General features: G+C 35.5%; 1 long non-coding RNA gene across 1 annotated transcript; it reads left to right on the plus strand.

The window, feature by feature from the left end:
• The first annotated feature begins 58794 nt into the window (after window positions 1-58794).
• Window positions 58795-112745, plus strand: LOC103102698 (uncharacterized). The gene is made up of 4 exons (XR_001623530.2): window positions 58795-58908; window positions 59304-59353; window positions 61886-61999; window positions 112609-112745. It is a non-coding gene; the product is annotated as an uncharacterized LOC103102698 (long non-coding RNA).
• The last annotated feature ends 31434 nt before the right edge of the window (window positions 112746-144179 follow it).

Genomic DNA, 144179 nt, shown 5'->3' on the forward strand with positions numbered 1-144179 from the left:
ATACACGAAGAGCCAGACCTCCTCACTCAGATAGAGATGGCAAACAGTACAGAAATACAAAAGCCTCAAACCACCAAGAAAAGCAAGAAGGAGGGGGTGACTTTGGACATATTTTATGGAGCAAAAATACAAAATACAGAGGAGATAGAAGAGGAAACACAAGCAAATGCTCCAAAACCTGCCAAAGGAAATGGAAACTCTCCACAAACCCTTGAAGAATTTCAATCAGAAATGATCAAAAAGATGGAAGACTTCTGGCAGGAAAAGTGGTAAATAATGCAAAAGGAAATCAATAATCTGAAACCTGAAAAAAAAACGCAACTACAGAAACAGTGTGACCAAACTGAAAAGGAAAACCACATTTTAAAGGTCAGAATCAGGCAACTAGAAGACAATGATTTTGCAAAAGAGCAAGAATTAATAAAGCAAAGCCAGAAGACCAAGAAATTAGAAGAGAACATAAAATATCGCACTGACAAGGTGAGAGACCTAGAAAATAGAGGAAGGAGAGACAATTTGAGAATAATTGGCCTGCCAGAAAAGCCAGAAATAAATAATAATCTCGACCTCATAATACAAGATATTATCAAAGAAAACTGCCCAGAGATTCTAGAACAAGGGGGCAATACAGTCATTGAAACAGTCCACAGAACACCCTCTACACTAAATCCCCAAAAGACAACTCCCAGGAATGTAATTGCCAAATTCCAAAGCTATCAAACAAAAGAAAAAAATCTTACAAGAAGCCAGAAAAAGACAATTTAGATATAAAGGAATACCAATCAGGGTCACACAAGACCTTGAAATTTCCACTCTGAATGATCATAAGGCATGGAACATGATTTTCAGAAATGCAACAGAGCTGGGTCATCAACCAAGAATCAGCTATCCATTAAAAATGACTGTATACTTCAAGGGGAAAGTATGGGCACTCAACAAAATAGAAGATTTCCAAGTTTTTGCAAAGAAAAGACCAGAGCTCTGTGGAAAGTTCGATAATGAAAAACAAAGAACATGGAATACCTGAAAAGGTAAATATGAAGGAAAGGGAAAAGGAGAAAAATGTTATCTTTTTCTTTTATTCAAACTCTCTTCTTTGAGGAGTACATTTATATCAATTTATATGTATTAATATGTTGGGAAAATGTAATGTGTAACTCTAAAAAATTATATGCATCATTAGAGTAGTAAGAAGATTAACACATAGGGTACATTTGGGGTGTTAGATTTAAAATAGTTTTGGAGCATTAAATTGTTGTAGATAAGAGAGTGGGAGCCATGAACTGTGATAATTAAAATGTTTGGGAGCAAAGAAATAATATATATATATATATATATGTATATATATATATATATATATATATATATATATATATATATATATATATATAACAATTATGACCTCTGAAATATGTTTTCTACAGTGTTTTGGTTTTATATCAATATAAGATGGTCGCCAGGGAATATATTCCCAATTTATGAATATGCCCAAGCCAACTGGGTTTTATAGAGAAATTTAATTTATAATACACTGATTAATCAATAGAAAAAAGAGAGAAAGTAAGAAAGGAATAAGAATGAAGGGCCTCAAGCCAATAAGGCCTAGACCTCAGTCCTAAGAGATAAATAAGTCAGTTGGTTTTATCACTCACCCAAGATGTCTCTAGGTAAGGCTTCTCATGCCAACCTCAGGCTCCACCTTCAAGAGAGCCTCCTTTCAAGAAATGTTTCCAGAGAATTCTCCTCCTGACTCCTCCTGAGTTCTCCTTCCACAGCCTCCTTCAAGACCTCTCCAGGTGCTCTCCCTCCAGGACCTCTCTCCTCTCAGACCTCCTCCAGAGCATTCATCTCAGTCCTCCTTCAGAGCAACCTCCTGAGTTCTCCTTCAGAGCAACTTCCTCCTTCAGACCTCCTTCAGAGCAAAACCTCCTCAGTCCTCCTTCAGAGCAACCTCCTCAGTACTCCTTCAGAGCAACCTCCCTCAGTCCTCAGACCCTGCTATTTTAAGCCAACAATCTAAGTTCCCTCCCCTCAGTTCTCACATCTACCAATCACTGTCGATGTCTCCCCTGTGCCAATGGTGTCTCTAGCTTAACTCAGGACCTCCCAGAGGTCTGTCTCCTTTGCACATATCTGTTGAAGGTCATATTCTCAAATAATTAAATCTTGATCTTTGCTGCAGCCCTTCCCAAATCCTGTTACTCTGAGTAGGGTGGAGATTGTAGTTTCCAAGACCTGGTTCTGTCATTCCAAGTATCTCTATTGTATCAATTCTAAAATCAATCATGACTCAAAGAACTTTCTGTTCTATGCTTAAGCATAGGTCAAAGCCCTTTCCATTGTTTAGCAAAAGGTTTCTGTCCTAAAGTAGCCTTAAGTAGGGAGGAGAAGGATCCTCCTATGCCAAGGAGTTTCACATTCCAATAGAGTTTTGCTATCAGTAGGAAAATTTTTCATGTATGAAATTTCCCAATGGGGAAATTTCCAACATTCATAAGTCTAAGAAATTCTAAGGTTTACAGGGGCATCACGATGATATGGGGAAAGGGGGGGATAGAAAGAAAAAGGGAGGTGGGAATCATTGATGGTACTAAGCCATACTACAAGAAATAGGGGGATAAACTAAATAGAATAATCTTTCTCACACAACGATACACATGAGAAGGGGAGGGGAAGAAAACTCCTATAAGAAGGAGAGGAAGAAAGTTTTTACTTAAATCTTACTCTCAGTGAAATCAACTCTGAGAGGGAAGAGATTTCAGATACATTGGAATCTTGAATTCTATCTTATCCAACAGGGTAAGGGAGAAGGGAAGACCAAGGGGGATAGGGAGAAGGGAACAAAAAAAGGGAGGGAAGGAGAGGGGGGAGGGGGAGGGAAAAAGGGAGGGGCTAGAGAGGGAAACATATCAAGGGAGGGGACTAGGGGGACTGATTTAAAGTAAATCACTGGCTTAAAAGGTTATAGCTAAAGAAGAAAGGTCAGAATTAGGGGAGGATATCAAAATGCCATGGAGTCCACAAGTAACAATCATAACTTTGAATGTGAATGGGATGAACTCACACATAAAACATAGACAAATAGCAGAATGGATTAGAATCCAAAACCCTACCATATGTTGTCTTCAAGAAACACACATAAAGAGGGTAGACACTCACAAGTTCAGAATTAAAGGATGGAGTAAGACCTTCTGGGCCTCAACTGATAGAAAGAAGGCAGGAGTTGCAATCATGATATCTGACAAAGCCAAAGCAAAAATAGACCTGATTAAAAGGGATAGGGAAGGTAACTATATTTTGTTAAAAGGGACTTTAGATAATGAGGAAATATCACTAATCAACATGTATGCACCAAATAGTATAGCACCCAAATTTCTAATGGAGAAACTAGGAGAATTGAAGGAAGAAATAGACAGTAAAACCATATTAGTTGGAGATTTGAACCAACAACTCTCATATTTAGATAAATCAAATAAAAAAATAAATAAGAAAGAGGTAAAAGAAGTGAATGAAATCTTAGAAAAATTAGAGTTAATAGACATATGGAGAAAAATAAATAGGAACAAAAAGGAATACACCTTCTTCTCAGCATCACATGGCACATTCACAAAGATTGACCATACCCTCGGTCACAGAAACATGGCATATACATGCAGAAAAGCAGAAAAAATAAATGCAGCCTTTTCAGATCACAAGGCAATAAAAATAATGATCAGTAAGGGTACATGGAAAACCAAATAAAAAATTAATTGGAAATTAAATAATATGATACTCCAAAATTGGTTAGTTAGGGAACAAATCATAAAAACAATTAATAATTTCATCAAGGAAAATGACAATGGCAAGACATCCTTTCAAACCTTATGGGATACAGCCAAAGCAGTAATCAGAGGAAAATTCATATTGCTGAGTGTATATATTAACAAATTAGGGAGGGCAGAAATCAATGAATTGGAGATGCAAATACAAAAACTTGAAAGAGAACAAATTAAAAACCCCCAGAAGAAAACCAATCTAGAGATCCTAAAAATTAAGGGAGAAATTAATAAAATCGAAAGTGATAGAACTATTGCACTAATAAACAAGACTAGAAGCTCCTACTTTGAAAAAACAGAAAAAATAGACAAAGTACTAGTCAATCTAATGAAAACAAGGAAAGAAGAAAGGCAAATTAACAGCATCAAGGATGAAAAGGGGGACCTCACCTCCAATGAAGAGGAAATTAAGGCAATCATTAAAAAGTACTTTGCCCAATTATATGGCAATAAACATACTAATCTAGGCGGTATGGATGAATATATAAAAATATAACCTGCCTAGATTAACAGAGGAAGAAATAGAATTCTTAAATAATCCCATATCAGAAAATGAAATCCAACAGGCCATCAATGAACTCCCTAAGAAAAAATCCCCAGGGCCTGATGGATTCACAAGTGAATTCTATCAAACACTGAAAGGACAGTTAATCCCAATACTGTACAAACTATTTGACATAATAAGCAAAGAGGGAGTTCTACCAAATTCCTTTTATGACACAAACATGGTACTGATTCCAAAACCAGGCAGGTCAAAAACAGAGAAAGAAAATTATAGACCAATCTCCCTAATGAATATAGATGCAAAAATCTTAAATAGGATACTAGCAAAAAGACTCCAGCAAGTGATCCGAAATGTCATCCACCATGATCAAGTAGGATTTATACCAGGGATGCAAGGCTGGTTCAATATTAGGAAAACCATCCACATAACTGACCATATCAATAAACAAACCAACAAAAATCACATGATTATTTCAATAGATGCAGAAAATGTCTTTGATAAAATACAACACCCATTCCTATTAAAAACACTAGAAAGCATAGGAATAGAAGGGTCGTTCCTAAAAATAATAAACAGTATATATCTAAAACCATCAGCCAACATCATCTGCAATGGGGATAAACTAGACGCATTCCCAATAAGATCAGGAGTGAAACAAGGATGCCCATTATCACCTCTACTATTTGACATTGTACTAGAAACATTAGCAGTAGCAATTAGAGAAGAAAAAGGAATTGAAGGCATTAAAATAGGCAAGGAGGAGACCAAGTTATCTCTTTTTGCGATGATATGATGGTCTACTTAAATAATCCTAGAGATTCAACCAAAAAGCTAATTGAAATAATCAACAACTTTAGCAAAGTGGCAGGATACAAAATAAACCCTAATAAATCATCAAGGTTCCTACATATTTCCAACACAGCTCAGCAGCAAAAACTAGAAGGAGAAATCCCATTCAAAATCATCTTAGACAAAATAAAATACCTAGGAATCTATCTCCCGAGACAAACACAGGAATTATATGAATAGAACTACAAAACATTCTCCACACAACTAAAACAAGACTTTTGCAACGGGCAAAACATTAACTGCTCATGGGTAGGACAAGCCAATATAATAAAAATGAACATCCTACCCAACCTTATTTATCTATTTAGCGCCATACCCATTGAACTTCCAAAAAATTTCTTCACTGATTTAGAAAAAAAAAACATAACAAAGTTAATTTGGAAGAACAAAGGATCAAGGATATCCAGGGAAATCATGAAAAAAATACAAAGGAAGGGGACCTTGCAGTCCCAGATCTCAAACTATTTTACAAAGCAGCAGTCATCAAAACAATTTTGTACTGGCTAAGAGACAGAAAGGAGGATCAGTGGAATAGACTTGGGGCAAGTGACCTCAGCAAGACAGTATATGATAAACCCAAAGATGCCAGCTCTTGGGACAAAAATCCACTATTTGATAAAAACTGCTGGGAAAATTGGAAGGCAATGTGGTAGAGAATAGATTTGGATCAACACCTCACACCCTACACCAAGATAAATTCAAAATGGCTGAATGACTTGAACATAAAGAAGGAAACTATAAGTAAATTAGGCAAACAGAATAGTATACATGTCAGACCTTTGGGAAGGGAAAGACTTTAAAACCAAGCAAGCTTTAGAAAGAATCACAAAATGTAAAATAAATAATTTGACTACATCAAATTAAAAAGCTTTTGTACAAACAAAACCAATGTAACTAAAATCAGAATGGAAGAAACAAATTTGGTAACAATCTTCATAAAAACCTTCAACAAAGGTTTAATTACTCAAATTTACAAAGAGCTAAATCAATTTTGCAAAACATCAAGCCATTCACCAATTGGTAAATGGGAAGGGACATGAATAGGCAGTTCTCAGCCAAAGAAATCAAAACTATTAATAAGCACATGAAAAAGTGCTCTACATCTCTTATAATCAGAGAGATGCAAATCAAAACAACTCTGAGGTATCACCTCACACCTAGCAGATTGGCTAACATGATAACAAAGGAAAGTAATGAATGCTGGAGGGGATGTGGCAAAGTAGTGACATTAATTCATTGCTGGTGGGGTTGTGAATTGATCTAACCATTCTGGAGGGCAATTTGGAAGTATGTCCAAAGGGCAATAACAGACTGTCTGCCCTTTGATCCAGCCATAGCTCTGCTGGGTTTCTACCCCAAAGAGATAATAAGGAAATGACTTGTACAAGAATATTCATAGCTGCACTCTTTGTGGTGGCCAAAAATGGGAAATTGAGGAGATGCCCATCAATTGGAGAATGGCTGAACAAATTGTGGTATATTGTGGTGATTGAATACTATTGTGCTAAAAGGAATAATAAAGTAGAGGAATTCCATGGAGACTGGAACAACCTGCAGGATGTGATGCAGAGCGAAAGGAGCAGAACCAGGAAAACATTGTACACAGAGACTGATACACTGTGGTACAATCGAATTTAATGGACTTCTCCATTAATGTCAATGCAATGTCCCTGAACAATCTGCAGGGATCTTGGAGAAAAAAAACACTATCCACAAGCAGAGGACAAACTGTGGGAGTAAAAAGACTGAGGAAAAGCAACTGCTTGACTACACGTGTTAAAGGGACATGTTTGAGGAGAGACTCTAAATGAACACTCTAATGCAAATACCAACAACATGGGAATGGGTTCGAATCAAGGACACATATGAAACCCAGTGGAATCATGCGTCAGCTATGGGGGTGGGGGGGGAGGAAAAGAAAATGATTTTTATCTCCAATGAATAATGTCTTGAAATGACCAAATAAAATACTTAAAAAAAAAAGGTAGAGCAAAAACAAAGGGGGGTGGGATCCTATACACCAATTTCCTTAATGAATGTTGATGCAAAATATATTAATTAAAATACTAGCAAGATTACAACAATATAATCACAAAACTCAAATAAGATTAAAAAACATATCACAAAGCTTAGACACTAAGACCAGATGGGATTTAGACCAGGAATGTAAGACTAGTTCAATATCAGGAAAACTTGTTATAATTGACCATATCAATAACAAAGACAAAAAAATGTGATTATATCAATAGATGTGGAAAAATGTTTGACAGAAAATAATGCCCTTTTCCAAAAAAACTAGAAAGCAGAGAAATCAATGGAATCTTTCTTAAAATGATAAGTAGTATCTATCTAAAACCCTCAACAAGCATTATCTATAATGGGAATAAATATGAAGCCTTCTCAAAAAGATCAGTAATGAAACAAGAATACCAGTTATTGCCAATTATATTGAATATTGCACTGAAATTATTATTAGCTATTACAATAATATAAGAAAAAGGAAATTGAAGGAAAAAATAGGAAATAAGGAAACAAAACTATTGCTCTCTGAAGATGATATGATGATAGAAAATTAGAATATCCATTAAAAAACTGGTTGACAAAATTAGTGCTGGTTAAGAAATAGAATCTTGAATAGATTAGGTACAACACAATATGCAATCGTAAATGACCACAGTCATTTAATGTTTGATAAACCCAAAGATCTGAGCTTTTGATATAAAACCTCAGTGTTGGCAATTGCTGGGAAAATTGTAAAGCTGTTTGGCACAAACTAGGTATAGATGAACATTTCTCACCATATACCAAGACAGTGTCAAACTGAATAAATTATTAGACAAAAAGTGTGGTATTATAAGGTTTTTTTTTTTCAGAAACAAAAACAGTATAGCCATGATGAGAAGAAAAGTGAGAAACTGGGAATTTTTTTATACCAAGTTTCTCTGATAAAGATCTCTTTTCTTAAATATATATGGAATTGAACCAAAATTATAAAAATAAGTGTAATTTCCCAGTTGATAAATATTCAAAGGAGAGACTTCTGGGGGTTGAGTCAAGATGACAGAGCAATCCTCAGCAGCTCTGTGCCATCATGAGAATCCTCTCCAACAAAATTCAAATATCACCACAAAATGAATATAGGAGTAAAAGAACCAACTAGGAGACAGAGTGAAACAACTTTAAAGAAAAGAAAAAAAACAAAACAAAAGGTATGCAAAGAACTTCTGGGGCATTGGGGTGAGAGGAGAGGAGAGCCAGCAAGAAGCTGTTTCAAGGAGGGAAGAGCAAGTCAAGAGTGAGCCACACCAACCACCCCACATCTGCTGGCATGAGTTCAGGAACCTATGTCCAAGCCAACATCCAAATCCTTAGTTCCTGCCTGAGCAAATAGAGGTTCAAGCCAACCCATACCCCTTTGAAATTTCAAACCTGTGGAGAAGTCTGGAGCCACAGCACAGGGAATTCTGGTCTGTGCTTGGGAGAAGGACTTAATTCATAATTTGGGGTGCATGATAGTACTAAGTACTGAACTTTTGGCTAAAGCTCAGGGTTGTGAAGATAGGATTAACACCCCCCTTGCCTATTTTTAGCTAATCAAATCAAGAACTCAAAATACCCCCTATTTAACACTAAATAAGAGAGTTCACGAGTCACTTCCTAGAGTAAGCTCACAACTACAAAGGTCACTGCACCCCTCCTTGATCAGTGCTAGACAAATTGAAAGACTTTGTTTGGTTCCCATAAAGTGGGGGACCATCAGGAAGCAGTTTTAAAAAGGCTAGCTTGAGGATTTAGTTATTCACTTATCAATGTGGAAATCTAGAGGAGACTCTCTTTCTGGATCCTATGTTGGCTTACTGGGTGAGTAGCTGTCCATCCTTTCCTGGCTTCTGGAGAGATTGGGTCTCGAGATACTTGCCTTGGCTTTGGAGGAGGCTGCATTGGTGGAACTCTGGCTGAAGACATCACCGGGACCTCTGGTTGAAGATTACTGAGCCCTTCCAGGGCTGACCCTAGCACTGGAGCAGCACTAAGGGTGGTTGGTTAGCTAATTCTTTCCATTCTTACATTTTTCCACTTTCACTCTTTTTACCTTTTTGTAAATAAAACTGGTAAAAGTCATTTTGACTTAAGGTATAATATTTTTAGATTGGCAACCACAATATTACTTTAGAATTCTCATATTTAGCATAAAACCTACATTTTAAAATTTTACAGTGTAGAGGTCCAAGTGAGGACAATCAAGGGTGTGCCTAATTGAATTAAATATACAGTGATACCAAAAACTTGAGAATAAGCCTGAGACTAGAATTTGATCAGTCCCTGACTTGATCAAGATTAGAATGAGATCAAAACCTTGCACCTAAGGCAAGGTGAGGCAAGGGCTTTAGCTATCAGTGTCACAAGGGTCAATTGTATCAACAGGGGGAGGGGGCTCTCAGAGCTCTCAGCACTGAGACCATCACATTATCCCCCCAAGCCTACCTATATTTAGATAGGAAAAATAAGGAATAACAAAAAAAGCACGTAACTTTAGAGAAGTTCTATGGAGACAAAGAGTAAGGTAGAGACACAGAAGGGGGAAGTGAAAGAAAAGGAAACACACACAAAGTCCAAAAGAAAAATATGGACTGGACACAGATTCTGGAAGAACTCAAAAAGGACTTCAAAAACCAATTAAGGAAGGTGTAAGAAAAGAGGGAAAGAGAAATGAAAGGGCTGGAAGAAGAAACTGGCCAATTAAAAAAGGAGAACCAAAAACTAACAGAGGAAAATCAGATCTTAAAAATAAAAATGTAACTATGGAAAAATATTCTAAATTAAAAAAACCTCAAAATGATAAATAATCAAAGGATATAAATAGGCTGTTTTCAGAAGAAATATTAGATATTCATTGTCATATAAAATACTCCAAATCACTACTGATTTGAGAACTGGTAATAAAAAAAGAACTCTGAGATATCATCTCATATCTATCAGAGCAGATAACCTGACAGAAAAGAAACATGGGAAATGTTGAAGGAGATATGGAAAAATTGGGACACTCATGCATTATTGATAGAGTTGTGAATTAATCTAAAAATTTCTGAGAATAATTTGCAACTATCCCAATGAGGTTTATATCCCCAAAAGAATGAAGAAAAGGGAAAAGGTTCTATTTTCACCAAAAAAAAAGATTCATAGCAGCTCCTTTTCTTTTTTCATGTTAAAGAAATGGACATTGAAGAGATGCCCATTCATTCGCTGAAACTGTAGTGGTATATTATTGTGATATAACATTATTGTACTTTTAAAAATGATGAAAAGGATGGTTTCAAAAATGCCTAGGAAAACTTGTAAGAACTCACACAAAATGAAGTGAGCAAAGCCAGGAGAATATTGTACATGGTAATAGCAGTATTTCAAGTTCATTCAACTGTGAAAGACTTAGTTACTTTCATCAAGACAATGAACAAAGGCAGGTCCAAATAACTCATGATGTAAAATGCTATCAACCTCCAGAGAGAGAAATGATGAACTCAAAATGAAGAAGGAAGCATACATTTTTCTACTTTGTTTTTATTGTTTTATTTTGTTTGTCTTTTGTTTTAAAACATGATTAATATGTTGTGTCTTGTGTGAATTCACATGTATAATTGCCATCCACCTCTTTGCCCTATAAAAGATTGGGGAGAAGCAGATGTGAGGGAGAGAATTTGGGACTCAAAACTTTTAGAAATGAATATTAAAATGATTTTTACATGTAATTGGGAAATATGTAAGAAATAAATTATTTTTAAAAAAGAGATATAGGAATTATATTCCTATTGTATAGATGATGAAGCTTAGGCTGAGACAGGTTAAATGACTTTTACAAAATTGCATAATGGAACATAAACCTAGGTCTTTGTTTCCTGCTATTAGAATTCTTTTGACTATATTACAATTGTTAGAAAACAAAAAATCCTTTTAAACCAAAATGGTCACTAGGCAGAACAGGCACAACATGCTAAAAGGCACAGCATGATTTCATAAATTTATGAGAGTAAAGGCTGACAAAGGCACCTCCTTGCTAACTTCTGAATACTCTAGTAATTTTGTTTTTATGTATCAGTTTATATTTTATGTTTGGTGACTATTTTGAACTACCTATATTTTTAGCAGAAAAGCTGAAACAAAGTAGTAAACAAGTACATTACTGTGTCCTCCATGAATCATCATTTCCTAGATCTGTTCAAACTACATTCTAGAATATTGAAAAAAGTAGTTATATGTCATTATTATGCATCTTATCATTTAGCATGTTACTTGGCATATATCAGGTGTTTAAGTAATATTAGTTGATTTATTATTCAGTCACTGAAGGTGATTTTAAAAACTCGAGAATAGAAGAGATGCCAAAGAACTGCAAATATTTGCCACACAACTGGATATGGGCAAATGTTTCCATGTTTTTTTAAAAAAGGTAGGTTTATCAAACCATTAGTGTAGCTAAATATGAATAAGCCTGTTTATGTGCCCTTTTCCATGTCCTTGGACAAATATTCACCTACTGGGTATTACTCGTCTAAGTGGATTCAAGCTAAGACCTCATTTACTGGTGGCTGTTGTGGATCCTGGTACCATTTAAAGTCTTTAATTGTGCATTGAGCTTAACTGTGATAGCTTCATGGGTATTGTGAATCATGAATGCCCTAGGGAAATGATGAAGAACCTTTTAGAGACCTTAGAGACCAAGTGCTCAAACTGTAACCCTCACACTACATGTGATCCTCCCTTACCCTAGATAGGGGAGAGAGGAAGAACTCCCATTTGGCTTCTGGGCAGAGAGGCAGGTCATGTAAGAAATGTCCTCAGGCACTCATAGAGAGGGGAAAGGGAGCAGCTTACTCCAGCAAGCTTCAGCACCCATGCTATAGGTTTGCCAACTCAGCCCTAGGGTCAAAAGACCTGATTGTGTAGTCAGAATGCTTGATAATACCTATTCTAAAATTAGTTCCTAAAATGGCTTCATTTCAGACTGAGATGGTAATAAGCTCTGGACAATTTTGATATTTGAGCTGACACAGTTCTACCTCCCCAGGAGATTGAAAGGAAAGGCCAATGGATTTAAGATATGACTGTGATATAAATCATAAATGTATTTGGGTTGGGGAGGGGTGAAGTGGAATTTCCATTATCAAGGACAGATTATGATTCACCATAAAGAAAAATGATTATAGAAGTCCAGGAAATGGTTGGGTTACCATAAGAGGTAGAGGGTTCCAGTCCTAAGAAGTTGCCAAGCAATAGCTGGAGAGTGATCAAATATTAAAGGAAACAGAATTTGTTCAACACAAATTGGACCTCTAAAGTCTTGATGTACTATAAAATTCTGCCATCATTATTTGGGTCTGTAATATTTGTAGTTACATTATACATTTGAATTTGCAAAACCATTATTGAGGAAACTATTTTCTCCTAGATACTTTGCTTGTAGCAGATACAAAATATTCTTTGGCTATGACCTCATGATCTCAATAGACCATTTCTTCACTATCACAGATCCAGTCATATACCTTTTCTCGAAGACATATTGCCCCCCCCACCTCTCTCTCTCTCTCTCTCTCTCTCTCTCTCTCTCTCTCTCTCTCTCTCTCTCTCTCTCTCTCTCTCTGTTTCTGTCTTTATATCTGTCTGTCCCTATTCTCTAGGGAGAATATTCTCTACCTCTGAATTTATATTTTGCCACACAAATAATTCAGGAGCTAAATAATTTTTTTATTCATGTATAAAAGTTTTATTGAGTGACCTAATTATGAAGGCTATGAGTTGCAGATTTATTTATTCACACATATTCTCTTTTGCTTTAGTGAATCAGGGCACCTGAACTTTCAACCTTGGCCCACCACTCACTTAGTATTGATTAGATGATCATTGCCTGGTTCTATAAGCTTCCAACTATATCCCAATGTATGCTGCTTTTTCTCTTTTTCTTTTCTTAATGTTCATACTACTGTTCTCTGGACCAACTCAAACCTTTCTGCCTAACTTTTCCCTTTCATTAACATGGTTATCATTCACATACCAAGAAGCTTCTGTGTATTTTTGCACATTCTCTAACCCCAGCTTTAGCTATATCATATTGCTTTCCAATAAGCAGGGGGTGAAATTAGCAAATGAAAGCAAATCTATGTGCTTTCCACTCCCCATTCACAGGTGTTTATCTGTCACTGGTATTTTCAAACTATTTTACCCTTAGGTATAGTTAACAGAGCATAGAACATGTCCTTTTATTCAAATACACTTTATATTAAAAAAACTAAACTCATTATTAACAAAAATAAACATAAATCAGTCTTAAACACATACCAAGAATATTTATTGGGCAATTTATTTAAAAAAACACATAGTTATAATATATTATTTTCACTCTAACTATCAGTTTGCCTTTTTCAATCTTGAAAAAGCTTCCTTCATTTCATCCCGAAGCTCAAAATGGAACTAAATCCTTTTAAATGTATATATAATTTCAGAAGTTATGCAGCTCCACCATTATCAAGAACCTTACAACATTTATTTTACTACTTTCTTATTTTTGAGAAAAAAAATCAGGACTTACCTTTGACTTAGGAAAACCTTGAATCTTGCTTTTGGCATTTCTATAGGATATTGAGGGGAAAAAAGCTCACTTGACATCTCTGAGGTTTCTCATCTGAGGTTAATTATAGTATATACCTACAGTATAGTGTAGTTTTAACCATCAAATAATATTAACCAAGATGGAAGAGAAGAGACATAGATCCCACCTGATCTCTACCCAATTATCCTCCAAACAATTATGACATAAAGCCTCAAAATGAAGCTGGGAGCAGTATAACCCAAGGAAAGATGGAATGGAATAATTTTTCAACCTAAAACAACTTTGAAGTTTGGCATGAAAGATCTATAGCACTAGGGTAGAAGTTGGATGCAAAGTAGCACGCCAAGGTAGACAATAGGCTTTGAGGGTGACTGAATAAGCAGCAAAGGCTTTCTGAGTTCTCAGTCACAGATAGTAAAGGGGCAGAAAACTGCTCAGAATAGTTTACAGGGGTCTCTTTGCTAGCTCTTGGTATGACTCTTTTCTCATTGCCCATACACAGATCCAGGCCATAGTCCACAGTTTCAGTCTCAAGTTGAGTAGCAGCACTTGCATATACCAGGGCTTGTGGACTCAGAAAATCAGGGGACTGTGGTCATAGTTCCAATGTAGAAAGAATACTTGTGGTTGCTCACAGTCTAGAACATATATGGGGAACAACACACCCCTTCTTAGACCATAACATGCTGAAATAACTGAAAATTTATAGATGTCCAGAGAGATTTCTAAAGGTATCAAAATAAAGAAAACAAAGAATCTAAAGCATAGAACATGAGAACTCTGAGAAATATTTGAATTTTCCCCAAGCCAAGAAAGAATTTAAGGAGAGTCTCCAAAGGTATTCTTAAATAAAATGAAAAAAGTAGAAAAAAATTGGGAAAGTAAAAAAATTAGTGATGCAGGAAAATCATGAGAAAAAAATCAGAAGCTTAGTAAAAGAGCCACAAAAATACCAAAGAAAATAATATCTTACAAATAGAATCAACCTACTGAAAGAAGAGGCAAAAAATCTACCAAAGAAAATGCTTAAAAAAAGTTTTGACCACATGAGAAAAGATATGAAATTCAGTGAGGAAAAGAATTCATTAAAAAGTCAATTTGATCAAATGGAAAAGGAGGTGCAAAAGCTTACTGAAGAAAATAAAAACTTAAAAATTAAAATTGGGCAAATGGAGGCTAATCATTCCATAAGACATTAAGAAACAATCAAACAAAGTAAAAAGAGTGAAAAAATAGAAATGGGAAATATATCATTGGAAAAACAACTGACCTGGAAAATAAGTCCAAGAGAAAAAATCTAAGAATTATTAGGCTACTTGAAAGCCATGATAAAGAAAACGACTTTGATATTTATCTTTCAAGAAATGATAAAGGAAAACTACTCTGATATTCTAGAACCAGAGGGTAAAATAGAAATTGAAAGAATGCACTGATCAAATCCTGAAAGAGCATCCAAAGATAATTTCTTTTAAAATAGCAGTTTTTAAGAGAAATTCTAGAACTCCTAGGTTAAGTAGCTAATATTTCAAGCAGCCAAATAGAAACAGTTCAAATATCATGGAGCCACAGTCAGTATAACACAATGTTTAGGAACACCTAAATCAAAGAATGAGACAGCCAAAAAGCAATATTCCAGAGGGCAAGGGAGTTGGGACTTCAATCTAGAATCACTTACCCAAAGAAACTGAACATATTACTTCAGAGAAAAAATGAGCATTCAGTGAAATAGAGGACTTTCCATTATTTCTTTTTTTTTCATTGCAAGTGAGTTATTTAGTCAATTTAGAACATTATTCCTTGGTTACAAGAATCATATATTTCCCCTCCCTTCCCACCCCCAACCCCCAACTATCCCATAGCTGACACACAATTCCACTGGGTATTACATAGGTCCTTGATCAAAACCTATGTCCATATTGTTAGTGTTTACATTAGGATGATCATTTAGAGTCTATATCCCCAGTCATATCCCATCTACCCATGTAATGAAGTAGTTGTTTTTCTTCTGTGTTTCTACTCCCACAGTTTTCCTTCTGAATATGGATAGTGTCCTTTCTTGTAGATCCCTCTGGGTTATTAAAGATCACTGCAATGCTACTAAAGGAGAAGTACATTCCATTCAATTGTACCACAGTGAATCAGTCTCTGTGTGCAATGTTCTGCTGGTTCTCCTCCTTTCAATCTGCATCAATTCTTAGAGGTCATTCCATTTCACATGGAATTCCTCCAGTTTATTATTCCTCTGAACATAATAGCATTCCATCAACAACATATACCACAATTTGTTCAACTATTCCCCAACTGAAGGGCATTCCTTCATTTTCCAATTTTTTCCCACCACAAAGACCACAGTTATGAATATTCTTGTACAAGCCTTTTTCCTTATTATCTCATTGGGTTACAAACTCAGCAGTACTACGACTGGATCAAAGGAAAGACACTTTTTAGCATCCTTTGCCACACTTCCAAATTGCCCTCCAGAATGGTTGGATCAATTCACAACTCCACCAGCAATGCATTAATGTCCCAACTTTGCCACATCCACTCTAGCATTCATTACTTTCCATTGCTGTCATTTTAACTAATCTGCTAGGTATGAGGTGATACATTAGAGTTGTTTTGTTTTGCATCTCTCTGATTATAAGAGATTTAGAACACTTTTTCATGTGCTTTAATAATAGTTTTGATTTCTTTAACTGAAAATTGCCTATTCATGCCCCTTGTCCATTTATCAATTGGAGAATGGCTTGATTTTTTGTACAGTTGATTTAGATCTTTATAAAATTGAGCAATTAGAACTTTTTCAGAGGATTTTTGTTATGAAGATTGTTTCCCAATTTGTGGCTTCCCTTCTAATTTTGGTTGCATTGGTTTTGTTTGTACAAATCCTTCTAAATTTAATGTAATCAAAATTATTGATTTTACATTTTGTGATTTTTTTCTAGCTCTTGCTTGGTCTTAAACTTTTTCCTTTCCCAAAGATCTGACATGTATACTCTTCTGTGTTCACCTAATTTACTTACAGTTTGCTTCTTTATATTCAAGTCATACACCCATTCTGAGGTTATCATGGTGTAGGGAGTGAGATGTTGATTTAACCCCAATCTCTCCCATACTTTCTTCCAATTTTCCCAGCAGTTTTTATCAAATAGTGGATTTTGGTCCGAAAAGCTGGCATCTTTGGGCTTATCCTAGACTATCTTGCTGAGGTCACTTACCCCAAGTCTATTCCACTGATCCTTCTTTCTGTCTCTTAGCCAGTACCAAGTTGTTTTGATAACCACTGCTTTATAGTATAGTTTGAGATCCTGGACTGTAAGGACACCTTCCTTTGAATTTTTTTCCCCTAATTTCCCTGGATATCCTTGATCTTTTGTTCTTCCAAATGAACTTTGTTATGTTTTTTTTTTCCTAAATCAGTAAAAAGGTTTTTTGGTAATTCAATGGGTATGGCACTAAATAAGTAAATTAATTTGGGTAGGGTTGTCATTTTTATTATGTTAACTTGTCCTACCCATGAGCAGTTGATGTTTTTCCAATTGGTTAGATCTAGTTTTAATTGTGTGGAGGGTGTTTTTTTTGTTGTGTTCATATAGTTCTTTTGTTTTTCTTGGCAGTTAGATTCTTAAGTATCTTATATTGTCTAGGGCAATTTTAAATGGAATTTCTCTTTCTAATTCTTGCTGCTGAGATGCTTTGGAAATATATAGAAATGATAATGACTTATATTGATGACTTATGTGGGCTTGTTTTGTATCCTGCAACTTTGCTAACATTGTTGATTATTTTGACTAGCTTTTTTAGTTGATTCTCTAGAATTCTTTAAGTAGACCATCATATCATTTGCAAAGACTAATAACTTGGTCTCCTCATGCCTATTTTAATACCTTCAATTTCTTTTTCTTCTCTAATTGCTACTGCTGATGTTTCTAGTACAATGTTTAATAATAGAGGAGATAATGGGCATTCTTGTTTCACTCCTGATTTTATTGGGAAGGTTTCTAGTTTATCCCCATTGTAGATGATATTTGCTCATGGTTTTAGATATATACTGTTTATTATTTTTAGGAAAGGCCCTTCTATTCCTATACTTTCTAGTGTTTCCAATAGGAATGAGTGTTGTATTTTGTCAAAGGCTTTTTCTGCATCTATTGAGAAAATCCTGTGATTTTTGTTGGTTTGCTTGCTAATATGGTCAATTATGTGGGTAGTTTTCCTAATATTGAAATATCATTGCATTCATGGTATAAATCCTACTTGGTCATAATGAATAATCCTCCTGATCACTTACTGGAACTAGTATCCTATTTAAGATTTTTGCATCTATGTGCATTAAGGAGATTAGTTTGTAGTTTTCTTTCTGTGTTTTTGACCTGCCTGGCTTTAGAAACAGTACTATATTTGTATTGTAAAAGGAATTTTGTAGAACTCCTACTTTGCTTATTTTGTCAAATAGTTTGTATAATATTGGGATTAATTGTTCTTTGAATATTTGATAGAATTAGTTTGTGAATCCATTTGGACCTGGGAATTTTTTCTTAGGGAGTTCTTTGATGACTTGTTCAATTTATTTTTCTGATATGGGGTTGTTTAGCTAGGCTATTTCTTCTGTTAGTCTAGGCAATTTACATTTTTGTAAATATTCATCCATATCATCTATGCTGCCTTATTTATTGCCATATAATTGGGCATGATAATTTTTAATAATTGCTTTAATTTCCCCTTCATTAGAAGTGAGGTCTCCCTTTTCATCTTGTATGCTGTCAATTTAGTTTTATTCTTCACTTTCTTTAATTAGTTTGATAAGTACTTTGTCTATTTTATTGTGTTTTCAAAGTACCAGCTTCTAGTTTTATTTATTAAATCCATAGTTATTGGACTTTCAATTTTATTAATTTCTCCTTTGATTTTTAGGATCTCTAGTCTTCATGTGAGGACTTTTATTTTATTCACTTTCTAGTTTTTTTAATATGCATGCCTAATTAATTGAGCTCTGCCCTTTCTAGTTTGTTAATATATAAACTCAAGGATATAAATTTTCCCCTGAATACTTCTTTGGCTGAATCCTATAAATTTTTAAAGGATGTCTCATCATTGTCATTTGCTTCAATGAAGTTATTAATTGTTTTTATGATTTGTTCTTTAAGTAACTGATTTTGAAGAATCATATTGTTTAATTTCCAATTAATTTTTTATTTTCTTATCCTGTACCCTTCCTAATTATTATTTTTATTGCATTGTGATCTGAGAAGTTTGTATTTATTATTTCTTCTCTTTTGAACTTGCTCACAATGTCTTTATGCCCTAGTACATGGTCAATCTTTGTGAATGTACCATGTTCTGCTGAAAAGAAGGTGTATTCCTTTTTGCCCCTATTTATTTTACTCCACATATCTACTAACTCTAATTTTTCATTCACTTCTCTTACCTCTTTCTTATTTACTTTTTGGTTTGATTTGTCTAGTTCTGATAGAGGGATGTTCAGGTCTCCCACTAGTATAGTTTTTCTATCTATTTCATCCTTGAGCTCTACTAGTTTCTCCTTTAGGAATTTGGATGCTATGCCATCTGATGCATACATGTTGAATATTGATATTCCCTCATTTCCTATACTGCCTTTTATCAGGATGTAATTACCTTCTTTACCCCTTTGGCTCGATCTATTTTTACTTTGACTTAGTTAGATTTCATGATTGTAACTCCTGCCTTCTTTTTATCAGTTGATACCCAGTAGATGTGGCTCCATCCTCTTACTTTTCCCCTATACATGTCTACCTTTCTCATGTGTGTTTCTTGTAGACAACATACAGTAGAGTTTTGGTTTCTAATCCATTCTGCTATTTATTTATATTTTATGAGTCAATTCATTCCATTCACATTCAGAGTTATGATTACCAGCTGTGCATTTCTCAGCATTTTTCCACTGCCTAGTCCTTCCTTTTCTTCTTTCACTATTTCCTTCTACACCAATGGTTTGTTTTTAATTGGTCCCCCTAATTCCCACCTTTATTTTGCTTCCCTATCTACCCCCCCTTCTTATTCCCCCCTTATTTTCTTTACAGTCTTTTTAAACTACTCCCCCACTCTCTCCCTCCCTTGTACTGCTTCCCTCCTGACCAGTCCATTTGTTACCTTTCTACTTCCCTATAGGGCGGAAATCAATTCCCTGCCCCAAAGTGTTTGATTGTTCTTCCCTCTTTGAGTCAATTTTAATGCACCTGAGTTGAGTATTTCCCATCTCCAACCTCTTTACCCTTCTAGTGTATTGATGTTCTCCCTCCTCCCACCATGATTTTCTTTGTGACATATCAAATTACCCTCTTTTGTTTCTTTTCCCATTTCTTTTAGTATTAACCTCTTTTTTAGTTCTAGTTGTATATATATACATACATATATATGTATTTATTCATACAATATAGATATACATATTTATGTCTTGGCATTTCATCCTATGCAGTTTGTCACTATTCCTTCTAAGTGTAATTATTCTAGCTGCCTAGGTAATAATAACACTTTTTTAAGAGTTACCAATGAACTCTTTTCTTATAGGGATATATATCATTTTAAATTATTGCATCTCTCAAAATAAAGTATTTTTTTTGTTTTGATTTTTCTCTTTCCTCTCTTTTTTAATTAATTTTTGATGATTCTCTTGAGTTCTGTGCTTGGACATCAAATTTTCTGTTCAGGTCTGGTCTTTTCTTTACAAATGCTTGGAATTCTTCTCTTTTGTTAAATGTCCATACTTTCCCCTATAAGAATATAGTCAGTTTTGCTGGGTAATTGATTCTTGGTTGTAGACCTAGTTCCCTTGCTTTCCAGAATATCATATTCCATGCCTTTTTGTCCTTTAGTGTAGATACAGCCAGATCCTGTGTTATCCTCTCTGTGGTTCCATGGTATCTGAATGACTTCTTCTTAGCAGCTTGTAATATTTTTTTCCCTTGGTCTGATAGTTCTTGAATTTGGCTACAACATTCTTGGGTGTTGTCAGTTGGGGATTAAGTACAGGAGGTGGTCTGTGGATTCTTTCAATATCCACTTTTCCCTCTTGTTCTAGAATATCAGGGAAGTTTTTTTTGTATAATTTCCTGTAGTATGATGTCCAGGCTTTTTCTTTTGTCATGGTCTTCTGGTAGACCAATGATTCTTGATTTGTCTCTCCTGAAACTATTTTTCTAAATCTTCAGTTTTGTGAATGAGGTACTTCATATTTTCCTCAATTTTTTCATTCTTTTGATTTTGCTTTATAGTGTCCTGCTGCCTTGTAAAGTTGCTTACTTCTAGTTGTTGTTTTCTGGATTTATTCCCTGGCTTTTTGGTCATCCTTTTCATTCTGTTCTGATTTTCTTTGGAGGTCTTCTTTCATCTTCTCTGCCTCATCTTTCATTTTTTTGCCTCATCTTTCATCTTCTTTTCCTCATATTTCATCTCCTTTGCCTCATTTTCAAGCTGATTAATTTTGGCTTTCAAAAAAGTGTTTTCTCTTTCCAGATGTCTTATCCTGGTTTTTAAGTTCTTTTCCCTGTTGTCTTCAGCCTTTCTTAATTGTGTTTTGAATTGTATTTTAAGTTCTTCCAAAGTCTGTATCCAATTTGCTGGAGTTTCTGTTGTTTTTTTTTTTTTTGGCTTGGTGTTTCTTTCTCTTTCTCTTCTCCATTTGCTCTTTGTGCATTGCCTGGATATAAAATGTGGATTGTAATTTCTCTTTTTCTTTTTCTGTTGTTTGCTCATATTTACCCCTTCATTACTCCCTGTATTTGCCTGTGCTTTTGCTCCTTTCATTTTGTGTTGGATCTGTGGTTTTGGACTTTTCTGTCAGCATTCACCCTTGGAACTTAGTCAGCAAATCTCTCAGAGCAGTCTGTGCGGGAGGGGTATTGGAGTTTGAGCTTCCCAGCCCTCTGAAGGCTTTGATGATATGCAGCCCACCTGAGTTGCAGAGCTGGATGTGCCCTGAGGCCAAAACTTCAAGAAGGGTGGGCAATATGGAGTGTCTCTGTTGCTGCAACTAGGTTGCCCACTCTGAGCTTCTTCTCCAACTGCTTCCCCACCAGCTGTGTTCAATGCTTTCATCTTGGCACAGCTTTGTCCACAAGATACTCCCTCCAGACCAGCACCCTTGGCCACCCAGAGGTTCCAGCTATCGTAGGAGGCTCAGAGCTGTAGGTGGGGGAGGGGTCCTGGGACTTTCCTTCTTCCTTCCTCTTAAACCTGTGTGTTCTTGAATTCAAGCTTTTGGGGAGCTTAACTTTTAAGTTGAATCCAGCAGGAGGGTTCCTTGGCTCTGTTCTGTTGTTAGGTTTGATTTTCAGTCCCCTAGGAGCATTTAGTTTGTAATCAGTAAGGAAGGGTTTTCAGAGGTCTGAACTTTCACTGCCTCTTTGCCGCCATCTTGACTTTGCCCCTCTTTCAAACATTTCTGATAAAATAATCAAAAGGAGTCAATGCTGAGAGATGAATATAATGGTATGATATCTAAAAAATAAAATTAAAGGATTAGAAAGAGGAATGCTTTGGGAGAAGAGAAAAGGGAGAAATAGAATGATATAAGTTATCTCACATTGAAAAACAGGAAAGATTTTATAGTGGAGTGGAGCACTAGAACTTTTCTCTCATTTGAATTGGCTCAAAGAGGAAGAACATGTATAGTAAATTGGGTATAGAAATCCATCTCACCTACAGGAAAGTGGGAGGGGACAGATATAAGAGAAGCAGTGGGTATGTGATAAAAAGATGGCAAATTGGGGGATATAGTAATTAGAAGCTAAACACTTTTGAGGGTGGACAAAAGTAAAAAGAGAGAGAAAAGGATAAATGGGAGTGGGAATAACATTGAGAGTAAAACATAGCAATCATAATGGTGAAAAAGTTTTTACAAGTCTCTCTAATAAAGGCATGAGAGAACTTGAGATTCAAAATTTTTTTTAAAACATTAGAAACTGTTTTTATATGTGATTGTAAAAAATGAATTGAAGTGGAAAAAAAGAAAAATAGTTGGTTAGAACTTTAAAAAGAATCGAGTTATATCTTGTAGACACACAAAAAAACCCTTTTTATTGTGATAAAATGTGAGTCCTCATTATTATTATACAGAAGGTTGTTTATCATAGAAATCCTGTTATTAGCTGGCCTATAGTTCTGGTGATAAAGTTAGGCATGTGCTTTGTCCCCTTTCAGTGAGACATGTGCTTTCCCACCTGATTAAAGGACACAATGGTGCCTGATGGCTTCTTGGGACTTGTGAATGGAAGTTTGTAATGGATTGGGCCTGTGATCATGGATCATCATAGGATTTCTACAGAGGAATTCTCTTTTGAATAAACTATAAAAATAATACAAAAGTTCCAAGTTATGTGTTGAAAAGAGAGAGGGTAGAATTCTGGTGAGTGAAGAACTGGTTGGGCTATTTGCTTTACCCAGCAAGGCAACCTTTACTTTTTGCTATAAGCTTTATCATGATTGGACAACATAGCATCCTGGTGAGTGACTAAAGCTATAGATCTACTGAAAAGATGACCAGAAATAGAATCATTCTGAATTTGAAGGTACTAAAAAGCCATGGGGGCAGCTAGCTTGTTCAATGTATAGAGTGCTGGAAAGACCTGAATGCAAATCCAGCCCCAGACACTTATTAGCTCTATGGTCTTGGGTAAGTCACTTAACCTCTGTTTGCCTTGATCCACTGGAGAAGGAAATGGCAAACCATTCCTGTATCTTTGCTAAGAAAATCCCATTAACTCATTTTAATAGAAGGTGGGTATTGCAGATGTGAAGGTAATTATAGTCAGGAAGTTATGAGTTAATATTTGGCCTCAGGTACTTACTAGCAATATGATCCTGGACAAGCCACTTGACCTTTATTTGTTTTAATCTAGTTAGAGAAGGAAGTAGCAAACCACTTATATCTTTGCCAAGAAAATTCCATGGATAGTATGGTCCACAGTGTCATGAAGAGTCAGACACAACTGAATGATTGAAAAAGAATTAAAAAAAACAAAAGCAGTGCAAGGCAATCAGAAAACCTGACTTTTTGAGTTGTTCATACTATATAATTCTGTGATAAATGTGAAATATTTGTTTAGCAGTCCAACAAAGTTGTAGTTTTATCATTGAAGCTTATAAGAATTGTTATGGGTTATTAGTTTGTGTTTTCAGTATAATGCACTGATGCTTTAAGATAATAAATACACGTTTATGTAAAACAGTTTGGTTCTTCTCTCCTTCTCCTCCCCTTCAAAAAAAAAAACAAACACTCATCACCTCCCTGGTAACTGGAAATGTACTTAGCACATTAATGCATAAAACAAAGGATCATAGGATTACAGATAGAAGGAACCTAAGAAGCCATTTAGTCCAAGTCCCTCATTTTATAAATATGGAATTCTGATTTAGAAAAATAGAATACCTTGCCTAAAGTCACAAAAGTCAGAAGAAGTAGAGATGGGATTAAAGTTTCTGGTACTCCAAATACAGTATTCTTTTGTTTAATTTTTCCCCCATAGTATCACCTTCCTACAGATTGTTGTAGTAATTGAAACATGCTTACTTTAGAGAAGTCTTCCAGGGACCCAGTACAGCAATTATAAACTTCCTCTTACCCTAAGCTTACAAAACCATTCCATCAAACCACCAAATTGTCTCTAAAGAAGACACTCTAATAACTACTGGCAAGAGGCAATACTTTCCCCAGTCATATTCATCCCATTAAACACTACCTCTACATGCCCATAATGGTATTGGAATGTAGCCAAATGGCACTTGGCTCTACACTCTATCTACCTGGGGTCTTGATACTTGCTGCTTACTACTTTCCTCAAAACATGTAAAGAATTACCTTCCTAAGAATGAAGCCTGTCCAGAATTAGAAGACAGATTAAAACTGTAAAGTATTTGGATGCTACTGATATAAATGGAACTGTAATGATCTTTAAAAAAAAACCAGAAATAATAATTTTCTCTTTTACAAGAAGAGACCATCTCTCTTTTTAACAGGTATTTTCTTTGTTTAAAAATTATTGATGGCTTCTGGTTTTGTAACATTTCTAATTATTCATTTCTAAATATTAGTCTTCCCCCAACCAAGTGAGTCTTTCTTTGAAATAAATTTTAAAAGGATAAAAAATAAGCTTTTTAGCTAATTCAATCAATATAACAACCCCAATTGAAAGCATATATGGCATTACAAATAGGAATAGAGGTATAATTATCAACTCTTCTCCAGGGCCAAACTTCTTGGTCATTACACTTACATAGGGCATTCATTGTATATGTGGTTTTCCTGGTTACACTTCATGTTGCATTAGTTCATCTAAGTCTTTTGCTTTTCTGAATTCTTCATATTTATCATTGAGGGAAGTTAGGTGGTACCGTGGGTAGAGGGCTGGACCTAGAATCAGGAGGACCTGAGTTTAAATCTTCCATCAGACATTTATTAGCTGTGTGACCTTAGCAAATCATTTAACTTTCTCAAATGTAAAATGGAGACAATAGTACCTGCCTCCCAGAGTCTTTGTGCAGATCAAATGAGCTAGTTGTAAAGTACTCCCTGCTTTTCTTCTCTAGGTTTTCAGAATATCACTCTCTCCTGGTTGTCCTCCTACCTATCTGACCACTCTTCTGTCACCTTTGTTGGATCCTCTCCCAGATCACATCCTCTAACCATATATGTTCCTTAAGGTATGATCAAAGGCCTTTTTTTCTTCTCCTATACTAGGTAATCTCATCAGCTACTATGGATTAGATTACCATCTGCAGGCTCAAAACTACTTTTCCTGCCCCAGTTTTTCTGCTGACCTCCAATTTCCAGTCTCTGATTGCCTTTCAGACATTCAAAGCCCTCCATAACCTGATACCCACCCTTCCATTCTTCTTACATCTTACTCCTTGATATATACTATTGACTTCCTTTAAATCCCAACTAAAGTTCCTTCCCCTGGCACTCTTAATTCCAGTGTCTTTTCCTTTGTTAATTGTTTCTAATTCATCCTGTATATTGTTTGTTTTGTATATGTATATATATATATATATATATATATATTGTTTGCATGTTATCTCCCTCTCCCCCATTAGATTGTAGCTCCTTGAAGGTAACAATTGTCCTTTGCCCCCCTCCCCCCTTTTTAGTATCCCTACTGCTTAGCACTGTCCTTTGCATATGGTAGACACTTAATAAATGTTTATTAAATTGAATCGGTTTGACCTTATCTTAACTGGAAAAGTTTCTAGTATTTTCCCATTACAAATGATGATAGTTTTTGCTTTCAAATGTGTAATTTTAATTTTCCTAAAATGTTATTTATGGATCTATGCTTTGTACATTTTTTAGCATCAATATGTTTTGGATGTTGTCAACTTATTTTTCTAACCATAGATATAATTATGTAGTTTCAGCAATTTTGTTTATGATACGATTAATTATGTAAACTGGTTTCCTAACAATGAACAGTCCTTGAATTCCTGGCATAATCACAATTTGCTAATATTTTCTTCAGATTATCTATCTATCTATCTATCTGTCTGTCTGTCTGTCTGTCTGTCTGTCTGTCTGTCTGTCTATCTATCTAACTCTAGATGCATATATATACCTAGTATATTTTTTAAATAGCATCAATAGTCATTAGAGATATTGGTCTAAATAGAGTCACTATTCACTATTTCAGAATAATTTGTGTGTCATAGATATCAATAGTTCCCTAAATATTTGATGAAATTCATCTATAGGTCCTCCTGATCAAGAGTTCCCTCCCCTCCTCCCCTTTGATAGTTCCTTTATGACTTATTGAATCTCTTTGTTTGAAGTCTGAATGTTTAAGATGTTTAGATGCATTTTGTACATTTAAACATTATGTATTTTATAGGGACTCTTTAAAAATTTGGTTTTTGTAGCATGTAATTGAGGATAGTAGGTTCTGATCATTCATTTTAATTTCTTTAATTTTCTGTTTTCATCTTGTTTTTCTAATCGTATATGTTGTAATATAATGGGCTGTAATAATGAGAAGAACCCTGAATTTGGAATCTGGAAGGTCTACTTTTGAGTCCTGTTTCAGACACTTTCTGTATGTATAACCTAGAAAAGTCATTTAACCTCTCTCAGCTTCAGTTTCTTCATCTTTTAAATGAGACTAAGGCTTCTACTTTATAGAGCTATTATGGAGATAAAATGAAATAATCTAGTCAAAATACTTTGCAAATCTTAAAGCATTTGTTATTTTGGTAAATTCCTTTTCCTTTCTTTATCTATATAGCTAACCTTGTGAATTTTGTCTTTTCAAAAGAGCAGGTATTAATTTTCTTGATAATTTCTACAGCATTTAAAATTATATATATAATTGTAAGCATTTCCATTTTAGTATATTTTATATTGTGAATTTAACTGCACACATAATAATTTATTTTTATTAATATATGTTGTCAGAAATATATTTTTTCCTTGGAAGAGTACCATGATTTGTTCTTTAACTCATTCATTATTCTGTATGCCATTATTAAATCTCCATATTTAGTCCTATGTGCTTTTCTTGTCTTACCTATATTATTATTTTTATTATTTTATAGCATTTAAATTAAGTGTTTCATATTTCTACTTTTTCCCATTTGTTTGTAATCTACCTGTGCCCTAGAAACTTACCTCCTTTTATAGGGGGAACAGGTGATGATGATGATATATGCATATGTGTACATATATATATACTTTCAAACATATGTACATATATATACACATAAACTATTTAATGGTTCTATTTAGATGCTACCATATGTCTCTCATAATTTACTTCCCCAGTTATTCATTGAGTTCTTTATTTTCATTTTTCTTTATCTTTCTTTATACTTATCCATCTATGAGAAACATATATTAATGTTTCCTATGATTATTCTGTTGCTATCTATGCCTGGGAAATTCAGGGAAGTTTTCCTTTATGAAATTAAATACCCATGACATTTTGAACACATGCATTCAGTATTGATGTTATACTATTTTCCCTTCCCTTTTTCTTTCCATCTTCTCAGTTTAAGTAAAAGGCTTTTCTATAACTCTTTTCCAAAATGTTTTTATTTTCTTTATCCTTCTTTAGACTTTCATGTATATTTTAAATTTTATTCTTCAATTAATTCTTATTATGAGTTTCTTCTTTATTCAATTTTCATTGATCATGTAGGTAGCTAGCTGGTGCAGTGAATAGTGTATACCTAGAGTAAGGGAAGGCATGAGTTAGGATGACTTCTCTTCTTGAGTTCACATTTGGCCTCAGATTCTTATTAGCTGTGTGACCCTGGGCAAATCACTTACCCCTGTTTACTTCAGTTTCCTCACATATAAAATGAGCCAGAGAAGGAAATGTCAAACCACCCTATTATCTCATTAAAGAAAGCCTTAAATGGGGTCATTAAGAGTCAAATATGACTGAAAATGACTTGAAAACAACAATAACAGCATTTGGTGGAGCTTCTGCAAGATCAAATTTAATTCCTTCCTCTATCCCATTTATATGTGATTTCATTTGTATTCAGTTTTTCTAGTTTTCTATTGTATTGTCTCTTAGAAACCTCAATTAATGAAACAATCATGTTAAATGGAATGTGTCACATGATAAGAGATCCTGTGTCTGGAGTCACATGGACCAGGCTAAACCTCTGCTCTTAAAATGATATCTTCACTTAGGAAAAAACCTCTTACCTTCTGTATTAGAATCAATGCTAAGAATTGTTTCCAAGGCAGAAGAGCTGTAAGGATTAGGCAATTGTGGTTAATTGACTTGCCCAGAGTCATAGAGCTGTAATGTATCTAGGGCTACAGTTGAATCCAGGCAGGACCTCTCATCTCCAAGTCTGCCTCTTTATCCACAGAGTCTCCTAGCTGCCCGAACATCACTTTTAAAACCGGAATTTTTGTCTTTCTTTCTCTTTCCTTCTATCCACCATGGCCCCAACATTGTTCTGGATCCTGGCTGTCTTTACAGACTCATGTATCTCTTTTTCTGGGATGGGATTCATTTCTCAGAGAGTCAAATAATTCATAATAAAAGGGTTATTCTAATGTGTAAAATTCCCTCAGGTGAAACCTATTTTAAGTTTCCTATTTCTTACTACAGATATATACCTTACCCCACCATTGAAATGGTCTATAATGACATACTTTTTTTTTCACTCTTCTACTCCCACTACTCATTGCTTTTATCTTTTTCTCTCAAAGTCATGTTGCTTGTTGAGAGACTAAAGTTCTATAGCCTCCTTTTTGTCTTCTTTAATTCTTTGGGAGCTCTGATTTAATATATTTTCATTCTTAAATATTTCTATTAAATATTTAATTTTTCTTTTGAATCTTTGTGGAGTTTTTTTTTTGGTCATTGTTTCATAACTGCAGGGGAATCAGTATTAGCTTTGTTTTAGTTAGGGATTTAAAAAATAATATACTAGTTTTATAGCATTTTATAACATAAAAGCTCATGTAATTTTAGAATAGAATGAGGAAGGCTTATTAAAAAAACAATTTAGTTATATCATTAGCAGAGAAAACTTTCTGAGAGGAAGCTTTTTAAAAGAATATAGATTATCACCTATCCTGAAAACTGGAGATTTGCTGGGGTCCTCTAGAGATGGTTGTCCAGGCTCATCAAGCCAACGGGTATCAGAGTTAGGTCTGTAATTCATGTCTTCCTGATTCCAAACCTAGCTTTCTATCCACTATGCCATACCTTCTTTCAAGAGATACAAGACCAAAAATGTACTAGTTCCACTGTACTCTGTCCTAGTCAGATGAGGGTCATCTGTTTTAATGCCAGTGAATATATTTTAGGAAGAAAGTTGATAAGTTATAGAGTGCAAAGTATAACAACATGAACTGTGAGGGGAATTTAGTTCATGTCCTATGAGAATTGGTTGAAGGAGAGAAGACAGATAATGACAAAAGAGTCAGCTTTAAATATTTGAAGGGCCAATACATGATTGAGAGATGTTATGATCTACTTGGCTCCAGAAGGCAAAACTAGGTTCTGTGAATAGAAGTTGTAAAGATGCACATTTGGGCAGAGTGTAAAAATGATGTCCTCATTTCCATTAATTAAAACCATATAATTGGGTTACCTTAAGTAGTGGTAGGTCTCCCTCTTACTATATATATTTGAACCCTGTATTTCAGACCTCAGGTACCCTCTCTGGTTGTAGAGGAGAGGGAGATTCATTGTGGCTACACACCTGAGTGTGACAGGAACCAGACATGACTAGAAATATTAAAACCAGATATATTAAAATGTATTTGTGAAACATTTGACAAAACAGTCAGTTAATAAACATTTGTTAATTATCAACTACATGCCAGACATTGTTCTAAACCCTGGTGATACTAATAAAAAATATAGTTTCTGCCCTCAAGGAGTTTATAGTCTAATGGGGGGAGATTAAAAAACAAAAGGAAGCTTATCAAGAGAAGGAGGTGAGCACATTGGAGGAAGTACTTTAGGTAGAAGGAAGATGGAAAAATCAGAAATGTCTTAAAATAGTATAGCCACATGAGAAATATTCTGAGCTGAGCTCCTTTCTTAAATGGTATAGTTAGGGGTTGTAGTTCCAAACCCTTCCCTCTAAACAGAAAAACAGAGGATAGTGATGTGATAGAGTTTCAACAATGATGAGATCTTACAGGATAGTAGGGTTACCTCAAGAATTAGTGTCCTGAGTCAGGTTGGAGAAATCAGAGAAGACCCAGTATAGTGGAACCAGATGAGAAATGAGGAAAAAAAAATAGAACATAAGTAATATGTGTCTTTCTAAGTCAGTATATGGCCCATAAGTATTCTTATGGATTGTTTAGTGGCCAATAACATTTATTTGAAGTTGACACTATGGAAATAGAGAGTTGTTTTTTTAAAATTTTTTTCAAGGATGGGTGTGTCAGTGTTCCTTATTTTTGATAGCTAAAAAGATTTGAGGTTCTCTGGGTCTGTTTATTTTGACAAATTTCTTATGCTTTCTAAACTTTTCTAAGAATTTGTGATCATTGCAATAAGTGCCCTTTTTCCATTTTCCTTTTTTTTTTAAAATTCACAGCTTGGTTAGCAGGTCAGGATTTAGCTGCTGTGATCACAATGCAGTGTCTCCTTTTTGTCTTTATCCTTTATTTTAAATTGGCATTTACTTTGACCTTTGCTCTAACCAGTTGATGATCTGACTATACAGAGACAGCTGATTCTGAAATGTCTGTGTCTGTAACCAGGCGTTTCCTGTCATTTTCATTGTTTATGATACTGCTCAGGGCTTGCAGGGTCCATCACCTTCTGACTCTCTCTTCCTAACAAAAATATTTATAACATAGAGACATCTAGCCTGCAAGACTTGGCTTAAATGATTTTTTTTCTCAAATCATATTTTCCAGTGTGGTTTTCAATATCCATCCCACACCCACTTTCAAACTGAAATCACCAAATATCCAAGTATATTTTGACTTAATTTGGATGAACTTGTCAGAATTTTCAAAGAATTTTCTCTTCTTCTATCCTTCATAAGAAAATGTTGATACATTAATTATAATTATCTTCATGATCTGTTTTCATATATGTGTATGCCCATAGGGGTGTATGGGGTGCTCAGGGGGGAGTAGTATCTCTGGTATGGAGGGCTTGTCCTGCCCTCCTAGGGCAGCTCTCCAACCTTTGACCCCCACCTGACACCCAGCTCTCACTTGTGGCTCTCAGTAGTTGTTAGCATGTGGCAGCAGCCACACCCCAGGCAATGGCTTCGACAGGCTGGCCAAACCTTGTGAGGGTAGCCATCGGGTCGTCGACCCCTGGTGAACCAGGGCTTTGCTCACCCAGCATGTGAAGACTGCTTCGGCTGAACAGGCGGAAGAAACCAATAAGAAGGTTCAACGGCTGAGAGGGCGACGCAGCAAAGCACTGTGGAGTGCTTAGGGCGTGTTGGAGCACAAAGGACAACATGGCCATCCAATGCAGCTGAGGAATTCTCCAGGTGTAACCATTTTTTGTGCCACAATGCGGAGAGAGTGGGACTGTCTCTGTGCAACGACTTTTCCACTTAAATCTCCTTCATGCACAAGTGTTTTTGTGCACACTCATCTACATCACAGATATAAGCACACAAAGACAATTGTCATCTTCGGTTACCGAGAGACTACTACTGTATGCACATATAAATATATGTGTACATATGTGTTTACACAGACACAAACACATATCTCCATCATTGATGTGAATGAACAAAATGACCTATGAAATGATATAACTTGTGTTGGAGCATAAAGTAAAACAAATTCTGCCAATACTTTCATTCTCCTTGCTGAAGAGAACCCTCAAGATATAATTTGTATCTTCTGATTTTACTTGTAGTTATATTCATATTGTCATGAAACTATAACACTCCAAACAGTGTGTCAACTTGGTAATAGCTGAACAATATGGCACCACAGCAGTGAAATTGGTATTTTTAGATGTTATAAGGAACATCATAACCTTAGTACTTTTTGAATTTTTTTAACATTCTATTATCATTGCAATTGAAAAAAGTAGCAAAGTACTGGACTTAGGGCCATATTTTGGCATCATCTATTTCATAGATTGCCATGCCCATTCATTCTCCCCTACCCCATCCCTGTCCTTATGCTGGGAGCTATCAAAGACCACACTATTTGACATGGTCCACATGGAAACCAGGGACTGCAAAGCAGCCCCTAGGAAGGATGGAAACACCCACCGAAACCCCGCTAAGTGACTTTCATTATTAACATCCACTTTTTATTGGAATTGCTTTGATTATTATTCTTACTTAGTCCCAGGAAAAATAGATGAGAACAACATGCTTGCAGGGTTAATACAGATGTTCCACTCTGTCCCCCCAGGATATTACCAGTAGAGCCCACTTACAAAATTAAACCTAAGGATTTTTATATACCCACTTAGATAGGACCTTCTTTCTAGACATAAAAACTTCTGGCAAATCTGTGCTCTGAATTCCCTAACCTATATCTGGGTCATGTTGATTCTACCCACTGATCCTGCCCTTAGCAATAATATTTCATGGACTATCTCCCTAGGCTTCCTGTCTGTTGTTAGATTCCATGGAAACATGTATGCTGTATATATATGATCATGAGGGTATAAAATAAAGCCAGCCTTAGCCAAAGTGGAGCAGTTTATCCTGTGCTGTGGGTTGAATGCAGAAAACTGTGTCCCATCCATCATTCTGCTGCCATCGTCCCACCTCCAAGACCCTTTCCCCTGTGGGAGGCTGGCCCACCAAACAGCATCCTTACACATCATAGTTTTGTAAAAAGTGGCATTTGGATTGTGTGGTCTATAGAGAGTTGACCTTAGAGCAAGGAAGATCTAAGTTCATGTCTGACACATATTGGCTGTGTGTTTCTGGACAAGTTGATTAACTTCTCAGTGATTAACTTCTTAACTCTCTAAAACTATAAATTGAAATGAAGATTCTGACCTATATTGACAGAAAGGTGTTTTTTTTTTCCATCTGGAGATTTCTTTATCAATGAAATCTTAAGGCTAATTCTATTCTTTCTCAATTAAAAAAATTAATGTTGAGTTTCTAGGTAATTATCTAGATTTCTCCTTAAATGACAGTCCCTTTTTGTTGCTAGGCTCATGCTGTAAATCTTTTAGTGTAGTACAGTTTGACAGCACTTGCACTCCTCTGCCTTAGGTCTAGAAGATCTACTATTTCTTTACCACTGTGAAGGATCCAAATAAAATTTCAATAATAGAGCAATCTAATTTTAATGATAACAATGATAATAATGATGATGTATGTATGACAGTGATAGAAACAATATTACTCTTCTCAAAGCCCAGACCACCATCCATGATACGGAGAAGGGGAAAGAATTGCAAAGTAAGGGAATGGCAACCAGAATGATGCATAATGTGGACTTTATGTCCCTAGTTTTCTATATTAGTTGGTAATGTTTTGCAGGCAACACTTTACTTCCTGCCCCAAACTGTGTGATTTGGTGACACTAGCTTCTTTGCTCTACCTTGAACATAATGCTTCTTTCTAGTTCTTTTTACTGGCTGTTTTCCATGCCTGGAATATTCTCTCTTTTCCTCTTTACTTTCTATGTTCTTTCAAGTCTCAACCAAACTCCCACTGTCTACAAGAATAGTGGGAAGTCTTTCTTTATCCCTCTTAATTCTAGAGTCTTACCTTCATTAATATCTCCTACTTATGCTATTTATAGTTTGTTTGTACATAGTTATTTGCATGTTGCCTCCACATGAAGCTGGATGTTCTTTGAAAGGAGGTCTCTTTTATCTTTCTTTGTATTTTCAGTTCTTAGCATGATACCTGACATATAATATATGTACCCATAGTTTACTTCATGCTTCTTGAACAACTGATCTAGGATCCCATGATGTATATTGATGAAGTACTCAAACTGATAGTCCCTCATCTGGATGAAATTATAAATACAGAATATATTTTCACACTCTGTTTCAAACAATAACAAAAAATGGAGCTGAAACATTTGAGCTTGGTCATTTCAATAGATGACATAATATATGAGTTCAAGGCAGTTAAACTGAGGTAGAGTGAGTAGCTATGTATGGCCCAATATGTGGAGAAGAAATCTGTGCTACAAGCAGTACAATTTAAAAGGAACCGAGCAAAGCATTTTCAAGAAAGGATGATGATGATGATAATTTTAAATGCTTGAAGGTTTACAAAGCATTTTATGCACATTGCCTCATTTGATCCTTACAACAACCATGTGAAATAAGTATAGTTCCTTTTTACAGATGAAATTGATGCTGAGATAAAGATTTTACCTTATTCTTAATTGATTGTACTGTATCACACCTTGACTCAAAGAAGCAATTACAAAAGAATGGAAAAGATCACAGACTGAACTAATTCTTATTTTCTTATGCATTTTAAATTTATCCTTGAAAACTATAGTTAGATGAATTAACTTATTTGGAATTAAATTAAATAAAATTCTGTCATATGACAAGATAATTTTATTTTATCAATGTTTTGCCAATTATTGATATTAAGATGTAAGATAGTAAGGAAACTCAGTGTAGTAAAGTGGATTGAAAAGACTGACCTTAGAGTCAGGGTGAACTAGTTTCAAGAACTGCTTTTCAAAGGTGTTATTGTGGGCAAGTTTTAAAATCTTTCTAAACAATAAATATTTATTAAGTGCCTACTATATTCTAAGCACTGTGCTAAGTACTGAGGAAACAAATATATTATAGTCCCTGCCCTCAAGGACTTAACAATCTAGTGGGGGAAAAATAACAAATTAAAAGAAGTTGAAAAGGAATTGGGGGAGAAGGGAATAATGGAGTCCTTCATCCATACTGGGAAATGATCTGAGAAGGCATGAATTTCTGAATTAATTTCATATTGATAAATGAAATGCTAGAGATCATGATGTACATGAAGTCAACTGTGTAGGAAGAGCTTTCTAATGTCTAAACTCTACTCTCTCTAGTCAAGAGGGAAGAAAGGCCTCCAGGGGTAGGAGATACTTGAGAAGATATAAATTTAAAAATTGATTTCATCTTGTAGAATGATGAGTTGATGGAAGTCAAGAAGTCTAGGAGGTCATGCAGGTGGGAAATGGTGAGGTGAATTCATTATTGCCTTCCTTTAACAAAGGATCTAGGAACTTCTTTCAGATATGCCACCCCCCCAACAAAAACACTTTTTTTTTCCTAATCAGGGGAGGAAAGGACCTTATGGGCAAGGAGTTCTGAGGAGCAGTCAGTTTCATAATTTTATTTTGTAGATTGAGGAATTACAGGAGATCATGAAATCCAAAAGACTGGCCAGGTGGGAAATGAATAACATTTTTTATATTTATTAATGACTTTTTTCATTAATAATTTTGTGAGATGTGTAGTAAAAGTATTATTATTATTACAAAATAAAGAAATGAAGTCTCAGAAGAGGGGAAAGTTTAGGGATCACTTTTTATAATAAGGAAGTTGAGTTTCACCAATTTTTTTTCACCAATTTTCACCAATTTCACCAATAAATTTTAAAAAAGGCACTACCAAACTCTTGCTTTTTTATGAAGCAAATATGGCCCTGATACCGTAATAGGTAACTATTTTGAATGGTAAATAATAACTACAGATCAGGCTGTTGATATTCTTTCCTCCCTTCCCCCTTCTTCCTCCCTTCCTCCCTTCTTCCCTCTCTTCACCCTCCTTCTTCTGTTGGTCTTTTAAATCAACTCAGGATGAGTTTTATGATGTCTCAAATAAATACCCTTTCTCTTCTCTAAATTAAGTAAGGGGTTTATTGGGGAAGAAAGGAAAGATCAAAATGGAAGGAGAGAGGATATGGGATCTCCCTAAAACTAGAATGAGTCTTAGGTTGAAGAATGGTGGAATATAGTTCAATTTGGGAAAATGGCTGATAGTTCTGGAAGTTCAGTCTCTATCACAACAGAGCAAATCAGAGAGAGAGCTGGACTTTGTCCTTCTTTCTTCTGTCTTCCAAGCCAAAAGACAACCTTCAGGTTTCAGTCTCCAAAAGCCAAGAGACATCAGACTTCTGTCTTCCACGTCAAAAGGGACCACACACACCTTTCTGTCTCCCAAACCAAGAGTTCAGACTTCAGCTGGTCTGCTCCCCTTCCTCCAACGGCTTCTCCTGGTCACATTCCATACAGAATGCTCTCATTTGAATGACAGGTCATCAGTCCCAGCTATTCCTGTCTTCCTCTCTTCCACAATACCCATGCCTAGTAGTGATAAAGTGGAAAATGAAACTATGTGAATCGGTATCATTGGTTAATAGTTAAGCAAACTATTAAATAAAATTAGCAGTGAGATTATATATATACACATATATATATATATATATATACATATATGTTTAAATTCCTTGTTCCTTCATGATTTGGATTTATAGCAGGAATGAAAAGATAGTTCAAAACTTGGAAAATAATTAGCATAATTAAAAGAATTAATAGCAACCAATTAAAAGCTTTTGAAAAAACATTGTTTATTGTAACCTCTCAGACTTATGAGGTCAATTGGAGAGAAGTACCATGTTATCAAAGATGAATTAGGTAAAAAATCTTCAACTGTCTTTCTTACTGAATATTTGAGAGGATGATGTAAAGGTTGGTAGATGACGTCAGTAAGCATAAAAGAGGGTACTCTAAATGAATTTCATGGGAATCCAGAGGAAGTAATACCATTAAATAATAATGGTAGGGGAATAACCTAGAAGCAACAGCATAAGAGGAAAGTAACATTACTATCCATGGCTATTAATAGCCATGTGAGATACAGAAAGTCAGAGCACTGGATATCAGTGAAGAGGGTTGATTATAAGAGATATAGTATACTCCATATGTCCTTTGCAATGAGAAAGTAAAAGTAACAGTAGCTGACAATCTCATCTCATTTTTTAGTTATCAGCACCTGAATTTCAGGAATCAGGGAACCAACCACTGCTCTCCATCTTTCCTTTCTACCATTTGTACCTAAAAACTTTTCTTTTTACCTGATTATTCTTAAGTTCAGGTCCTCTAGAACTTCCTCAGTGATCAAAGTCTTTGACTGTTAATATAAACATTCAAAATAAGCTTTAGAAATCCTAATACTTAATAAAGTGCTCTATTAATAGCAAATATATTTAATCTTATTTTTAAAAAATGTACCATATGTTCACAAGTTTAGCTGCAAGTCTGCTATTGAGGCAGCCCCTAAATTGACTTAATTTCAGCATCTCTCATATAGTTGAACTGGAGTGATTGTGTTATTCCCACCTTAACCATTCTGTGACTAAGCTGTTTAGGCACTTGACAACATCTATTACTTCCTTCCAAATAGGTACCACTCTGCATATGGAAACATCAGCCACAGTCACCTCAGCTCTTCCCTCACCCTCCCATCAAGTTAGTGAACCGTAGCTTCTTCCCCAGAGGTCTAACCATGCCAAGTATTGATCAGCCTTCATTCTGTTTAACTTAGGAGAGCTATTGAACTCTCCACTTGAGGTAATACTGTATTTGCAGTTCTTGGGAAAGGATGACTAAATGGATGTTACAGAGAGGAAGAGATAAGAAGCAGGACCTGCCTGTGCTCATAAATGCTGAATATGGGCTTGAGTCCTCCCCCACTATCACCTGGAGAGCATTTACCTCAATTGTTTAAGGGATTTCCTCTGCAAGTTCTATTTTGCTACCTCTTCCATCCCTTCCCATAAGGTAGGCAATTTCTAGTAAAAGCATATCTAATCCAAGTGGTCTTGGAAGGAGACTACTGCTGGCAGAAAAGGTTAAACATTTTAAAAATGCAAACCAGATAAATTTTTTAAAACCTCAAAATAGTCTTGGAGCCATAAAGCCGCTATACCAGCCCAACCTCCCACTTAACAAAAGACAGTCCTGTGTTATACAGCCTTCTCATTTGTCAGCAAAGAGATTTCTGTCTCCTCTGCTGCACACTCTGTATAATTTAAGGTGACTCACTGTACAGGAAAGTTCACCTTCCATTAAAATGTTTTCTTTAGTAAGCACTCTCTTGCAAGTGCTGTAGTGTAAACATGAGTGCCTGCGAATATGAACATTTATTAAATAGCACTGATGAATATTTCAATACCTCAGGGAGAGCAATTCACAGCTCAATCATTCAGGCTGTTTTAAGTGCAGCACAGGACAATTCCACTACATCTTCCATTAATATTTAATTGCCCATTTTATTCTGTTTACCTTTTTGGTTAATATATAATTTAAAGCCCTTTGACTAAAAAGGGGGGTGGGGAGAGAACAGCTGTTCGTCTGCTTTTAACAAATCTCTGGTGAGAGCTTTTACCTCATTTAAAATTCATTGCAAAGAGGTTCTTTTTTTTTAAAAAGAACTTTTAGTATCAGTAACACAAAGTCTCAGGTATTAAAAGTAAAACTTGAGAGTGACTGTTCAGTAGTGGTTTGGGTCTGGCTTGGAGTTTGATTTATGTCCATTCCTTGTTACAATCATTGACAGGAAGCAATTGAATGGACCATGATGGTGCCATGTGTCACATTCCCATGGAACAGAACCACAGTAACCTAACCTGACACATTCTAACAACATGTCAGAAAGTTGTTAGGTATCCAGCAGAAAGCAAGTCTTGTCATCCCAGCAACACAGATTTTTACTGACTAGATATAAAATAAACACCTCCCCTTTTGGTGAAGGACAAAGGAGTCAAATGTGTGTCACCTTTTAATAATAGGGAAGCTTAGATGGATTAATCATTGATTTAAGTTTTGTTTGGTTTATCTCTAAAAGAAGCATGAAATCTTTGTGTGAGAAAGGACATCAGTACCTTCAGGTTTGTAAAACATTTTATAATGTAATGTTATTTTATCTTCACAGCAACCCTTGTAGATAGGTGCTATTATTACCTCCATTTTACATATGGGATAGACAGAGGTAAAAGGACTTGCTGAGGGTCACCCAACTAGTAAATGCCTTAGATTACATTGGAACTCAGATCTTCCTGAGTCTAGGTTCAGTACACTATCCTTGTTGCACCTACCATTTCTAACTCATTTCATGCTGAGGGTGGGATTTGAATTAAGACTTGAAGGAAGTCAGGAAAATTGCAATGTAGAGAGGGAGAGGGAGAATATTCTAGGCAAGGGATTCAGTCAATTCAACAGTAAGGATAGAGAAAATAAGAAAATATCTGTTGGAAGAACAAGTAGGTCATTGTGCCTACTAACAATTGTGGAAGGAAAATAATTTTGAATTTGAGGCTACAAAAATGCTTAGTGGGCACTTCCAGGTAAACATGGCTATAGTTTAGACTCAGGAATCTACCTCTCCTCGTCACCTACCAATATAGACTACCTCAAAAGGCAAAAGAAAAACTGAAATTCATGTGAACAAAGGAACTCCACAATAAGGAGCAGCATTGAAGTCACATGGGATTTGGACATTTCCACACAATAAGGGGGTGCAATAGCTTCCACCAAAATGCCAGCTGATTTAACTCCCCCCATCCCACTTATGGAGTCAGTGTGCTAGATTCAGAGCCAGTGTGAGCTAGCATCAGTGAGTGAGGGAGGGGCACCACTAGGTTCTTGACAGCTGACTAAGACCATGAAAGACCTACCCCTGAGAGCAGCTAGACTTGAGACCCTAACAGGTGGAAGAGCACAAACCTTGGGCACAGAGACAGCACAGAAAAGGGCTGCAAACAGTAGAAGCTGCAGAGATTTGAGAGGTGGCCTCAGGCAAAAACCACTCTCAGCTCCATTCACAAAGAGCCTGCCTTCCTCACTCAGACTTCTGACTGGAAAGAGAAGGAAAAAACTAGTATAGTGATGGCAAAAATGCCCAGGAAAAACAACTTCCCAACACCAAGAAGGAAGAGAAGAAGGCTTTGACCCTGGATAATTTTTATGGAGGAAAAATCCAGACTTCAGAGGAAATAGCAGAAGATGACAAATAAATAGATACATGCAAACCTTCCAAAAATGGAAATTGGTTACAAGCTCTTGAAGAATTTAATTCAGAGGTTATGAAAAAAATGGAAGAATATTGACAAGAAGAATGGGAAATAGTTAAAAAAATAACAATTAAAAAAACAGGAACTCCCCATTGGAGAAAGAAGCTGTAAAGGTTAAAATTATGATAGAGACTGAATGTAAAAATTATTTTGGTCACCAAGGATTTTATTTATAAAAGTCCTAAATGAAACACCCAAGTCAGCTGGAAATTTTATGGTGATATAATTGATAGTGGAGGATATTAAGGAGAAGGAATAAAGAAAGGGAATAGGTTTCCTTCCTCCTTCTCCCCTCCCCCTCCCCACCTGGCTAGCACCAGGTGCGAAGATTAGGAGATAAGGTTTTGGAGTATTAAGGAGGAAAGAGTCAGCCTGAACTCCAAAAAGAAAGGGCTAAGCCAAGATGCCCGAACCTGAATCAGCTCCAGGGCAAACTCACTGCCAAACCCAGGCAAAATAACTGCCACCACTCCAATATGTCAGAACGCCTAGCACGCTGCCAGCCAGAGTCACCTCCCCAGGAAAAGAGGAAGAGAGAGGAAGTGATGTGCCTTATATAGACAGCTTTACATCACTTTCCTGCATCTCATCTGTACCAATAATAGCTTAGCTTGACTTAGGACAGCCCAGGGGTCTGTCCGCTTTTTCTGAACATGTCTTGAGGTTGGTGCAGACCTTTCTAATCTTGTTAAACTAAGGAAGATGGAGAAATGCAGGGTTCCCAAGACCTGATTCTGTTAGTCCAAATATCTCTATTGTTATTGATCAGGAAATAGCTATATCAGATCTTCTAAAGTATGGTCTGATTAGGGTGGAATAGTTTTAAAATTCACAAAGCTCAGAAATCAAATGAAATAATAAATAAGAATCCAAAATTAAACAGCTGAAAGTCATGAAAAGCAGGATAGACCAAACCAAAAGGGAAAATCAAAAGATTAAAGCAGAAAACCAAAAGATTATAGCAAAAAACTAGTCTTTAAAGACCAGAATTGGGCAATTTGAATTCAATGATCTCACAAAACAGGAAGAATTAATAAAGTAAAATCAAAAGATTGACAAAATAGAATGAAACATAAAATATCTCACTGCGAAGATGTCTGACCAAAAATATAGGTCTAGAAGAGACAATCTGAGAATCATTGGTCTACCTGAAAACTCAGAAACAAACGGAAACCTTAACATCATACTACAAGAAATTATCCAGAAAACTGCCTTGATGTACTTGAATAAGAGGGCAAAATAGGCATTGAAAGAGTTCATAGAACACCCTCTACACTAACTCCTCAAAAGATAACCTCCAATAATGTAATAGTCAAGTTCAAGAGCTTCCAAGCTAAGGAAAAAATTTACAAGAAGTCAAAAAGAGACAATTCAGATATCAAGGAACACCAAACAGGATCACATAAGATCTGGGAACTTCCACACTAAAGGACCTTAAGGCTTAGAATATGATATTCAGAAAAGCCAGAGAATTGGGTCTTCAACAAAGGATCACCTACCCATGAAAACTGACTCTGTACTTCCAGGGGAATGTATAGGCATTCAATAAAATAGAAGATTTCCAAGTATTTGTAAAGAAAAGACCAGAACTAAGTGGAAAGTTTGATATCCAAACACAAAGATCAAGAGAAACTTGAAAAATTAAATAAGAAAGAGAGAGGAAGGGGGGGGATGATTTTTTTAATTTAATTTTTCTTCTTTAAGAGCTTCAATAAGATTGATTGCTTATATTAATATATGGAAAATGTAATTGGTAACTCAAAAATTATGTTCACTATTATATTAATTAGAAAAATTATTCATAGATAAAGACTGGGGTAATACATTGTCAAAGATGATTTGCAAAAAAAGAAAAGGGGGGGAATAGAAGATGGCACCAAGAGAAACTTGAAGGCATAAGAGAAATAGGATAATCGATATCACACAAAGATTAGCATGGGAGTTAATAAGGAAAAAGGCTTGTACAATAATATTCATAGCCACTCTCTTTTTGGTGGCAAAAAATTGGAAAATGAGAAGATGCCCTCCAGTTGGGGAATGGCTACACATCGTGGTACATGAGTGATGGAATACTAATTGTGCTCAAAGAAACAGTGAACTGGAGGAATTCCATGTGAACTGGAATGACCAGCAGGAATCAGTGCAGAGTGAAAGGAGAAGAACCAGTAGAACATTGTATAGAGACTGATACACTGTGGTACAATCAAATGTAATGGACTTTTTTGGAGTATCTATGTATGATCCAGGACAATTCTGAAGGACTTATGAGAATGAACACTATCCATATTCAAAGGAAGATCTGTGGGAGTAGAAACACAGAAGAAAAACAATTGCTTTATCACATGGGTCAATAGGTATATGGTTGGAGTTATAAACCCTAAATGATCACCCTACTGCAAATATCAATAATATGGAAATAATTCTTGATCAATGACACATGTAAAACCCAGTGGAATTGTGCATTGGCTATGGGACGGGAGGTTGTTTGGGAAGGGGAGAAAAAGAACATGATTTTTGTAATCCTTGAAATATACTCTAAATTAATCAATTAAATTATAAAATAAAATAAAATAAATTAAAAAAAAAGAGAGATAGCACCTAAAAATGCTTAGTGGTGAGTTATATGGATATCTTCTTTTAAAAATTATCATCCATGTTAGACTCAGTACTAAGTATCATTTCCAAGGCTGGAGAGTTATAGGGGCTAGGTAATTGGTGTTATGGTGCTTGCCCAGAGTCACACAGCTCAGAAGTGTTTAATTCCAGATTTGAATCCAAGACTTTCCATCTCTAAGCCTTGCTTTCTACCTGCTGAGTCATCTACCTGCTCCATGAATTTCTTTCTGAAAAAACAAACTGTAAATGTTCACATGAAGATTGCCTCCAAATTAATAATATGAGAAATTTAAACAAAAATATCTTGAAAATTTCATGTCACATATAATTGAAAAAGATAAAAGGAGATGGAAATATTCATTTTTGGAGGGGCTGTGGCAAGCAAACTGTACTTTTCATTCAGCTGTGAAGTGGTACAACCGTTTGAGATTCAAATTTGTCATCATGCAAAAAAGTAACTAATAGGTTGATACTCTTTGACCTGAGATTTTACTGTTTGCTGAGTACTGAACATACTCCAAGGATGTCAAGAACTGAAACAAAGGCCCAGTATATTCTAAAATATTTGTAGCTATGGTAACAAAGATTTGGAAAAATTTGGGCTGACATCAGATGTATATTGCAGCCAGTTCCTACTGGCTCTCAAGAGCTAATTGTTAAATTTTCAGTGGGAGAATTTACACTTAAGAAATTGGCAAACTACAATGAAGGCTTAAATAATTGTTTTGTTAATTGTCTAGATTTAAAAAAGTGATAGAGAAAATATTAATAATGTAGATTAAATATAAAGGGATGATGTATATATGTGTTTTTTTTTAAACTAGAGGGCTAGTTGTTACACATTTGCTGGCATACTACAGCTCATCTTCCCTAAGTGAAAAGGAATTGGAGACCACTTATTTTGAAGACATTGTTAGACCTGGACTCAGTATTATATATTTTTTCTTAAATATTTTTATTTGTCACAAAGAAGGGTTCATTTTGCAAGTAGGTAGAAAATAATTATGCTGTAAACAAAAAGGACATTCATAAAATATAATAAAAATTTTAAACATTAAGGATCTCTTTTTATCAGAGTAAAGAATGCACTATGACCCATTTTATTAACTTCTAGTTAAATTTAAGAGACTTGCCTGAGGCTAGAAGAAGTTAAGCATTTGCCTATAGTCAAATAATTAATATTTGTTGAGAACAGGACATTAACTCACTTTCCTGACTCTTCACATAGCATTCTATCCACTATATTAAACTGCCTCCATGGATGTATTGAAGTTATGATGCCCTATAGACGTCTTAAACTAAATATGTCTCAAATTGAATTCAGTATCATCCCTTCCACATTCTCCCCTCCTCCCAACTTTATTATTATTGTTAAATGAACCTCTCTCTTCCCAATCATACTGGCTTATTACTGAGGTGTCATCATCAACTTCTTACTCTCATTACCCCAGCAATGTTATATATTCCATGTTTTGTTGATTCTACCTTCATAACATTTCATGTATACTCCCTCTTCTCAACTCTGACATTGCTACCATCCTGGTGCGAGCACTTATGACCTTGTACCTATGCTATTGCAATAGCCTTCTGGTGGGTCTGGCTCACTGACTTGTTACTCCTGGCTCCAGGAGTGGAGCCTCTACTCAGCTGTTAAACTTATTTACCTCAGGCACAGGTCTGACTAGGTCATTTTTCTATTTAATTAACTCCAGTGGTTCCTTTGAGGATCAAATAAAAATCTTGTTTGGCTTTTAAAGCCTTTCATAATGTGATCCATTCCTACTTTTCCAGTATTCTTATATTTGACTCCTCTCCATGTAATGTAATCTGTGATCCAGTGACACTGGTCTGTTTGCTTCTTTACGAAAGACTCTATCTCTCATCTCCAGATATTTTCACTGGCCAAATGCTATGCCTAAATATTGTCTCTTTTCACTTCTGCTTCCTGGCTTCCTTCAAGTCTTGGTTAAAAATCCCACCTTCTTCAGGAAGATTTTATTAACTGGCCTTCCCTCTGAGAAGGTCTCCAGTTTATGCTGTTATGTATCTTATTTGTACATAATTGGTTGTAGGTTGACTTCGTAATTAGATTGGAAAGCTCCTTGAACTCAAGTATATTTTTTCACTTTGTATCCCTTAAACTAAGCATGGTTTGTCCCTGGTATGTGATAGGTACCTATTACATGTTTGTTGATTTCAGATTAGATGATGATGATGATGATGATGATGATCTCTTCTGAGACTGAACTTTAAATCAAATGAAGACAGTTGTGGGAAGAGAGAAAAGCTGTGTATTAGATTCACTGCTGGCAAGAAAAAGCAGTTTTTGGCAAAGGTCCTATTTCATCTTAAAGAGTTACATTTGCCCAGGTATAGTCATTTATTAACCAAAGTAAAAAGTGATTGTCATAATACAACAATACATAGATTAAATTCTAGTTTTTGCTTCCTGCCCTTGCCATTATCATTCTCTATATTTATTTAATCATTGATGGAGCAGAACTATTAAGTCATCTTGTCCTACCTCAATGGGGCAGTGCTGAATTGCTCTCTACAGAGTATTTCCAAATGGTTTCTCCAATACAGCTTCAAATAACTCAAACAATGGGTTACCCTAAAAGCTTTAACTGGAATTTTATTCTATAAGCACTTTACTGGAAGATAAATTAATGTATAAAAAATAACTCCAGTTGTATCTGAGTGAAACCCACAGAAGCACAGAGATTCTGACTGGTTATAGGATTCCTTCTTCCACATGCCTCACCACATCCTCTGTCACAGAGGCCTCACCACATGCACTATGGAGTGACCTACCACTGATTTTGGAATTGATCCCATATACAAGCTATTTGATTTACTTGGATTCAGATATTACTGACTCACTAGGGTAGTTAAATGGTACAAATAGATGTAAGCACTGGGCCTGGAGTCAGGAAGATCTGAGGTCAAATATGGACTCAGATACTTACTAGCTGTATAACTGTGGACAAGTTATTTAATTTCTCTTTGCCTTACTTTCTTCACCTGTAAATTGGTTAATAATAACACCTACCCTCCTAGGGTGTCTAATGACTATCAAGTGAAGTCATGTTTGTAAAAATACTATGTCAAATTCCCAGTATATAGTAGGTACTAAAGAAATGCTTAGTTCCTTCCATTCTTTTCTTTCTCAAAAAAAATTGTGCTCTGACTTAATTGGATTATTCTTGGTTCCCTAAACTCTCTCCTCTATGCATTTGTTCATATTGTTCTCTATGTTTGGGATACTTTTCTCCTTCTTCACCTTTTGAAACTCTATTGAAGTTCAATCATATACCACTTCTACTTCCAGACTCCCTCTCTTGATCTATCTGAACATTAATATCCTTACTCTTCAGAATCCGGATAGAACTTTAAAAAAAGTCTGATAAATTTATCAGGTAATATAATAGAACAAATGTGAATATGTATACTGATATAAATGTTTCTATATATGTGCAATGTGGAAACCCCTCAGTTACAAGGGAAATTTTCAATTTCTATATATATTTACATATGTATGTTTATATACATATATTATCTGTGTGTGTATGTATATGTGTATATATCTATCCATCTCTACTCTTTCTCTTTCTCTTTCTCTCTCCCCCTATCTATCTGGAAACTGAGGGGTCAAGCAAATACAGCTAATATATCCAAGGTGCCTTTGGGATTTAGAAAAAAAACTTTTACAACTTTATAAATAAATGTCTAAATATTCACTGACAGTGTTTTTGCCCTTGAAACAAAGAAATCAGATTTGAAAGAACAAAAAAAGTCTTAGTTATTCTCAGTGATGTTTTCATGTTCCTACTATTTAACCTCTTTCAGAGCAGTCTAGTTTATCTTTATAGACTTTTATTTCTGTTCTAGGAAGCTAGCTGACTTTTTGTATATCTTTAATAACTTCTTTTGTTGTTAGTGTTGGTTTATTATGAAAGGAGTCCAAGAAGGTTTAAGTTAGTTGGAATGCAAGGTGGAAAAGATCAATTGTTTTCCTGCTGACATATATGCAGGAAGCTGAACCCCACCCTCTTAACCTCACTTTTCTTTTGCCATGTTCCTCTTATGCTATTTGATTGAAATAATATATCCCTTGTCCATCAGGGAACTGTAACATTGGTGGGGGCTCTTAAGTTATTATTTTGAATATTGTAATATTTATAGGGTAGGATGGGGGATTGAAAAAAACAGGGGATACAGAAGGTTTGTAGCAAGAAATGGAGGAATTGAAGGGTGAGAGGGAATATGGCTGCTGGTGAGGCAAAGAAGAGAGATGCCCCTTGCCGAGAGGTTATATTTTGAACAAAATGGGGTGTCCAAGAAATTAGCTACTTATGATAGCCTGTGGGGATGTCTTCTCTCAGGATTGCTGCCAAAGTTGCCACAGAGCAGGTAAACACGGACCCTCCTGATGGACAAGCCTTTCTCCAGAATTTGGTTGCCCAGTAGGGGTTCGATAAGTAACGTTTGTAATTGGATAACTGAACTGAGGTTCAACTTCCTCTATGCCCCAGAAAAGATAATCCACTTATCTGACTGTGATATTCAAATAAGATAAATTTTAATAACCAGTTCAGATTGGAGAGGTATCAGGGAAAAGGGAAGAGCAATGTCCCTAAATAAGTTGGAGTCTTGCTCAGCTTTGGAGCTGAGGCCAGGCCTCACAGGCTGGTGGAGGGTTTCTCTTATTCCTGTCTATACTATATTTGTGCTAGTTTTGTTAATTTCAAAATCTTAGCAGTAGACAGCAAACAACAAGAAAAGTTCTGACTTTCAGAGCTGGATTGGGCCTATCTCTTCAGGCTGAAGAAAATGGCAGCACCACTATCCAGAGACTCGGAACAAAAGCCCCTCCCACTTCCCATGCCCGCAGGAAGTGCTAGTCACAAGACCCACTGCCACTCCCAGGTTCCCCTAGCCCCACCAACTCTCAGTCTTGACAATTTCTTCTCTCTCTAATACTCCCATTGTTTTCTGTTGCAACATAGTGGCAGAAAGTCCAGAACTTATTCTAGTTTCCTTTCCACAATATTGAACTGGTAGAGCTTTTGGGGGCTCATGTGATCTGAAAGACAATTATTAGAGTTATAAATCCTCAAAGTCAAATAACAATAATAGCAATATCTTTCATCACATAGCATTTTACAGTATAGAGTCCTTCTTAAGGAATCCTGTGGAATAGTGTATTTTTATCTCCATTTCATAGATAAGGAAACTGAAGATTAAAAGCCAAGGTGATTTTTTTCTGGGGTCAGGTGGTTAGTAAATGTAGAACGTAGCTAGCTGGTTCATTTAATTCAGATACCTCAGTATTTCTACCCTGGACTTAACTTTGGATGTATATAAATAAGGTGTCTATGGTCCACAGCATCTGTATTTGAAAACAGCTCATAACTTACACATAAGTGATGATTTTCTGTAGAAAAACCCTTGTTAATGACAAAACAGATTTTCAAAGAGGAGGTCCTGGTTGATTTTTGTTGTCATTTTTTTACTCTGCTCCTTAGCTTCCTCATTTAAACAGCTAGGTACTATAGTGGACCTGGAGTCAAAATTTGGCTTCAAATCATATTAATTAGCTATGTAACCTTTGGCAGGTTTCTTGACTTCTCTCCACTTCATTTTTACTGATAAGTAAAATGGAGATAAGAATAGCACCTACTTTCCAGACATATGATGAGGATCATATGAGAAACAAATAGAAGATGTCATGGAACGGATCTAATTAAAATCTATTCCCTGGGACTTTATCTTCAGTGAAACAAGTGCAATTCATTCAACAGTTAACAAAAATATTTATTTGGCCATAGCAGGAGAAAGATACTGAAAAAGGATATATATTGAAGACAATCAGAGCTAATACAGCTGAACAAAGCACTCCTGCATGAGCTGCCCACTGTGGCTGATAGTCAAGAATTAGAGAGCTCCTAGAAATCACTCTGGCTCTTTTATACTCAGTTGATAGGGAAATGATGGCAGTAAGCTGCATTTTTATTCCCCTAAACCAGTCAAGTTATGAGGATGGTTTCAATGCCTTTTAAGGAAAAAAAAATCCTAGCCTGACTTGTAAGGTTCAAAGCTTAAGATGATAGGATTTGGGGAAAATGCAGAGACTAGGAATCTTAACATAATTCCATATTGTTTAATAATGTTTGGATTGGGGCTGCTAGGTGGCACAGTGAATAGAGTGCTAGGTCTGGACTTGAGAGGACCTAGGTCCAAATCTGCCCTTAAGATGCTTGCTAGCTATGTTACCCTGGGCAAGCCACTTAACTTCAATTGCCTAGCCCTTACCTCTCTTTTGTCTTAAAATTGACACTATGACAGAAAGTAAGGGCTTAAAAATAACAATAAAATTTAAAAAGAATGGTTGAATCAAAGATAGAGATACCAGAGAGGGAAGCTTCTCTTCTGTATTATATTTTCAGCAATAAAAGGGAACTAACTGGTTGCTGGGGCAAATTTATGGGAACCTTACAGGCCTTAGCAAGTCAATCTATAAGAATTTCTACAAAGGGAGAAATAAGTATATTTTAAGGTAAGTTCTAGATTAGGAGAGGGTAAATTTCAAATGGTCAGAGAAAAAGTAGGTACCATACCATGGCTTAAAATCCTATAGCAGAAGTCATCTTACAAGATATAGATGAGATGATCTCAAGATTAAATTCTGATGGTACAAAGAGAAACAAATCTATTAAGAAGGAAAGGGTAGAGTTTTCAGATGAAACAAATGCTGATAGATAAGGAATTCTATCATTTGCCTCAATTTTAGAATTGGATATGGAAGCAAGGACAGATAATGGAGAATAGATGGCTAATGGAAGATGAATATAAAAGTAAGTCAGTCCTTTAAGAATAGTTTTAAAAATACTAAAACTCAGAATGAACTGATAAAGCTAAAGAATACTAAGAATCAAAAGCAAAAGATTTTTTGTTATTTTCTTTTAGATACTTAGGATGAAGACCACAGCAGAAGGAAGAGTAGGTCAACACTCTGTTTCTATATTCCATGATGAAGGAGTGATTTCTGGACTAAATAGAAGAGTCATCTTTTCTGCCTTGGGAGATCAATTTTAAGTCTTTAAGGACAAAGACTCATTTATCTCTTATTTTCTATGCTCAGAAATGAATCATATTGGATTGGAAAGAAATTACTTATAGGGAGTTGATATCTAAGGGAAATAGGGAGTAGAGAAAGTAGAAGTAGAGAAAACCTAACTATCTTTGATGAGTACAAGTAACTTGACCTAGTTGAACAATATTCTACAACCCATTATTGTATATTGAAATGTCTAGTAGATTTTATTATTGAGCTATTTCTATTATCTGAAAGATGATGGAATAAAGGCCTTGGGAAAGAAAGTGCGATCATTTTTACCAAGAAGAGAAAGAAATGGATTCTGAATACTCTGGTCAAATGATATAAGCTATTGTCCTGTCAAAGTTCTAGAATATGTTATTAAAAGAATGACTAGGGAATATCTGGAAAAGGAAACAATAATCGCAACAATCCAGCATTGCTTCATTAATAATATGGCATGCTAGAATAACTTCATCTTCTTTCCTAACAGTTACTAAACTAGAAGATCAAGGATATGCCAGAGATAGTTTATCTAGATCCATGATGGTGAACCTATGACATGTGTGTCAGCACTGATACACGTAGCTATTTTTGATGACATTTGATGAGCATGTGGGCTCAGCGCACCTTGGGGCCAGGGAGCCTTCTTGTACCTGTAGCCCCTGGCCTGGCCGGGGGTGGGGATAGGGGGTTGAGCAGCAGGCAGTATATGCCAGGAGGCTGGGGCTCCCACAGGGGCAGGGAGGAGGAGTGTGCTGGAGTGTGGGCAATAACATAATAATACAATTACATAATCAAAATCAACAAAAGAAACTGATTGACAGATGAAGTGAGTAGCACTTGCTTGAGTTTGACGTGTACAAAATACCAACCTTCAATTGAAGATTTAGCCAATGAAATTCAGCAACAAAAAAGTCACTAAGAGGCAGGTTAGATAAAGAATTTCCCCTCCCCCTCACTTATCTTGGTTCATGGCACCCCACACAAGTTAAATAATATCAGGACCAACAAAAGAAACCAACTGACAGATGAACAAAGAAGTCACTAAGCAAGCAAGTTAAATAATTAGTTTTTGGTTTATTAAATAGTTATATATTACAATTATACACTTTTATTATTTAAACTATAGATATCAAGAAATTATGTCTTCTTTTAGAAGTGACACAACACCCGAGTTATGCTCAGTCTTTTGGCGAATTTTGACACACCAAGCTCAAAAGGTTGCCCATCATTGATCTAGATCAGAACAATGTATCTGACTAAATATTGTTATTTTTGTGGAAAATTAAAAAAAGATGTTTAGGATAAACCATAGTTAAATTAGGTGGATAACAAATAGGGAGAATGTAAAACTTAAATAGTGTCCATTAATAGTTCAATGTCAATTTAGAATTCTCCAATGAAGTGCCCCAGTAATCTGAGCTTGGTTTTAAGGCTATTTAATATTTTTATCAACAAATTAGATGAAGGCATAAATGATATGCTTATCAAAATCACAGATTATACACATATGGGATTTGTTTTTCAGTCATTCTAACTGATCACAGAAGGGATAGCTAACACATTAAATGGCAGAATCAGGATCTTAATATCTTAATGGTCTAGATTAGTGGTATCAAATGTGGCCTGAGGACTTGATGTGGTTCACAGCATTCCCAACTGCTGCTCAAAGGGTTCTTATCTGATTTTAATGTGTTGATATATTAATGAAGATAAAAAGATGAAAATACATAGTTTTCCGAGTCTCTATGCACCCCATAGGAATCCTTACATCCAAGTTATTTGTATATTTATATGTGAGTTCTCTCTCATTTATATGTGAGTTCAAAACTCAATATATGAGTTTAAAGCTGTTAAGGGTAAAATTAGGTTTGTTGACTGAATATGTTATTTTAGTGGTCACCAGGGATTTAAATTCAATCCCAATAAAATACTCCAGTCAAGTTTGGGATTTTTATAGTGGTTTAATTACAATAGTAGGAAGAAATTAAGAAGAGAGAGAGAGAGGAAAGGGTATAAGATCTCTCTGACCTAGTCTAAGCCAAGGGAAGTTCAGGGGCCGCAGCAATGAGGCCTTCTCAGAAGATTAAATCAAGCTCAGTTTCCAGCCACAAGGTCTCCTCTGAGATGAGGGGCTTCCCCGGAGACTAGTGCCTTAGAAGGTCAAATAAAGGAGGAATCAGGCTAACCACTTACCCAGGTCACTCACGGAAGATGCCTCACCTAAACCATGCTACAGAACATCCCCAAGAGCCCAAGGTCACAGAGCGAGCCCACTGTCTCCCAGCGAGTGGCTGGAGAGAGGAAGTGACGCAAAATAAATAGGCTGTTCTTTACATCACTTCCTGTGTCTCACATGTACCAATGGTAGCTTAAGCTTGACTTAGGGCAGCCCAGGAGGTCAGTCAGTTGTTTTTGATTTGTCACTTGCTAGCACATGTCTGTCATAGGCCATCCTCCTCACAGTTAATCCTTAAGTGGGGCTGTATACATTCCTGGTTCCTAGAATTCTAAAGACTAAGCAGGGTGGAGTAAAACTAAAATTCACAAAACATAGGGCTGAATTTTAAAAATAGATGAAATTTAGGAGGGAAAAATATAAAACTTTACTTAAATTTTAAAAATCAGTTTCATAAACATCAACAGACTAGGTGCCAGTTATTCTGAAAAGATAACAACAGCTAATATACTCAAAGTTTGTATAATCAGAATAAGAATAAGACAGAATTTAACTATAATCCAAGAACAGCTTTATATCTCCTATTCCATACTGACTTTCTTCCTGATGATTACCACTAGATTGGAAAACTCCCATTACCCAAATAGATTGGCATTTTCTCTCCAACTTAATGTTTTAGAGAGTTTTCTAAGATATTGAAAAGTTAAGTGAATTATGCACAGTCACACAGTGAGGCAACTAGGTGATACAGAAGATAATATGACACTTGGAGACAGGAAGATGAGTTCAAATCCAGCCTCTGATATTAACTAGCTGTGTGAACTAGGGAAAGTCACTTGATCTCTGTACCTTAGTTTTATCATCTATAAAGGGGGGATAATAATAGTATCTCCTTACCATACTTGTTATGAGGGGAAAATGAGATATTTATAAAATACTATAAATATCTTAAAATATGTAAATGTTGGCTATTATTATTATTATTATCATAACCCCAGGTATTTATGATTCCAAGACTTTGTAGCTCTCTGTTCACTATATCATTCTGCCTCACTGCATTTGCAAATAATAAAGTTTTAAAAATTTATTTGAAATTCCTTTTTATGTAAATTTACCTAATTTAAGTTTGCCTTTAGAAAAGTCATCATTGCAATCCTCAAAAAATATATTATATTTTGTGGGATAATTCTGACAGTAATAATTGATTTATCCTAATACCTGAATATGTGGCTTGATATCTTACTATTTAAAACCATCTTAACAATCTTAACCTGACTCCAACCTTCCTATCATGGAAGATCATAGTTTTTGTAGAATTAACTCTATTTATAAAACAAACCAGAGTCATATATTTATAGCTGGAGGGAACCTCAGATTCTAGTTCCATCCCTTAATTATGCAAATGAAGAAAATAAAGCCTGGGAGAGTGTTACTTTTTTGAAGGTCACCCAAATGATAAGTGACAGACACAAGACTTGAAGCTGGATTTTTTAATTCAAAATTTCGTATTTTTTCCCATTGTACTAGTTTCCTAAGAGTAACCATTTTAAACTAATTATTTTCTCTTTGTCAAAAATGGCATAGTACCCAGAGTGTTTAAGTCAGAATCAAGAAGACCTGGGTTTAATTTAATTTCTACTTCAAAGCCTTCTAACTAGAGCTAGGTTGAGCTACTGACCCTTTCTTAGCCTCAGGCTCAGGAAGTGAGATACAGTGATTCCTCACCTATCATGGGAATTATATTCCAGAGACCTCCACTACAGGTGAAAATCCCTGAAGTAGTGGGAGAGCAAAAACAATGATTCTACAGTCACTGAGCTAATCAGCACACAAGGTACAGAACACAGAGCTGTGGTTGGTCACCTTCCATTCCATTAGCCATTATTAGTGTGCCATACTGCATTTCCATTGTGTACAGTATGGTATTCATCTGCAAAATTCTGTGAAATAGTGAAAACTCCTCAATACAGAATTAGATATATTTTTAAAATAACCTGTGATACAGTGAAGCTGCAATAATTGAACCTCAATATAGCGAGGGACAACTATATAAGCATTATATGATCTTCCAACAGCAGAAGGCATTCAATATCAAAGAACCCAAAAGTCCCTGTCAGAATTTGCTCTTCAATTGTGGAGATTTATGTCTACCAATTCTTGGAATAACTAGAAGAAAGAATTGTTTTTACAAATGTATATGAATGGGAGACTCTTTGTGTTGAAAGTAAACCTGAAATAGGAGAGGAAAGAGCATCAAGAGTAAAAGCTCTATCAATACCAGGTAAAATAAAGTCAACATTTTAGAAGTTTTGTTAGGTTTCTCTTAGTTCAAAGGGCCCAAACCTTGTCTATTAAATATATATGGGGACAGATTCATCACAACCTTATAGTAAAAACAATTGACTTAAAAATCAGTGTCTTCAAATCTCAAATCCTTGCTTTTTTCTTTTATATCACATGTCCATTTATGATATACAATCCCAAGACTTCTTCTTCATGATGGTTTGCTCTTTGATTATATGTTCATCTGAACAAAAGGACTGTCTTAGTTCATGTGAGAGGCTATGAGGAACACAAAGTGAGTCCTGTGCTTAAAGAGCCTAATTAACATAATGACCCTCACCTAGTCAGTCAAGTTTGGGATGTCCATTTTATAGGTAGATGAAATGAGGAACCAGGAAGTAAAATATCTGATTTAAAATTGGCAATGACCAATGTTGAGGCCAAGAACAGACCTTATATCTTTCACACGTTTGCCTCTGAATAGATATGAATGAAGATATAATATATATAATATAATATATAATATATAATAGAATGAAGATCAGAAGCTCTATTTGACCTGATGTTCTTCTTTGGGAAGCTGAATCTTGGCAATATGGAAAACAGGGCAGTAGTACAGAAAAGTATTAGATTTGAAATTAGAAGATCTGGGTTTAGATACTTTCTCACACTCTTATTATCTTACTATTATGTTGGGTCACACATTTCACTTCTCTGAAACTCATTTTCCTCTGTTTAATGAAAAGAAAGAAAGGAAACAACCATTTTTAAGTGCCTACTATGTGGCAGGCATTGTGCTAAGAGTTATAACAATACAACAATAACAGCAATAATAATAAATAATGTTTATATAGCAATTACCCAGCATTGTGCTAAACGTTTTATAATTATTATCTCATTTGTTCCTCACAATAACCCTGGGAAGTAGTTGCTATGATTATCCCTAGTTTTCAGATGAGGAAACTGAGGCAGACTAAGTGACTTATCCAGAGTCACAGAGATAGTAAGCATCTCATACCAAATTTGAACTCAAGACTTCTTATTTCCAGGATCAATGGCTGTTAGAGAGGCTCCTTCCAATTTTAAATTTATGATCCTATATAAGCTGTATAATCTAAATATGCATTTTTACCTCAACAAAGTCTTTGAGTAATCATATTTTGTTGTATTTATATAATGGTTATGCTGAAATGAATGATCAGAACAGTTTGGAACAAACCCTGGAATCATAGAGATGGGTTAGTGGGTACTTTATTTAAAACACTGTATCTGGAAATGATCTTTCTTTATTTTGTATTTGGCAGAAAAAAGGGGATGGATGAGAGGGCTTCCCTTAATCTGAATATCATGGATTAATCAGAAAGACTGCAAATTCTGTTGTTCTAACCCATTATATGGGTAACTAGGGTGAAGGGTACCATGAACATCATCCTTTTTCTCTGAAATGAAAGGATAAGCTTGGTACAATCATTTCTGAGACTGAAGAATCTCTTAAAACACAGGATGGCAAATTTTACCTATTGTAGTCACTATCTAAACACTGGCATTTTATAAAATAGCACAGGCTACTAAATAAAAATCTTTAAATGTTTATTGTTTCAGTGCCATTTCCCTTGGTCTTTTTTGATGCTTCTCATCTAGATTTTTCAGTTGAAAGATGCCCAATCCCTATCAGCAATTCTGCTGTTATCTATCTCCTTCTAATTCTTGTGCTTTCAGTGGTAGAAATCTGATCCCCAAATGGGAAAAATCTCTAGGCTTTTTATATTTGTAAAGACAGCAGTGAGGAATTCTTTAGTGTCTCTAGTATTTCCTTTTCCATTGTCTCCAATTCCCCCTTTCATTATTATAAATGCACATATTTTCCCTTGTTGTTTGTCTTCTAAATACCTATTATGCTTGTAACACATTTTTAAAAATTCTTTGTTCTGATGATCTTTTTTAAAACATCATATCATTTTGATCCTTAAATTTTCTTTCCCCCCCTTTTTTAAGCCCTTACCTTTGTCTTAAAATCAACCCTGTGTTTTGATTCAAAGATAGAAGTGTTATATGGGCTAGGCAATGAGGGTTAAGTAACTTGGCCAGGGTCACACAGCTAGGAAGTATCTGAGGCTAGATTTGAATTCAGAATTTCCTGTCTTTAGGCCTGGCTCTCAAACTACTGAGCCACCCAGCTATCCATAATCCTTTAATTTTTAATTATTTGTTCATATCCTTACTTTCCAATAATCCAAGTTCCTTTCTTCTTCTGAAGGGCTACATTTCTTTCCCTTCTGTGCCCTTCCACTCCCTGTGTCAGCATAGCTCTGGGATTGTAATATATCATCATTTCTACTTTATCTTAAACTCAGGAGCTATACTCCTTCATGACAGCTGGTAGCCTTTTTTCTAAATGGTGAACAAATATTGTGAATCTTAAAATTTCTCAGACTCTACCTTGGAACATTTGGTTAAGGCTATTCCCCATTTTAAACAATGAAAGTACTTATTCAGGAATGTATTGGGAACTCTAACATTACTCCACCCATACTTAGGCATACCTTAGGGGAAGATAAAGTTGTAAAACTCCTTACTGAACAATGAAAAGTACTTAACCCATAGGTATAGTAAGGCAAAATCCCTTAAGCTAGGTCTATTTTTAGATCTAATACAAAAGGGTGCTAAGTACCTATGAAGGTCAAATTAATCACTAAAAGGGCAAGCTTAGCAAAGAGATGTGAAATACTCAGAAGTTTTAGTCTACCCAGAGAAGGTGATAACAAGATGTGAATTAAGAAGGTGATAACAAGATGTGAATTAAGAATGGTCAGTCCTTTGGAAAAGGTCTACTGTGATTGGTAGATGTGAAAATTTAGGGGAGGTGATATAGTAGAAAATTCTCTTTAAAAGGAAGTCAGAGGCCTCTGGACTTAGTCAGCTTTGGAAGATGAATTGGAGGGTCTCTCCAAACACCAGAGTTTTGCTTGGAACGACCTTATGGTGAGTGATTAAGGACTGACTAGTCTCTCTTAACGCTCAGGCCTAGGCCAATGGCCTAGGTCCTTTCCTATTATTTCCTCTTACTCTGTCTCTCTCCCTGTCTTTAATTCCTTCATTCATATTAATTAAAATCTCCATAAAACCCAGCTGACTTGGGTATTTCATATTGGGGAATTTTTCCCATGGCGACCACATATTTTTGATATAAAATCAAGACACTAAAATTTATCTTTATAGTTTGGGCAATTCACCATCTTGAAACTCATATTTTTGCAGTCACAGTTTATGGCAACCACTCTTTTGTCTGTAACAATATACAGAAGATATTAGTAATCATATATTGAGATAGCTAGGTGGTTCAGTAGATAGAGCATTGGGCCTGGATTCAGGAAGACTTGTATTCAAATTTAGACTCAGAGAATTCCTAGCTGTGTGACCCTTAGCAAGTTACTTCAACCTCCTTTTGCCTCTGTTTCCTCATCTGTAAAATGAGGATAATAACACCTACTTTCCAGGCCATTGTGAAGATTAAATGAGATAATAATTGTAAATCTAGCAAATATTTAGCATTATTTAAAATCATTGCTGTTATTATTGTTATTAGTTTGTTATATCCCACTTAGGTTTTTTCCCCACAAATGAGTATGTTGGCAACTTACCATTCCCCTGAAAAAAAGCACCACTGCAACTGGAGGTGGTTTTCAGTTTATTTCCCTTAAATTGTTTTCTTAAAATTATTAAATTTTGATTTATTTTTGCTTTACTGTGTTCTTCTTGAGAATGAAATTCATTTTCAGCATATAATGAATATATGTAGGAGATGCTTATAAAAGCCAGCAAGTTAACACAGAGTCAGCCATACTATCTCAATGTTACTTGTTATTCTGCTATTAGTAAGTTTTGAAACTACCTTAATTCATTTTGGCCATTAAGGAACTGTTAGTAAGTTCAAGAAATCAGTTTCTATAATAACATTATTCCATACCACCATATATTCATATACCTGAAGTCAAATCAATGCAACAAACATTTATTAAGCACTTACAACTCACTGTGATAAATGCTAGAAATAAAAATGCAAGCAGAGATGCTTCAAAAAACTTACATTCTAATAGGAAATGGCAATATGAAAAAGGAAGCTGAAAGTTGGGGCAAGGAGGGAGAAGTTTACCCATACCATTGTGGAATACATATAAAGACTTGGAATGGAACTTGGAGTTGAAAGAAGAAATAGATGACCTGGGTGCCTTCTTTAAAATGAAAGTCTGAAAGAAACATACTAATCAGAGAACAGAATAACTTTCTGACCATGAGTTTTCAATATCCTTAAATATTAAACTCCAACTCCCTGTAGAAAAAGAAAAAGGAAGAGGGAATCAACAAAAAATATGGGAAGAGACTCAATTGGGATATGTTCACAGAAGACACAATGTGTATCAAAAGAAATATACCTGATTGGAATGCATGACTGGAACTAAGGTAAAACAATTATTTTGCATTCTAAGAATTCCCTATCCTGCTTTTGATGATGTAATAAACTATGGCTGAAAGACCTTAGTGTTTTGGTATAACATGCCAAACCTAAAATAGTCTGTGGGTCCTATTTTCCACTCCCATGACACATATGGCACTGGCCCAAGAACAAGATGTTGTATCAATTAAAAGAATAAATACTTCAGGCTGATTTCTTTAGATTCTACTCTTCCAAGGGACAAATAGTTTCTTTTAACTCTAGACCCCTCCTCATCAGGGTAGTGTTGGGTTATGTTTTAAACCACAACCTGATAAATGCTTCCATATGAAGTACTTACCCAACTAATCAATCTTGTAATTGGGTGTATAATTACACTTTTCATTTTTCTTTCTTTTTTAAGTGATAAAGAATCAAACTCAAGGTGACAAATCTGGACTGGAAGATGACTTTGTAAGTGTGAGAGGTTTAGTTTCTGAGATCATTGAATGAAACTGTCTAGGAGCAAGTTAATTTTCTTCATTTGAGCAGCAGAAGTCTAATCATTTTACAGAAGATATATTAGAGTTAGACAGGGCAAAGGAGAGGTGAAATATAAAATATCTATTCAGAAATATCACAAATTGCTTTGTGTTCTGAAAAGGTTTATGTTTCAAGCTCCCATCCCCACCAGAACAATTGTAATAATAGTTAGAAATAGGGTAAAATGAGTGAATCCTAGTTTTTTACCATTTACTTTTAATATTAGATGATATAATACATAACATAAAATTCTATATGTATGAATTATTATAAGTATATAATAAAATACAATGAATATGCTTGTTCAAGAGAAACAAATTCTTATACATGTCCCAAAATCCATATCATTCTTTTTTATACTTCCCTTCCTCCATCCCCCCTTCCTTTTTTTTTCCTCCCCAAGAAGGCAGGTAATATGATTAGATAGGTTGTACATATGTTATAATAATAAAAAAAAACCATGCTGAATCCTAATTTAAGTATGCTTTTGTCAAATGTTTGCTTATAAGTGCTCCAGTTAGCATTCCTTTTGTATGTACAAAATAAATACCTGCCACATACCTGATTCATATTGGAAATTAAGCACTTTTTAAAACACTCCTTGTTTGGGATAACTCTAGATATGAGCTTAAACTCAGTTTTACACAATTTTTTCATGGTGTTTTAGGATAGGAATTTAACAATGAAGAGTGTCAGAAAAGTTTATTGCAGTATGAGTTTCTTGGTCTGAAATACATGCCTAGGCCATGCAGTGATATTTAATAGTATTTATATGCATATATATTCACACTTGAATATATAACTGCATATACATTATTATTTATCTTTTGTTTCAAAGAGGACCAATGACATTTGGAATGATGTTGTGATTTGCACATGCATGAAATGTATTTAAGTGAGGCAGATTTGCACAAAGTAATCAGCATCACTCTATCTTCTGGAATCATCAAAGTCCAGGGACAAAACAAGTCAGAATGACTGCTAAGGGCCTTTGATGCAGTGGATGACTTTGGTGTCTCCAATGTATGACTAAATTCTGGTCCACAGCTCTACATCAGCTACCTTCATGGCTATTGGAACAAACTATTCTCATTTGCCCATTCCACCAGGAGAACTCTTCACATTTTGGGGTTAGACAACTCCCTAAATCATTGATGAGTTTTGAAGCCTGTCAATTACACTCAATCTGGTTTAGCATTTGATGGTTTTATTGGGGTGTGGCCACTGTGCATGCCACAGATTTATGGTGTCACAGGTGACAATAGGGTGATGGTGTTAATGAGGACTTTGAGAAATACAGGATGGATCAGCTGAAAACCAAAAGGCTTGGAACTTTGGCAACTGCCAATCAACGGAGATGGAGTCACAGTTCCATGGAATCTTAAAGGAAGCAGTTGGGCAGCTTGAGCTGTTTTGAAACTCACTTCTCTTCTGACTGTTGGGAAGAAGGTAGAAGCTGGACTCCCTCTCTTGGTCAATGATTATTTATCTGACTGAGTACTGAGAGGACTTTTGGAACTTGAGCTAAGCTCCAAAGAAGAAAGATGAAGAAACTCTGCCAGCCATTTGCTATCAACATCTCCACTTAGAGAAAAATAATTTTATTTCCTGAGTTGAACACATTGAGAAATCTCTAATCAACAGGGAAATATAGGAATTTAGGGAAACCTATTTTCTTCTCTTCACCTCCTATCTCCCTACCTCCTTTACCTTAAAGAATAAAACCTCTTAGTTAAAGAATTTGAGGGTGAGAATTAGTTATTAAAAGAAACCTTCAACCTTATCATTCTGAGAAGACTATTCAAGTTGAGAAGAGAACAGGAAGTGGTGTGGGGGGGAGGAGGGCAAGATCCAGTCTTTCCTCCAGCTTGCTTCCTGATGTCTCTGTCCTAGTACCATAATTCTCCTAAGAGGGGTATCGATTACAATGGGTAGACACTAAAGGTGGATACACAGTCCTGAAAAGATCCCAGCAAGCCCTCTCATCTCGGGTATTAGTCCTCTGGGAAAACCCCATATATCCTAGTAGATATGTGTCCATACATGTATTCCTATATATACAAAAATATGTGTATTTATTCAAACTCTATTTCTCATGTATTAACTATTGACTCTGGGTAGATAATAACAGTCTCCTAGGCAGTTCCATTTCATTGTTGAAATAGAGATAATATTTGTATAAGGTATTCCTCAGGTTGGTTGGGTACATAAAATGAATTGGTATATCTATATCTTTATCTATATCTATGTAAGACACTATGTAAGATACTGAAACACCGTAGCTATTAGCTATTATAATTATTTAAGATGATAGTCAACTATATTTGCTGTATAAGTATTACTGAAAAAGCTGAAGTAAGTGTGAATGAAATGAATTTCTGTCAAACATGGATAATAAAATGAATTTAGTTTTTCCCTTTAAATGGAGAAGCCATTCTATGTCCTTTCTTCTCCTTTTTCTAGGATCCACAAAAGTGGAAACACTGAGCTAAGATATTAAGTAACCCAAACATCCTGGAGGACAGTAATGGCATAATACCTGAAGAGCAGTTCAAAGTCTTTCATCCAGTCTACAAGGTAAGAATCACCAAAAACAGCAAGAGACAATTATATTTCAAGTAAAGGAAAGAATTGCTCCTGTGATATGGAAACTATGGCAAGTGGGTTGACAGAACTAAGGGTGTTTAGCCTGGTAAAAAAATACTTGAGTGGGCTGAATAATTATTTAAATGAGTTATTTTGAAGTGAAGTACTGTGGAACAGAGTTCAGATTTATTCTACTTGTCTCCAGAGGGCAGAATTAAAAGTAGTAGGTGGCGATTATAGAGAAGCAAATTTAAATCTGATATAATGCAAACTTCCTATTAAAGCTTCCAAAAATTGAATGATTATGGGTTCTTCCTCTTTGGAAGTCATCAGGTAAAGGCTAGGTGGCTATATGGTAGGTATGTTAGATAAAGAATTCTTATTTAGGTAAGGATTAGACCTCTGAGGTCCCATCTAACTCTAAGATTCTATGAATTGTATCCTTGAAGCCTTGCAACTTGGCACTTGCTTAAAAATGCTCCTCATTCCAGCCTACATTGCACAGCATGCCCCCCTGCTAGGTGCCTGTACCATCTTCCTTCTGTTTCTGTGATAGCATCTCCAATATAGTATTTAAAGATGATTTAGGGTTTATACCCAATTATTTTTTAAAATAAGAAGTGGAACTTAAACTTTACTCAAAAAAGGGAATTAAAATTTATCTTTCAGTGCAATGTAAACTGTAATCTACTGGTAGAAGTAGAACTTGTTTTTAAAAGAAAAATATCTTTATTTTTCTGTTCCTTCTATCTGTCAATTTTGATCTATGCATGGTTTTGAATAGGATCATGAGGGAAATCATTGTAATATGCCAAGAAATACTACACTTTTGGCATAAAAGATGTAGATGAATCCAGGAAACGTTGGAAATCTTAGGAAAAAATATGATTCTTGAATAGTTTTAACCCCAAGTGGCAAGATGCCTCTCCACATTCAGCTTCCTAAATTTGGCTTTTTGCCTTTTTATTAATGAACACTCTTCTATTTAACAATAAGAAAAAAATAATTCCAGAATTACATCGTTAAGACTTTTACTTTCTCACATTCACAGAAAATGAATGCATGTTTATGGCTAGTGCTATAGGAATCCAGCTTTAGTTTTTTTGGTTATGGGATAAAAGATTAATGATTATTATCTTCATGAAAAACTGGCATAGGTAAAATCAAATTTAGCAGTCCTCAAGATGGTGGAATAGAGGGAGGAATTCAGCTGAATTCCCTCAATATTTCCCTACAAACCATTAAAAATATATTAACCAGAATTCTAGAGTGGCAAAGCAAATACAAAATTGGGGTAAGATACTTTTCTAGCTCAAGACAATCTAAGAGTTTGGTTGGGGAGATCTGTGATAGTAAAGTGGGGGCCATCCCAGAGTACAATATATAAAGCAGAAAAACCAGCAGCAGATCTCGAGAGAGAAGCTGCAGCAATAGCAGCTTCAAGAGCTCTTAGCTCAAGTAGTAAGGTGTTTAGATGACTGGTCAGAAAAACATTACAGGAGAACCTTATTGGCACTATATACAGTACACCCATTGAATTGCTTTTACATAACTCTGTGTTTTGGGGAGAAGACAAGAACTAGTGCTTATAGTTTCAGGAACTGGGGGTCTAGTTACAGATGCAGGGCAGAGGAAAAATGCTTGTATCACTAATAAGGAAGCAGGGGCCATAATCTCAACCCCAAGACAAAGAAGTGCTAGCACTTTTGGTTACAATGCAATTCTAGATCCAAGAGGAGTTCTATCACATATGCTTAAGTGACTAGACCCTGAAGAGACCCTGGTAAAAGTTTCAAGGAAGAAAGGGACATTATAGCTTGTAGAGCTTGTGGATCAAGAGGGAAAGATCTATTCCTGGAAAAACACACAAGAACAGACACTACATTTTATCTTAGATCAAATCACCTTGGAAGCTCCAACAACTTACTTATGATCAAGAATAACTCTGAAACAGCAGCACAAAGAACTTTAAGTTTGAAGCAGTTGTCCCCACTCCCATCCCAGGAGTAGAATCCAACTTTAACATAACATAAAGTTAAAGTCAAGAAATAGGCTGCAAAAATGAACAAACAACCACAACAAAAGAATCTAACCACAAAAAAAAATCTACTAAGGTGACAGGGAAGAATAAGACATAAACTCTGAAGAAAACAATGATGTCAAAACATTTACAAACAAAACCTCAGAGAAAAATTATAATTTGCCACAAATTCAACAAGACTTCCTTGAAGTGATTAAAAAGATTTTTAAAAATCAAATAAGAGCAGTATAGGAAAAAGTGTGGAAAGAAATCAGAAGGAAACTAGGTAATTTTGAAAAGATAGTCAACAGTTTAGTAAGTGACAATTAAAAAAAAACTGAAGAAAACAACACCTTGCAACAGAGAATTGAACAAATGGCAAAAAAGGCACAAAAACTCACTGAAGAAATGAACTTTTTAAAAACCAGAATTGGCCAATTAGAGGAAAAATATCAATGCTCATTGAAGAAAATAATGCCTTAAAAATTAAAATTGGTAAAATGGAAGCTGATGATTTCATGAGATATCAAGAAAAAATAAAACAAACTAAAAAGAATAAAGTGTCAAATATCTCATTGGAAAATATCTGACATAGAAAATATATTAAAAAGAGAGAATTCAAAAAAATTTTAAATTACCTGAAAGCCATGGTAAAAAAAATCATGGACATTATTTCAAGGATTTATAGAAGAAATATGCCTTGATTTCCTAGAATCATACAGTAAAATAGAAATTGAATGAATTCATGGATCATCTCCGGAACAAAATCTCAGAATGAAAACTCCCCAAATATTATAGCAAAATTCCAGAGTTCTTAGATTAGGAAGAGATTTTTATAATCATATAGAAAGAAACAATTAACATGCCATGGAGCCACAATCAGAAATATGTAAGATTCAATAGTTTAATATTAAAGGAAAGATAATTTGGAATATGATATTGAAGAAAGTAAAGAAGTCAGAATTGCAACCAAAAATAATCTACCTAGAAAAACTAAGGATCATCCTTAAGAGAGGAAATGGATATTTAATGAAATGGAGGAATTTAAAGTATTTCTGATGAAAAGATCAAAGGTAAGTAGGAAATTTGATCTTCAAATAGAAGAATCAAGAAAAATACAATAAGGTTAACATGAATGAGAAATCTTAAGAGACTTATTATGGTTGAACTGTTTACATCCCTATATGGGAAACTGATATTGTAACTCCTAAGAACTTTATTATTAAGGCACTTAGGAGATTATGTAGACAGAAAGCTTCAATGTCAATTGATTTTGGGGTGGATGATCTCAAAAAATGAAAGGGTCAGAAGAATACACTAAGATAAGGAGAAAGGGAGAAAAAGAAATAGTGAAATTTTCCCATATAAAAGGGGCATGAAAGTAAGAGCTTTTATAATGGAGGGAGAAATGGGAGGAGTGGGGTAAAGAGCAACACTTGAACCTTGCTAATATCATAATTTGTTCAAAGAGATCATAACATACACACTCAGTTATAGAAATCTATTTTACCCAACAGGTAAATAGGAGGGGGAAAGAGGTAAGTAAAAAAGATATAAGTGGGAAAGTACCTTTTGTTAAAAAGAAACCATAGACAATTAACCAGTCCTAAATATATATGCACCAAATGGTACAGTCTCCAAATTCTTAAAGAAGAGTTAAATGAATTATAGGAAGAAATCAACAATAAAATATGCTAGTAGGAGACCTCAACTTTCGCTCTTAGAGCTAGATAAAATTGAACATATAATGAATAAGAAACAAGTCAAGGAAATGAATAGAATCTCAGGAAAAATAGAATGGGAATAGAAAGGAGTATACTTTTTTCTCAGCTGCACATTGTACCTTCAGAAAAATTGACCATGTATTGGGCCATAAAAATTTAATAGCCAAATGCAGAGAATCAGAAATGTTAAACATAACAGTTTCAGAACTTACTGCAATAAAATTACATTCAATGAGTGTGAATAAAAATGTTGATTAAATATCAATTGGAACAAAATAAATTAATCCTTAAGAATGAGTGGATCCAAGAGTAAATCATAGAAAGAGATTTACAACAATGAAACAGCATATTAAAATATTTGGAATACAGCCAAAGCAGTACTTTGAGAAAGATTATCTAAATTGTTAAATTAGTAAAACAGAGGAAGAACAGATCAGTGGGATATTAATAAAATTGGAAAATAAAAAATAAATAACTGATAAATGAAACTAGCAGTTGGTTTTATGAAAAAATAGATGAAACATTGAAAGGAAACTATTACCTCTATCAAAAATGAAAAAAGTGAATAAACCATCAAGTAAGACAAAATTAAAGTAATTTTAGGAGTTATTTTACCCAATTATATTCCCAAAATATAACAATCAAAGTGAAATGAATGAACATTTATAAAAAAAAAAATTGACCAAGTCAGTAGAAGAGGAAATACATACTGAAATTACTCATTCTTAGAAAAAGGAGTTGAAAAGGCATAAAGGATCTCCCTAAGAAAAAGTCTCTAGAATGAGATGGACCATCACAAATGAATTTTGCCAAGTAATTAATTGTAATACTTTCTTAACTTTTGGGAAAAATATTCAAAGAGTCCTACCAAATTAATTTTCTGACACAAATATAATTCTTATATGTAGATCAAGGAATGTGAAAAATAGAGAAAAAAAGTATAGACCAATTTCCCTAATGGATATTTATGTAAAAATTTTAAATAAAAAACTATCAAAGAGGTTATAACTGTATATCATAAAGCTCATATAATATGACAACTTAAAATTTATACCATGAATGCAGAACTGGTTTATACTATTAGCACAATGGACTATATTAATAACAAAACTACAACAGAAAGTAATGAATGCTGGAGGGGATGTGGCAAAGTTGGGCCATTAATGTACTGCTAGTGGAGTTGTGAATAGATACAACCTTTCTAGAGGGCAATTTGGAACTGTGCACAAAGGGTGCTAAAAGACTGTCTGCCCTTAGACCCAGCCATAGCACTGCTGGGTTTGTACCCCAAAGAGATAATAATGAAAATGACTTGTACAAGAATATTTGTAGCTGTGTTCTTTGTGGTGGCAAAAATTGGAAAATGAGGGAATGCCCTTCAGTTGCAGAATGGCTGAACAAATTGTGGCATATATTGGTGATGGGATACTATTGTGCTCAAAGGAATAATAAACAGGAGGAATTCAATATGAACTGGAATAATCTCCAGGAATTGATGGAGAGTGATATGAGTAGAACCAGGAGAACATTATATAATAATGTTCTGAATTGACTAAATAAATTAATGAAAAAAACCTGACTAAATGTTTATATTATGGTACTGAATGAGGGGAATCGAACCATGAGAACACTGTACATAGTAACAATAATTTTTATATTATGATCAACTGTGAGTGATGGACATTCTGATCAAGGCAAGGATCCAAGACAATTCCAACAGGATAAACATGCTATTTCCTTGAGAAATTATGAACTTTAAATGAATATTGAAATAATTTTTCCATTTTATTTTTCTTGCTTTTTTTGGCAAAATGACTAATATAGAAATACATTTTTATGATTTCATATAAATTTATATCACATTTCTTGAATTATTGATGGATAGGAGAAATTTTGAAGGAAAGAAGAGAATTTAGAAATAAAAATAAATGTTAAAATAAGATATATTCATTTTTTTAAAAGAAAAAATCAATTTGAATTTTTTTTTGGTGAAAATCAGATTGGGTCTTAATTTATGTTTGCCTGTAACCATCCTTTACAATTTGAAGCAAATATTTTTACCACAGAGTACCTTTCTTTCTCTTACTGTGGAATTAAGATACTGTTCCATTCTCCTCATCTTTACATCCTGTTTAATATCTCAAAGCTATAAAAGAACAAGTTTTCTTTGTAGAGAGGATAGGTGGTAGCATAAAAAGAACCTAGAGGGAATTGCTGTAGGAGACAGAATATCCTTGTAGAGAAAAGATATTTTCAAATTGAGGTGATGTAAATGTTGTAAAATGATGTAAATTGATGCTAGATGGCATTTTTAAAGGAAATAAAAGAGCAACTGAATTTACTAACAACAAAAGGCATTGATTTAAGTATCAATCTTACCATTTGCTTGCTATATGACCTTTGAAAAGTCATTTAATTTCTCTAAGTATTGGTTTTCTTACTCAAATGTTATTTTACTTGCTCTGTCTACCTTATTTGATACTATACATTGGTACGGTTTTCAAATATAAGGACAATTATTCTTCCTGTAATAAAGCACTTTCATCTACATTAGTTATTTAGGAACAGTAGAAAATTGCTTTAATGTCTCTATATTCTAAGATATCATATCATATACTGAAAAAATAAATAGCAACTTGCAAATTATTAGCCTCATAGGCTAAATGAATTCTTAAGGTTTTTTTTTGAGATCTAAGTTTGGTGAAAGTTACAAATTGGAACACTGTAGTTTTATTTCTATAATAAAATACTGCTGTTCTCTTAGACTGGTAGAAAGGGTAGCCCTAGGTGTAATGTTTGTATTTAGTAATTCCAGGGAGGGGGCACAAAAGGCAATATAGGCATAATCAAAACCATGTGGGACCAGACATATTGCCATGGACAGCATATAGAACTTCCGTGGATGGATAGAAATTGACTTAAGGGTATACATATTCTCTATAGACTACACAACTTTTACAATTTTCATCTCTGCTTCTATCCTAAAAAAACTAAATACTAGCATGGAATCAAAACCAACAGGAGAAGTAACCCTCAGCTGGTGATTTATTGATCAAAGGTTTCTTCCATCTGTGTTAATTGCAATATGATTGCTATGTGTCTGGCTGTCATGAGGGTTGCTCAGAGCCATGGAATCAGGATTTTCCCATTAACTGCAGTAGCTTGTGAGTTTTTTTCTTGCTTAGGTATTAGTATGAGCTCTGTATATCTCCTTTGAGGTCTCTGCTATTGGGCAAGCTCCAAGAGAGATTTTCTGGGTGTACAAATGTATGTAGTGGGGAAGACAAATGTTGGTGGTAGTGTGTTGATCTGTGATCATGTGTGAGTAAAGCAGAGGGTTTAGAAAACAAGATTGTGTCAGTCAAAATGCTAATGAAATCACAGAAGGCATAGAAAGTCATTAAAAAGTCATAATTATGTATTTCATAACAAATTTCTGCCTCTAAGACTTTTCCTATTTTGAGTTCCATATACAGAAAAAGGAATATCCCTATAGAGTAGCTGGTCTATGTGGGGACATTTTAATTACTATTTATAATGAAAGAAGTAGAATATTTAGGCAACTTATGTCATGGAGTGAATAGAGTGTTGGCCCTAGAACCAGGAAGACTCATCTTCCTGAGTTCAAATTTGGCGTCAGACATTTACTAGCTATGGGATAATAGGCAAAGCATTTAACTCTTTTCGCCTCAATATGCTCATTTGTAAAATGAGAGGAAAAAGACATGGCAAACCATTCCAGTATCTTTGCCAAGAAAACCCTAACTAGGGTTGCAAGTTGTTTAAACCAACTGAAAAATTACTGAATACTTACCAAAAAAGTGTTTTTCCTCAAATTCCTTCTAAATAATCTCAACAAAAATGAATCAAAGAATTTTTTATTCCTGGTGAAAAATGTTAAAATTTGGAGAAAGGAAATGAGGAAACTTCTAGAGAGAAAGAAATTTGGCCATTTACAGTTTGCAGCTACCTCAGCTGAAGACCTGTTAGGAATGTTATAGCTTCAGGCTCTTTGATCTTACCCCTTTCTCTCATAATCTTCTTAAAACCTTTCCTCAAGATTCCTCTTTTAGCCTGAATTGTTTAGATGTTGTTGCTTGGTGTTGAGTTTTCTAAAACTGTGGAATTTGGATTCAGTGGTGTAAAGGATAATTTAGTGTTGTGACCTAAACTATGTTAATTATTTGGTCACCATGGATATTCCAAATATAAAAGAAATATAACCAAGTTAGCTGGAAATTTATAGTGATTTAATTTATATAGTGGAAAGAAATTAAGAAGAAGGAAGAAGGAAAAGGGTGTAGGATTTCTCCCACCTGGCTAGTGCTAGGAGGAAGATCAGAGGCTCTAGGAAGATAAGCTTTTGAAGAGTAAGGAGGAAAGAATCAGCTTGAACTCCAAAGGGTTCAACCAAGATGCCTGAACCTGAATCAACTCAAGGGCAAACTCACCACCAAACCCAGACAATAGCTGCCACCACGCCAAAATGTTGGAACACTTAGCATGCTGCCAGCAAGAGTCGCCTCTCCAGGGAAAGAGAGAGAGAGAGAGAGAGAGCAAGTGATGTGCCTAATATAGACAGTTTTACATCACTTTCCTGCATATCATCTGTACCAATGATAGCTTAGCTTGACTTAGAACAGCCCAGGGATCTGTCTGCTTTTTTCTGCACATCTGTTGAAGGACATTTCCTCAGATAATTAAATCTTTGAGTATGTGCAGGCATTCCTGACCTTGTTAAACTAAGTAGCGTGGAGAAATGTATAGTTCCCAAGACTTGATTCTGTTAAACCAAGTATCGCCATTGTTACTAATCAGGAAATAGCTAAATCAGATTTTCTAAAGTACGGCCTGAGTAGGGTGGAGTAGTTTCAAAATTCACAGTGGATACAATGCATTGCATCGCTCCCTGACCAATGTTCAAAATTAAGCCTGTTTCTTAGAAAGTCCTTTATTCAGGTATAGAATAAAAGTTCTCAATATGTCACGAATATACCCTCATGCAATTGTAATTCCCTCATATTTTCTCTGAGAAGGAACTTATTGCACTAAAAAATAGAAATTTTCCCTATGTTATTTAAAGAAAGAAGAAATAGTGCTCAATCTCTTTTTATTTGGTGGCTGGGAAGGAGGAGAGTAGGTCTGATTCAAATTCTCTGATTTCAATAGTGAAATCACTCCGAGAAACTACTTTCTCAGTTGTAGATCTAGTACTTTTCTGCATCTAATATTTTGAATAGTTGCTAGGGGCAAAGATGTCAAGTACCTTGACTAAGAGGTGATTTGAACCTAGGTCTTCCTGTCTCCAGGACCATCACTCTATTCATATGGTATGGTGCTTTTATCCATTTTAAATATAAGTAATGACATGTAACCTCATTATATTTAAAATGTTAGTTGAATCTCTTTTTTCTTTATGTTTATAGAAATTCTCCATGAAATCTCTACTATGATGGCAATTAATGACCTTATTTCTATATTCATTATTAGCTACTATAGAAAAAAATATAAATCAGTCACAGTGAAAAACAAAAAAAAAGTCATCTCTAATGACTTCACACTTATTGTCTTCTCCCTCTCCACTCCTCACTTAACCTAACAAGTGTAGACATTTTCTTGGCATCATTTTCGGTACCATTCCACAATATTTGAACTGTACATTATTGGGGGGATAGTTTGATATGTTCAATTACCCTGTCAAATAATTTTAGCAGCATTTTTTATTTCCTTTGGGTTTATATCAAATTTCCCCCAACTGTCTCTGCAGAATAGAGCTAGGGTGATTTCCCCAGTGAGTCCCTTTGCTAATATATATATATATATATATATATATATATATATATATATATATATATATATATATATATATATATATATATATTCTACTTGTGCTACTATTTCAAAATGGAAAGTTATCTCTCTCTCTCTCTCTGTATTTCTGTCTGTCTGTCTGTGTCTCTCTCATAAATAATAATCCAAATAAATTTCTATTCCCTAACCAGATTGTCTTTCTTGTATAGTTTTCTGTAAATGCTGTGACAAGGAAATCACTTTAAAAGACTGATATATATTAATTTTAAGGTCACCAAGGAATTCAGCTATGTAATTCCTAAATGAAAACTCAAGTCAGCAGTCAACCTTTTATGGAGCTTTTAATTACAAACAGGAGGAAGAAAAGTATTAGAGAGAGAGAGAGAGAGAGAGAGAGAGAGAGAGAGAGAGAGAGAGAGAGAGAAGGGAATAGGGCTTAAATACCCCCACTGTTTAGGCTGGGCCAAAAGGCCCAAGCCCTTAGATAGCTGAGGCAAAGAAAAGAGATCAGTCCCTATCATTCACGTGACCAAAATGGAGAAACAGTCTCAGGGGCCTCCACCTCCAGCCTCCTTCAGAGCAAGCTTCTCAGAGCACCACCTCTCAGAGCAAAACCTCTCGAACCATCCCTCAGTCCTCAGACCCCGCTATCTTTAAGGAAACCATCTCAGTTCCCTCCCCTCAGTTCTCACATCTACCAATCACTGTCCATGTCTTCCCTGTGCCAATGGTGGCTCCTCTAGCTTAACCCAGGACCACCCAGAGGTCTGCCCCTTTGCACATGCCTGTTGAAGGTCATATTCTCAAATAATTAAATTTTGAACTATGCTGCAACCCTTCCTAAATCCTGTTAGGACTGAGTAGGGTGGAGATTGTAAGTTCCAAGACCTGGTTCTGTCATTCCAAGTATCTCTATTGTATCAATTCTAAAATCAATCATGACTCAAAGAACTTCCTGTTCTATGCTTAAGTATAGGTCAAAGCCCTTTCCATTGTTCAAGGTTTCTGTCCTAAAGTAATCTTAAGTAGGGAGGAGAAAGACCCTCCCATGCCAAGGGGGGTTCACATTCCAATAGACTATCAGTAGGAAATTTTTCAAGTATGAAATTTTCCAATGGTGAAATTTCCAACATTTATAAGTCTAAGAAATTTTAAGGTTTACAATGCAGTATGGGAGATTAGATCCCACCCTAAACTACTTCTTACACCAAAATTCTGCTAGGTAGCCACAGATGTCTAAATCTAAGGTTATTCTTGAATATTGATTGTTATTGTTAATGATGCTTAAAGAGATGAATGCCTACTAGCTAACTGACTGTCAGGTAAATTAAACCTTCTGAAAACTGAAGGAAAACTAACTCTGAGACAAAAGGAAATTTCAAGTGAAGAGTATTACTAGATTACCATATAAAGACCTTATAATCAATAATTATGAGAGTTCAAGCCCAAACTCTATGTTGTAGCTTAGCAGCTTTTCCTTGCTTGAGAAGAGTAAAAAAAAGTTTTCATATCTTCTAATGAAATAAAATATAGCAAAAAGAAGCTCACTGAATTGAAAAATCATTGTAGTGAGAAAAGAATATATGGAATTGTACAGGAAAATTGTCATTGCCTTACTGTTGTTAAGGAAAACAAATATTAAAAGTGGAGGAAGTGGGAAACAGTGGGCAATGTCAAATTGTTAATCAATCAATCTACCACACAAAGTAAAATATAAAGTATAAAGTATTACTTGCTCTGATACTATCACTAGGCATGAAAACATCTCAACCAATAAATTAAAGATTTCAGACTATTGGAAAAAGGCCTTGCTTTCCATTTAGTCAACTGGAATGATATTGCACAGGAAGGGAGTTCCTGTTGAGAAAATACTTACCCTGTGATTCATTTTAGAAAATAGTGACCAAATTTAGAACCTAGGTTTAGAGAACTAGAATTTTAGGGTGAAAGTCTTCTAGCTAAGTCTTGGTGAAAAAATGAATCAATTGTTGAGGGGAGAAGAGAGCAATTTAGCATCAGTTTTTGCCTCCTACTTCTTTTCTTTCTAAGGTCTATAAAGGATCCAGTGACTTTGGAGTTTATCATTAGCATTCTAGAAGAGTAGCAACCAGTAATAGTGGGGACAATTTCTATATGAAGGTTGACACAATAAGAAAAAAGCAGATTTAGGGATCTAAAAAAGCCTTAAAGAAAAAAAGTTATTTTATCCTAGAGAAACATCTTGAGAACTAGAGGAGGAAAACTTCTAGGAGCTATAAATTTTACCTTTTCTCTGTGTTCTCTTAGCTTGAACTCACTTTTCTCTGGATTTTTTTGAGGGAGAAGAGACTTTTGGGAAGTTGTTTGTTTCAGACATACCACCATACTAAATATCTTTTTCTGAAATTAGATTTGGCTGACTAATTGATATCAACTGATTTTCATGACAGAAGTACAGTAGTGGGGGCTCCTGAGTAATGGCATGATAAAGAGTCACTAAAGCCTCTCAGACTATAGACCTATAGACTGCCTGAGAAGATATTTTGCCTTTTACCTTCTGGAAATAAGATCAATAGTGAAAGTGGAGATTGGAAGACTGGATTAGAGCCTGAGCTATATGTTCATTAAATTTTTTCTTCCTGTTAACCTGTATTCTTGAAAGTATCCCTTCCTGAGAAGAGTGGGAGCTGGGAAAGGAATAAAAGTATAAGTCATCAAGAAATGTTTGGAGAAGTGGCTATAACAAGTACCTGAACCTTTTAGTAACCCTAAATCACAACTTCAGAGTCAGAAGTAGACTCAATGGTAATTTATTTTATCTTTTAGCTGAAACAGGATTCCTTTTATGATAGTTCCAATGAGTAACCATTTAACTTTTATAAAGACCTTTCATCATCAACAGTGAAAAGTAAGATGAACAAATGTTCCATAAAATCATGAAATTGTGTTCCTTATTACTTTTTGGATTCTCAATAAACTCAGTCAATCTATTAGTTGTCTTGCCCAGTAAAATTTATAAGAATATTTAGATGTAACTTCACATGTCTTATGCTATGTGTTTAAAGAAAATCAAGATTGGTAAGACTCAATTCTTCCAATAGTATGTTGACTCTGTGATTGTTGGACAAGGATCGCATATTTAGAGTAACAATAATTAAGTTACTTTTTTGTAGATGATTTAACGTTTTCAAAATTCCTGGCACCTTTATTCTCTCTTTCTGTCACTGTGAATTTAGAAGCCTAAGATACTTACAGAAGATTGGATGCCATTCTTGGTTTCAAGGATTAATATTGCCCAAGAATTAATTACTGAGTATTTAACTAAGAACAGGGAGTCATTCTGTACTTAGCTGGGCTGGTTCTTATATAGCAGATATAATGTTATCATAAATGTACCTGAAACTTTCTTGTATTGTATGATCAGCCAGAACTGACTCATTCTATTGTCATAGCCTTAAAGAACCCAGAATTACTTCCATGGCACATTGAATCATTACAGTATGGCTTTCATACAGATTATTATTATTAGTAGCATGATTTGTGACTTTTAATCGCTCATCTGTGAGTTCAAACAGAATAAATTCGATTTCTACCATCTGACTTAAAGGTAATTTTCTCTTTGGTGTCATTGTCTCTACTTTCCAGAGCCAAAGTTTTTAGCTCTTAATTAACTCTAAGAATTCTTAATTGTGTGTGTGTGTGTGTGTGTGCTCACGCGCACCCACATTTGTTTGATGATGTACATCTTTGGCCATCTGGCAATGTATGTACTTTTCAGAATGTTGTTTTTTTAGTACATAAAGTAAAATACATAGCATTTATAATATTACAAAGAAAAACAATTTCTTTGAAATAGACATTTTATATGTAAACACACATATGTGCACACACATGAAAATTATATAATTATATGTTATGATAATTGTATACAAACATCTCTATTTACCTATCTATAAATATTATAGATATACACATATATATATATATATATGTACATATATATATATACATATATAACAAACAAGTTAATTGACTCCAGACTAAGAACCTCTATCGCAGCATTGCTTTTAGTATGCAGGACCTTTTAGGACTTATGTTTGGTTAGCATAGCCTTAAAAAAACTCAGAATTGCTTCCATTTCACAGTGAAAAATTGGAGTAAACTCTAGGAAAATCTTCAAATATAGTTTAAGTATGACTTGTGTCTAGGATTCCCCCAAATGTGCATAATAGGCTCCCTAGCTCCCACATGAACACTCAAGGTACCAATAAGGGTACCTTGTTAGAGAATATCCTTTATTTCACCCCATAGAAAATGTAGAAGACAAAATGTGCTCACAGGAGCCGATAAATAGTTATAGGGAACACATAGGGCACTCAAAGGATTTGATACTGCCCATAAGCAAATACTCATAACAGAGAAAGCACTTATAGTAATTCCTTTCAGAAGAAACTGAAATTGGAATTGTTATCAACACAACTCTTTGACATTCCAGTGAATCTCTCTCTCCCAATGAGTCCCATTCAAGCCCTCCCAGACTCATAGTGACAGATGATGGTTTAGCTTACCTTGGAAACCAATAGATTTGGGCACTGGTCAGACATCCATGGGTCAAAATAATTCACTCTAATAATTTTGTGCCTCCGTTCCATGGTTTTGCTCTTTTGCTTCAGAATTTTTTTCAAGAAAAAATATTACTCAGGAAATCATCTTCTTTCTTAACTTCAGTTCTTCAGAAATTTAATATAATTATACTTCAATATAATTGTTTTCCTTTGTGATCCTGCATATTTTATTTTTGCCTTTAAGCATATTATTCTGAAAAAGGGTCTATTAGCCACTAGTTCATGAACTAACTGGGTTCATGGCTTTAAAATGTTCAAGAACCCTTCCTCTAGAAAATCTCTTCCATGAACACTTGAATATGGACATTTGCACAAATGGAATCAAACTATAAGGAATTTCAAAAACTGAAATGTCCAGGATCTCTCCTTTTTCTGTAGAACATGCTCGGTTTTGGAATCATAGTGCTGAGGAAATTGAACTCCACCTCTCCCATTCTTTAAATAGGATGCTACAGTTCAGGAATGTTGTCTCTGAATTCTTTCTTCTCAGGTCACAGTGGCAAGCATATGTCTGCTAGTAGTGCTAGTGATTCTGCCCCAAGTTACCATCAGCTATTACTGAGAGTGGAGTAGGGATGAGAGAATCAGCCCTTACTTTTCTTTTAACATTCCAGAAGAAAAGTCCAAGGAAAAGGGTCGTTGTAAAATTGTTTTATATGTTGGACAGATGGGAGACTCCTCTAACAAGAGTTTATTTTCCTGAATTCCTTCCAACCTAACATCTTTAGTAGTGTCCCAAACAAAAAATCTTACTGGGCATACTTATATTTGATAAATGTATCCTTTTCCTATGTAACTATCTTTGCCACAATCCAACAACCTCTGACATATACTCCTGACAACATAAGGGGAGGCTCAGATCTTATCAAAGAGTCAATTTTCATTTGCTTTGTGATATAATGCCATTATTACAAGCCCTCAAGTAAATTCTATCCTAGACCTCAAGCAGCTTGACGGCTAATTTAAAGGCTAAGTATTTGCCCAGGGTTATTTGTAACATTGGTGATTACAGCATAGATACTCAGGGAAAGTTTCTTAGGTAATCAGATTCTGCAGTACAATACCACCCTGCCTTAAAGAGGTATTGCCTGAATAATTTTTTGTCCTTTCTTTAAACAACATTTATTGTATCTTCAAGTATTGCAATAAATTGCACCATATTTCTATAAATACTGACTTAGAAACCATAGAACAGTAATCTTACCCATTGTGGTGACTATTTTGTATAGGTTAATCTTCTTAATGCTTAAACTACATATTGATGAATTCTCTCCACTTCCTACTCAATTTTTTTTTCTCAAAAGAGTTGTATTGGTATTGATTTAAATATTTGAAAGGTCTTATTAAATTATTCCTTACTTTTTAATTGAATTTAATCAGTCAGTGATCTAGCTCAATATAGACAGGTTCTGAAATGACTTCTCTATCTTCTAAACCATTCTTTCTAATTAATAGTTTTCTTCTCTTCCTTCCCATCCTATCTTTTCCTGTTTCTTCCCCTCTTCTCCTAATCTCCTTTTCCCCCCTGAATCCCCTTGTTCCACTATCCCTTTCCTTCCTATATGCTATTTTTCTTCCCTGCTTCTTCCTCTTGTTTTCATGTCTTCCTTCCTGCCTTTTCACCTCTCCTTCTGCCTTTGCTTTCCCTTTCACCCTTCTTTCTGTGGTTTCTACATCTAAGCCTTTGACTCTTTTTAGTAGAATATATAATACATGTTTCCCAGTTTGCTAGGCATTCTGCTAAATTCTGGGAATACAATACAAGTTAATAAGAGTCTCTTCTAAAAGAGAAGACATTTGAATGTAGGGAGACAACATATATTCCATATTCTAAGAGTAACTGGAAGTTGGGAGCAGTAAAGGGGAGCAGAACTGTGAGGAAGGGTAAAGTAACCTGGGAGCAGTACACTAATACAGTACTTGGTAAGAAGTGAAAATAGGAATCAGAAAAGAGAATTCAGGTGTGAGTGTGAGGAATAATAATAAGGATCCTTCCTAAATAGTAATGCTAGGGAGTTTGTTAACAATCCAGAAAACAAGGACTCAGGCCAGAATTTTCTCTATAATAGCAAAAGAAAAAGTGAAGAGAGAAGCAATCATAACTGAGGTGAATCATAGCTAAAATTGTTCTTAAAATGTTGTCCCAAGGAGATAGTCACCAATCAGGAAATTTCTCTAAACAGACAACATAGCAGTCAAATATTTTGGGGAGGGAGTCAAGGCATGTGTAAGTGAATCGAATGAAATATATGATTAAAGAAATTATTAATCATAGTCACAAAAATGGCAAATTTTTTGCTTCTTTTACTTCGAATTCCTGAACTATTTACCAAACATACTTTGTATTGTTCTTTCCGATGCTGATGTTTGTACTGAAACCAGTGTACATTGAGGTTTGTATTTCTTTAGTTTGGATTATATTGTTAAAATCTTTGAGTTTCTCTTCTTTTTTGTGCTTTGCAAGGGACAATTGATGTAAAAGCTAAAATTTTCTTTATGGTGGTCTGATTGCATATACTTATTTTAATTACTTTAAGGCAAGATGACTAAGTGTCCCAGTATGATATTTCTTTTTTGGGATATTTCTTTCTCCTACCATCTGTAAAAATACAATTTCTTGTGAGTAGGAATTGTTTCATTTTTTGATTTGGTATAGCTAGAACCTATCACAGTCTGGAACAAAGTAGATCCTCAACAAATGTTTGTTTATTGATTGATTGGCTGATAGTATTCACCTTCCGAAGGAAAACCTGTTAGTAACGCTTTTATTTAGCTGGAAATTCATAATGCCTTCTGGTTTCTTTTTTAAATTATTTATTTTTAAAACAGAGATACATCTTTATTCTTCTTTTAGTTCCAGATTTTCTCCTTCTCACTCTTTGTTCCTTCTACCCAATTAGAAAATAAAAGAAACAAAACCTATTACAAATATGGATTCATGCAAAACAAATTTCCATATTAGGCATGTTCCAAAAAAAGCAAGATTAAGAAAGATTGAAATATATACTCTTCAGTTTGTAGCCTGAGGTGGATAGTATGTTTAATCATAAGTCCTTTGGAATCCTGGAAGGGTAGTGTGGATAAGTTGATGAAAACCTTCACCAATGTTGTGGTAAAATCAGAGGAAAGAAAGGAGATTATTTGAGAGATGTTGCAAAATGACTCAAGTAATTTGCATATTATTGAATTAGTAAAGTACTGACATTTAGTGACATTTTGGTCTCATTTTCTTCCCATTCATCCTCTTCTTGATCCCTAAGCATTTTAAGGAACCCTAAATATGGAGTTTCATCAAAACTCAGAGCAACAAACTTTGTTACTTTGTGCTTGGCTGATACCAGTATTTTAGATTTTATTATTGGTGGACTGGGGCAAAGTGTGGCACTGGCTTTTAACAGGGAATGTTATATTCCAGTAGAATTTCTATTATACTATATCACCTGTAAGATCTGACTGTCAGGGATCCAACTAGAGGCTAATGAGATGGAGAGTTGAATAATTAATGCAAGCATAATTTTATTAGAGGAGAGGAGGGGGCAAAGTTGGAAAGAGAGGCAGGTGGCAGAAGAAGTGTCATCGGATGGGGGGGGGAAGGGAGAGCAAGGGAGAAGCCCAAAGCTTGCGGTTGGCTAGGGATCTCCACCTGGGTAAAGAAGGGGTCAATCTTTTCTAGAGTGGTAGTCTGGGATGAGGTAATTGGATTGCTTCTATTGGTCAAAGTGGGGTATTTGTTCAGCAGATTTGATGACTCTAAAAGTCCCTTAAGTGGTTTGGGAAACTTGGGCTCTGGGGGTGGGAAGTTCTCAAGCCTGATGGTCAGTGATGTGGGAGATGATTTGTCTACGCCTGACAGCAAAGTCCTGATGTTTTACCAGGTTTTTCTGGGGCTTTATCTCACAGGTTGGACAGGTGCTGGAGTGGAGTTGGGGGCTATTGGTCTCTGTAGGGAAGGGGGAGGCTTTGGTCCCAGGATCTATCATCAACCTTATTTATTAGGTTATGTAGGTCAGGGATGTCAAATATTTTCTTATTTTTCTTTAGTTTGGAGAAATCAATCAGGTTAAGAGTTAGGAAAGAAGAGTCATACTCAAGACTGGCCAGTAACTTGTAAATGAATAAAAATATTCACCTAACCTTTGAGTATATTTTCCCAATCAGGAAAATGAGGATAACATTTCATTGCAACTAAGTGATTAAAAGATAATTAAAGAATACACGAACACTTCCACAAAACATGTCCACAAAGCATTCAATGTCACTTTAATGTATTTGTACACTTTTATTTGAAGCTAGATTCCTATATTTTCACATTGGTCTTGCAGTGAAAACAATTCCTGCAACCACATGAGAAGAAAAGAAAGAAAACTAAACCCTTAATATGTCCCTGAAAATGCTACTGCATTGGCCTTCATTTAACCCCACACTATATGAATATATTTATTTTTTAATTTTTAAAAATTTTATTTAATTAGTCAATTAAGAACATTATTCCTTGGTTATGTATTAGTGGGGGAATTGAGAATAACCAAAGTTGCCAGATACTTGGGGGAATAAATATAAAATAACACCATTTCTTCTTTCCCTTCCCCAAGCAGTGCTGTTAACAATAGAGTCAGGTCTGATTGGAGCTGAAAGGATAAGTAAAATTCCTCTCAGCCCCTTCTTCTTTAGATGATGTTCTTTGAAATTCCCCTCCTAATACATTGAATCTAATTGAGACTCTAGTAAAAATCAAGTTGTCCATTTATTTGGGTTAAAAAGGGTTGAAATGTAATGAGGACAGAGGGAAAGAAGAAATACCTAGCTATTTCCCTATACAGATGATCTTAGGGAGTCTTTAGAATAAGTTCTGGGTTTCCCCTAAGGGAAATAGTCTTTATCCTAAAGGTATCACCAATGGAAAAAAAAAAAGATTTTATGTTGCTCAGGCAAAAGGATTAAGAGACGTGTATAATCTTCCCAGCAAAGGGTTAGATCCCTCTCCCTTCAGACCATGGAGAAAAGAACCTTTAGCTTCTCAACTGATGCCCTTTTAGCTTGGCTAGAAAGTTCCATATCATCTCCAGATGGCAGCTGGATTCCATCTAATCTTCTCCTGAGAGAGCCTTTCAAATTTGGTCTTTCTGGTCATTCCCTCTTATAAAGTTACAAGAATGATATTCATCCCCTCCCCTCCCCCATCCCTTCCCATAGCCAACATGCAATTCTACTGGGTTTTTCATGTGTCCTTGATCAGAACCTATTTCCATATTGTTGATTTTTGCACTAGGATTATCATTTAGAGTCTATATCCCCAATAATATCCCCCTCTAATGATGTAATCAAACCCTTGTTTTTCTTCTGTGTTTCTACTCCCACAGTTGTTCCTCTGAATGTGGATAGTGTTCTTTCTTACAAATCCCTCCCAGTTGTTCAGGATCACTGCATTGCCACTAATGTAGTCCATTACATTCAATTGTACCACAGTGTATCAGTCTCTATATATAATGTCCTCCTGCTTCTGCTCCTCTCACTCTGCATTAATTCCTGGAGGTCATTTCAGTTCACATGGAATTCCTCCACTTTATCATTCCTTTGAGCACAATAGTATTCCATCACCAATATATACCAAAATTTGTTCAGCCATTCTGCAATTGAAGGGCATCCCCTCATTTTCCAAATTTTTGCCACCACAAAGAACACAGCTATGAATATTCTTGTATAAACCTTTTTCCTTATTATCTAATTGGGGTATAAACCCAGCAGTGCTATAACTGGATCATAGTTCCAAATTACCCTCCAGAATGGTTGGATCAATTAACAACTTCATCAGCAGGGCATTATTGTCCCAACTTTGCCACATCCCCTCCAGCATTCATTACTTTCCTTTCCTGTCATGTTAGCCAATCTGCTAGGTGTGAGGTGGCACCTCACAGTTGTTTTGATTTGCATCTCTCTGATTATAAGAGATTTATAACACTTTTTTCATGTGCTTATTAATAGTTTTGATTTCTTTATCTGAAAATTGTCTATTCATGCCCGTTGCCCATTTATGAATTGAAGAATGAATTGATTTTTTGAACAACTGATTTAACTCTATATAAATCTGAGTAATTCGTCCTTTGTCAGAGATTTTTGTTATGAAGATTCTTTCCCAATTTGTTGCTTCTCTTCTAATTTTGGTTGCATTGGTTTTCTTTGTAGAAAACCTTTTTAATTTGATGTAATCAAAATTATTTATTTTACATTTTGTGCTTTTTTTTTAACTCTTGCTTGGTCTGAAAATCTTTCCTTTTGCAAAGATCTGATATGTATAGCATTCTGTGCTCACTTAATTTATTTATAGTTTCCTTCTTTATATTCAATTAATTCACCCATTCTGAGTTTATCTTGGTGTAGGGTGTGAGATGTTGATCCAACCTCAATCTCTCCCTTACTGTCTTCCAATTTTCCTAGCAGTTTATATAAAATAGTGGATTTTTTCCCAAAATCTGGGATCTTTGGGCTTATCATAGACCCTCTTGCTGAGATTACTTACCCGAACTCTATTCCACTGATCCTCCTTTCTGTCTCTTAGCCAGTACCATATTGTTTTGATGACCACTACATTAAAGTATAGTCTGAGATCTGGGACTGCAAGTTCTCCTTCCTTCACATTTTTTTAAATGTTTTCCATGGATATCCTTGATCTTTTGTTCTTCCAAATGAACTTTGTTATGTTGTTTTTATAATTCAGTAAAAAAGTTTTTTTTGGTAGTTCAATGGGTATGGTACTAAATAAGTAAGTTAACTTGGGTAGGATTGTCATTTTTTTTTAAATTTCAGCTCATCCCACCCATGGGCAATCAATATTTTTCCAATTGTGTAGATCTCATTTTAATTGTGTGGAGAGTATTTTGTAGTTGTGTTCATATAATTCTTGAGTTTGTCTTGGCAGATAGATTCCTAAGTATTTTATATTGTCTAGGGTGATTTTAAATGGAATTTCTCTTTTTAATTATTGCTGCTGAGATGTGTTGGAAATACATAGAAATGCTGATGATGTATGTGGGTTTATTTTGTAACCTGTAACTTTGCTAAAGTTGTTGATTCTTTCGACTAGCTTTTTAGTTAATCTCTAGGATTCTTTAAGTAGACTATCATATCATCTGCAAAGGGTGATAGCTTGGTCTCCTCATTACCTATTTTAATACCTTCAATTCCTTTTTCTTCTCTAATTGCTACTGTTAGTACTTATAGTACAATGTTAAATAATAGAGATGATAATGGACATCCTTGTTTCACTCCTGATCTTATTGGGAAGGCTTCTAGTTTATCCCCATTGCAGAAGATGTCTACTGATGATTTTAGATATTTACTGTTTATTATTTTTAGGAAAGACTCTTCTATTCCTATACTTTCTAGTTTTTCAATAGGGATGAGTGTTACATTTTGTCAAAGGCTTTTTTCTGCATTTATTGTGATAATCATGTGTTTTTTGTTGGTTTACTTGTTGATATGGTCAATTATGTGGATGGTTTTCCTAATATTGAAACATCCTTGCATTCCAGGTATAAATCCCACCTGATCATAGTGAATAACCCTCATGATCACTTGCTGGAGTCTTTTTGCATCTATGTTCGTTTAAGGAGATTATTCTATAATTTTCTTTCTCTGTTTTTGTCCTGCTTGGCTTTGGAATCAGTACCATATTTGTGTCATACAAAATATTTGGTCTAATTCCCTCTTTGCTTATTTTGTCAAATAGTTTGTATGGTATTGGGATTAGCTGTTCTTTGAATGTTTGATAGAATTCCCTTGTGAAACTGTCAGGCCCTGGGGATTTTTTCTTAGGGAATTCTTTGATGGCTTGTTCAATTTCTTTTTTTGATATGGGATTATTTAAGAATTCTATTTCTTCTTCTGTTAATCTAGGCAATTTATATTTTTGTGAATATTCATCCATATCACCTAGATTACCGTATTTATTACCATATAATTGGGCATAATAGTTTTTAATGATTGCCTTAATTTTCTCTTCATTAGAGATGAGGTCTCCCTTTTCATATTTAATACTGTTAATTTGGTTTTCTTCTTTCCTTTTAAATTAGTTTGACCAGTACTTTGCCTATTTTATTTCTTTTTTTTTCAAAGTACCAGCTTCTATTCTTATTTATTAAATCAATAGTTCTTTGACTTTCAATTTTATTAATTTGTCCTCTGATTTTTAGGATTGTTAATTTAGTTTTCATCTGAGAATTTTTCATTTTTTCACTTACTAGTTTTTTTTTTTCATTTACATGCCCAATGCATTGACCTCTACTTTCCCTAATTTGTTAATATATGAACTCAAGGATATAAATTTCCCCCTAAGTTCTGCTTTGACTGCATCCCATAGATTGTGAAAGGATGTCTGATTATTGTCATTTTCTTCAATGAAATTATTAATAATTTCTATGATTTGTTCTTTAACCAATTTTGGAGAATGATATTATTTAATTTAAAATTAACTTTTGGTTTACCTCTCCATTTATCCTTACTAATTATTATTTTATTGCATTATGATCTGAAATGTTTGCATTTATTATTTCTGTGCTTTTGCACTGGTTTGCAATGTTTTATGCTGTAGTACAAGGTTAATTTTTGTGATTATAACATGTGGTGCTGAAAAGAAGGGGTATTCCTTTTTTGTCCCTATTTATTTTTCTCCACATATCTACTAAATCTAATTTTTCTAAGATTTCATTCACTTCTTTTACCTCTTTCTTATTTATTTTTTGGTTTGATTTGTCTAGTTCAGATAGAGGAAGGTTCAGGTCTCCCACTAGAATTCTTTTGCCAACTATTTAATCCTTAAGCTCTACTATTTTCTCCTTTATAAATGTGGATGCTATGTCATTTGGTGCATACATGTTGATTACTGTTATTTCCTTACTGTCTATACTTCCTTATTTATCAAGATGTAATTATCTTCCCTCTATCTTTTGACTAGTTCTATTTTCACTTTGGCTTTGTCAGATATCATGATTGCAACTCCTGAGTATTTTTTCTTAGTTGATGCCCAATAAATTTGGCTCCATCCACTTAGTTTACCCTATGTGTGTCCAACTACCTCATGTGTGTTTCTTGTAGACAACATATGGTAGGGTTTGGGTTTCTAATCCACTCTGCTATTTGTTTGCATTTTATGGGTGATTTCATTCCATTCACATTTAGAGTTATGATAACCAGCTGTGTATTTCCCAGCATATTGATTTCCACTCCTAGATCTGCCCTTTATTCTTTCACTATTTCCTTCTACTCCAGTGTTTTGTTTTTAATCAGTCCCCTTTAATTTGCACCTTTATTTTACTTCCCTTTTTACCCTCCCCTCCATTCTTATTCTCCTCTTATTTTCTTTATGGTATTTTTAGACTACCCCTCCTCTCTTGTATTGCTTCACTCCCCACCAGACCATTTCTTACCCTTCTACTTCTGTATAGGGTGCAAATCTATTCTCTGCCCCAATGGATTGGATTGTTCTTCCCTCTGTGAGTCAATTTCAGTGCATGTAAAATTGAATATTACCCATCTAAAACCTCTTTACCCTTCCTTTTTCCCCTTTCTTAATTATGTTTTGATGATTCTCTTGAGTTCTGTGTTGGGGCATCAAATTTTCTGTTAAAGTCTGGCCTTTTCTTTTTTTGTAAACATTATTTTATTTGGTCATTTCCAAATATTATTCATTGGAAACAAAGATCATTTTCTTTTCCTCACCTCCCCCCCCCCCCACTTCTCCCATAGCCGACACATGATTCCACTGGGTATCACATGTGTTCTTGATTCGAACCCATTTCTGTGTTGTTGGTATTTGCATTAGAGGGTTCATTTAGAGTCTCTCCTCAGTCATATCCTCTCCACCCCTGTAGTCAAGCAGTTGCTTTTCCTCGGTGTTTTTACTCACACAGTTTATCCTCTGCTTGTGGATAGTGTTTTTTAGATCCCTGCAGATTGTTCAGGGACATTGCATTGATTCTAATGGAAAAGCCCATTACCTTTGATTGTACCACAGTGTATCAGTCTCTGTGTATAATGATTTCCTGGTTCTACTACTTTCACTCTGCATCACTTCCTGGAAGTTGTTCCAGACTCCATGGAATTCCTCTACTTTATTATTCCTTTTAGCACAATAGTATTCCATCACCAACATATACCACAATTTGTTCAGCCATTCCCCAATTGAAGGGCATCCCCTCATTTTCCAATTTTTGGCCATCACAAAGAATGCAGCTATGAATATTCTTGTACAAGTCTTTTTCCTTATTATCTCTTTGGGGTACAAACCCAGCAGTGCTATGGCTGGATCAAAGGGAAGACAGTCTTTTATCGACCTTTGGGCATAGTTCCAAATTGCCCTCCAGAATGTTTGGGTCAATTCACAACTCCACCAGCAATGAATTAGTGTCCCTACTTTGCCGCATCCCCCTCCCCACCTCCCCAGCATTCAGTACGTTCCATAGCTGTCATGTTAGCCAATTTTCTAGGTGTGAGGTGATACCTCAGAGTTGCTTTGATTTGCATCTCTCTGATTGTAAGAGATGTAGAGCACTTTTTTCATTTGCTTATTAATAGTTTTGATTTCTTTGGCTGAGAATTGCCTGTTTATGTCCCTTGCCCAATTATCAATTGGTTTTGGAATCAGTACCATGTTTGTGTCATAAAAGGAGTTTGGTGGAACTCCCTCTTTGCTTATTATGTCAAATAGTTTGTATAGTATTGGAGTTAGCTGTTCTTTGAATGTTTGATAGAATTCACTGGTGAATCCGTCAGGCCCTGGGGATTTTTTCTTAGGAAGTTCATTGATGGCCTGTTGGATTTCTTTTCTGATATGGGATTATTTAAGAAATCTATTTCTTCTTCTGTTAGTCTAGGCAATTTATATTTTTGTAAATATTCATCCATATCACCTAGGTTGATATATGTATTGCCATATAGTTGGGCAAAGAAGTTTTTAATGATTGCCTTAATTTCCTCTTCATTGGAGGTGAGGTCCCCTTTTCATCCTTGATGCTGTTAATTTGCCTTTCTTCTTTCCTTTTTTAAATTAGGTTGACCAGTACTTTGTCTATTTTGTCTGTTTGTTCAAAGTACCAGCTTCTAGTCTTGTTTATTAGTGCAATAGTTCTATCACTTTCGATTTTATTCAATCCTCCCTTAATTTTTAGGATTTCTAGTTTGGTTTTCTTCTGGGGGTTTTTGATTTGTTCGCTTTCAAGTTTTTGTATTTGCATCTCCAATTCATTGATCTTTGCCCTCCCTAGTTTGTTAATATATGTGCTCAGCGATATGAATTTTCCTCTAAGTACTGCTTTGGCTGCATCCCATAAGGTTTCATAGGATGTCTAATCATTGTCATTTTCCTCAACGAAATTATTAATTGTTTCTATGATTTATTCTCTAAATAACCAATTTTGGAGTATCATATTATTTATTTTCCAATTAATTTTTCATTTGGCTCTCCATGTACCCTTACTGATCAATATTTTTATTGCTTTATGATCTGAAAAGGTTGCATTTATTATTTCTGCTTTTCTGCATTTGAGTGCCTTGTTTCTGTGACCTAGTGTATGATCTATTTTTGTGAATGTGCCATGTGGTGCTGAGAAGAAGGTGTATTCCTTATTGTCCCTATTTATTTTTCTCCATATGTCTATTAACTCTAATTTTTCTAAGATTTCCTTCATCTCTTTTAACTCTTTCTTATTTATTTTTTTGGTTTGATTTATGTAAATTAGATCGTGGTTGGTTCAAGTCTCCCACTAATATGGTTTTACTGTCTATTTCCTCCTTCAATTCTCCTAGTCTCTCCATTAGAAATGTGGATGCTATACCATTTGGTGCGTACATGTTGATTAGTGATATTTCCTCATTGTCTATACTCCCTTTTAACAGAATATATTTACCTTCCCTATCCCTTTTGATCAGGTCTATTTGTGCTTTGGCTTTGTCAGATATCATGATTGCAATTCCTACCTTCTTTCTGTCAGTTGATGCCCAAAAGGTCTTACTCTATCTTTTAATTCTAACCTTGTGAGTATCAACCCACCTCATATATGTTTCTTGAAGACAACATATGGTAGGATTTGGGTTCTAATCCAATCTTCTATCTGTCTACTTTTTATGGGTGAGTTCATCCCATTTACGTTTAAAATTATGATTGTCACTTGTGGATTCCCTGGCATTTTGATATCTTCCCCTTGTTCTGACCTTTCTTCTTTAGCTATATCCTTTTGTACCAGTGAGGACTTTAGGTCAGTCCCCCTAGTCCCCTCCCTTGAGATGCTTCACTTTCTATCCCCTCCCTTTTTATGCTCCCTTTCCCTCATCTTCTCCTTCCCTCCCTTTTTATACTCCCTCCCCCCTCCTTAATTTCTCTTTCTTTCTTACCCTGTTGGATAAAATTGAATTCAGGACCCCACTAGATCTAGATGTTCTTCCCTCTCAGAGTTGATTTCACTGAGAGTAAGGTTTAAGTAATACCACTTCATGCTCTCTTCCTCTCCTTCTCATATGAGAGATCTTCCCCTTCCCTTCCCATGTGTATCTTTGTATGGGAAATATTATTCTATTTAGCCCCCCCCCCATTTCTTGAAGTAAATCTTAGTATTGTTGATGCTTCCCCCCCTCCCTTTTCCTTTCTTTGCCCCCCCTTTCCCCAAATCTTCTTGGTGCCCCAATCTTTCCCTATTCATGATTCTTCTAACTACTCTTATGGTGCTACAATTTTTGAGAATTACACAATACATTTCCCCCACATATTAATATATATAATTTGATGTACATGCAGTCCTTATATAAGAGTTTGACTTAAAGAAAAAGATAAGATTTATCTACTTTTCCCTTTCTTTCATATTTACCTTTTTATGTTTCTCTTGCCTTCTGTGATTGGATACCAAATTTTCCACTAAGTTCTGGTCTTAGCAAATGCATGGAAATCTTCTATTTTGTTGAATGCCCATACTTTCCCTTGGAAGTATATGGTCAGTTTTGCTGGGATTCTTGGTTGGAGACCCAGCTCTCTTGCCTTTCTCAATATTGTGTTCCATGCTTTGCAATCTCTTAGTGTGTTAGCCACTAAGTCATGTGTGATCCTTATGGGAGCCCCCATATATCTGAAGCCTCTCTTCTTGGATTCTTGTAGGATTTTCTCCTTTTCTTGGAAGCTCTTGAATATGGTGATTACATTCCTGGGGATTGTCTTTTGGGGATTTAGTATAGAGGGTGTTCTATGAACCCTTTTTATTTCTATTTTGCCCACTTGCTCCAGATCATGTGGGAAATTTTCTTCTATAATCTCCTGTAGTATAGCATCGAGGTTTTTGTTTATCTCTGGTTTTTCAGGCAGACCAATAATTCTCACGTTGTCTCTTCCTCAGTTTTCCTGGTCTGTGAACTTTTCAGTGAGATGTTTTATGTTTTCTTCTAATTCATTAATTTTTTGGCTTTGCTTTATTAATTCTTGCTGGTTTTTTGTTTTTTTTTTTTTTTTGCAAGCTCACTATCTTCCAGTTGCTTAATTCTGGTCATTAGGGACTGGTTTTGCTTTTCAGCTTTGTCTGCCCTTCTATTAGATACTTCCAGCTCTTTCTCCAATTGCGAAGTCTTGTCTATCAGACTATTGATCTCTTTCTCCCATTTTTCTTTCCAGAAGGTTTCCATCTTTTGGGTAAACTCCAAGTTGAGTTCTTCCAGAGCTTGTGGATAATTTCCATTTTGGGAGGCATGTTTTGATTTTGTTTGGGTTTCATCCTCTTTCTCTTCTTTTACTTTGGTACTCCTGCCATAAAAGTTTTCAATAGTCACCTTTTTCCCTTTCTTCCTGGAGGTTTGATTTTGGGCCATGTGAGCCATCCTGTTGGTGGTTTTATTCCTCTTTCCTTTTTGGTCTGGGGTCTAGGTGATATGGGCGGGTTTTCTGTGAATTTAGGTTGTTTCAGACTAGTTCTTCCCATCCTCCGAGGTTTCTTAGAGTGAAGGCCACTGTGCTCAGCGCAACCACCCCTGTGCTCAGCTTGATCACCCCCGTGATCAGTGCAACAGACCCTGTGGCTAGTGCCGCCGCCTCTGTGCTCAGTGCAGGATTCTCCTGTGAAACCCCCTGAGAGGTCGTTTCCTTGCAGTCTTTAGGTCCCAAGGACCTTGGTGTGCCCCCCCAGACAGAGACGCTCTTCACTCACTTGCTGTCCCAGTGAGTGCTCTGATACCATACTCTGGTTTTGGGGGGGGGGGAGTGCAGCTCAGTTCACGTTTTTGTGCAAGGTTTTCCTACTTCTTATAGTGTGGAAATGTTCAAACCCCATGTACCTTTGTTTCTGTGGGGTACTGGAGAGTCTCTCCATTTCCCCCACATATTAATATATATAATTTGATGTACATGCAGTCCTTATATAAGAGTTTGACTTAAAGAAAAAGATAAGATTTATCTACTTTTCCCTTTCTTTCATATTTACCTTTTTATGTTTCTCTTGCCTTCTGTGATTGGATACCAAATTTTCCACTAAGTTCTGGTCTTAGCAAATGCATGGAAATCTTCTATTTTGTTGAATGCCCATACTTTCCCTTGGAAGTATATGGTCAGTTTTGCTGGGATTCTTGGTTGGAGACCCAGCTCTCTTGCCTTTCTCAATATTGTGTTCCATGCTTTGCAATCTCTTAGTGTGTTAGCCACTAAGTCATGTGTGATCCTTATGGGAACCCCCATATATCTGAAGCCTCTCTTCTTGGATTCTTGTAGGATTTTCTCCTTTTCTTGGAAGCTCTTGAATATGGTGATTACATTCCTGGGGATTGTCTTTTGGGGATTTAGTATAGAGGGTGTTCTATGAACCCTTTTTATTTCTATTTTGCCCACTTGCTCCAGATCATGTGGGAAATTTTCTTCTATAATCTCCTGTAGTATAGCATCGAGGTTTTTGTTTATCTCTGGTTTTTCAGGCAGACCAATAATTCTCACGTTGTCTCTTCCTCAGTTTTCCTGGTCTGTGAACTTTTCAGTGAGATGTTTTATGTTTTCTTCTAATTCATTAATTTTTTGGCTTTGCTTTATTAATTCTTGCTGGTTTTTTGTTTTTTTTTTTTTTGCAAGCTCACTATCTTCCAGTTGCTTAATTCTGGTCATTAGGGACTGGTTTTGCTTTTCAGCTTTGTCTGCCCTTCTATTAGATACTTCCAGCTCTTTCTCCAATTGCGAAGTCTTGTCTATCAGACTATTGATCTCTTTCTCCCATTTTTCTTTCCAGAAGGTTTCCATCTTTTGGGTAAACTCCAAGTTGAGTTCTTCCAGAGCTTGTGGATAATTTCCATTTTGGGAGGCATGTTTTGATTTTGTTTGGGTTTCATCCTCTTTCTCTTCTTTTACTTTGGTACTCCTGCCATAAAAGTTTTCAATAGTCACCTTTTTCCCTTTCTTCCTGGAGGTTTGATTTTGGGCCATGTGAGCCATCCTGTTGGTGGTTTTATTCCTCTTTCCTTTTTGGTCTGGGGTCTAGGTGATATGGGCGGGTTTTCTGTGAATTTAGGTTGTTTCAGACTAGTTCTTCCCATCCTCCGAGGTTTCTTAGAGTGAAGGCCACTGTGCTCAGCGCAACCACCCCTGTGCTCAGCTTGATCACCCCCGTGATCAGTGCAACAGACCCTGTGGTTAGTGCCGCCGCCTCTGTGCTCAGTGTAGGATTCTCCTGTGAAACCCCCTGAGAGGTCGTTTCCTTGCAGTCTTTAGGTCCCAAGGACCTTGGTGTGCCCCCCCAGACAGAGACGCTCTTCACTCACTTGCTGTCCCAGTGAGTGCTCTGATACCATACTCTGGTTTTGGGGGGGGGGAGTGCAGCTCAGTTCACGTTTTTGTGCAAGGTTTTCCTACTTCTTATAGTGTGGAAATGTTCAAACCCCATGTACCTTTGTTTTTGTGGGGTACTGGAGAGTCTCTCCATTCTTCCAAAGGTGATTTTTATGCTCTTTTGAGGTAGTCTATTTTGTTCAGTGCTAGGGAGAGGAAGCGATTCACTTCTAGATTGCAGCCATGTTAAAGTCTGGTCTTTTCTTAACAAATAACTTTGAAATTCTTTTATTTTATTAAATGATCATAGTTAATTTTTCTGGGTAGTTGATTCTTTGTTGTAGACCTAGTTTCCTTGCTTTCTGGAATAGCATATTCCATGCCTTTCAATCCCTCAGTTTAGATGCAGCCAGATCCTGTATTATCCTCCCTGTCATTTCTTGGTATCCGAATGACTTCTTCTTAGCATCTTTTAATATTTTTTCTTGGTCTGGTAGTTCTTGAATTAGTCTATAACACTCCTGGGTGTTGTCAGTTGGGGATTAACTACAGGAGGTGATCTTTCGATTCTTTCAATCTCCACTTTTCCCTCTTTCTCTACAATGTTGGGGAAATTTTCTTGGATAATTTCATGTAGCATGATGTTCAGCCTTTTTCTATTGTCATGATATTCCAGTAGACCAATAATTTTTAAGTTGTCTCTCTTGGACCTGTTTTCTAAAACTTCTGTTTTGTGAATGAGGTGGTCATATTTTCCTCAATTTTTTTCATTCTTTTAATTTTGTTTTATTGTTTCCTGTTGCCTTGTGAAGTTGTTTGCTTCTAGTTGTTGTATTCTAGTTTTTAAAGATGAATTTCATCCCTGGCTTTTTGGTCATCCTCCTTATGATATGATTTTCTTTGGAAGTCATCTTTCATCTCCTTTGCCTCATTTTCAAGCTGGTTAATTTTGGCTTTCACGATACTATTTTCTCCTTTTTGTTAAAGTGCCTGTTTCCAGATGACTTACCTTGCTTTTTAAGTTCTTTTCCCAGTTGCCTTCAACCTCTCTTAATTGTTTTTTGAATTGTATTTTGAGTTCTTCAGAAGCCTGTATCCAAATAGTTAGAGTTTTTGTGTTTTTGCTTGGTGTTTCTTGATCCTCCTCTGTTTTATTTGCTCTTTGTTCATTGCCTGGATAGAAGCTACCAATTTATAATTTCTTTTTTCTTTTTCTGTTTGCTCATATTTTGACTTTCTCTCTCCCCCCGCCCATACTTTTCCGTGTTCTTGCTTCTCTCATTATGTGCTGTATTTCTGGGTTTGGGCTATTCTGTCCTGAAGGGGCTTCTTCTATGCTCTGCTGATTGTTCAGTTTGAACCCTGATGCCAGATATTCCCCAGCTGTCAGCAGAAGATGAAAAGAAGCTGGGATTCCCACCTTGTTATTAAGGTGTTCTGTAGTAGTAGTAGCCTTCACCCTTGGAGTTTAGTCAGAAGGCTCTCAGTGGAGTCAGTGTGAGTAGGGTGTTGGATCCTGACCTTCCCTGACCTCTGAAGGCTTCTTATATGCCCTATTGATAAAATTAATCCAGGGTAGATTTGATCTTGCAGTGCTGTTTGTGCCTAGAGGCTAATCTTGGGAAGGGGAGGGCAATATGGAATGTCTTAGGTTGAACTTCCTTCTCTGAGCTTCTCCTCCAGCTGCTTCTAAGCTGCCTGTGTTCAAATCCCTGAGCCAGGTACAACTATACCCACAAGGTACTCCCCCGAGACTAGCACCATTGCTGGCCCAGACCTTCTAGCCATTACTGTAGACTCAGTACCCTAAGTGGGAGAGGGGCCCTGGTACCTTCTTTCTTCCTTGCCCTTAAACCCAACTGTTCTGGAATTCAGGTGTTTTGGGGGCATACCATTTAAGTTGAGTTCATGAGGATGGTTCCTTAGCTCTGTCTTGTTGTTAGATTTGGTTTTCTGTCCCCTAGAAGCAATTTGTTTTTAATTGATAGGGAAGGGTTTTCAGAGGTTTGAACTTTCACTGCCTCTAAGCCACCATCTTGACTCTGTTATTCCCCCCTTACCCCAAGACAGTCCTATATTAATATATTTAAATAGTTCAAATGATATCCTACAAATGTTACATCCTAATCTTTACACCTGGGTTAGGATGGGTAGTACCTTTCATTATGTCCTTAGGCTGTCTGTCCTGGATCTCTTTTTTAAGACATTTGTTTTTACAGTGAGATATTTCTGATTTCCGTCTATTTTAAAAATTATTTTAGGGGGAAACTGGGTAGCTCAGTGGATTGAGAGCCAGACCTAGAAATGGGAGATCCTAGGTTCAAATTTGGCCTCAGACACTTCACAGCTGTGTAACCCTGGACAAGTCACTTAACCCCTGTTGCTTAGCCCTTACCACTCTTCTGCCTTGGAACCAATACACAGTATTGATCCAAGATAGAAGGTAAGGGTTATTTTTAAATCTTTTTAAATTTGTTTCATTTTTCTTGCTATCTTGTAGAGTCCTTAATTTCTATTTGTCTAATTCTAATTTTTATGGAGCTAATTGATTCTAATTTATTCCTTGAAAATTTGTACTATTTTAGAGAGGTATTTTCCTGTTTGGAGTTTTGTATTTCCTTTTTTGGGATCTGTATCCTTCAGTGTATTTTGCTCTAAGCACTGATATTTTTCTTTAATTTCTTTTTAAAATTTTGTTCTAAGACTTTTGTTATTTGTGTTTAATCAATTTTTGAATCTTTTCCTGGAGTTCATTTTGGGCCTGAAATCCTTTCCCATTTGTTCAGTTGAGCACTCATACATTTTTGTTTTGGAATTTTTGTCCTCTTCTGAGTTTGTTTTTTTTTTTCTTTCCTTTTGCTGAAATATCTTTCCAGAGTCAGGTTTTTTTCCTTTACATTTTACTCATTTGGGAGGGGTAGTTTATAACCTTTACTCTATGTTGAGGCCTAGCTCCACTTCTGGGGTGGAAGAAATTCTGTCCCTGGGGTTCTCCTGGGTTCCAGTCTTCAGTTGCTAAGTCCCACTGGTGTTGTGAGTTCCAGGGCTGTTCCTTATACTGAAGGTTCCTTGTAGTGTACTTGCTCTGGTCATTCCTCAAGTTCCTCAGCATGTTCCTCATGTTCCTCAACACTGGGCAAATCCTCAAACTCTTCATTATGTGATTATACTGGGCTATTCTTCATGCTGAGGTTTAGACTCTTCTCACCTCTTGCCCTAGTGAGATAAGTACTTCATGTTGGTCCTCTACATTTTCTCTGACTGAAATTGCTTCTCTCTGTTTTATGTTGATTCTGTCATTTCAAAATTTGTTTTGAGATGTCTTTTTACTGTTGTGATTGTTTATAGGTGAGTTTTAGTAAGCTCAGAATGTTCCTTACTCCATCATCTTGGCTTTCAGAAGCAGAAGTCCTCTTCATTTCTTTCTCATCCTAGAGGATAGGCAGTGAGCCTTCCAACACATAGTCCACAACTCTGCTTGAGTCTTTATGAGATTAGGGATAAACATACGTACACATACAAACATATCCCTTTTTCATTTGTTCTATCTAATTTCATCATGTTTCTGGTAGCTAGCAACTAAGCCATGCAAATTGCCTTGAAGCTTAAGTAAGTTTCCAGAAAGCACCAGAAGAAGGTGGAAGTAGGAAGATATAACTTTACTACCTTTAAAATTAACATCATGTTAAAGCCCCCTTTTCCCTTAAAAGTTACCAGAACTACTTTGAATTTTTTTAAAAAAAGATGCTATCTAAAACTGATTTATTATGACTTCTTCTGTTGATGGCTAGACATTTTCCTGGTTTTACAATTACAAATATTCTTGGTAGCAAAAGAAATATTGATCATAGTTGGTAGACCACATATAATCCTTTAGAGTTGATAGTAGTCTATGAGACTGATTTATATCCTGTTTAATCCCTACACTTCTCAGCTCAGTGTCCCTTTTTGCTCTAATTTTCCATTGATTTCAATTCACCTAAGAATGATTACAAGCACAATATTTTGGGTGGGACTTGCAAATTGCAGTGGTTTAGGAATAGTAGAGTGAGGTATTATAGGAAGACATTTAACTTTGTTTTGACCTGTGGGCATGGCAACCTTTGAAGTGATTCATTCATACAGGCCAGAGTGGGTTGTCTATTACTTATAAAACCATTAAAGTCAACTGCTCTGATTTTCAGACTTTCTTTAAAAAAAGTAATCTCTCTTTCAAAACACAGAAGTGGAACATTAAAACCCTTACTCATAGATTAAGAAAGGACACTATTTCATGATAGTGGAGGTAAAAATCCCTCCTCCCCAAATGTGTCTGTATTTCATATACAAACATACATCTACAAATACATTCACTAATACACATACAACTTTTTGTTTGCATATACAATCCTGCCTTCCTGGTAGACTAGAAGCTCTTTGGAAAAAGTGAGCATTTTGTTTTGTTTTATCTTTGTATTTTTGACACCTACCATGAGGCTTTGCACAGTACTTAGGACTTAATGACTAATTTTGGATTAGATTGGATCTGTCTTCTGAGATTTGCAAAATTTACATGGTGCTGTCCAAGGTGCCAGTTCTCAGGATTTTTCTGGCTTTCCTCCAATGTTATGGAGTAGTGGTCAAAGAATTTCTTTGCAAGGGAAAGAAGTATCCCTTCCATGAGTCTTAGTGAATATATTTATGAAAGGCAATGCCCCAAAGGTGTAATCTTCACCTAATATAGAAACATTTTGTGGAAGTTTTAACCAACTTTTATTCTGAGGCTCTTTGGAGACATTGATTGTTTTCATTCTGATTCAGACACTTAATTGATATATTATTTCTTTAAAGAGAAGGCCATATAGCTTTTGGGTATTTATAAGGGTTAACATCTTAGCCATCTTTTATTTCAAAAAAGAAAAATGAATTTTTGGTATATTTGGTTTATTCTGAATTCTTTCCATATGTGCTTAGAGTTTTCAAAATTTTACTCTTCCAGTTGGTATGCACAAGGATTATTGATAGAAAATTGTAATTAAATGTTCTATTTCATTTTAAAATGCTCTCCACAAGGCTTCATAGTACTGAAGTTGGAGCATATGTTATAGACCCCAGCTTCTAGGAGCTGGGCCAGCATAAATTGAAGGAGGCATGGAAAAGGTGACTCTCAGTTTTCAAGCTAAAATTCCCTCCTAAAAGAACTCACTTTTCATCAGCCAAGAAGAGAAAATTGAATTTATTTCCAAAGCAGATGCTCCTGGACCTCCTGTTTGTTATAATAAGGATTGGAAACTTGAAAGAAGAATATAAGGACTCAAATTAAGAGGGGAAAGAGTAAAAAATCAGCTGTCTGTGAATTCTTCAGAGGAAAGTTTAGGACTTGAATGTGAACTAAGGAAAGTGAATATTTCTAAAGGAAATAAATTAATTCCACAAAAGGCAAGGCCATTTAAAGTGAAAAAATGTCCCCCGCAATTATCTAAATATTGTTTTTCATGAGGTAATCTAAGTGAGGAAGTTACCTTTAGACAAAACAGTATATTTTTAAAAGAGCATATGCATTTATAATAAAATCCACTAATTGGGATTCAACTAAATCAGAATTCATGGTACTTTGACAGAAGATTACTTATTAATTATATGATAGTGATAATGGTAATAATAACCCACATTTTGGAGTCTTTTAAGATTCAAAAAGTTTTATGTATGTCATCACATTTGAGCCTCACAACCCTTCTATGAAGTAAGTGCTATTATTATCCACATTTTATAGATGAAGAAATGAAGAAGAGAGGTTAAGTGATTTGTATATGGTTATATACCTAGTAAATGTCCAAACTCTGATTTAAACCAAATCCTTCATGATTTCAAGCATAGCACCCCATCTCCTACACAATACTTCCTCTGCTGAAGATTACTTTTAGAAAAAGATTGATGTTTACTCAAACCCCTTATTTTAGAAATGAGTTGCTGACAGCTATAAAAGTTAATTGACTAGATCATTTTAGCCTCTGGACTAAGGCATCCAAATTGTCCCTTTGAGAACATTTCAAACAAAATATGGCATTTTTTGGATAGTAGCTGCATATTAACTTATATAATCTCACTTTTTCTATCTCTTTCTACTACTTTCTCCCTATACATACATGTGTATATGTATGTGCAAATATACATATATACACACATATATATTTTCTGTATTCTCTTTAAAATACACACACACACACACACACACACACACACACACACACACACACACATATATATATATATATATGCCTTTATATATGACTGTGTATCACTGGCATAATAGATACCTTAGTAGAGTTTGGTTGATGATCACGTCAGAGAGTTTACATTTATTCTGAATGAAAGTGGTTGTCATACAAATTGATTATTGGGGAAAGGAAACTAGACTAATAGTTGGTGGGGTAAGGGGCAACTGGGAGTGGCAGTTGAGTCTTGTGACTAGCACTTCCTTCCTGCCAGGGGTGGGACTTCCTTCCTGGTGTTGGAGGAGAGAGGAGCTTGTTCAGACCAGTCTGTTGTGGTGTGTCACCTCTTCTTGGTTCAGCCTGAAGATTTAGGCCCAATTATTTCTTAATGTTAGACATGTTCTTGTTTGCTTTCTATCTATTGCTAAGATTCTGAATTAGACAAAGCAGGACTGATATATAGTAGACAGGAGTGGGAGAATCCCTACGCCAGCCTCTGGGCCTGGCCAAAACTCTGAAGTTGAGGAAAAACTCCAATCCCAACTGTTTATTAAACTTTATATTATTTGAATTCGCAGTTAGATAAGTGGAATATCTTTCTGGACACAGAGGGAGCTGACCTTCAGTTCAGTCATTCCAGGACAAACAGTCCTTATCGGACCCTTGCTGCTTCCTCTCAGCAGGGGGCATCACCCTCCTTTGTTTCACCAAGTGATATTCCCTCTCTCCCCTTAAACTCCTCCACACACCCCATACAAACCTCAAGTTATCCCCTGATTTCCAATCCTCTATTCCTTTCCCAAATAAATATTAGTTTTTGGCAGAGCCAGCTAGGTTTTCCAACCTATTTTGTCAAGAATTTGAGAATTTGGGCCTGCATGCATTTCAAAAGCCTGTGTGACTGTGAAAAGTAACCATTTTGAGAGCAGTGTTGAGTGCAACTAATCGGCCTAGTGAAACCACACCCAAAAGAAACCACTCCTCTTGAAGGGAGGAGGCGACTCAAAGGGCCAGACTTAAAAACATTTTTTCTGTTGCAAAAAGCTTTTCAAGATACAAGAAGGCAAAGAAACTATTACTTACCATGGGTTATCTAGCTTGGATTGCATATTTCTTTTATATGTTTTACAACTTATTTTTTGTCACGATTCCGGATTATATTTATTTTCTGCTTAGCATCCATGAAACTTTGCAATGGCTGAATATAAGTATGTATCACTTGATTTCATTCATTCCCACATATGCTGGAGCATTATTCGTAGTAACCAAATTAAACTATGCCCTAAAAAAAGGTGTGCATCTAATTTATGGAAAAGAAGCAAAAGATAATGTAATGGCTGTGACGACTTTAGCCATAAAGGAGATGATGCAACTAAAGGAAATGATGAAGCAACTGAGTGAAGAGAAACAATGTGGCAATGGTATTAACACACAACAAGACATATCTAAAAATAACAATGTAGTTCAGCAAGAAAATACAGATGGGGCTGAAGGTGGAATACCAATATTGCCACTAAGAGATCAAACAAGCCTACAACCAGATAGCAGCATAATTCATATTAAAACACATAAACCATTTACAACAGCTGACCTTGAAGGTCTGAAAAAAAGAACACCTTCCTGGTTTTCAGAACCAAAAAGATGTTTAAAAGAATTTAAAAGAGCAATTAGACTTTATGATATAGATTTCCAGGACACTGAAATTCTTCTCTCAGTATTATTATCAAAAAGGGGAAAACAACAATCCATTGATGAAACAAGAATCAATCCAAATTTAACATCATGGCCAGAGGAAGGAACAGATTTAGAGTTATGTAATAATGAAAATCCACGTTACCTAAGAAAGGCCAGAGAAGACTTATTAGAGGCAATGAAAAGTTTTTCAAAAAGACCAGATACTTGGGAAAATTTTGAGAAATTGAGACAAGAAAGTGTAGAATATTCATCAAAGTTCCTTGATAGAGTTATTGAAGTAGCAGAGGATGTGCTTGGATTTGAAAATTTAACTGAACAAAATCTCCAACACATAAGGAGACAATTTGTGAAAGGCAGTAACACACCTATAAGATCATATTTTAAACTTCATTGCCCAGATTGGGAAACACTAAGTCTGGAAGATTTAAGAAAAACTGCAACTTACATATTTTCAGGTCATAAAGAAATGCTAGAGGAAAAGGATAAAATAATAAAAGAGCTTAAAACCAACCTCAAGGAGGCAAATAGCTCAAGTAAATATAAAGAAATTGAAGAAATAAAAAATCTAGCCACTCTGCAATCATACAAACCCACTAGAAATTACACACAAAGCAATCAAAGGAGAAATTTACCCAGATGTTTCCTCTGTGGAAAAATGGGTCACATGGTTCGAGACTGTTATTTAAAGGCACAATTATTCCAAGCTAATAACAAACCAAGGTCTTGGAAAAACAATGTAAAGTATAGCAGCAATAATACACAAACAAATACAAAATGTTGTGATTGCAATTGCAAGAATTCATTGCAAGCATCAAATTTAGAAACCATGGAGAGATACATCCAACAAGGAGTAAAACCATGTTATTCACAAGTAGTCTCATATACTGCCAAACAAAGTCAGTTATGAAGCCAGGTGCATGGGGTAATATCAAAAAGGAAAAATGGGAAAGGAAATAGGAAAAATGAAAAGGAAGGAGACTGCATGCAAATAGAACTTGAGGTTCCAAAAGCACAAAATAAAACTAAAGAACAGATAGAAGAAGAAATCCGATTAGATAATGATGTAACAGAGATTAAAGAGAAAATTTTTGGAACAGTGGAACAAGCTACAAAGAAAGTGGAAGAAACAACTGGCAATAGTCTGTAATAAACTGCAAATGAATTAAGTGAAGCACATGAGCTAACAACAGAAGGGTCCAATGGGGAGGAAAATGCAATAACAGAGAACATTCAAATTAGCAGACCTCCTGGAGACAATGACATGGAAAGCAGGGATGATATTACAAAAGAAAATACCTATGACATAATAGAAAAGTCAACCTTAAATCCTTATGCAGAAGAATTCCAACCAATAGGAATTGCACAAGAAAAAGCAAACACAAACATTATTATGCCATCCTTAAGTCTCCATGATAATGCAATTCCATTGCAAACTGATGAAGGATTGCAAAATAAATGTTCAAAGCAACAAGAAAAGTCTGAATCTGAAGAACAAAACTGGGATTTGAACAAAATAAAAACAGAGGAGCCTATGTTCCAAGTGTGCCAACAAAATGAGAACACAGAACCAAGGGTCATGATAAAAGTGGGTAATGAGATCTACCCAGCTCTTAGTGATACAGGAGCAACTAAATCTGTTTTAAAAAACATCTCCCGAAGACAGCCAAATCACAAGTTATGTACAAGTTAAAGAGCTTGCAAAAGACTTGAGGAATATAAAAATCAACAAGCAAGAGTCAATGCAAGACACAAATCACACAGAGTCACTATATTCAATAATGTTTGATTCAGAAAATGAAGATGACCAAGAACCTTATGAATATATCAAACCTTATGATCAAGATCACAAAGCATTACAAGAGGGGGGGACAGATGATTTCATTAACAACTCAAATCATGAACAAACAATCCAATCAGAAGAGTTGGTTCAGGAAAAAATTACACAATCTCATTAGAAGAAATGCTGGCAGCGTTGGGAGTCAAGAATTACCAAGAACTATGTGAAAAGTATGAGGAAGTGGATAAAGACACTAAATTTTCAGTACAACAAAATCATATACCTGTTCCAAAACAAAGAGAAGAAGAAGCAAACAACGTAATGATCCTATCACATCTTCCTTTCTCTGACGTAGAACTTCTCACAAACTAGATTGTCAATTAACAAAATATATACAAGCTTTACAAACAAGAATAGCAGAGTTGCATGAAATGGGCTTGATACAACCAACAGTACCCCTGGATTACAATTTGCACAACATCAAACCAGGAGACATAGTATACTTAAAAAATTTCAATAGAAAATTGGCTACAGACATAAAATGGACTGGTCCACATGAAGTATTACTTACTACCCCAACAGCTATAAAAGTTGCAGGGAAAGACTCATGGTTTCACTGTTCCCATGTGAAACCAGAAAAAATTCTACACCACTGTAACAGACATAGAAGATAATTAGACAAGATCGTGCTGAGAAATGAAAACAAAAACTGATTAACATAAAAAGTACACCACAAAGAAATAATAGAGACACATAACGTTCAAGACAACTTTCCAGGCCAGAGGAAAAGCAACCCATAGGAAAAGCAACCCAGAGGAAAAGCATCCCAGAGGAAAAGCATCCCAGAGGAAAAGATTTTAAACAAGTCCAGAGCAAAAGCATCAAGAAAAGATGCTAGAGACAAGAAACAAAGAGGAAAAGCTGAAATGGACAGCTAAGGCTTTGAACTTTGTAAATTTGTTTAATAGCTACTAGAGAAATGAAACCAAAAAAAAAGCTGAAATGGACAGCTAAGACTTTTAACTATGTAAATTTGTTCATATAAGAAGAGGAAAGATAAAAAACAAGACTTATGTGTAAGACTGAGTGTGTTGAAATAATAAAACAAAAGTGATTTCACATATTAGGAAATAGCATGCATCACTACATAACATGGAAGAAAGAAGACATCCATCAGTCAACACGAGAATTGGAAATCTGAAGAAACTTGATAAGTATTAAATCAATACAACACTATTAGACACAAAACACCAAAATCACTGACATATTGAGAGACCTTGTTTATATAAACAAGTGTCTGAAATTGTATTTATGCAAAATATAAATATGTATATAGTTAGTCCCATAAGGTCTTAGGCAAATAGAAAGATCAATAGATATTTCTAGTTGACTGACATCATGATGTGGAACAATGTGTATTGTTGTGTTATATGTAAATAATTTCTGTAAATAATGCATTAATTTTAGTTAACATAAAGTAAGTAGTATTAGCACTAAGATTCAAATTTCTTGTAATAGGTTTGTTCAACATTTATTGTACTGAATTTTTTGTAAAACCCCAAAACTACCCTTGCCCAAACTTTCCTGCTAAGAATCCTTAGAATAGATTTAGTTAATTGTTAACTATAATATAAATAAGTGATCTTGGGAAGGTCACAACAAAAAAAGGGGACAATTGTGGAAAGGAAACTAGACTAATAGTTGGTGGGGGAAGGGGCAACTGGGAGTGGCAGTTGAGTCTTGTGACTAGCACTTCCTTCCTGCCAGGGGTGGGACTTCCTTCCTGGTGTTGGAGGAGAGAGGAGCTTGTTCAGACCAGTCTGTTGTGGTGTGTCACCTCTTCTTGGTTCAGCCTGAAGATTTAGGCCCAATTATTTCTTAATGTTAGACATGTTCTTGTTTGCTTTCTATCTACTGCTAAGATTCTGAATTAGACAAAGCAGGACTGATATATAGTAGACAGGAGTGGGAGAATCCCTACGCCAGCCTCTGGGCCTGGCCGAAACTCTGAAGTTGAGGAAAAACTCCAATCCCAACTGGTTATTAAACTTTATATTATTTGAATTCGCAGTCAGATAAGTGGAATATCTTTCTGGACACAGAGGGAGCTGACCTTCAGTTCAGTCATTCTAGGACAAACAGTCCTAGAATTGCTCCTTCCTCTCAGCAGGGGGCATCTCCCTCCTTTGTTTCACCAAGTGATATTCCCTCTTTCCCCTCAACTTCTCCATACTTCTCCTACCTTCCATTATCCCCCATTTCTTTAATCCCCTCATTTTCTCTCCCAATAAATATTACATTATGTAAATAATGTTTTCTAGGGATTATCTAAACTTATTGACAAAATAAGGTATTTTCAAGTACATTGAAATATCTTATAAAATCCTAAATATGTGCCAAGAAATTGATAATAATTGAATATAATTTTTATCTATTCATTAAAGAAAGTTTTTTTAAAAAGAACCTTTAAAAAGCAATAGTTTTTTAACCTAATTCAGTTTCTGATTATACTTGGAAATAACTAAAATGTAGTGATTTTAAAATATGTTGCAATTCCAATATTTCTCCCATATTATCTTCCATGGCCTCATGTCAAATTGTTACATTTTATTGTGCTATATTCATAACAAATTAATGCGTAATGGGTGCGTATCCATGTGAAGATATAAAAGAAATATATGGATAGGTATAGAATAGTGCATTAGAAAGAAGAGTAGATTTGGAGTTAAATGGCTTGGGTTTGAATTCTGGCTTTATTGTCTACTTCTGACCTTTGCTAAATAGCATCACTTCTCTAGATTTCAGTTTCCTCATTTGTAAAATAAAATAATGTAAAATAAAAAGGATGTTGAACCAGGCATTCATAGGCTTGTTGAAATGAGATTATAAACTCCTTAAAGGCAAGGATAGTTTCATGACTTGACTTTGACTTTGTATGCATAGCACCTCATACAGTGATTGATACATGAAAAGGATTTAAATATTTGCTGGAATACATTGGACAAAATGATCCAAGAATTCTGTCAGAGCTGTTAAATATTTTAGATGTTCTGAGTAAAGGTTCCAGGGCTAAAGTAGCTAAGGAAATAATGGTGGAAACAATAAAACTTGGGCAGTATCCAAGAGGAATATTGGGATTTAGACCTGGAGTATACTGTCATTTTCTAAGGTATAAGAGCAGCATGAATTAAAGCATAGAGGTCGGAGGGAATGTGATTTCTCTATAGGAAAATAAAGAGAAGAATTTGATTGGAATGGGATGCCTGTGAAAAAGTATTAGGACTATATTATGGAGAGTTGTGTGTGTTCTCAGGAAATTAGATGTGAGTTATTGAATGTTTAAGCAAAAATACATGGAATTACATTATTTGCCATCCAAAATGAATGAATAGAAATGATACCTACTTGCCAAGACAAGAAGCCAACAAGTAAGATGTTTTAGTATTTTTATGTGTTTAACATTGTACAAAATGTCACGGGAAGTTTATAAAAGAAGTAGGCTTGTCTTTTCCTCATTACTCAGGTTGCTTAAATTATGGAAAATATGATGGAGCAGTCTTGGGTTTGAATTCTTGCTCTTCCACTTTGCTATGTGTGGGACTTTTGGTCAATCACTATTCTTTGGTTTCCTTATCTTAAGAGTGACAGTGCTGGAATAATAAATGCCAGCTTGTTAAATTAAGGTATATTCAATTATTTTCTGAATCTCACATTTATACAGCATAGTAGCAATGAGAACATATTGAGAACAATAAAAAAGCCACACAAATATTATGGCATAGTTGAATGTATAGGGTATTGTTCATCATCAGACTACCTGAGTTTTACCACCTATATATAGTATAGTTCATGTGCTCATAGAATCATGGTTCGAGAGTTAGAAGGGACTTCATAAAAGACCCATTATAAATTCCTCATTCTATAGATGTGGTAAAAAAGACCTAGAGAAGGGAAGTGAGAGTCTAGGTCACATAGGTAGTAAGGTGGTAATAAATAATAGCAGATATAATAGTTCTCACCCTACCTATGTCACAGGGCTATTATAAGCATTCACTGAGTTAATATATGCATGTAGAAATTATAAAAATGTGGCATTATTGTTTTTACAGGCAAAAATAAAATACAGATTACAAATAAATGACAGTTAAAGAAAGTAGCTGAAAGTTATCTCTCCTTCTTTACATATAGCACTTTGTTGAAGCCTATCCTTTGCACGTTATGACTATACCACACTCCTACTCAGAAACTTCAGTGACTCCATATTACCTCTAGAATTAAATGTAAACACTTCTACTTTGCTTGTAAAGATGTTTACAACCTAGTTCCTTCTTATATATATTTTAATTCTTTTTACATGTTCTTCCTCTCCAAGTGTTCCTCCATATTAGCTTATTTGCTATTGCTCACAAGTCTTGATTTATCACAGCTTCACTGATGAAAATATATTTTCACTCATTTAACTGTAAACTCCTTGAATGTAGGATGTTTATCATATTTCCTTGTCTCTTCAGTGTCTCTGTCAGTACCTTGCACATAGTAGGCATTTGAAAAATGCTGTTTTTCTTTAATAGAATGAAATGGAATTACATAAACAAAAGCTAGGAGAATACTGATAGAAGAGTTATCAGAGTTAATTCATGATGATTTCTTGGAGAAGGTCAATTTTCAACGGAGTCTAACAAATGTAATACATGTAGCTTAGTGAAAAGGTAGCTATAAGACATTCTAGATGGGGGAAGAGGTGACAGAAATAAAGAAATGGAAATGCGAGGTCCAATGTGATCTATCAAGTCTAACAAGTGTGTGTGGGTGGATGGCAGCAGGCAATGTCACTTGCCTGGAGTAGACTATAGTTGATGACAAATTCAATTCTAGTGGAAAGGGCTGTTTAATCATACTGCTTAGTTTCAGAAATGGTTGAAGACATTTCTGCAGACTGGTTTAAAATGCTTCTAGTTAGAATTTCACACTGTGCCACTTCATTCATGTTTTATTTTTTACAATAAAAAAAAACCTTCTCACAGAGTTGTGGGACAGTAGAAGGCCTTTCTCCCTCTGCTTTTGAGTAAAGGGTAAATATGAACTACTAAATAGAGTAAGATTTTTCTGCAATATGAAAAAGGCTTCCTAAATATTAGAAAAAAACATAAAAAGGAAATTAACTGCCTTAGAGTTTGGGAGATTCCAATCATGTGAAATCATGAAGCAGAAACTGGATGCTACTTGGTGGAGAATGCTATAGATGAAATTTATTCTTTTAGTAGAAGAAATTTCTATGATCTACTCCCTTGCATTTTAATCCCATGTGATTATATGACTGTTTAGCCTTTCATCTTGTATAGGTCTATATTTCTATGATATTATAAGTTGGGTTAGATAACTTCAGAATAGTCTCTCTCGTCCCACAATTCCACTAAATGTAACCTACAATTATGGAGAAAGAACAAGGATTTATAACTGTATTCTGAAACCAACTTTTGTTTTAAAGTGAGAAATGACTTGGTTCTAAAATGAGCCCCTGTTACATATTGTAGCAGGATAGAAGTTGATGAATATATTTATAATTTATATTGTTTTAAATGATTATTTTTAATTCATGGAAGTCTACTTTTTCTCGTTCTCACCCCATCATACCTACTATTGACAAGAAAGAAAAAATCCTTTTTAATAAACATACATAGACAAAATAAACCAAAACAAAACACTGCATTGGACATATCTAAGACATATGTCTCATTTTTTTACTTTGAGTCTATCAACTTCTGTTAGGGTAATATGTTTCATCATGAATCCTCTGCAGTTGTGATTGGTCATTTTATTAATAAGAATTCTTATATCTTTCAATGTTATTTGTCTTTATCCTATTGTTGTTATGTATAAATTATTATCCTAGTCTTGTTCATTTTATTTTCTGCTTCAGTTCATGCTAGTCCTCCTGGTTTTCTCTGAAACCATTTCTTCCTCATTTCCTATAACATGTTGGTATCATATTATATCATATCATAATTTGTTCCAGGATTCCCCTGTTGATGGGAATCCCTTTTCTTTCCAAATTTTACCACAAAAGAAATACTATGGATATTTTTGTGCCTGTATGTTCTTTTCTTCTTTTATTTATCTCCTTAGGGTCTAGAGCCATGATGGTAAACCTATGGCATGTATACAAAAAAGGGCACACAGAACCCTCTCTGTGGGTATGCCTGTAGTCACCTGACAGACTTCATTACTAGAAAGTCAGAGGGACTCAGGGAGGAGCAGTTTCCCTCCCCCATTCCATGCACCTGAGGACATTCATTACCTCATCCACCCCTCTGCTCAGCAACCCAGTGGCAGAGCTTCCCCCTCTTCTGTCTGGGATAAGGTGCTGGAGGTGTGTATGGCTCACAAGCTGTGTGAAGGTGTGACTCAGACAGCTGTGTTGAATCTGAGGTGAAGGGGATTCCCATGGTAGGGTTGGAGAGGAACTAGGTTTGAGGGGAACATAGCTTACAGTGTGACACTTAGCTGAAGGGGAGCAGAGGTAGAGGGTAATGGAGTGCTGGAACCACTCTCCTCCCCTTCTCCATGTGTGCCTCTCATTGCCCGCCCTCTCTGCCTAGCAACCCAATGGGAGTGCTTATTCCCTCCCCTGACTGGGGTAAGGATAGGGTTAGGGGGACTGAAGGGGAAGGGAAAGAGGGATACAGTACAGTCTGGGGATGGGGAAGGGCCCCACCACTCTGTTTCTAAAAGGTTTGCCATCACTGGGCTAGAGCTAGTAGCAGTAACACTGGGACAAATTGTCTTCCCATAGAACCTCCAGAATTTTTCATTTTCTTTTCTTTTTGCAATGAAATCTTTTTATCCCCTGTAGAAAATTGCTGTAAATATTTTCCCCAGTTATTTGCATCTCTTCTATATTTAGCTGCATTGGTTTTGTTTATGCCACAAAGTTTTAATTTTATGTAATCAAACTTTTTCCACTTTATCTTCTGTGATTATTTTTATCCCTTGTCTAGTTATCACCTCATCTCATATCTATAAATATGAAAAGTAATTTTATTCTTTATCCCTCTATTTTATTATGTCACCTTTAATAACTGTGATATATGATTTGAAACTTATCTTGGTATGTAATTGAGATCTTGGTCTACACTTAGTTCTCAGACTTTTAATAGTTTTCATAGCAATTTTTATCAAATAGAAAATTCTTATCCTGGTCCCTGAGATCTATGAGTTTATGAAACTCTAGGCTACCATGCTCATTTACTTCTTATATTGTGTGATCTCAAAGACCAGTCATTTTGTTTCTTAATCAATATCAAACTATTTCAATGATTACTATGTTGTAGTATAGTTTGGAGTCATATACTCTTCCCATTTTTTTCACTATTTAAATTAAGATTTTTGAATTTTTATTCCTGTAAATTATTTTTTAAAATTTAGCTCTCTAAAGTAAACCTTTGGTAATTTGGTAGGGATTAGAATTAATAAATTATCTAGGTAGTTTTGTCATTCTTATTATACAGTTCAGCCTACTTGAACGTTTAGTAGTTCTGCAATATTTTAGCTCCTTGACTTTTTCAAATAAAATATAAAATATTTCTCCTTGTATACATCTTCATAATTTGACTTCAACCTGCCTTGCAGCTTCATTTCCTATTTCCTTTATGTAAATGCTGTGTTTCAGTTAAACTGGACTACCTGGATTCTCTGACTTTGTCTTGCATTTTTATGCCTCTGTATATTTGCCTAGGGCCCTGGCGATTTTCCCTATCTCTGTCTATCTCTCTGCCAATCAGGATTCTTCTCTTCCTTCCAGATCAATTACTAACTTTTCACAAAATCTTATCCATTATCTTTCACTAAAAGTAATTTTTTCTGTCATCAAACTATTTTCTTTCTCCGTTTAATTAGTGTGCACTTGTCATATTTTAATATAGAAGGTATTTTTCTAGAAAGGAGGTAGGTCCCATAGTGGATAAAGTGCTAGATTTTAAGGCAGGAAGATCTAAGTTCAAATCCTGTCTCAGGGTCTTTAAATGGAAACTCACTTAATTTCTTTCAGTCTCAATTTTCTCATTGATAGAATGAGGGAAACAGTAGAACCTACTTCCTGGGGTGGCTATTAACAGCAAAGAAAAGTAGGGATAAAGAGTTGCAAGTGAGATATGAATTGTAGTATAGTAGTTAGACAAAATTAATATATATATATATATATTAATGCATTTGATCTTCACAATAATCTTGTTTATTATAGTCAAGCAGTTCAGGGGTTGAGGGGACATGTCTGAGGAGAGACTCTTAATGAACACTCTAATGCAAATACCAACAACATGGAAATGGGTTCGAATCAAGAACACATGTGATACCCAGTGGAATGGAGCATCTGCTATGGGAGAGGTGGGGCGGGGGAGGAAGAGAAAATGGTCTTTGTCATTGTCAGTGAATAATGTTTGGAAATGCTCAAATAAAAAAAATAAATTAAAAAAAGTAAAAATAAATATATATATATATATATACATATATATATGTATATATATAACCTTTTGCAAAACTTTAAGGATTTTGATTTGATCATCCTAGTGCAAACGTCAACCATATGGAAATGGGTTTTGATCAAGGACACATGTAAAACCCAGTGGAATTTTGTGTTGTCTACGGGAAGGAGTGGGGAGAGGGGAGGGTAAGAATATGATTCTTTTAACCAAGGAAAATTTTTCTAAATTGACTAGTTAAATAACATTTCAAAATAAAACAAAACAAAACCAAAAAACCCCCAAAACTTCAAGCATTTTTATAAATGTATAAGATCCTTATTCTTATTCTATTTTATAATTATTCATGAATGTGTTACCCCTACAATAGATTTTAAATATTGGAAGGAAAGGGACTCAATTTTTTTCATATTTCTACTTTCTTTGTCTAACACAGACAGTTGGTAAGCACTCAACAAATATTGAAATTAATCAGTGCCATAAAGGATTAAGAAGCTTGCTAGATTAAGAATCCAAAGGAAAAAGAGATCAAATCTCTGAGGAAATTTTGGAAAACCCTATTTAAAAAGTTTCCATTTAAGATAGGATAAGATATAGGATGAACATATTTCAGTGGAAACAGACTTAGATAACAGAATGAACAAAGATTATGTAAACATAATTTGGAGTTGGAAGGATCTCAGTCCAAATCTCTCATTATATAGATAAGAAAAATTAGGCCAAAAAAAGTGAAATAATCTGACTAAAGGCCTAAAGGTGTCACAGTGCATGGTGGAGCTGAGATTTGAAATATGTTCTCACTATCATCAGGAATGTTAACATATAGCTCAGTGTGACCACTGATACTTCATCCATCTTTTAGCCACAATTGACATGGGGAAAACATATGATGGCTAATATTCTGGATTCCATATAATTTATATCAAAGTCATTAATTAATTGAATGTCATATGCATATGACTGAGGGAAAGGAAATAAAAATTAATACCAATGAATGAAATGAATCAACTATCTTATTTTTATTTTATTTTAGCTTATATTTATTTCATATACCCTCATTAATGGTAAGAATGGAAAATGTTGAAGATTTACTTAATATCTCCTATTCTAAGAATCAAGGAGAAAGAAAGAAGACTTTTGAGAGCTCCCTTAGGTATCTTTGGGCAAGTTACTTTTTACTGGATGATGTCTAAGTCCTTGCCAATTCTAAATTAAAAATCCTAGAAAATTCTGTTAATATTTTAATCTGGTCTATTGGTGAAGGATATCTTGCCATGAATCATATTTTATACACATATTGTTGTCTGGCTGTTTTTTTAACTAATAATTTTAATTCTTAGTTGAGTCCTATTCTACTGCTTCATCATGCCATAACGTAGTAGTGCCAAACTCAGATAAAAATGGCTTTCAATGGGCTTCATGTTGGCTTAGAAAGCCACAAATTAATATTATATATAGTATTATCTTTTTATTTATTTATTTATTTTTTGTTTTGTTTTGTTTTATTTATTTTGTTAGGCATTTTCCTATATCTTTTATCTGATCCCGGTCACATTCTTGAGTTTTCCAGAGATCTCAGGCTACAACTCTGACATGTATCGATGCCACAGAGGTCACTGTAGATTTTTCTTTTTTTTTTCTTTCTATTTTGAAAAATTGTATTTAATTAGTCAATTTAGAACATTATTCCTTGGTTACACGAATCACATTATTTCCCTCCCTCCCCTTCCCCCACCCTTCCTTTAGCCTATGCCCAATTCCCACTGGGTATTACATGTGTCCTTGATCGGAATCTATTTCCATGCTGTTGATGTTTGCACTAGGATGTTCATATCCCCAATCATATCCTTCTTGACCCATGTAATTGAGTAGTTGTTTTTTTCTGTGTTTCTACTCCCACAGTTTTTCCTCTGAATGTGGATAGTGTTCTTTCTTGTAGATCCCTCTGAGTTGTTCAGGATCACTGCATTGCCACTAATGGAGAAATTCATTACATTCAATTGCACCACAGTGTATCAGTATCTGTATATAATGTTCTCCTGGTTCTGCTCCTCTCACTCTGCATCAATTCCTGGAGGTCATTCCAATTCACATGGAATTCGTCCAGTTCATTATTCCTCTGGGCCAATATAGATTTTTCAAAGGCTATGCCAAGAGAGTACTAGCTATAATTAACCCTTCCAGATTATCTTTGATAGATTTGGGCACCTCAGTGGCATAGTAGATAAAGTACTAGAGTTAAGACTAGGAAGACATGAATTGAAATCCTGACTCAAGACACTTAGCTTTGATGACCGTGAATAAGTATTAACTTTTCTCAGTTTGTTTCCTCATGTATGAAAATGAAGAAAATTATAGTACCTATCTCATTGGATTCTCATGAGGAGAAAATGAAATAAAATAAATGTAAAACTTCTGAAACCTTGAAGTGCTATATAGATGCTAGTGATGATGATGATGATAATGATGACAATCTAGAAAGGTTTTCAGAATAGTCTATGACCAATTGTGGATCTTTTATACCAGGATCTGCCTAATTGATTGAAAAAGGTTCATCACCAGAAGCATATCCATTTGGGTGAAGGGGACATATTCCCAACTACTTATGATGACTATGTTTACAGGAGTGAAGGAGTTGCAGCCCATGTGAGTAGAAAGGTTCTCAATAGTGATAAAGTTTTGAATCACTGAATGCATATATCTTAAACATGCCTGTCAAACAAACAAACCCCATTGCAGGTCCATGATTCTCCCAAATGCAGCCCAAACTAGATTAAAATGCAATTGGGAAATACTTAACAAAATAAATAAAAATACTATAGAACATAAATAATATTAGATTTTAAAATTAGAATAATATGTGGCAATACTTATGGACTAGTGGCCTCGATTTCTACTGGTTTGACATCACTGTTTTAACATATTGGAGGTCTAAGCAATCACTTAGCTTATTCATATCCTAGGATTGTTATAAGAAAAAATGGAATATTCCCTTCCTCTCCTGCTCCCACCAGTGAATCTCTTAAATACTATAAAGACTATTTGCAGAAAATATTAACTGAAATAAAAACATTAGCAAATATTTTATTGTTTCCTAGAGATCAAAATAATCAGTTGTTGCAAAACAATAATAGATACATCTGTTCTCTCTTTATTTTTCAGCATTAAAACAATCTTTTCCCCACAGATAGGCATAGCTGATGTGACACAGTTTCTTCCTGTGGAATTTAGTGGCTCTGATGTTGCAATGCATTTTTAAAATTCTGAATAGAAATCTAAGTGGACTTCACACACACACACACACAAACACACACACATAGACAATTTATGGGACATATGCAGTAACCACTTCAATCAAAGCTATAGAAGAATGATGCTCTTATTGTGGCCATCTGTCTGATCACATCAACAGCTTTTATGATTTTATAGACCAGTTTCTGAGCTCTGCAAGAAAGATTATTAGTTAACATAATAATTTTCTTAATCCACTAATTTATTTTTGTATATAAATGCAGATAAAAATAATCTTGGGCAGAGTAATGAAAAATGTGGTGGTGGGTAGGACTGGGGGAAAATGCTTTCAGGGGAGAATCAGGAAGAACCACATGTTTTGCTCTGCTTGACTGGCTACCAAAGGGAGGCGAAGTCAATCTTCCCTTCCTACTGTAAGCATGAATTTGCAGTTTGCCACCTTGTCAGGAAGGAAAAGTTCCAGCCAGTGCTAATTTGGGTAACATCTAAAAGACCTGCCTGACAAGGTAGGTTCAAATTATGAAGCGATCCCCTTGCATACAGAGACCTTGTTAGTTAGATTAGTGGTAGATTGGCTCCCTGTGACAGCTTGTTTGCTAAAGGTGAGCTATCTGCATTTCCAATGCAGGCAGGTTATATCATCATTTAAAGGAAAAATAAAGATGTCATTTTTCTTGTTTGTCACAGAGTTCATGTAATATTCCCTCTCGATTTTCTTCATTGTTGACTTCTGAAGGAAATAGCAGCAAGTGTGTACCTTTGAGTAAGACAGCTAATTTTGTTATGGATGAACACAGTATTGTGACAAAACAGTGGCCCAGCTGTCATAACAGCTGTCACACATTAATCATGACAGTGACAAATGGCATAATTACTTGATCTGGAATTCCTAGCATGCACACTCAGTATGCACCGCTGCAAAGTAAGCATATCAAATACAGTTTAATTAAAAAGACATCAATACAGGTTAGTTAGACAAGAGCTAGGAGACATTGATCCAAAATGAAAATAAAATTATTTATAGGCTGATGTGTTCAGGATACCCAAAGACCAATTACTTAACCAATAAGATAATTTGAATATATTTCCCTAACCAGTCTTTCTCTGGGTGTCGATCATATGGTAAGTAACATTATAGTTCTCCTCTACAATTCCCAGTGCTTTCTCCAGGAAATATTTATTGTCTCTTTTTCTTTTGCCAATATGGGTCTCTTTCCTTCATCTTTTTTTGTTTTGTTTTTGATTATTCAATGAATTCTGGGGAACAAAATGACCAATAAGTATTTGCTATTAAATAAGTTGTACTTCAGATATTATTATAAGATTATTCATTAGGGAGATTATTCTATATTAAGCATAATAATTTTTGCATCTTTAATATATTCTTTATACCAGATAGCACTGACTGAATTTGGACCTAGAAATGATTCCTCAAAAGATAATTGTTCTTCTCTGTCTTGTACAATATTTGGGGTTATATACCTACATCCATGGAAATATTCACTTCACATATGTATATGTAAATAGCCTTCACAAACACAAAATATGTATATTTTTGCCCATCCCCACCCCCTTTTAAGCTCAACAATTCATTGAATTCACTGATTGAATTCCTAGGAGCTGGTTCGTGAATTGCTCTGAAGCTGGCTCGATGAAATATTAATGAATCAATTTCCATAGACATGGACTCATTATCTTGCTGGATGCCATTGGAAAACAGTCCTGCCTGCGGTGTCCTTCCACCTGCCTGAGACATGATTTGATTTTCTCTCTCTCTTTTTAATTAAATAAAAAAACCTCTGCTATCAGGGAATTTTTGATAACTTTGAAACAGCCATTTCCCTTCCTCTTGATGCTCCTTAAATGGCAATAAGCCATTTAAAATAAATTTGGCTCTATTTAAATGGTGTGCCATGAAGGGTCTCCTGTGAACAGAAAAAAGAGGTGGTCAGTGGAGCACTGTGTGGTCCTGACAAAATTAGTTATCTTTCAGAAAAGAACCCTTAGTATTTTTTTCAAAATGCAATCAATCTACTTTGGGGTTAAGAATTTAGTTATTTTCCAAGTAATCTCTTTTACAACATAGTATTAAATGCTAACTTATTTAACATAGTGTAGTGACAGAAAGGAGATAAAGTAACTCAGGCTGTGTCTACAAGATGTCACAACAACAGGTTGAAGAAAGATTGTCAGACACATGGTCATTCTATAGTCACTATAATAAGCAACTAGCTTAACTGATTTCTCCTCTCAATAGAATTCACCAATTGCTTTGTTCTCAAATTCAAATAGATTCCTCTGATTACATCAGCCCAGCCTTGGAGTGGAATAAAGAGCACTTAGCATTGAGATTTGAAATCCAACATTTGTACATTAACTTTCTGCACTACCGTGATAGTGTAGGGTGTATTGGTGAATTACTTTTTGGAAGCTCTCTACATTAATCAGGAAGCAAAAACATGTGTCAGTACACATACAAAAGAGGCAAAGAACTGGCAGGCCATATCTAGCTAGCTGAGGGACAAGGATTCTTTCTATAGATACAACCAATGTCCTCTTCCATTTAAAATAATAGTTAATGTTACAGTTAAGTGGTCCAGGAGAGGCACTGGTAATTGTGGCTCTTGCATTCTGGTGGAGTCAAAATGATAAAAGTACAGATATTAGTCAAGGAAGCCTTTCATTTACTTGGTAACACTTCAGATTTATTGAAATACAACCCTATTTTCCTCATGTTCATTGTCTCCTTTCCCACAACACAGAAAATGTGGGTTCAATGAGACTTTGAATACCATGAAGTGAATAAACTAGAAAACAAAGTCACACTGTGGCTTAACTTTTCTTGTAAAAACTTGGTGACATCATTGTAGTTTCAATCCATTTTCATGTAGGCTTTCACACTCTATTTGGAATATTATCTAAATCAAAGAAGAGATCTGAACTAAACTGACCTTTTTGGGGTTTTCTGGAACAAAAAAGATAATGGAATGGAAAATGCCTCAGGGCTAGTCTTCATTGCTTAGGACCACTCAATCTTAAGTCTAGACTCTACCAGTGAAGGTCTTTGAGGCTGTAGGAATGTCAAGGAGTTTGGTGAAGATTCATCTGATATAATTTGTCTTGTTTGGTCTCAAGGATATTATCACATGACAGCAAGAATAAAGGACCTCCTGTTAGGTATTTTCCATCAATAATTCAGCTCAATGAGTTGGTTTTGCTTCATCTTATTCACATAATTCACCTGAGTTCTGCTTGTGGCTTAGGTATTTGCATTGAATGAATAAGTGAGCTGATTTTAAAGGCAACTTCTATTCCAAAGAAGATTAATTTTAATTCTGTTGCCAATCTGCTGGCATAAATGCATTATATTTGGAGAGATTTCAGTTGACTTATATACAATGAACAGTATTGAACCCAGTTCTGTTGCATAGGATATCTTTTAGCAAACAGAAGGAGTTTGGGCATAGCATAAAGAGTTTAAATATTTTATGGCCAAGCTAAAAAAATAATTTAAACACTTTCCAAACAAATTCAGTTAATTCTCTTTATCAAGCATGAGAAAATGAGGAAATTATCATTTTGTTCTTCTTTCAGCTTGTGATTCCATAGTTCTTCTCTACTCATCAGTTACCTTTGAGAAGGACTTTCTCTCCCTAACAATGAATATCAGCAGGCTTTTGGTGTAAGAATGAGCAGCAACCAATTGGATTTATCTCCTTGACTAAGAGGTTTATTATTTATCTCCCCTGTTGCAGTGCCCATGTGGCAGCCCTGATATTGAACAGCTGGACAGATTGCACCCTGGAGCCACATCTGCAGCTATATACATCAACACCACTTTCATTGCTTTGGTGCTGAAGAAGTTTATCTTCTGTCAGTGAGATTTACTACCTTTTTCATGAATTGTTAAGAGTTTTTTCCTCCTCAACATACACTTTTCCCTCTCTCTTACCTTATTTGGTTCTCCAATCATGTTAGTATTATCTGATACTTAATGTAAACAACTTGTTATTTAACCTATTTATTTAACCCTTCTTATGGTTAATTAGGATTTGAAGGAGGTCTCATAAAGAAACATTAAATGCTAAAATGAGTGACATAAGTTAAAAAAGGGAAAGATTCAATAGTTAAATAGACCATAAGAGGATAAATCAGAGATATAGAATCAAAGAGACCATTAGAGTCTTTTCCCTTTTTCAGATGAGGAAAATGATGTTGAGGCAATTTGAGGAATTTCCTTAATGTCACACAGATAATAAATATAAAAATGAGGATTTGAAAATCTATCCTGCACGAATGATAGTTCAATGGTTAAATTCATTTCATGACAAAGTACTGGACCTCTTGAAGGTACTATTATCATTTAATCACCCATTAGTACATATCCTGAATTTTATTCTTATTTTCAACTTAAACTATGCCCAGAAATTAATAGAAGGAAGAAGCTGTCCTCTGGAAGTTTGTGAAAATTAGTTTAATACAATTTACTGCCACAGTAGTGTAGGTTTTCATTCATTCATTCATTCAATAAACATTTAAGAGTCTAGTATGTGTCAGGAACTGGCTAAGTAAGAGTTCAAGCCCTCAAGGAACTTATTAATGGAGGGAGACAAAAAAAAAGTATCATAAGAGGAGGGCACCAGGGGAATATGAGAAGGTTCAGAGTATCAAAGCTGAGTCAGTCTTCATGATGATAACATTTTAGGAGTAGAACTTACTGGGGCAGTGTAGTGGGGCAGAAATATTCTTTGTGGAGCTTTCAGCACCAATATTTTTCTCAATGATGCTTTGGTTGTATAACATGATTTTAGAACAGTTATAATTTGTAGGTGATCCAAAAAGAAGTAGGAAGTAACATGATGGGTAACATCAAGCTTTCCACATATTACCAACAATTAAGCTATTAATAAGTCATTCCTTCTAATGAAGAAAATACCACTGAGGATATTTTCAATGAGAAAGGGAGGCAGATTAGTCATATAGAAAGATCGGGAGATAATAAATGTACAACCTGAGTACAGCACTGTTATCTATGCAAAATTAGAAGAACTGGGAAAGACCTTTGGCATCTCAGAGCTGTATTTTAGAGATCACAGACTGACTGAAGTATTTTCAACATGCTTTGGATATAAAAATTTCCAAATGGTTTCCTAACTCCAATAACTAATTTAATAACGGCTCAGTTATGTGATAGAAGATTCTGGTGGCAGCCCAAGTTATTTGAATCTTCATATATATGTATGAACTTGTATGAATCTAAGAAGTGAAAAACATCTTATAGAGGATTTGAAAGGGGTATTTTAGGTTACCTTACTTGCAGGACTTCTCCATATCAATGATTTTTCAGCTGTTTCTGGAAATCCCTTAGTAGGTTAGAGGAATTATTATTATTATTATTTTAATTTTCATTGATTTTTGCATCATTTTCATTTATGAATATCACACCTTTCTGACCCCTACTCAGTGAACTATATTTTTGCTAGAAAGGCTAAAATGATTCAGAAAGAAAGTTTGGCAATAATAATTGCCACAATAATGGAGTTTAAAGTATGCAGTGTTCCATACCTCATAATCTATTAAGAGAAGGAAAGTCAGGAGTTACATTTTCTTGTCTCTTCACTGTCTTCTTGTTTATTATGATTGAATAGCATTCACTTTCATTTTGTTTTTTTTTTCTTCCATTTACATTATTAGAACCATTGTGATTATTCTTTTCGTGGTTTACTTCACTGTGTACTAGTTCATATGTCTTTGACCGCTTCTCTAATTCTTCATTTATGAACTATACAATTTGTTTAGCTATTAACTGCTCCCAGATTTTTGCTACTACAAAAAATACTACTATGATCATTTTGGCATATAGGCTACCTTTTCTTCTTCCTTTAACCTCTTTGCAAGTATGTAATTAAAATGGGACCTTAGATCAAAGAGTATATACATTATTTTCACCTTTTAAAAACATAATTCCAAATTGCCTTCCAGAATAATTAGGCCAATTCATAACCAGGATAAAATAATTTTAAAATGATATAAATATTGAGAATTGTAGAACTTAGAACAACTGATTTTATTGTTGGCTCTGACAGCCAGAGATGATATGAATAGGGTTAGCCAATTTTCCAAATTTCCTGAATCCTTCCCCAGAATCTTACTCTGCCACCTTTAAGATATACTAAAGTAGCAAGATGGAAAGCAGAACTTAGAGTTTGAATATGTACTTGTGTATCATACCAGCAAGAAGAAATGCAGTGTGTGTGTGTTTGGTCTATATATTTAGTTTCTGTAAATGAAGGGATGATAGATACAAAGAACAAGGGTCAAAGGACATTGTAATAGAGATTCAAATGAAGAATTGGAATGTTTAAGACTCCTCCTTTACAAGGATGTTATCTTAGTACCTTAAGATCATATAATTAATAGGAAATCATCTGCGTCTATAAATACTATGAATTTGTATTGAACTTTAAACTTTTTAAAATTTTTTTTAAATTTTAAACATTTTATTTGGTCATATCCAAACATTATTCACTGGAAACAAAGATCATTTACTTTTCCTCCCCGCCCCCCCTCCCACCACCTTTTCCCTCTCCCATAGCCGACGCACGATTCCACTGGTTATCACATGTGTTCTTGACTCGAACCCATTTCCCTGTTGTTGGTATTTGCATTAGAGTGTTCATTTCGAGTCTTTCCTCAGTCATATCCCCTCAACAACTGTAGTCAAGCAGTTGCTTTTCATCGGTTTACTTTACTCCCACAGTTTATCCTCTGCTTGTGTATAGTATTTTTTAGATCCCTGCAGATTGTTCAGGGAAATTGCATTGATACTAATGGAGAAGTCCATCACCTTTGATTGTACCACAATGTATCAGTCTCTGTGTACAATGTTTTCCTGGTTCTGCTCCTTTCGCTCTGCATCACTTCCTGGAGGTAGTTCCAGTCTCCATGGAATTCCTCTACTTTATTATTCCTTTTAGCACAATAGTATTCCATCACCAACATATACCACAATTTGTTCAGCCATTCCCCAATTGAAGGGCATCCCCTCATTTTCCAATTTTTGGCCACCACAAAGAGTGCAGCTATGAATATTCTTGTACAAGTCTTTTTCCTTATTATCTCTTTGGGGTATAAACCCAGCAGTGCTATAGCTGGATCAAAGGGCAGACAGTCTTTTATCACCCTTTGGGCATAGTTCCAAATTGCCCTCCAGAATGGCTGAATCAATTCACAACTCCACCAGCAATGAATTAGTGTCCCCACTTTGCCACATCTCCTCCAGCATTCATTACTTTCCATAGCTGTCATGTTAGCCAATCTGCTAGGTGTGAGATGATACCTCAGAGTTGTTTTGATTTGCATCTCTCTGATTATAAGAGATGTAGAGCACTTTTCCATTTGCTTATTAATAGTTTTGATTTCTTTGGCTGAGAACTGCCTTTTCATGTCCCTTGCCCAATTATCAATTGGAGAATGGCTTGATTTTTTGTACAATTGATTTAGCTCTTTGTAAATTTGAGTAATTAAACCTTTGTCAGAGGTTTTTATGAAGATTGCTTCCCAATTTGTTGCTTTCCTTCTGATTTTGGTTACATTGGTTTTGTTTGTACAAAACCTTTTTAATTTGATGTATTCCAAATTATTTATTTTGCATTTTGTAACTCTTTTGAATTCTTACTTGGTTTTGAAGTCTTTCCCTTCCCAAAGGTCTGACATGTATGCTATTCTGTGTTTGCCTAATTTTCTTATAGTTTCCTTCTTTATGTTCAAGTCATTCACCCATTTTGAATTTATCTTGGTGTAGGGTGTGAGGTGTTGATCTAAACCTAATCTTTCCCACACTGTCCTCCAATTTTCCCAGCAGTTTTTATGAAATAGTGGATTTTTGTCCCCAAAGCTGGGATTTTTTGGTTTGTCATATACTATCTTGCTGAGGTCGCTTGCCCCCCAGTCTATTCCACTGATCCTCCTTTCTGTCTCTTAGCCAGTATCAGATTGTTTTGGTGACCACTGCTGTATAATATAGTCTGAGATCTGGGACTGCAAGGCCCCCTTCCTTTGTATTTTTTCATTATTTCCCTGGATATCCTTGATCATTTTTCTTCCAAAAGAGCTTTGTTATGTTTTTTTCTAAATCAGTAAAAAAAAAAATTTGGAAGTTCCATGGGTATGGCACTAAATAGATAGAGGAGCCTGGGTAGGATGGTCATTTTTATCATATTGGCTCGTCCTACCCATGAGCAGTTAATGTTCTTCAATTGTTCAAGTCTAGTTTTAGTTGTGTGGAAAGTGTTTTGTAGTTGTGTTCATATAGTTCCTGTGTTTGTCTTCTATTGGATGCCTCGAGCTCCTTTTCCAATTGAGCAGTCTTATCTGTCAGACTGCTGATCTCTTTCTTCCATTTTTCTTTCCAGGTTTCCATCTTTTGGGTAAGCTCCACTTTGAGATCTTCCAGAGCTTGTTGATAGTTTCCATTTTCGGAGGCATGTTCTGATTTTTTTTTTTGATTTCATCCTCATTCTCTTCTTTTCCTTGGGTACTCCCACCATAAAAGTTTTCAATAGTCACCTTTTTCCCTTTCTTCCTGGAGGCTTGATTTTGGGCCATGTGAGCCATCCCTTTGGTGATTTTATTCCCCTTTCCTTTTTGGTCTGGGGTCTGGGTGATATGGGCGGGTTTTCTGTGAATTTAGGTTGCCTCAGACTAGTTCTTCCCAGCCTCCGAGGTTTCTTAGAGCGCTGGGCCCCTCATCACAGCCAAACTGCCCAGGTGTTTAGCTCCACCCAGATGCTCAGCTCAACCGCCTGGAGTACAGCTCCCTGGGCCCCCTATGCTCAGCGCAGGATTCTCCCGTGAATCGCCCTGAGACGTTTTTTCCTGGCAGTCCTCAGATCCCAAGGACCCTGGAGTGCCCCCCAAGACAGAAACGTTCCCCACTCACTCGCTGTCCCAGTGAGTGCTATGGTAGCTCACTCTGGTTTTGTGGGGGAGGTGTGTGTGTGTGGGGGGGGAAGGGCGGCTCAGTTCACTTTTCTGTGCAAGCTTTTCCTCCGTCTTATTATAGTGTGGAAATGTTCAAACCCCAAGTACCTTCACCTCTGTGGGGTACTGGGGAGTACTGGGGAGTCCTTCTGTTCCTCCAAAGGTGATTTTTATGCTCCTTTGATGTAGTCTATTTCATTTGGTGCCTGGGAGAGGAAGCGTGTGGCGTCTAGATTGCAGCCACGATTACCCAGAAGTCCTGAACTTTAAACTTTTAAAGGCACTTTCATACACATAATTTCATTTGTTTATCACTGAAACCTTAAATAAGATTATGAAAAGATCATATCAAGACCTGAAAATATATTAGATATGAGGAGTGAGGGAGAGTGAAGAATTAAGTATGAAACCTTAGTTGTGAGATAAGTCTGGGAAGATGGTGGTACCCTACACAGAAAGATTGTGAGTAGGTATTTTGTAAAGGTAATATCCTATGTACACTGTATTAGAAAAAGATAATAAGAAAAGAGAGTTTATGGAAAGTAATAATGAGTTCAGTTTTCGATATATTGAGTTTAGGACCTCCAATTTGAGTTGTCCAATGGGCATTTGGAGATGTGAGGCTAGAATTTTGGAGGGAGGTTAGAGATGGATAGTAGATCTGAAAATATTAGCATAGAGATAATAATTGAATTCAGGGAAACTGATGAGATAACAATATGGAGCAGCATATATGGAGAAGAGAAACGAAAGCATTGCAGAACAGTTACTATTAGCTCTGTAACCTAGACAAAGATCCAGCAAAAGAGAATTAGGAAGAGAATCAAGATTGAGTAGCAACATGGGAACCTAGAGAGCAGAGAGTATCAAGTATAATAGAGTGATCAACAAAAATTGCAAAGAGATCAAAAAGGGAGTCATATGGAGGATCTCTCCCACTTTACATTTTCAAGTTACGGTTTCACAAATTGTAAAAGGTATACCTGGTATTGAACAAATATCCTAGGAGCTGCGTGATATAGTACAGCATTGGTGAAGGTTTCCAAGTTTGAGTGCCAAGAGGGCAAATTCAAGCTGTCTGTGCTCTCTCCCTACCCCATCCCATTACCCAAGAGAGAAGAGGGAGCAAGTGCTTGCTTTGGGCCCAGAGGGGTAAGGCATGAAAAAAATGTTCTCAGGTGTTGGGAAGATGGAAAATGGAACAATTCCCTGAGTGCTGGCTAGGCACATGTGCCAATACTGTACCAATGCTGGTATAGTGGATAGAATGCTAGGTATGGAGCCAAGAAGGCCTGAGTTCAAATATGATCTCAGACACTTTCTATTTATGTGACTCTGGTCTTTGTATCTCTTCTTCTGTGACATGGAAGATGCTGGCACAGGACTTTCCAGCATGGTGTGTCCACATCAAAGAAAATACTGTGCTTCATGATCAAAGCAGAATTTCAGTAGCTCAAAAGTAATGTGAGATGTGAAAATTTAAACATCTCCATCCTGGATGTTCAAGCAGGCTATTTGTACCCAAACTGTGGTAGAAACTTTCAAGTTTCTATTGGTCTGATCAGCCATAATAAGACATACTGTGCATTGAACCCAATATAATGATGCCATTTTGGTCCTTTTTGGGTATGAAGGAAAATAACTGTATGACTCTAGGTAAGTCACTTAACTGCTACCTGACTCAGTTTCCTCAACTGTAAAATAGGGTTAATAATATTACCTTTGTCATAGAGTTGTGCAATACAAATAGAATAACATTTGTTAAGCACCTTGAAAATCTTAGTGATATATAAATATTATACTAACGATAATGATTTTTATAATTTTTAATCCTAACTCCAGGTCCAACACTTTATCAAATCAAACTTCATCTTAAAAAATGCCTAGGGAGACATGTTGGCACAATAGAGAAAATATTGGGGTATAATCTGGAAGACATAGGTTAAATTCTCACTGTTGACACTTACTTAAAGTGTTACCCTTATCTAGTCACTATGGTGATTCTTGGGCAACTCCTTAGCATTTAGCTTCCAAGTTATAACAGGACTGTGAGCTGGATTAACAAGTTCCATACTGACAAAGTCAGAAAAATCTTCCCATTTTTAAGTACTTATAAGCATGATGGCCACTCTTCAAAATAAAAAAATAGAAACAAAATATAGAATATTTGACATGATACCAATATGGTGGGACTTCCCATGTTGGTCTAATTATTTTTCCCTCTCAAAGTAAGCAAACTATTACCTCTTTGTATTCAGCAGTTTCTAAATGCCAATCAGCAGTCTGAACCTAGAGCATAATGATTCCCTTGGATCATATAGTTTAGTTCAAAAGAATGATTGAGAATCCATAATAAATGACCTGAGGTTTTATTTTTTCATAAACACAGAACACAAACATCAATGAAAACACAATTTTGATCACATAAGCTAGATTCAACATTGATTCACTAAAATGGTATTAAACAACAACATTTGACAACAGAAGGGGAATAAATAGCACATATTACTATACTAAAAACTTAATTATAATACATTTTTAAAGATAGCTTATATGTTTTGTTAACAGTTTCATACACATTCATCTTTCAACTCATGAGTTGAAATGAAACCTTGTCAAACACTTGGGAAGGGAAATGAAAATGTGTTTCAGTTCAAGTACAAGATAGTTAAGTCTAGACTTATGCATGAGTGTGGGGGAGGAAGTAGCCTTGTGATATTTTTTTCTTCATCTACATAAATAAAGTACAGGGAATATTACTAATGAAGTGGATGTGGGGTCACCTAGTCACCTTAGGAAAAGGTTACTACTTTATTTTAAGTAGTCCATCAATCATTATGAATTAATGTGGTATTCCGGGTGAAAGCACTAATCATAATAAATTCATTTTGTATTCATGAGGGTGTCAAATGTACACCCATAGGAGTCCTGTGTCATTTGTCAGTGTGGAAAGAAAAATTTAAATATGACCTATTCACAATCTCATAGCTACAGATTACACTCAGATGCATGCTGTGGTCCTGATGGACATATAATGCACATGGGGGAAAAGCTTGAAACCTTCAGTAAGGTTATTGGGAGTGGAATGAAATCACTGTCAGGAATAATGACCTGTGGCTGCCAGCTGACATTTCAGTGTCCTCTAAGGGATGCCACAAGGTCAAGGGTGGATATTGTAGGGTCAGACTATAAGCAAGTATTATGGGCTTCATCTAAACCATATTAACCATCTCATTCCCAGAGTTCCCAGGTCCATCTATCTTTTATACAAGTAATGCTTATCCATGCTACTCTATTTCCCTGAACCCCTGGTTAGGTCTATAATTGACTATGTCTTCTGGATGACTCCTAGACATTTACAACTCATCAGAGAAATTGGAGATCACTTCTTTGATGCCACAATCTATTAGAAATATACAGACTCTAGACAAGAGTTATTATAAAATGAAAACCCCCCCAACATGGATTGAAAGTCAGAAGACTTGAGTTATGAACATAGCTTTCCCTTGGCCAACTATATCATCTTTGGCACATCTTGGACCTCAGCTTCTTCATCTCTAAAATGAGAGGGTTAAACTATAAATCATTAAAGTTGATTGTAGCAATATGGTTCTTTCATTAGATTGATATTAATCTTGTTTCTAGCCAGAATGCAATAGATGGCAAAGTGCTCCCTTTAAGTTTGTTAATATATTCCTTATTTCCAGTGTTTCTGTACTTGGGTAAGAATTCCAGGAATTCTGTAATCCTGTTAGTTCCCAGGCTATCCTCAATCCTCTCCAGAGCAAAGTTATAAATCTCTAATGGGCTTATTAGACAATACCATCCCACAAACTAATATGAGAGCAGTTAGATGACACAGTGGATAGAGTATGGGGTTTAAATTCAGGATCAGCTATTCATTAACCATGGGATGCTGGGTAAATCACTTATATTTGTTTCAGTTTCTTCAACTGTAAAATGGGAGTAAATAATAACATCTACCTTCCACAGAAATTTTGAAGCTTAAATCAGATGTTTGTAAAGTACTTGGAACATTGTAGGCACTTAATTCTTCTTTCCTTTCTCCCTCGTCTACTTTCTTCCCTCTCTCCTAGTGCCTAGTACAACAAAAGCACACACACAGTATAGACATTTAACAAATCATTCTTGAATATATGAAAAGTAACAAATAATGATATCAGAGCCTACTGTTGGCTTCTGAGACTCACAATTATTCATGATTGACATAGAGCTTCCAATTCACAATGTCTTGGATGTTAACTTTGTATTAGAAGTAGATGAAACAATTTGTTAAAGAGTTATAGAAACATAGAATTGTAATGAACAATAGAAGTCACCTTACTCAGTTTCATTCTGCTAATCTCAAGAAATTCTCAGTTAAGAACTAAAGAGAATATGTGTATTTATTCCTCTGGTATAGGTAAAAGGGCTAAGAGGACTGATCAGCTGACTACTCTGGAAACCTGATAATGATGTATTTTTTATATTCTTTAGTGATGTCTTTAGATTTCAGATCACTTTCATTTCCAAACAGATTTTTCTTTCTTTCTCTCCCCAGAAAGCAATCTTTTATAACAAGAATAAAAAACAATATGGGTGTGCGTAGAGCAACTGAGCAAAATTAAATAAGATATTAAGGGTGACAATATTCTTACTCAATGCCACACCCATCATCCCACACTTCTACTAAGATGACATGTTTTCCAATGTTATCTTTGAAGCCAAGCTTGTTCATTATAATTATATGGAATTATTTTTTATTGTTCTTTTGATTTACAGTGTGTATTATTTTATTGGTGCTGTTTACTTTACTTTGTATCAGTTCATGACACTCTTCCCATGCTTCACTAAGTTCTTTATATGCATTATTATAATGGCATAGTAAATTCCATTATATTCTTGAACCATACTTTGTTTCACAGTTTCCTAACTGATGGACATATACTTTGTTTCCTGCTTGTTGATTCTACCAAAAAGTACTGTTATAAATATTTTTCATCATATGTGGGATTTTTATTCCTATATCTGAACTCCTTGGGATAAATTCTTAACAATGAGAGTGTTTTATGCTGCAATGAAGGCTCAAAGTATTGAGCGGGCAGTTATAAATGGGGAAACAATTTTCAGAACTCACCCATAGAAATAAATGCTCTGCTTTTTACCTCTTCTAGAATTTTCTTCTTGTTTTTTTCTATCAGTCCAAGTTCTGTGGATCAAGTTGATTCCTCTTATACAAATTCATCATTCATAGTCAATACTACACAATTTTTCTCATACTTCTTGTATTGTTAACTTTATTTCTACAAGTAGCTTCTGATCTCTGCAAAGACTGAGTTATAGCTAGCTAAGAATTTGATATTAGATCTACTAAATAAGCAACAATTGAACTATATATACATATATATATATATATATATATTGACAAGAAAGTCTGAACCAGGGTAAAATGAAATATTAGATTATTCACCATTTCTTTAGCACTTCTCCATCTTTCCACTCTATATAGATGCTTCCATTTTTCGTATTTTTTCTTAGGTCCCTTTGACAACCCCACCCCTACATCTCACATCATCCTTGCTTTTGTAAGTCCTACTCTTTTCTTCAAGACTCAGTTCAAATGGTACTTTCATGAAGTATTCCTTGATTTCTCTTCTTTCCTGAGTTGAAATGCTCTCTTCTTCCTATGAACTCACCCAGGATTTATGCCTCCTGTATTCTCCTTTTTATTACATTTTATTTGAAATCCGTAAGGGCTAGGGACTATGTCTTAAATGTATTTATATCTTCTCCAGTACATAAAATGGTGATTCATAAAGATCAGCTGCTTAATAAATTAATGAATTATAGGCCTTGTCCTCAGTCAGCATTGACCTAAGAAAAATCTTGAATGGTAGGTTGGTTATTGGAAGTGTACATTTCTTTTTTGTGTGAAATTACTATTGAATTTGAATCCATTCATTCATATATATTTCTTTCTTTTGTTGAGATCCTATTAACTTTATCATTGTTCAAATGAGACATTAGAAGTTTGTTAGTGTTGCTTAGCTGATCATCTTTTCTCCCTCCATCCCAAATTCTGGTTCAATTTTACTACTTTCAGTTTTCTCCCTTAACCCTTGCACTTTTGAGCTTTCTTGTCTTTTTTACTTTTTATTTCATTTTCTTGTATTTTTTCCCCGATTACAAAAAGAAACAATTTCTAACATTCACTTTTAGACATTTTTTTAAACCCCTACCTTCCTTCCTGGAATCAATACTGTTTATTAGTTCCAAGGCAGAAGAGTGGTAAGGGCTAGGCTAGGCGAGGCATTGGGGGTTAAGTGACTTGCCCAAGGTCACACAGCTGGGAAGCGTCTGAGGTCAGATTTGAACCTAGGACCTTCCATCTCTAGGCCTGGCTCTCAATCAACTGATCTACCTAGCCACCCCCTTGACATTTCTTTCCCTCCTTTAATACCTTCCCCTCTCCCTGAGGCAATAAGAAATATGATGTTATACATGTCCTATCATGTTGTAAAAGAAGATATATATCACATATTCAAGAAAAAACTCATTAAGGAGATAAAGTGAAAAGTAGAATGCTTATCACTGTGTTCTATGGCAACTGACAGCCTTTTTCATGATGAGTCTCTTGTAGTTATCTTGGATCCTTGCATTGTTGTAACATAGTTAAATCATTCAAAGTTGGTCATCATACAATATTAATTTGTGCAATTTTCTTCTAGTTCTGCTCACTTCACTTTATATCAGTTCATATAAATCTTTCTAGGTTTTTCTGAAATTATTTTGTTGGTTATTTCTTATGGCATAATAGCATCCTATTGCAAGCATGTACCTCTACTTATTCAGATATTCCCCAATTAATAGACATCTCCTTAATTTCCAATGCTTTGCCAACACAAAAAGATCTGCTATAATATTATACAATTAGGTCATTTCTCCCTTTCTTTGATCTTTTTAGAATATAGACTTAGTAGTGGTATTGCTTTGTCAAAAGCTATACATAGTTTTATGGGTGTGGTTCTAAATTGCTCTTTTAGAATGAGTGTATTAGTTCACAGCTTCACCAACATTTCCCATCTTCTCCACTCCTTCCTCAGGTTTGTTATGACTTCCCATCTTTTTAAAGTAAGGGGTGGCAGCTTAGAGAAAGCTAAAGTTCGAAGCTCCAGAAACCCTTCCTTACCGATCTCAAACTGAATGCTCCTAGGGCACCAAAATTCAAAACAAACAACAGAATAGACCCCAGGAACACTCCTCCTGGACCTGGATAAAAAGGTACAGCCCCCCAAAAGTCAGAACCCAAGATCACTCGGATCTAAGGGGTAGGCAGAAGGAAGGTCCCAGGACCCATCCCCCCCAACCCAGAGAGCTGAATCCGAGGCAGCAGCAGGAACCTCAGGGCAGGCAAAAGGGCCTCCAGGGCCAGATATTCTGAAGGCCGCACCCTGAAAACAACCTGACCCAGTCGCGGGGGCACCCAGACAGCATGGAAACAGAGAGAGACTGGGGGGAGCCTGTAGCCCCCTGACGAGATCCTTCCATCTGAGTCTCACCGAAGGCCCCTGCCTCAGGGCATACTCAGTCTGAGGTTAATCCTATCACCAGCCCTTGGAGCTCTGGGGAGCCATGGCCCCTCCCCCTCAGAGTGCAGGCTCCTCTGGCAACCAAAGGCATTAAAATACATCTGAGAGTGTCAAGCCAGGCACAGAGCATAGAAGTAAGGCAACAGAGAAGCATCGGGAGGGAACTGAGGAGGGTAGTAACACCAAAACCCTGAAACACCATCAATTCCAGGCTTCCTGGGGAAGACAGACAATTTGCCTGGGGCTAAAGCCACTGAACACCAGACATATAACAGAAAAGCCAGCCCCCCTCACTCAGATAGAGATGGCAAACAGCACAGAAGCAAAAAAGCCTCAAAACCACAGGAAAAACAAGAAGGGGGCAACTTTGGACACATTTTATGGAGCAAAAATACAAAATATAGAGGAGATAGAAGAGGAAACACAAGCAAATTCTCTAAAACCTTCCAAAGGAAATGGAAACTCTCCACAAACTTTTGAAGAATTTGAATCAAAAATGATCAAAAATATGGAAGCCTTCTGGCAGGAAAAGTGGGAATTAATGCAAAAGAATTTCACGCAACTACAAAACCGGTTTGACCAAACTGAAAAGGAAAACCAGGTTTTAAAGGTCAGAATTAGGCAACTGGAAGACAACAATCAGGTAAAAGAGCAAGAATCAATAAAGCAAAGTCAAAAGATCAAGAAATTAGAAGAGAACATAAAATATCTCACTGACAAGGTGACAGACTTGGTCTTCCACTAGAATAGTTTTTAATATCTATTTCATCTTGAGCTCCACTAGTTTCTCTTTTAGAAATTTGGATGTTATGCCATTTGGTGCATACATGTTGAGTACTGATATTTCCTCATTGTCTATATTGCTTTTTATCAGGATGTAATTACCTTCCCTATCTCTTTTGACTAGATCTATTTTTACTTTGACTTTTTAGATATCATGATTGAGACTCTTGCCTTCTTTTTCTCAGTGGATGCCCATCCTCTTACCTTTACCCTATGTGTGTCTATCTTCTTCATGTGTGTTTCTTGTAGACAATATATGGTAGAATTTTGGTTTCTAATCCACTCTGCTATTTGCTTATATTTTATGGGTGAGTTCATTCCATTCATATTCAGCGTTATGATTACTAGCTGTGTATTTCCCAACATTTGGTTTCTACTCCTGGCCCTGCCCTTTCTTCTTTTACTATTTCCTTCTATACCAGTATTCTGTTTTTAATCAGTCCCCCCAATTCCCACTCTCATTTTACTTCCCTTTCTACCCACCCTCCCTTCTTATTCTCCTCTTCTTTTCTTTATGGTCTTTTTAAACTACCCTCACCCTCTCCCTCCCTTGTATTGCTTCCCTCCTAACCAGCCTGTTCTCTTCTCTTCTACTTCTCTATAGGACACGAATCATTTCTCTGCCCCTAATGGTTTTGATTATTTTTCCTCTTTGAGCCAATGTCAATGCATGTAAGAATTAAATATTTCCTATCTCCAACCTCTTACCCTTCCAATGTATTAGTGTTCTTCCACACTCCTGCCACACTCTTCTTTATGACATATAAATTTACCCTATTTTGTTTCTTTCCCCATTTCTCTTAGTATTATTCTCTTTTGTATCACTAGTTTCAATTTGAAACTAGTGAAACTAGTAAATATAAATAATATAAATATATATGATATGTTGACTTTCCTCCTATATAGTCTGTCTCTCTTCCCTCTAAGCATAATTCTTTTAGCTACCCAGGTGATAGTAACAATTTTTAAGAGTTACCAATATCCTCTTTTCTTGTAGGGATACATATCATTTTAACTTATTGGGTCCCTTAAAACATGTTTCCCACCCCACTCCATTCTTAATTACCTTTTGTTGATTCTCTTGAGATCTCTGTTTGGCCATCAAATTTTCTGTTCAGGTCTAGTCTTTTCTTTACAAATGCTTTGAAGTCATCTATTTTATTAAATAACCATACTTTCCCTACAATAATAGTCAGTTTTCTGGGTAGTTGATTCTTGGTTGTAGACCTTGTTACCTTGCTTTCTGGAATAACATATTCCATGCCTTTTTGTCCTTCAGTGTAGATGCAGCCAGATCCTGTGTTATCCTCATTGGATTTTCATTGTATATGAATGACCTTCTTAGCAGCTTGTAATAATTTTTACTTGGTCTTGTAATTCTTGAATTTGGCTATAACATTCCTGGGTGTTTTCAGATAGGGATTAAGTACAGGACGTGATCTATGGATTCTTTCAATCTCTACTTTTCCCTCTTGCTCTAGAATGTCAGGCAATTTTCTTTGATAATTTCCTGTAGAATGATGTCCAGACATTTTCTTTTCTCATGGTCTTCTGGTAGACCAATGATTCCTAAGTTGTCTCTCCTGGACCTGTTTTCTAAATCTTCCATTTTGTGGTTGAGGTGTTTCATATTTTCCTCAATTTTTTCATTCTTTTTATTTTGTTTTATATATTTTCCTGCTACCTTTTGAAGTTGTTTGCTTCTAATTATTGTATTCTAGTTTTTAAAGAATGAATTTCATCTTTGGATTTTTGGTCACCCCTCTCCTTCTGATCTTATTTTCTTTGGAGGTCATCTTTCATCTCCTTTGCCTCATTTTCAAGCTGATTACTTTTGGCTTTCAAAATACTGTTTTCTATTTCCAGATGATCTATTTTGCTTTTTAAGTTCTTTTCACAGTTGTCTTCAGTCTCTCTTAATTGTTTTTCGAATTGTATTTTGAATTCTTCCAAAGCCTGTGTCCAATTTGCTGGAGTTTCTGTGTTTTTGCTTGGTGTTCCTTGATATTTCTCTATTTCATTTGCTTTTTGTTCATTGTCTGGATAGAAGCTGTCACTTGTAATTTTTTTCTGTTGTTTACTCATATTTCTCCCCTCTTTCCCACCCTGTAGTTGCCTGTAGTCTTGATCCTCTCATTTTGTGCTGCATCTGTGAGTTTGGGCTATTCTGTTCTTAAGGAAACTCTTTTCTGTTCTGCTGTTTGATCAGGTAGCCTGATCTTCCAAGGCTGATAGCAGAAGCTGAAAAGGAGTTGGGCTTCCCGCCCTGTTGTCAAGGTTGTTGCCAGTAGTTTGTTGCAGCCTTTGACCTTGGAGCTCAGTCAGCAAGTCTCTCAGATCAATCTGTGGGGGAGGTGTGTTGGATCTTGAGCTTCCCTCCTCTCTGAAAGCTTGTTATCTGCCATTATTGATGAGACTGAGCCAGGGTAGAGGAGTTGATCTACAAAGCTCTCTGTGCCCTGAGTCCAAAACCTCCAGAAGTGGTAGGCAAGATGGAGCATTTCAGCTGTGACTGGGCTGCCTGCTCTGTGCTTCTCCTCCACTTGGCTCTATGCCATCTGTGTTCTAAGCCCTGAGCCTGGAACAGCTTTGTCAACAAGATTCTCCCTCTGGACTAGCTTCCTTGCCCGTCCAGAGATTCCAGCTACCTCTGGAGGCTAATTGCTTTAGGTGGGGGAGGCATCCTGGGACCTTCCTTTTTCCTTTCCCTTAAACCCAAGTGTTCTAGAGTTCAGGATTTTTTTATGGGGGGGGCATGCCTTTTAAGTTGGGTCCAGGTGGAAGACTCCCTAGCTCTGTCCTATTGTTATATTTGGTTTTCAGTCCCCTAGAAGCACCGTGTTTTTGTTAGGTGAGGAAGGGTTTTTGGAGTTCTGAATTTTTGCTGTTTCTAAGCTGCCATCTTGACTCCTCCTCTTATCCATAATAATTTATTGAAATATGATGTCTAGGCTCCTTAATCATGGCTTTCTGGTAGTCTAATTATTCATAAATTATTATCTATCGATATATTTTCCAGGTTAATTGTTTTTCAGATGAATTAGTTATATTATCTTCTATTGTTTCATTCTCTTGTCTTAGTTTCTTTTATTTTTAAAAACCCCTATCTTCTGTCTTAGAATCAATAATATGTACTGGTTTTAAAACAGAAGAGAGGTAAGGGCTAGTAAATTGAGGGTAAGTGACTTGCCCAGGATCACACAACTAGGAAGTATCTGAGGCTGGATTTGAATCCAAGAAGTCCCATTTTAGGCATGGCTCTTTATCCACTAGGCCACCTAGGTATGCAGTGTTGGATTATTTCTTGATGTCTCATGGATTCATTCTCATCCACTTGCCCAATTCTATTTTTTAGACAATTCTGTTCTTCAGTTAATTTTTGTGCCTCTTTTTTCCATTTTGCCAATTCTCTTTTTTGAGATATTATTTTTTTCAGGTTTTTTGTGACTCTTTTACCAAACTAAATAATTCTTTTTCATAATTTTCTTGCAAAATTTTCTCATTTCTTTCTGAATTCTTTCCTCTACTATTCTTCACTGTAATTCTTCCAGGAATTTTTTTTTTGGACTTGAGTCCAATTAGCCCATTTTTGAGACCTGTTATGGCTATTTTCACATTGTTGCCTTTTTTCTGAATATATGACTTCATCTTTCTTGCCACACTAGTGGCTTTTTATGCTCAAATTAATTTTTTGTTGTTTTTTTTGCATATTTCTCAGCCTATTTCTTGACTATGAGTTTATGTTAAAGTTTTACCCTTGCCAAGTTTCAGACTTTTTTGTGCTACTATTTTTAGGACTAGTTCTATGGTTCTGCAAGTTTGTTGTACTTTCAAAGTAGTATGATTGTAAGTAAGGTATGATCACTGCTATACTGGGCTGTACTCTTACCTTTATGTTGGAAAAGCCTCTGGACCCTTTTAGCTGCACACTGGGACTACTCTTTGCTTCAATCAGTTAACAGGCCCCTGCTCCCTTGTTACTGACTCCAAATACTCCTCTCCATCCCACAAATACAATGTAGAATTGTGCATGACTAATAGAGTTCCCAGTCAGTGCTATTTGCACTCAGTGCCAGCAAGAAGTCCCCTGTAATCTCTTTCTGATCAGTTGTCTGACTCTGTTACCATCTCTGAGCTCAGAGCTATTGATACTGCTATTGCTTCTTTAGCCTCTGTTGTTGCTTCTGCATATGCGGGCTCCCGTAATACCTCTACCCCAGGGTCATAAACTTTTCTTGCTGACCTATTGTTTTCTTAGGCCAAAAAACTATCTCACTTTCTCTTTTTTGTTGGTTCTAATACTTCAAATTCGATTAGAGGAATCATTTTAACATTTTTTAGAGGACAATATGTGAGGTTTCAGGTGGGTAGCTTCACCTACTGTGACATCTAGATCCTCAGGAAGATTAATATGATAACTGAGTGGAGAATGGACCATAGTAGAGCAAAAGTTGAGGAAGTGTACAGATAATTTTAGAGTTGTGACTTAAAATCTAAATTTAATTGGTCAGCAGGGAAAATCCCAAATAATAAAATACCGAAGTCAGCTGGAAAATTTATGGTTATTCAATTGATATATTGGAAAGAGAATAAGAAGGAAGAAGGAAAGGGAGTAGGATTTCTCCCACCTGGCTAGTGCCAGAAGGAAGACCAGAGGCTCTAGAAAGTAAGGAGGAAGGAATCAGCCTGAACTCCAAAAGGGCTCAGCCAAAATGCCTGGACCTGAATCAGCACAAGAGAAAACTCACCCACAAACCCAGACAAATAGCTGCCAGCACACCAAGATGTCATAATGCTTAGCACACTGCCAGCCAGAGTCACCTCACTGGGGAAAAGGGAGAGAGAGGAAGTGACATGCCATATATAGATGGTTTTAACACCACTTTCCTGCATCTTATCTGTACCAATTATAGCTTAGCTTGACTTAGGACAGCCCAGGGGTTTGTCCACTGTTTCTGATTTGTCATTTGCTAGCACATGCCTGTGTAATGTGGGTGTGCACATTCCTGGGTGCTAGACCAAGCAAGATGGAGAGAATCTAAAAATCACAGAAGAGAGGCCAGCCAATATATTCTTACAATTGTCCAGACATGAGGCTATAAGGGTCTTGTACTAGGGTGGTGATATTATTAGAAAAGTGAAGTAGGAGTATTCAAAAGATGTCCCAAATATAAAATCAACAAGACTTGGCAACAGATTGGAAAATGGAGCATGAGAAAGTAAGGAGTTGAGGATGACATCTAGGATATGAAAACAAGAATATGAGAGAAAGTTGATGCCCTCCATAGTAACAGTAAAGATAAGAAGAGAACTAGTTCAGTTTTTAACATTTTGAATTTATTGTGTCCATGGGACATATAGTTTTAGATGCTAAACAGATAATTGGATATATGAGACTAGAGATTAAAGAAGGATGATAGGGCTAGATAAGTAGATCTGAGCATCATCAGAAGTGAGATGATAATTGAATTCATTGGAGTCCATGAGATCAATAAGTTAAATGCTATATAGGGAGGGCTAGGACAGAACCTTAAGGTATACCTAACATTAATGGCCATGAACTAGATGAATGGCTGAGAAAAGATACTAAGAATCAGTAATATAACAGGTAGGAAGGAAACTAGGAGATATTGTAATCCAAAAGAAGTAAAAATAAAATGTTTTCAAATGTGAAAGAGAGGTAAGTAAGGATGTAGTCTGAGAAAAGACTGTGAGGTTTGGCAATAAGAGATAAATTTGTACCTTTGGAGAGAGCAGTTTCATGTGAATGATGATATAGAAGCCAATCTGTAGAAAATAATGAAGAGAGAGAAAGAAAAGGAAGTGAAATACCAATCATAGCTCTGCTCAAGGAGTTTAGCCACAAAAGGAAGGAGAGATATAGGGTACAAGCCATTAGGTCAGTACCAACAGCAGTAAAGGAAGTAAGATGGAATGATAGATTAGATTAAGATTGTAAAGGGCTTAAAATGCCAACCAAACAAGTCAATATTAGAATGAATGATGATAGGGAACTACTTGAGTGAGAATTTGCAAGGAAGAAAATTTAGACAATATAAGGAAAAAATACAAAATGCAAACTTCTTATAATTAGTTTGGTCTATCAGTGGAATAGCTTGTCTTGGGCATAATGAGTTTCTCCTCATTCATCTTCAAGCAGAGGTTGGTGACCATTTATCAAAACTATTCTTATTTATTTTAGGCTACATGGTCTCAGAGATACTTTCTAATTCTATGAGTTACTGCTTCATAAAATGATTGTTAGGATAGAATTAAATAATATAAGGAAACAAATTTAATGGCATAGATTAAAAGCCACATTACATTGAGATATCTCATAAAAATCAGTTATTATCATAAGAGAACACTGTTCAATTCTCTCATTTTAGAGATATCAGATATGAAAGAGACTTGCCCAAGGTCAAACAGTGAGTTCATGGCAGGGCTGTGACAATAAATCAGATTCCTTTTTCTTCCTACATTGTGTTTAAATTGGAAAGGAAAAAAAATATTATCATGGAATAATGTTTTGTTGAAGAGAAAAATTTATGGTTGTTTTTCATCCAACAGCAGTTAAAAGTACAGTTAGGAGATACAGTGTTTAGATAAGTTCCCTGCCATCATGTACTTTATAATACTTTTATTATGCCCATTTTATAGAAAAAGATTTTGAGACAGAGAAAGGTTAAATGACTTGCCTACATTTATACCCCTAATAAGTTTTTGGAGCAAGCTATAAACTCAAGTGTTCCTGACTCTAAGTCTAGCACTCCATATCCTACACTATCTACTGGCTTCTAGGGAAATAATATTCAAATATAGATAAAAATTAATTCCCAATATTGTATGCATCTTTAGCAAGATGAAAAAATACCAAAAAAATTGGTAAGATTCAAAGAAAAAGGCCATTTTTTCATTGAGGTATTGGAGAAAAGTTCATGAAAGACTAGCATTTGAATGTGTTGGAATCAATAAGCATCAGAGAATGTGTTGGAATTCAATAAGAACAGAAGGAAAGGGATAACATTCGAAGTATAGCTAGCAGCAGGAAATAAAAATCATCCTTCCTACTTTTCTCACTTTCTTCCTTTGTTATTTTTATTCCCTCTACTTGAAATATCTCCTAGCACCATCTTTACACCTTTACACAACCTCTTGAAGGTTGTGTATGAAATACATATATTACAGACAGAAGGACTCTTTCCTCTCTTGGACCTTGTGTATATCACCTATATATTCATCATTTAATGTTTACTATTATATCTAGTATCTTTTTGTTATTCCTTCTTAGTATACAAAGTGCAAAAGAATATGAAACATGTCTTAGTTAACTCTGTGAGTCTCACTACTCCTAGTATAGGACCATGAATGTAGTAAGTGCTTACTTTTAAAAATTATTGAATATTATTGACTTAAATCATAAAATTTGGGACCTTTTTCAGATGGAAAATATTACAAAATAAGATTTTTTGGGGAAAATTAATATCATCCAAAGAACAACATCTATCTTTTATTATGAGTAATTAATCACATTAGCAACACAGTTATTAATATTGTGAAGCACCATGGTTAGACTTGGCCTTGGAGTCAGGAACATAATCCACTTCTGACATACACTGGCTGTGTGACCCTGGACTAGTCACTTAAAATCTCAATGCTCTGGGTACCTCTTAAGATTTTACATTAAAAAGCAGTTGGCCAGTCTACATTGGTAGAGAGTTTCTTGCACTGAAGAAATCACAGGTCAAAATAAAATGGAATGCCATTCAACTATTATGAGATATGGCCTCCTTCATTTTACACAGTGCTCTACACAAAGGTCCTTAGCAAAAAATGTGTTGAACTGAATTAATATAACTCAAGGTGACTATAGACTGCTGATTCTACATAGAAATATTCCACATATCTTAATGTTTTCTTCAAAACTCAGATGTCTATTTTAATAATCCTATAAAGCATTTTGGAGTGGCTTTATTCTGTAGTTTTCTTAATTAAGTATATATTCAAATTTATCTGAATTTGTAATGATATGAAATTGAAAATATGCATTAAGATCACAGATTCAAATTATGGCAAAAAGTAAAACTAGGTTGCATTATCAACACAAACTTTCTACTGATTTTGCCAATTATGTGCAATGAATATTTAATACATTTGGAAATATTATTTCTAAAGAATTGATCATTGCATTGATCTACTCATTCAAAACTGTACACCAAGTGAAGAGAATCAAATAAAAATTAACTCTTTAGTTTTATAAATTTCACTTGTACAGGCAACATAACTGGAAGTGTAACAAAACAGCAACTATGGGCAATAGTCTTATAAAACTGTATCAGCCTCTCTTACATTTGAGTTACCTGTAGCCAGCACATAAAAGCAGAGGGCAAGAGTTCACTGCTGATATTGTTATAAGGGACCTATATTTGTGACTGTCAGCCCCCCCCCAACCCCCCCATCCTCTAACACTGAGGGAAGATAGAAGTCTTAGAAGGTTCTCTAAAGAATGAAGCTATTGCTGACCTTGTGATGTTCATTGATTCTCAGAACTTTTGGTGTTTTCAGTCTCAGACCTCAGGCAGTATGGCAGCACTATCTGACACAAAGGGCTCCCTCAGGGAATAGCCAAAGGAGCATAAGCAAAGATATTGGGGAAAAGTCAAACCCCACAGCAGTGCTACTTTGCAGTAAAAAGGTTTGATCTGTATCTTCCCTTCTTCTGCATCATAAAGTTGATCACAAAGAGTGGTCTTAACATCAATAGAGAATCCCTGCTTTTCCTTGCTTTCTGTATTGCTATCATTAGCCTCAGCATCAAAGGTTGATATACTCTTCAAGCCTATTGTCCTCTAATGCCTTCTCCGTACTCTCTGCCACTCTCCTCCCTACTGCCCTACATTTCTTAATGAGCTCCCAGTATCTCCTCATTCTGCCAGAAAGTAAGAATTTGTCAAGTGCCTCCTGTTTTCTAGGCACTGTGCTAAGACCTAGGGATACAAAGAAAAACAAAATACAGTTCTTGGTCTCAAGGAACTCAGCAAATAACTAGACAAATAAGATGTTTACAGGATAATGATCATAACCAACAGACCACTTGATAGGAATCCAGGCCCAGAGATGAGAGGTCCTGGTCCAAATATGGCTTCAGACATTTCCTAGCTATGTGACCCCAGGCAAGTCACTTAACCACAAATACCTAGCCTTTACCATTTTCTGCCTTAGAACTAATAATCAGAATTGATTCTAAAACAGAAGGCTTAAAAAAGAAAATACCAAGAATTGGGAAATAGAATGCTGTGTGTAAATAAGGTGTTGTTGTTCATTCTTTGCTTATGAAGAGTAGCAATGACTTCACAGGGTCATGTTTTCTTTTTTTTACTTTAGAATATTTTCCCATAGTTACATGATTCATGATTCTCCTTGCCTTCCCTCCACAATCCTAGAGCTGACAAGCAATTCCACTGGGTTATACATGTATCATTGTTCAAAACTTATTTCTGTTATTCATATTTGCAGTAGAATGAACTTTTATCATCAAAATCCCAATCATAGACTACATTATCAATTGTGTTTTACTTTTGTTTCTGTTCCCACAGTTCTTCCTATGAATGTGGATAGCATTCTTTCTCATAAGACCCTCAGAATTGTCCTGAGTCATTGCATTGCTGCTATTAGAGAAGTCCATTACATTCAATTGTGCCACAGTATGTTAGTCTTTGTGTACAATGTTCTCCTGGTTCTGCTCCTTTTGCTCTGCATCAATTCCTGGAGATCGTTCCAGTTTACATGGAATTCCTCCACTTCATTATTCCTTTCAAAATAATAATATTTCATCACCAATATATACCACAATTTGGTCAGTCATTCCCCCATTGAAAGGCATCCCCTCATTTTCCAATTTTTTGCCACCACAAAGAGCTTGGCTATCAATAGTTTTGTACAGATATTTTTCCTTATTATCTCTTTGATGTAGAAACCCAGCAGTGTTATGGCTGGGCCAAAGGGTAGGCATTGTTTGAAAGCCCTTTGCACATAGTTCCAAATTGTTTACCAGAATGGTTGGACCAATTCACAACTCCATCAGCAAAGTATTAATGCCCCAAATTTGCTACATTCCCTCCAACATTTATCACTTTCCTTTGCTGCCATATAAGCCAGTCTTCTAGGTGTAAGGTGGTACCTCAGAGTAGTTTTAATTTATATTTCTCTAATCTGGAGGGACTGAGAACATTTTACATGTGCTAATTGATAGTTTAGATTTTATCATATGAAAACTGCCTATCAGCAGGATCAGCAGAGGATCAGCAAATGATAAATCAGTAATCGTAGTGAATTGGATAGAGACTTTGGAAGAACTCAAAATGCAATATAAAACACAATTAAGAGAAGCTGAAGACAATTGGGAAAAGAACTTAGAAACTAAGATAAGTCATCTGGAAACAGAAAATAGTGTCTTGAAAGCCAAAATCAACCAGCTTGAAAATGAGGCAAAGGAGATGAAAGATGAGGCAAAGAAGAAGAAAGATGAGGCAAAACAGATGAGGGATGAGGAAAAGAGGATGAAAGATGACCTCCAAAGAAAATCAGACCAGAAGGAAAATGATGACCAAAAATCCAGGGATGAAATCCAGTCTTTAAGAACCAGAATACAACAACTGGAATTAAGTGACCTCACAAGGCAGCAGGACACTATAAAACAAAACCAAAAGAATGAAAAAATTGAGGAAAATATGAAACATCTCATTCACAAAACAGAAGTTTTAGAAAATCATTCAAGGAGAGATAATTTAAGAATCATTGGTCTACCAGAAGACCATGACAAAAGAAAAATCCTGGACATAATACTACAGGAAATTATTCAAGAAAACTGCCCCAATATTCTAGAACAAGAGGGAAAAGTGGAGATTGAAAGAATCCACAGATCACCTCCTGTACTTAATCCCCAACTGACAACACCCAGGAATGTTATAGCCAAATTCAAGAACTATCAGACCAAAGAAAATATATTACAAGCTGTCAAGAAAAAGTCATTCAGACACCATAGAACCACAGTGAGGATAACACAGATTCTGGCTGAATCCATACTGAAGGACCGAAAGGCATGGAATATGATATTCCAGAAATCAAGGGAACTAGGTCTTCAACCAAGAATCAACTACCCAGCAAAACTGACTATATCCTTAGAGGGGAAAGTATGGTCATTCAACAAAATAGAAGAATTCCAAAAATTTGTAAAAAAAAGACCAGAACAGAACAGAAAATTTGATGTCCCAGCACAGAACTCAAGAGAACCATCAAAAGGTAATTAAAAAGAGGGAAAAACAAAAGCAAAACAAAACAAAACAAAAAAAAACACTTTTGAAAAAGAGACTCAAAAAGTTAAAATGATATGTATCCCTATAAGAAAAGAGATCATTGGTAATTCTTAAAAACTGTTGTTATCACATGGGGAGCTAGAAGAATTACACTTAGAGAGAACAGTGACAAACAGTATAGGATGAAATAACAAGACGTAAATAGGTATATAGATATATGTATGCATAAATACATATACATGTATATATATATATACACACACACAACTAGAGCTAAAAAAGAGGTTAATACTAAAAGAAATGGGAAAAGAAACAAAAGGGGGTAAATTTATATGTCACAAAGAAGCTCATGGAGGGAGGGGGGAGAACATCAATACACTGGAAGGGTAAAGAGGTTGTAGACAGGAAATACTCAACTCCTACATGCATTGAAATTGACCCAAAGAGGGAAGAGCAATCAAATTCATTGGGGCAGGGAATAGATTTTTGCCCTATAGGGGAGTAAAAGGGTAACAAATGGACTGGTGGGGTGGGAAGCAGTATAAAGAAGGGAGAGGGTGGGGGGTAGTTTTAAAAAGACTGCAAAGAAAATAAGCGGGGATTAAGAAGGGAGGGGGTAGAAAGGGAAGTAAAATAAAGGAGAGAATTAGGGGGAGTGATTAAAAACAAACATTGGTGTAGAAGGAAATAGTGAAGGAATAAAGGGCAGGACTAGGAGTAGAAATCAAAATGCTGGGATATACATATCTAGTAATCATAACTCTGAATGCGAATGGAATGAACTCATCCATAAACACAAGCAAATAGCAGAGTGGATTAAAATCCAAAACCCTGCCATATGCTGTTTACAAGAAACACACATGAGGAAGGTAGATACACATAGGGTGAAAGTAAGAGTATGGAGCTAAATATATTGGACATCAACTGATAAAAAGAAGGCAGGAGTCACAATCATGATATCTGATGAAGCCAAATAAAAATAAATCTAGTTAAAAAAGATAGGGAAGGTAATTACATCATGATAAAAGGCAGTATAGAAAGTGAGGAAATATCAGTACTCAACATGTAAGCACGAATTAGTATAGCATCCAAATTTCTAAAGGAAAAACTAGTGGACGTCAAAGATGAAATAGATAGAAAAACTATACTAGTGGGAGACCTGAACATTCCTCTATCTGAATTAGATAAATCAAACCAAAAAACAAATAAGAAAGAAGTAAGAGAATTGAATGAAATCTTAGAAAAATTAGAGTTAAGAGGTATGTGGAAAAAATAAATAGGGACAAAAAGGAATACACCTTTTCAGCAGCACATGGTATATTCACAAAATTCACCATGTATTAGGGCATAAAAACATTGCAAACAAGTGCAAAAGAGCAGAAATAATAAATGCAACCTTCTCAGATCACAATACAATGAAAATAATAATTAGTAAGAGTACATGGAGAGGTAAATAAAAAATTAATTGGAAATCAAACAATATAATTGTCTAAAACCAGTTAGTCAAAGAACAACTCATAGAAATGATTAATAATTTCATTGAAGAAAATGATAATGATGAGACATCCTTTCAAAACCTATGGGTTTCAGCCAAAGCAGTACTCAGGGGGAAATTTACATCCTTGAATTCATATATTAACAAATAAGGAAAGACAGAGTTCAATGAATTGTTCATGCACATTTAAAAAACTAGAAAGTGAACAAATTAAAAATCCTCAGATGAAGACTAAATTAGAGATCCTTAAAATCAAAGGAGAAATTAATAAAATTGAAAGTCAAAGAACTATTGATTTAATGAATAAGACTAGAAGCTGGTACTTTGAAAAAACAAACAAAATAGACAAAGTAATGATCAGTCTAATTAAAAAAGGAAAGAAAAAACCAAATTGACAGTATCCAAGATGAAAAAGGAAACCTTATCTTTAATGAGGAGACAATTAAGACAATCATTAAAAACTATTATGCCCAATTATATGGCAACAAATATGGCAATCTAGGTGGTATGGATGATTACTTACAAAAATATAAATTGCATTGACTAACAGAGGAAGAAATAGTTTACCTAAACAACCCCATATCAGAAAAAGAAATTGAACAAGCCACCAAAGAACTGCCTAAGAAAAAATCCCCAGGTCCAGATGGATTCACAAATGAATTATCTCAAATATTCAAAGAA

The sequence above is a fragment of the Monodelphis domestica genome, chromosome 7 (genome assembly GCF_027887165.1).
Source record: "Monodelphis domestica isolate mMonDom1 chromosome 7, mMonDom1.pri, whole genome shotgun sequence".
In the NCBI taxonomy this organism is placed as follows: domain Eukaryota; kingdom Metazoa; phylum Chordata; class Mammalia; order Didelphimorphia; family Didelphidae; genus Monodelphis; species Monodelphis domestica.